We start from the raw sequence: 144,179 nt of genomic DNA, 5'->3' as shown, positions 1-144,179 counted from the left end.
CAGCACCAGCTGAAAAATTAACCCCTGTGTTTTTATATTTGCTTATAAATTCTTCAACTTCATATTTGCAAATAGAAGATCACAATTGCCACCAGAAGTTAGGGAAAGAATCTCTTAAAACTATCCATGCTGTCTACATTATATTTTCCATGAGCACTTTAAAAGTAAACATCTGTTTTCATGCAATAACTGGTAGAGTGAGGCACTTGTGTGACATGTCTATAAACTTATCTTTGGTACACATACACACAAAAAATATAAATTATCTTTTACATTTCCTGATTATAAGAACAAATTATTCATTTGCTACAAGATGAACAGACATGTAGATATGCACAGGACAGTTCTATTATAAAATTGTGGATATCACTACCAAAACTGTCTAATATCCCACAGCTCGACTTTCCTTCCTAGATCACCATTAAAAGTATCATTAACCTATCATTTCCCATGAACTGACAAACATTCATACCAATAAACCTAAGATATGATATGAGATATTGGCATTTAGTTACTTGAATTGATCACTTTGAGTGGCATTTGCAATTTTGTTCTCATGAATAATCCAAAAATATTATTATACAAAGTTGTAAAGTGGCATCAATATTGTAGTTTGAGCTTCTGTAAAGTGGGCCTTCATTCAGAAAGGATTTTAGTTAAATCTTAAACATATGTGCTATAATACTTTATTAGTCCAATCTCTGGAGAAAATATACTTGCATAAAATACATTCATTATTTAGTAAGGATGATGTTTTTATTTAATACTAATTTATGATTTGGCAGCTACTGTATGTCCTCCTGGCCACATTTGGTTTTATTTCTGCTATAATCAATACTTTACTTATCTTATACTTCCTTGACATCCTATTGCATTCTAAAGTATAATAACTTCAGCAAGTTAGCAAATTTGAATGCTTATTTACTTATTTCCCCATCTGAAACTAATACCGTATGTAACTCAGTCATCCTTCAAAAAAGAGAATGACTGTTCTATGGCACCTTGAACCAATGAGATTGGACAGACTTGTACAAATAAAATATGATTATTTTCCTTTTTAGACCAAAAGGAGTATATAACCCTATCACAGAGTATTTTTTTAATCATTAGTAGACCTATTTAAATCACCATAAATTGTAGAGTGATGGTTGACAATGTTACATCTACAGTAAATATGTGATAGATGGAACATGGTTGCTCACTCATGGTATAGTACAGGTTCTGATAAAAGATTATTGGCAATTAGCACAAAGGTCAGGTCAGTCCTTAGACAAAGTGATTTTGCATCCAGAAAGGTCTTTATTTTGGGAGGCTCCTGTTTCTCTCTACTACACCAGACCACTCTGCATATGTATGTGAAGTGGGTAGGGCTGGTAGAAGATAGGTGGCTGCCCTTGAGCAATGTAGTAATTGCTGAAGTTCCTGTCACTGACATATGGAGCAGGCTGGTAGTAGCATGTGACATTAGTTGTATTAGGAATGATGTTCTGCTCTCCAAGCACTTTCAAAGCCAGGATTGTAATCATGTTCAAAGTCTGTCTTCGTTCATGACCCATGAGACAAACAGTGCTTTCATTTACCACTCCACGCAAAGTCATCAGGTAGTCATATTTGCTCTTTTCTTCGCCAATGAAATGGTTGCGCAGATAGGACTCAATCTTCCTCTGCTGCTCTGCCACATCAGGAAAATCAATGAAAAATCTGGAACACATGTAACGCTCCAAAGATTTGATTTCAGTCTGACATGTTGGTTTGAAATCACGAACCAGAAGATTGCTATATTTCAGAAGGCCTCCACCTCTAATTTCCTCAGGATTCCTTGTTGCAATAAGCTTGTACCTCAAGTGATTCATTGCTTCCTTGAAGTCACCATACATGCTCTCTGCAATAACCGTGGGATGAGAATCTTTTGTCAATTCTCTGTGTTCATCTTTGTAAACATTTAACATTGAATCTAGTATTATCTGAAATGAGTCAACACTAAATTCAAACTGTCGTCTGAGTGAGTTTACAAATTTTAGCTCAACATTCTTCCCACTGTTGTTTGACAAAGAGATGAGACTCCAACGATCATGGTCATTAGAGACTTTAACCATCTTTTGCACGTAAGCTTCCTTCATAGTTAAAGCAGTGATCTTTTCCTTATTGACACATTTTGGTAAAAAATCCAGAAGACTATCCAACACAATCTCCTTTACAGTCTGAAATGCCTGCTCTCCAGGAAGCTCTACCCCAAAAATGATGTCCAGATCTTTACAGCTGGTTCCATTTTGTTTTATAAGGATGTGACTAGCTGTGGATCCATTCAAACGGATATCACGGACAACGATCTCCTTTGCTACAAGCTGTTCCTTTACTGCATGAATAATATCCTTTGGCTTTACCTCCAGTGTTGGAAAGTTCCCTCTTCCATGAATAGGTATTACCTCAGTCAAAACCTGATCTAATATCTGGATCTGATCCCAGGTGAGATTACTGAATCTGTAATCTGTGCTTTCAGTCATTGTGGAATCAGTTGACCAGCTTTAAATTAAAGAAAACATAAAGAAGTGTTAAAGTTTCTTTAAAAATATTAAAACGTCTTACATTTTTAAAGTTTATCACAATAAGGTACTTTCTTAAACTTAAACACATTTCATATGCTCTGTGGCTTCTGTTTATAAATAGTACATTTGGTAAATACTGTATAATCAAATTTTATCTTTTTAGTATTTGTGGAGGGACATTTTTGATATGACATCTAAGTCCAACTTCGGACGTTTTGCAAAAAACATCCAAAATCTGAATGGGAAAGAAGGTCATTTTCAAAAAAGAAAAACATCTATCTTTTTTTTTTCAAAAATACTGTTTTGAATAAGGTTTTGTGATATTGATGTTATGTTTTTTGGCCATTTTCGAAAAACAAATGTCCAAATGCAAAACGCACAAAATCAAGCCATTGGGATGTAGGAGGAGTCAGCATTTTTAGAGGATTGGTTCCCCAGACATCCCAGAAAAGCAATAGGGAATCCTAGGGGGCACTGCAGTGGACTTCATAAAATGCTCCCAGGTACCCATCTCACCACTGTTCCTTTATCTTGTCTGCTAAGCCCCCCAAAACCCATTATCTCCAATTGTATACTACTACTATAGCCCTTATAGGTGAAGAGAGCACCTATATGTGGGTACAGTGGGTTTCTGGTGAGTTTTGGAGGGCTCACAGTTTTCTCAACAAGTGTACAAGATAGGGGGAGTTATGGGCCTGGATCCACCTGTCTGCAGTGCACTGCACCCACCACCAGACTACTCCAGGGATCTGCATGCTGTTCTAATGGACCTGAGTATAACATTTGAGGCTGGCATAGAGACTGGCAAGTATTGTATTAAATCACATATTTGGAGGGTGGTCATCTGGTCATTTAGGGCACCTTTTTGTGCCTTCTTCGTTATAAAAATAGGTCTAGCTTAAAATGTCTTAGTTTTAGTTCTGGATGGTTTTGTTTTGTTCCATTATGACTGAAAAATGTCTAAGTGTTAGGAAAGCTCCCAGATCCCGCCCTTAACATGTCCCCTTGTGATTTGAACGCACTTCTGATGGACTTCATAGAAAAATGTCGAAAAATTGGTTTTGAAAATACCTATTTGGACGCTTTTGTGAGAAAAACATCCAAATGCAGATTTATGCCACTTTTTGGATGCTTTTGCTTTTTGAAAATGAGCTCCATAGTGTGCATGTATGTTGTGAAACTTTATCTTGATAATTTCATTATTAAATTTATTAAAAGATTCTCATATGTAAAGGTGTTTATTTTTGAGAAATACTTCCAGAAATTCACTTCTCCCCCACATCTCTTTTACTAAAGAGTGGACATGAGGGAGGCAGGGTAGGGGCAGAAATGTATTATTGATTATCCTGGCTTTCTTTGCACTTTAGGTGTGACAAATACTTCTTTGTTTATTGACCTCTGCCATTTTCTGAGATCCATCGGTCATAAAGCAGTGAAGAGTATTCTTGGGCTACATAGCTTAAGAGAGCAAAATATTGCCTGTTCATGTTCTTTGCTTGGAAACCTAAATGAATATAAACAAAATTCAACTAATGGCATCTCCATTTCTTTTGAAATACAGTAAGGGCCTGCTTAAATGGAAACTCTCTTGCTCAGATTTCAAATCGCTTATTGTCCAAACGAATCAGAGGATAATCAAATGGACAGCAATATTTAGACTCAAGCAAACTGTGAGCTTGCTTTCCTGGAAAAGGGTTCCCTATTGTTTCCGTGTGGCAACAACAGAGCAGTAATATGAAAATGTCTCTCCTAATGGCACGTTGCTGACAAACTCTGCTCTCGCCACAATATTAATCTTCCAAGCACTGAAAGAAATTCTCAGTGTATACTAGCTGATCAATACACCATCTTCAGTTTCAGTTCTGAACATAAAAATATACTTCTAACAATTACACACAACTTTAGCATGATTTCATTTGTATATTTAACTCATTCTTTGATTTGGTCCATGAAATAATGGCATTGAATGGCATCTTTCTTCAGTGGGGTACCTTTCAATTTATAAATGAATGATGAAACACCCAATTGCTATCATATTTGAATAAGAGGTTAGCTGTATACCAGTCTCTGTGATAGATGACTTTTTTTTTTAACTTCCCTTTGCACAGTAATTCAGACATTTACATGTTGAAGACTCAAAAACGTCCACTTACCCCTGATGCAACCTCTTTAGGAACAATGTGGTCATGTCAAGCATGTTTTCTACCAATAAACCTTGGAATTTTACCTTTGAACATTTTCTGGTTCCATAATTTATATGTATTCTGACTAACATTTAAACCAAGGATTCTCAACCCAGTCCTCAAGACACACCATGCCAGTCTGGTTTTCAAGAAATCCACAATGAATATTTATGAGATAAATTTGCACACACTGTCTCCATTGTATGAAATCTATCTTATGCATATTTATTGTGGGTATTCTGAAAAACTTGACTGGCTGGGTGTGTCTTGAGGACTGGGTTGAGAACCCCTGATCAAAGCACAAGCATTTACACCAGCCATAGGGCTGGGATAAGTGATCACACCTTAAACGTAGGCACATTTTCTGCCACTTGTTCTATTCTAACACTCTATAAAGAACAGTAGGTGCCTTCTCTTATTCATAGAAAAGACTTAAATGGGAAACAAAACCCATTCCTTTATTAGGTGCCCTGTTATAGAATTACCCTCTATATAAGACACAGTTCTATAACTGGGCACCTATAAATAGGTGCCCAGAAGGCACCTGGTGGGAACCTATTCTATAAAGGAAGAAAGGTTCCTACTGTCCTGTATAGAATATTAGTGTAACTGTGCATACATGCATCTATGCATGATTCCTTTGTGTTTATCCAATGCATTTTTGAATTCCATTACCGCTTTCATCTCCACCAGCTCCCTCAGGAGGACATTCCAGGTATCTACCACCTTCTCCATGAAAAAGTACTTCCTGATATTATTTCTGAGTCGCCCCACTGCAACCTATCCTCCAGTTCTACCACCTTCTCATCTCTGGAAAAGGCTTGTTTGTGAATTAATCTTTCACATATTTGAACACCTGTATCATATCACCCATGTCTCCTTTCCTTCAGGATAAACATGTTCAGGTCTCCTCATACATATTGAGATGCAAACCCCAATACCACTTTTGTTGCTTTTCTCTGTACCACTTCAAGTCTTTTTTACGACCTTAGCAAGATACAGCCTTGAAAACTGAACACAATACTCCAAGTGGAGCCTCACCAATGACTTGTACAGGGACATCAATGCCTCCTTTCTCCTGCTGGTTATACTCCTCTCTATGCAGCTGTCACGGTTGTGCCCATGTTTCGTGCTCTCCTTCCTCTCGCCACCTGGTGGCCAGACCTGGTGGCTACAATGGACTGTCTGGTTATTGTCACCCGTTCCAGATTTCAGCCAAGTCCGGTCCGGATCTTCCTGGCTGCCAGACTTGCTTGCCTTGGTTGAACCTACACAGCACCCGTAGTTGCCTGGTGATTGCTGCAGCTCAGCCTCAGCTGCTGCTGGGCTTATTAGCCATTTTGAAACCTTTCTGCTTTGCCTTTGCATCACCTTAGGCCCTGGTTTCTTGGTGCTTGTTGCACTTCTGCTTTGTGTGGGTTCTTGCCTGAACTTCTTGCTGTTTTCAGTTAGTCTGTGTGTTAGATTAGGTTGTGGTTTGTTTTCTAGTCTTGTCTCTGGGTTATAGTTTTGTGTTTAGTCCTTGTCTGCTTGTGTCTTAGTGGCTGCTCTGCAGCTTTCAGTTCTGTGTCTTGTTAATCAGTGTTTTGTTCCCTGTTTTAGTGGCTGCTTGCAGCTTTCAGTCCTGTCCTTTAGCTTAGCCTTTCCCTGCCTTGCTGCCCCTGTATATTCCTTTCCCCTCTGACCCTCAGTCCCTGTTCAGCCTTGTTGGGATCCTGTTCCTGCCCTGTCCTATAAGTCCTGCCGGCCACCTGCAGCCAGGTGCTCAACTCCTGGCGAAAGGTGGCCATGTGTAGGTGAAGCCTAACTGTTTGTCAGAGTTCTGCCCTGTCTCTGGTGTAGGGTGGTTTTGCCTGCCGCTGCCGCTCCTCGGCAGTGGCCCAAGGGCTCACAAACCTAGTTCCAGCTTTGAAGACGTGACAGCAGCCTAGCATCCTTCTGGCTGTGGCCACCACCTTATTACAGTGTTTCATCACCTTGAGATCCTCAGATACCATCACCCCAAGGTCCCTCTCATGAGCTGAGCTTATCAATCTTTCTCCTCCCAAAATGACTTTATCAAGCTATCCTGTATCTATGTCCACCATAATTCATGACAAAGAAATCACCAGGTGTAAAACAGATTCCGTCAATGTCAGTACAGGATCTCCTTATTCCATGTCTCATCCTTTCATTTTTTTTTTCTCAATTAATGAAATTTATGTAGTTTGTCTCCTATTGTCTTGAACGTGATGTTGGTTAAGATGAAAGAGAAAGAAGACCTACCCTCTACAGGTAACTCACGGTAACAAGCAAACAGCTGTAGAGATCTATGCTGTTCCACAGCATTTTAGAGACTTTATGGTATAACACAAATTTTTTTTGTAGCAGCTCTTTCGCTGTATAGTTTTTATCAGCTGTTTGTTACGCTCTGCTACACTCCTCCAGAGGTGCAGTCTGCTTGCGCAGGGTATAGGCATTCGAGGATGCGGCGGCCATCTTGGATGTGGGTATCTCCAGGTTAGGGCGGCCATCTTGGAGATGGGCGTCTCAGGTGGTGGCAGCCATCTTGGAGTTGAGCAGCTTCAGGAAGGAAGTCCATATTTGGGTGTAGAGCATCTCCTCTGATGGAGCAGGCCATCTTGGAACAGCTGCACATGGTTGAGCCTAATTCCACTATTTAAAGCCCTGTTTCCAGTCCTTCCTTGCTTTGGCTTCTATTCGCATAGAGGTTGTGGTCTTCATCTGTTCCAGTGTTTTCCTGTGTTCCTGACCTCGGATTGTTTACTGACTTCACGCTGTGTTGCTGCCTGCCCAGACCCTCGGACTGATTCTTGACTTCATGCTGTGTTGCTGCCAGCCCAGACTTTGGACTGTTCTCTGTTTTTGCTGCTTCGCTGACTCCTTGCTCCAGGACTGTGTCTGCGCTCCCACTTGTCTGGTCAGTGGTCGCGCAACCCTGCTGGTTCCGGAAGTCCTGCCGGCTGCTTGAACCCAGGGGCTCAACTCTTGGGGGACAGTGGCTAAGTGCAGGTGAAGCTTGGGGTTGTCTGGCTGCCTGACCGAGCGCGGTGGCACTCCATTTTCGCTGTGCTCAGTCGGGGCACAAGGGCTCACATCCCCAATCATAACACTGTTTGACATTTAAATATAGTGTACTGTTATATAGATCACTGTTGAGACTCCTGACGCAAGCTATGGTGGTCACTTTGGCCTTCATCTGCCGTCATATTTCTATGTTTCTTTGAAACATGATTCGTGTTGAGTCTTTCTGAAGATTACATAAACTTTGAAGCACCCTTGGTGTGGATCATTCTTTTTGGTTTTGGTCACGACTCTGTTAGCTTTTTACTATAGGATGAAAGAGAGCCACTTACAGGAAAATGATAACAATAAATAACAATTTCATATTTAACACATCTTACTCAAGCCAAAAAAGTTTAAAAAGTACAAACCAAAGTGAAAACAGTGTACAGAGAAAGGGAAAATATAGAGCAGACATTGCAATAGCACTCTCAAAGACATGCAATATACTGTGTAATAAATAGAAATAAAACAAAACAGAGAAAAGAAAATAAGATGATTCCTTTTTTATTGGACTAAGAATACATTTTTTGAATAGCTTTCAAAGGCAACCCTTCTTCCGCGCCTTTACAAAGGTCTTTGAAGTTTTTCAACAATGGCAACACACTAATGATCCCATTAAAACATGAGCCCCTACCGCCACCAATTTATCAGTTTATTCTGTAGACTTTATATTCTTAGGGACCAAATGGTGGAACTTCCTGCCTTCTAAAATAAGAGACATACATGCATACACCAGGTTTCGCAAGATCCTAAAATTTCAAACAGTTCCTTATGATGAACTGTCTTTAAGCTTGGCTACCTTTGTAGTCTTAAATTAATCTTAAACTCTACTCCTGACCTAATGTCCCTCCTTCCTCTCTTCCAGTGTATACATGTTGAGGTCCATAAGCCTGTCCTTATATGCTTTATGTCCAAGACCGCTTAGCAATTTTGTAGCTGCCCTCTGGACCGACTCCATCCTGTTTATATTTTTCCGTAGGTGTGGTCTCCAGAATTGCACACAGTACTCTAAATGAGGCCTCACCAGAGACTTATACAAGGACACCATCACCTCTTTCTTCCTGCTGGTTATCCCTTTCCTTATGCACCCAAGCATTCTTCTGGCTTTGACTGTCGATTTTTCTACCTGTTTGGCCACTTTAAGGTCATCAGACACAATCACTCCCAAGTCCTGCTTTTCCTTGTACACAGAAGCACTTCACCACCTAAACTGTACTGTTCCTTCGGATTCTTGTGACCCAAGTGCATGATGTTGCATTTTTTAGCATTAAATCTTAGTTGCCAAATATCGGACCATTCCTCAAACTTCGCTATGTCCTTCCTCATGTCATCCACACCCTCCGGGGTGTCCACCTTGTTGCAGAGTTAGGTTTCATCTGCAAAGAGACAAACCTTACCAGATAGCCCTTCTGCAATATCACTCAAAAAGATGTTAAAAAGAGCCAGCCCTAGGACTGATCCCTGCACTACTCCACTGATAACATCCTTATCTTCAGAGCAAGCTCCATTTACCACTACCCTCTGTCTCCTTCCGTTCAACCAATTTTTAACCCAGTCAATTACTCTAGGTCCTGTACTGAGGGAAATAAATGTATTCCCTCGGTATGGAACCTAGAGTAACTAGATCCGCGCACTAGAATTTATGAGTACCTCTTTATAGATTACACCTAAAAAGATGCAAGCGTACATTCTAATTATTGCCAATCAGTGCCGATAATTGCTTGTTATTGCCCACTTATCAGCGCTGATGGGCTCATTATTCAATTAAGTTGTCTATGCAAATTGGGCATGCGTCCAAATTTACATGTGTAACTCAAAGTGCCATATATAGAATCTGAGGGTAAGCCCATTTGCCAGTACAGTTTTGTAAAAGGGTTTCTTTGTTATTAAAAAAAAAAAAAAGCAAAAGTTCATTCTCTGTTTTCTATTGTTTTCAAAAGGAGAGCAGCCAGCCTTGAGCCAACACTCTTTCCTTGCTGTTCCTTATCCTGCAGTTAGCCAAAAAAAAAAAAAAAATTCAAGCCCCTGTGGTCCTTCTGCAATCTCCCCCATTCGGCCTTGCCTGTCTCATCCTGAAATAGGGACTTGGTGGTACAGAAACGATTGGGGATTGCTGCTGCCCTCTTTGAATGCTGGGACAAGGTGTAGTAAGGGGAGCTATGACACCATTTTTCTTTTTTTGTTTTTGTTTTCTATTGTTATTTATTTCATTTTACATAAATGAAATGAAACTAGATGAATTTAAAAAAAATTTTAATGAAAGAACAAAAGGAAACAAAAAAAACCTGAGCTAACTCCTCTTAAGGTATGTATGATAAAATATTATCAGAAATCAGATAAGGTTTCACATATTTGTGCCCATGCATTTTTTGCACTTCTTCAATAAGGAAAAAGCAGAGCAGTATGATCTAGAATGTTTTGCAAAGATTTGCAGTCATATTAATAAAGTATTGTACTATGTTATTTATTTGTTACATTTGTATCCCACATTTTCCCACCTATTTGCAGGCTCAATGTGGCTTACATAGTACCATAGAGGCGATCGCCAATTACGGTATGAACAAATACAAAGTAATGTAAAGGAAGAGTAAAGTTCATGTGTAATAGACCCATTAGGGAATCATAGGGAAGAAGAGTTTAATTATGTCCAGTGCGAGCTTTGTTTTCGTTGTGTTGCAGGGTACCGGCATTTATGTTAGATCGGTAGTGTATGCCTTTTTGAACAAACAAGTTTTTAGTGATTTTTGGAAGTTTAGGGGGTCATATGTTGTTTTCACTGCATTAGGTAACACATCCAAAGTTGTGTGCTTATGTTGGAGAAGCTGGATGCATAAGTTGATTTGTATTTGAGTCCTTTGCAGCTTGGGTAGTGGAGATTTAGATATGTTCGTATTGATCTTTTTGTGTTTCTGGTTGGTAGGTCTATGAGGTCTGTCATGTGCTTCATCGTAGGGGATTTTGTGGACCAGGGTGCAGATTTTGAATGATATACATTCTTTGATCGAGAGCCAGTGCAGTTTTTCTCGCAGGGGTTTGGTGCTTATGAAACGCGTTTTTCCAAATATAAGCCTGGCAGCCGTATTTTGTGTGGTTTGAAGTTTCTTTATGATTAGTTCTTTGCAACCCACATAGATTCCGTTGCAGTAGTCTGCATGGCTTAGTACCATTGATTGTATCAGCTTGCGGAATATTTCTCTCGGGAAGAATGGTTTCACGCATTTGAGTTTCCACATTGAGTGGAACATTTTCTTCATTGTAGATTTCACGTGGCTCTCTAGTGTGAGATTATGATCAATTGTATCGCCGAGAATTTTCAGACTGTCTGAAATAGGGAGGGTGTAGTCTGGCGTGTTTATGTTAGTGGGTTTGTACATGTTGTATTGGGATGTGAGGATAAGACAATGTGTTTTTTCTGTGTTTAATTTCAGTTGAAATGCCTCCGCCTATGAGTTCATGATGTGCAAGCTGAGTTTGATTTCATTGTTGATTTCTGTTAGATCATGTTTGTAAGGTATGTATATTGTGACATCGTCTGCGTAAATGAAAGGGTTTAGGCCTTGGTTGGATAAGGACTTGGCTATTGGGGTCATCATTAGGTTGAAAAGTATTGGTGATAGTGGTGATCCTTGAGGAACTCCGCAGTCTGCTTTCCATGGTGAGGATATGATCGAGTTTGATTTCACTTGATATATTCTGGTGGTTAGGAATCCCTTGATCCAACTGAGTACACTTCCACCAATTCCGAAGTATTCAAGGAGCTTAGTAGTATTTTGTGGTTTACCATATCGAACACACCAGACATGTCGAATTGGAGAAGTATGTTTATAACTGTAGCTATTTCTTGTTTGAATTTAGCTAGGAGAGTAATTAGTAATGTTTCAGTGCTATGGATGGGACGAAATCCTGATTGTGATTCATGTAGTATAGAGAATTTGTTTATATAGTCCGTAAGTTGCTTGGTTACCATGCTTTCCATCAGTTTGACTACTAGTGGGATGGATGCGACTGGACGGTAATTGCTGATATCGTTTGTTTTTTTCTTGGTATCTTTTGGTATAGGGGTGAGTAGGATGTTACCATTTTCCTTGGGGAAGAGGCCTTGTTGAAGCATGTAGTTTATGTGGGTTGTGAGGTCAGCAATGAAGCGGTTGGGTGCGGATTTTAGTACGTAGCTGGGGCAAGTATCCAGTTTACATTGAATGTTGGAGAATCTTTTAATCGCCTGGGTGATTGTTTCAGCGGTTAGGAAAGCGAAGTTTAACCAGATTCGGTCCGCTGGGTATTCACCAGAGGTTGGGTCTAGACCATCGATGAAATTTTCAATATCAGTGGTGCTCTGAGCTAGTGTATTGCATAGGTTTATAATGAAATATTCTACCTGCAACTTAAAAGGGCTTACTGCGGGATGAACTTAGGCATCCTGTGGTAAAACCCCAATGTGCGTGCGCAAACCATAAGCTAAAAATATTTCTGAATTTTTCTCGGTGGGGGCATGTCTGGGGGCAGAGAGTGAGTGTGCAGTTAGGGGACCTTATACCAAGCTGTGGTAAAAAGGGCCCTGCGGTTATGGCAGCGGCCAGTTTTGCCGTGCACTGAGGCCCTTTTTACCGTGAGGCTGTAAAAATACATGGCCATGTGGTAAGATTGCTCTTACCGTGTGGCCATTGAGGTGGTGCTAAGGGCTCCCACGCTAACCTGGCGGTAACCACCATGCAAAAGAATTGAGCCCTATTTTCTCCAGTGCAGGAAATGGCGCACGATGGGGCTGGAACTACCACCGGCACCCACACTGGGCTGGCAGTAAAAGGGCCCCTTTGTAAGGACCCACTTTGTAAAAGGGCCCCTTACTGCAGCCACACTACCCTGCGCTGATTAGCGCAAGATTAGCTTGTGAATCCTTACCGCCTACAAAATGGGTGGAGGTAATGGCTCACATGCTAATTTTTATTAATAGTCGCATGCTAATGTAACATTAGTGCATGGTCATTAACTGGGAAAATGGAAAATTGGCAATTTTCCTGCTGCGGTAAAAATGGCCTTAGCACACGAGAAAGACCTATGTAAGGGCATGCTAAGGCCATTATGTTTTACCATAGCTTAGTAAAAGGACCCATAAATGCATTAATATTTTTGTAACAATGCATATCTACAAACAAAAAAACATTCAGACTTACACAGTAGGGATAATACCAAATGTAATACAGTAGTGTTAATAAGATGGATCACTGGATTCTTCGGTGAAAATATTCATCCTCATTATGTCACTGATAAAAACAAGAACCTCCCAAGGAGAACTGCAAGAAAAACACCAACAAAAGTATTACTTTTAGAAAAATATGTAATTGTTAGAACTTTTCTAATTCAGTAATTCAGCAATATAGTAGATTTTGCCAGATAAAGTGCTTTATATCATAGCTGCCAGTCATAGAGCCTTATCTAAGTAATTTTCATAAGTACATATAAGTACATAAGTGTTCCCATACTGGGATAGATCAAAGGTTCAACAGACCCAGTATCCTGTTTCCAACAGTGGCGCCAATCCAGGTCATAAGTATCTGGCAAGATCCCAAAACAGTACAATACATATTATGCTGCTTATCCTAGAAATAAGCAGTGGATTTTCCCAAGTCCATTTTAATATAGGCTTATGGACTTTTCTTTTAGGAAGCTATCCAAACCTTTTTTTTAAGCCTTGCTAAGCTAACTGCTTTTACCACATTCTCTGGCAATGAATTCCAGAGTTTAATTACACATTGAGTGAAAAAATATTTTCTCCAATTTGTTTTAAATTTTCTCCAGGATTGTATGCGAATGCAACTAAATTGGGTAACGAGTCAATTAACATCAATAACTTGGACACTAGCAATCAATTACTGATGTTAATTGGCACCAATTTGGATTTGCACATGCATCTTACTATGCACTATTTTATAAAACTGTGCCCCCCAAATCCCCTCAAGGTCTGCAATCCAGTCAGGTTTTCAAGATTTCCCCAATGAATATGCATGAGGGTATCTCTGGCAAGTTGTCACTGGGCCAGTTCCCCCTGGACAATTCCCACTCACCAATTTCTGTTGGGACAATGTCCTCCTAGAACTATTCCCCTCTGACCAATTCCCACTGAAGATTGACAGTTTACACTGGTTCAATTCCCCCCTCCCCCAGACATTTCTCATCCCCCAAAGGTTTTTTTCTTACCAGCATTTTGTGTTCAGTGTTTTTTTTCTAGTCGTGGTCTTATTTCGTTTTTTTTTTTTTAATGCATATGAATTTGCATAAGGACTGCCATTGCATGGCATGGTGTTGTGTGGCGTCGTGGGTCAGAGGTGAATGTTGAGCCACTGACAGTCTGCAAGGTTTGTGGAAAAAAATTAATGTTTAGCAACAAACCAGGTGGAAGTGGGTGGGAAGTGTCCTGTTTTGGAATTGTAAAGGCTTGTTGGAAAGGTTATTGTTTGGGAATAGTGTCGGGTGTGAATTGACCGGGTTTTGAAGTCCAAAGGTTTTTGAAAAAGTTAGTGCCTTGGAGAGATATTCGGTGGGAGTGGATGGGAATAGTTGTTTTGTTTTCTAAATTTGAAACTCCAAATGTAGGGTTGCATTGATTATTCTAAGTTAGTGTGTTGGGTTGCATTGGGGGTTATATTTTATGCTCTTTAATTTTTTGGATGGGTGTATCTTGGGGGGGGGGCATCGCCCCCCCCCCTCCAATAAGCTGCATGTCTGGAAGGGAAAAGGGAAGGAGATAGATGCCAAACCTTGTTCCATTATCATTTTTAAGCATAGGAATTGATCTCCCTGGAGTGGTGGGAATTGGTTGGGTGGTAATTGACCTAGGTGGTAATTTTCTAAGTGGAAATTGGTGAGTGGGAACTGTCCGGTGGCATCTGTCCCCATAGTCATTGGGGAAATCCTGAAAATCTGACCTGGTGAAGGTCGAGGTTAGAAACCCTACCCTATAACCTTTGGTGATTATGGTGAAGGCCGTTTTTCCTGCACACCAGGGCCCTTTTTACTGCAGCGAGTAAAAGGCCCCCAGACAAACATGGCCACTAAGGTGGCGATAAGAGCTCCTGCGGTGCCGTTAGCACTGGGTTACCGATACATAAACCATTTCTGAGGGTTTTCTTTTTTCACCCGGAAATGGTGCATGCTCGGGATGGAACTACCGCCGCCGGCTATGTTGGGCCGATGGTAGTCCCGCTTTAAAGTTTGATAAACCCGCTTTGGGCTTACTGATGCTTTGTAAAAGACCCCCTCAATGGGCTAAGATCTGGGCTTATCACACTGTAACATGGGATTTTATCCACAACGAAGGCCATATTTAATGTGGCACTTAGAATGAGTGTTCCCTATTATTTCCCTGTTGAAGCCACGTGGTAATGTTGTCATTAACGCCCATGTTCCACCCAGTAATGCCTCCTAACTATTTACGCTTACCGTGCAGTAATGGAGTTTTTTTTTTAATGCAAAAGCAGGTTAGCACATCCCTGCATTAGCTATTACAGCGTATCATTTATTTTTTTATTTAGATTTTGCCCACACCTTTTTCAGTAGGTAGCTCAAGTTGAATTACATTCAGGTATTTCCCTGTCCTTGGAAGGCTCACAATCTAATTTTGTAACTGAGGCAATAGAGAAGTAATTTGCCCATTATCACAAGCAGCAGCAGCTGAGGCTTGAACTGGGTACACCTGGATGTCAAGCCCAGTGTTCTAACTGCTAAGCTAGTGCTCCACTCTGTTAACAGCTAATGAATGGAGCTGTGCAAAAAAGCCCTTTAGTAGCTTCCACTTAAAATAAGTATTTCATGTTTCCTCTGAAATATATTCTCTCCAACTTCTTAACATGATATTTTACCCTTGAAATAGGTTAAAAGATGTAATAGAGGCAGATAGAGATATACTGTAAGGGCAATTCTATAAGGGTGCCTAAACTTCGGTGCCATATACGAACACTAAGGGCCTCTTTTATCAAGCTGCGCTAGCAGCTCCTAGCTCTTTAATGCTGACAAAGCCCATTCACTTCGAATGGGCTCTGTCGGTATTGCCATGCAGGAACCACTAGCGTGGCTTGATAAAGAAGGCCCCAATTTATAGAATAGGTTCACCTATGCACATAAATGATGTCACTAATTGACATGTATACGTGTAAGACACTATTCTATAAACAGCAAACAACTGCAAGGGGGCATTAATGTAGGAGGAACATAGGTATGTCATAGGCGTGTCACCTGATGATGCCCACAACTTATCGAATATTATCAATTGCACGCATTGCATGGCACACTTAAGTGCACCCACTTATGCCTGCCATTAGGGCCACCAAAGTGAATTTAGGCTACTATTCTATAGCGGCTGAGGTGCATCCCGCAGCCATTATAGAATTGGCACTTAGCACACCCCTTTGCAGCACCTCACATTAGATGCCACTTTATAGAAATGCCAATCTTGCTTGGGACAAGTACATAGGATCTCTAAGGAAGTGACAGGGAGACTAGATGGCATGGATGGCATGTTTCTTTGTTTCTGCCTTAGCTTTGTGATAAGACATTTTTTTGAACAGGCCAATACAGCATTATTCAGAATCTGCACTTCAGGTCTTAAGCTGTAACAGTCAGAGTATTTCAATAATCTTCATCATTTACTAAGCTGTGCTGAGGTATTATAGTTATAGCATAGTAACTGCCAGAAGTAATGTACAGTAAGTGCAAAATCTTTGCATTCTCAACATTTTGCCTTACAGATAATGCAGAGGTGTGACTATCTGCAGGGTGTTAATTGCTCCTTCTTCTGCATTAACAGTTAATGCACAGTAATGACTTGTGTTGACAGTAAGAAGCAGTCCCCACCGGTTGCATATCCCCTTCATGCTACCAGTTTAACGTGGTCGTTACTATGTTACTATTACTATAGCTTACTAAATAGGCCCCTCTGTTAGTTCTTTGTACTTAATAGGAATACCTTATAAATCAATCTGTCCTTAAAGATGAATAGGTCAGGGGCGTAGCCATGGGTGGGCTGGATGGGCCCAGGCCCAGCCACTTTTGCTTCAGGCCCGCCAGCCTAACTAGCCCCAACCCAACAACATCCAAAACTCATTTTACTAACCTGACTGAAGTCATGACTGCAGAAGCAGAGTACAGCCGGCTCAGCCTTCCCCTTCTCTCTCAGCTGTGGTCCTGTCCTCATTTCCTGTTTACGCAAGGGCGGGATGCTGAGAGAGAAGGGGAAGGCTGAGCTGGCTGTACTCTGCTTCTGCAGTCATAACTTCAGTCAGGTTAGTAAAATGAGTTTTAAGCTATGGCTGGGTGGCAGGAAAGCAAGGAGGGCTGTTGAGGGAGAAGAGGTCAGGCAGGGGGGTTGGAACTGGAACTCAGGGGGGCAGGTGGGGTTTGGGGCATCACTGGACATGGAGGGGAGGGCAGGGGAGAGAGGAGAATTGCTGGATATGGATGGGGGGAGAGGGTAGGGGAGAGAGGACAGTTGCTGGACATGAATGGATTGAGGAGAGGGCAGGGAAGAGAGGAGAGTTGCTGGACATGGATGGAGGGGAGAGCAGGAGAAATGCTGGACATGGATGGAGGGGAGGGAAGAGAGGAAATGAGATGAACATGGATGGAGGGGCGGAGAGAGAGGAAAAATGGTGGACATGGATGAAGGAGAGGGAAGAGAGAGAGAGAGAGGAAGGAGATGCATATGGATGGAGGGGAGTGAAGAAAGAGGAAGGAGATGCATACTGACAGAGATGAGGGAAAAGGGAAAAGAGGAGAAAAACTACACATGGATGGAGAAAATAGATGCTGGATGCAAAGAGGGAAGAGAGGGGGCAGACGCTGGATGGAAAGGGGGAAGAGAGGGGGCAGATGCTGGAAGGAAAGGGGAGAGAGAGGGGGTAGACGCTGGATGGGGGGTTAGACTGTTCACTGCCTAGGGCAAAAAAAAAGATGTATTTAGTCATTAAATATATCTCTTTTGCCCTGGCCTAGGCAATGAGGAGCCCATCCCCACCCAGTAAGTATGTGGTTTATGTTGATGCAGGGCAGCTGTTGGGTAGAATACTTAGAAATCATTCACTAAGTGCATTCTAAGGCATTATTTTGTAGTATCCCAAGAAACACTACTCATACATATATATATATATATATATATATATATATGTTTTGTTACATTTGTACCCCGCGTTTTCCCACTCATAGCAGGTTCAATGTGGCTTACATATTATATACAGGTACTTATTTGTACCTAGGGCAATGGAGGGTTAAGTGACTTGCCCAGAGTCACAAGGAGCTGCCTGTGCCTGCAGTGGGAATCGAACCCAGTTCCCCAGGACCAAAGTCCACCACACTAACCACTAGGCCACTCCTATATATATATAGTGCCCATCCATATTAGCTCTGGGTCCAGCCAAAATGTCAGGTCTGGCTATGCCACTGGAATAGGTGTAATAATAAGAAATCTAATATCATAAAAAATTGCATAAACTTTAAAATATAATCATGGGAAAGTTCTTTTGAAACTAGAGTCTATCTAACTTGCTTCTATGAAAACAAAAAATTCCATACAGAATTAACACACCCCAAGAGTATTCAAAAATATACCCTCCAAATCAGGACTCCCTTGGATGATGTGCGCTGAAATATAGGTGTGGATGGGACATGACACTGAAAATGTATTGTTGGGTTGAGGCTACCTATGAACGAAGACTAGCACCTCACACACAAATGACAACCTCAGAATCCTTCTTCCCTTCTGAAAATAGGCTTAAAGATAAGTTGCTAGAGATGTTAGCTATAAATTCCATAGGACCCTTCCATAAGTCTTAGCTTGAAGTAAATAACCTCAAGATGACATTTTGGGATAAAAATGCTCAGATTGTTTTGGTTAATTCATTGCCAAGGAAATGTAAAGAAATTAGTTTTCTTCTTTGGTAGAGAAGTTTAGCCCAGCTAAATTGCATAGGTCATCGTGGTAGGAAAATGGATCTTTAGGTCCATGTGTTCAAAAAATCCATTGTATTTCTGACCATTAAGGTTGATCAAGCACGGGTTCCCAGCTTTGTCCCTGGTGAACTCTATTCCTCTTGAAGAAGCCAAGTGGTGGAATATGGATCTGAATTGAGGACAGACTTTAACCAGAGGATTTTATCACTGACAATAGAAGATATGGTGGATTTTTATAACTTCTGGAGCATGAATGAGGAGGGGAAGTTAATGTTAATATTAATGTTATAGTCCCCTCAACACCTTAAAATAGATTTGGTGTGGATTACAATTCAAGATAACAATCAATCTACAGAACTGGGAGCTCACAATATGATCAATTAATATGGAATAAAAACATAACATCAATAACTAATTAGAAAGCACATATTTCCTAAATTAGTTTGTCTTTACAATTTTGTGGAAAATAATTAATGTGGTTGAGCCCATACTGATAACTTCTCCCTCCCCTTAGTGTGACAAGTTTCAGTCTCTGGTAACCAGAGCTGATATTGTGATGTCATAATGTTTCACTCCATCAGTGCCAAAGAGCCAACCTCGTCAGTGCCATCACAATAGCTTGATTGCCCTATATTCATCTCACTTTTATTACATTGAGCAGTGATTTTGATTTCTAGAGACATTTATTTTTTTCTTTAATTAAGGAGGGGGAAGTTTTCTATGTGGGCTACTCTTAAAATGTGTTAATTTACTCATTGCATCATATAAGAACATAAGAGTAGCCATACTGGGTCAGACCAGTGGTCCATCTAGCCTAGTATCCTGTTTTCCAAACACTGGCCAAGCCAGGTCACAAGTACCTGGCAGAAACCCAAATCGTGGCAACACTCCATACTACAAATCCCAGGGCAAGCAGTTGCTTCCCATGTCTGGGACATGTGCTACAATAGCATGAGTTAGTGGTAAAACACCATGTCTTAAAGGTAGCCCATATTAATAACTGCACCCATTAGGGGAAAGTTATCAATGTTGGGATACTGTTATGACATGTTTATTTAATATTAACCCCAGTTATTAGTAACTATGGCTTATTGCACAAAATGGAACAATATGTGTTAACAATAGCCCATGTTGATAACTATGCCACATATTTTGGCAATCTGCAAATCTGTGGGAAACTGATTAAGGAGCCATCCTCCAAAGCTCAAACTTTTGCAATTGGAGGTGGTTTTAAATACCAGAGAAGTAAGCACAGTTTCTACCTCCAGCTCTCCTGCAAACCCCAGGTCCAAATGTGAAGTTGCTGAGAGTTATGAGTGACTCAAAGAAGGTCTAAATGCCAGGAGGGAAATTTTCCAAGGTATATGCATATTGCTATTGTACAATTATACTTTGAAAGACCACTAAAACTATACCCAGAACATGTCTCCTTTAAATTTCTGCAGGGGAGATTGAACACTGGCTGAACAGAAATAACCTGAAGTTAAATGGTAAAAACCAGAGGTAGTATATGTAGTGAAGCAGGAGTTACATCCATGGGTGCATTTTTCCCTGGTAGGGGAAATTTTACCTTTCATTTCAGTGGTGAAAAGTTTACGGATCTATATAGATACAGACTTAACTTTTTTGAAAACAGGCGTCCATAGCAGTGCAATCTTTCTCTGGAGTCTTACAGAGTGTCTAGCAATTACATAGTAACATAACATAGTAGATGATGGCAGAAAAAGACCTGCATGGTCCATCCAGTCTGCCCAACAAGACAACTCATGTGTGCTACTTTTTGTGTATACCCTACTTTGATTTGTACCTATGCTCTTCAGGGCACAGACCGTATAAGTCTGCCCAGCACTATCCCCGCCTCCCACCACCGGCTCTGGCACAGACCGTATAAGTCTGCCCCGCACTATCCCCGCCTCCCAACCTCCAGTCCCGCCTCCCACTACTGGCTCTGCTATCCAATCTCGGTTAAGTTCCTGAGGATCCATTCCTTCTGAACAGGATTCCTTTATGTTTATCCCACGCATGTTTGAATTCCGTTACCATTTTCATCTCCACCACCTCCCGTGGGAGGGCATTCCAAGCATCCACCACTCTTTCCATGAAGAAATACTTCCTGACATTTTTCTTGAGTCTGCTCCCCCCCCCCCCCCCCCTTCAATCTCATTTCATGTCCTCTTGTTCTACCGCCTTCGTATCTCCAGAAAAGGTTCGTTTGCGGATTAATAGCTTTCAAATATTTGAACATCTGTATCATATCACCAATGTTTCTCCTTTCCTCCAGGGTATACATGTTCAGGTCAGCAAGTCTCTCCTCATACGTCTTCTTATGCAAATCCCATACCATTCTCGTAGCTTTTCTTTACACCACTTCAATTCTTTTTACATCCTTAGCAAGATACGGCCTCCAAAACTGAACACAATACTCCAGATAGGGCCTCACCAACGACTTATACAGGGGCATCATGTACTTCTCTTCATAAAAATTTTCCGTACAGTGATGCAGGCTCAGAATGTGCCAGTTTGGACTATTACAACAGCACTGGCTTCCTATTTGGGCTAGGTGACAGTTTAAAGTGTTGGTTTTGGCTTTTAAGGTGCTATTGAGAAATACCCTCCCCCCTTTTTATTTACAAGAATTGCTTAAGATACATGTGCTATTACAGGTTCTCTGCTCTTTAGGAGATACGAGACTAGTGATTCTGAGTGTGAAAGAGGCACAGCTGAGTTATAGATGAGCTTTCTCAGTGGCAGTTCTGTTATGAAATCGCTGCCACAGGAAACTAGGCTATTGACAGATATTTTAGCTTCTCAGAAACAGATCAAAACCAGGTTTCTTAGACATTATTTCATGATGCCTGAGGGGTTAGGCCTCAGGGTTAAGAGATGGAGTGGGTGGCTGATGGGTTTGGTGAAGGTATGTATAAGTTGTAAAATGTTTGAAGGTGTTGGTTCAGAATACCTAACTCAGGGGCCCTTTTACTAAGCTGTGCTAAGAAATGATTTACCCTCGGATTCTAAAACAGGTTGCCCATAGATAGGTGCCCAAATTTGTAAGCAAATCCAAGATGTACATGGAAACTAATTAATCAATCAGGTACCAACAATCAATTACTGGAGTTAATTAACACTAATTATGAGTTATGTGTGCATCAGCCCTACACCCTATTCTTTAACATGGGCACCTAAATTTCATAGTACACAACTCTAAAGGGGGTGTGGCCATGGGGTGGGTCAAGAACGTTCCCAGAAATTAGGCGCCATGTTATAGAATGCCTGGATTTCCATGCACAAATGCCATCAGTTGGGCATGAGGATTTACATTAGGTTTCAGCAGGTGTGAGCTCAAGCCCAAAGTTGAGTACTGGAATCCACTCTAAGTACTATTCTTTAAAGGTTGTTTAGCACTAAACAACCATTATAGAATTGGCACTTAGTGTGTATTTTAACAGCGCCTAACTTTTGGCACCATTTATTGAATCCAGCCCTTAGCATGATCTTACACAGCATTTTGGTGCATGCTAAGCCCATTTTTAGCATGGCTATCAAGAAGGTCTTTTTTCCATTTGTTGAATATATGGCTGTGTGCTAATGTTATCATTAGTGCATGGTCATTAAAAAAAATTGTTGTGGGAGCACTTACCACTTCTATTTAGGATGTGCTAAGGGCTCCCATGTTATAGATACGCTAACCAGTTAGCATGGCCATAATGTGAGCTGGCTAGCTGATTAGGGCATCCATACCCATTTTCTGCTCCTCACATACCCTTCCCAAAAAAATGTTAAAAAATAATTACCACGCGCGATGGCAAAACTAACATGGAATGCTTTAGCACGTCCCGCCACCGGGCTGGGCCCCCTGCATTGAAATCGTAGTCTCATCTCCATGAAAGCAGCGCTGCAGGCAGCAGAACGCCTCCCTTCGGCCCTCCTTCCCTCCTTGTGTTCCGCCCTTGCGGAAGTTACGTCAAACGAGGGCTGGACACAGGGAGGGAAGGAGGGCCGAAGGGAGGCATTCTGCTGCCTGCAGCGCTGCTTTCACGGAGGTGAGACTGCGATTTCAATGCAGGGGGCAGATGGTCGACGACGGAGGGCGGGTGGGACTGCGGCAATGGGCCCCCCTTGGAGGCCTGGGCCCGGGGAATTTTGTCCCCCCTGCCCCCCCTCTTGGCGGCTATGGTGAGCGGTAAGCTCGCGTTGGACTTACCACAGCTTTGGAAAAGGGGCCCTTAGGAGTCTAAACTTAGAATCTCAGCTTTTATTGACTATCTGTCCCAACAACATTTGAAGGCCAGAAACAGACAAGATGCCTTCAAAATGTTCCCAGTTTTGTGTATGTGAATACATTTGGTTTAACTACAGGACATATTAATATCATTTAATTAAAGAAACCTTAGTCAATGGGATTAGATTAGTATCAACTTCATCCTGAGCTTTTGGATTCATGTGCCCCAAATTACGGAATGAGATCCCTATAAGTTTGTTCTGCATTCAATGTTATTCCTCTTTAAAGAGATATTTGAAAGCTTGATTTTTAAAAAAATGTCTTTGGTTTATTTATATGTTATTGCTTTATTTTAAATGTTTGTAATATTAGATTATATAATTGAACTGTTATTTTTATTTGAGAATGTGATTATTGTAAACTGTGATTTAATCTTAGTAGTGTTAGTAGCTCAAGGTGAATTACATTCAGGTACAGTAGGTATTTTCCTATCCCTAGAGGGTTTACAATCTATGGACTCCTTTTACAAAGGTGTGCTACCGATTAGCAGTGTGCTGAATACGAAGAAGCTAATGAGAATAGAATGTGCTTCTTCACATTCAGCACACCGCTAATCGGTAGCACAGCTTTGTAAAAGAAGCCCCATATTTGAACTTCAGGTAATAGAGGGTTAAGGGGGTCTTTTACAAAGGCACACTAGCGTTTTTAGTTTGCACTGATTAGCGTGCACTAGAGATGCCCATAGGAAAATATGGACATCTCTAGCATTTAGCGCATGCTTATTTTTAGAGTGCACTAATGGGTCCTTTCAGTAAGCTACAGTGAAAAATGGACTGCAGTACTGTAGACATGTGTTTTGGGTGCACGCAGAATTATTTTTTAGTGCACCTACAAAAAATGCCTTTTTTTTTTTTTTGCTGAAAATGGAAGTGCAGCAAAATGAAAATTACCGCACTGTCCATTTTGGGTCTGAGACCTTACCGCAAGCCATTGACCTAGCGGTAAGGTTTCACGTGGTAACTGGGCGGTAATGGTCTACACACGTCAAATGCCACTTAACGCGTGTGGCTTCCACACGCCAGAAAATAAAAAATATTTTTCTGATGCGCGTAGCGGATGCACTCCAAAATTGAAATTATCGCAAGGGCCACACGGTAACCGGGCAGTAACTCCAATTTGGTGCATGTTGGGTCCGCGTAGGCAGCTACGTGGCTTAGTAAAAGGACCCTTAAAAACGCTAGCGCGCCTTTGTAAAAAGGGACCTCAGTGACTTGCCCAAGATCATAAGAAGTGCAGTGGGATTTGTACTGACCTTCTCTGGTTGTCAACCCAATGCTCTAACTACTAAGCTACTGCTCCACTCCGCTTATTTTCTATATTCTGTGTAACTCACTCTGGGCTTATTGATGATACATGTAATAAAATGAAGTATATCATTTCCTAATGTAACAAGCTTTTAAACTGAGACTTTTGAAGATAATTTCAGAATCTGAAAATAATTATATTTAACTAGTGTTCACAGTAGAGCGCATAAGAATTGCATAACTGAATACAGATTAGCAATGCATTCTTCTCTGCAATTTGCAAAGCATTTGCACTTAACTGGTATTTATATATTAGAAACTGCTGGTACTCTTGTGCCTCTAAGAGAACAATTTTCAAAGCTATTTCTGCAGATAAACTTACTCAATAATTCTATAGATGAATGGAAGATATGAAACTGGGGAATTAATTGGTCAGAACAGATGTATCCAAATAATGTTTTTAAGAAGAGGAGGGATCAGGGCAATTTTCCAGTTGTCAGAGAGGCGATCATTTGAAAGGCTGTTGATAACCATGGACTGAATGAATGGTAACAGGCCTAGCTGAGGAGCTAGGTTAGATGGTAGTGGATCTGAGCGTGAGGCAGAAGGTCTCAATGATGTTAGGAGTCACCGACAATGCTATGTTGGAAGGAACATTGAAAGCATACTAAGTATGGCTGGTTTTGAGGCAAGAGCCATAGAAGACATTTTTGGATGTGAGGCTAATGGTATGATCAAAGCTGTCTTAGCGGCAATGGGGAGGGGGCAAACAGGGCAGCTGCCCTAGGCCCCACAGCTTCTAAGGGCACCCTGTGTTACCTTCAGTCCATGGTGGCATTGCAATCAGCAATGGCACCCAGGCACAACACAAGCCGCTCACAGTGGCGGCAAGTCAGAACAGCAGCAGTGCACAGATGCAGCACAAAGTCCGCAGGGGTGGTGTGACGTTGGTAGGGAGCAGGCCGGCAGCAGTCAGATCACCAGCAGTGCTGCAGGCAGCACAAATTAATTTTGAAGTGCTGACAGCGCTGATCACGTTGTTGCTTCAAGGAGGCGAAAGGTGGCCACGGTTGGCTGCAGCACAGTGCGTGCAAAACACTAACCACCCCCACACCCTTTGAACTTACTGCCTGCTGGGCCTGCTGGCCGCTTTTGAAACTGAAAGTACTCATGCCACCCTCATCCACCCCCCCCCCCAGGCATAGAACTACAATGTGTCTGTGGAGGGGGTGGGGGATTGAGTACTTTCAATTTCAAAGCAGGCCCTGCAGGGGAAGTTCAAAAGGATGATGGGGTGATTTTGGAATGATTTTTGCACACACTGTGCTGCAGCCTGCTTTGTTTCCTTAGCTGGCTTCCCACCACAGAGCACGCAGACCAAAGCAGTTCCAGCCAGCACCTGACCAGTCACACCAGAGAAATATCCAGTCCAGGAGGCCAGAGTAGCCAAGTGGTTAGAAGCATTGAAGCCTAAAGGTCAAGGAAGTCCTGTGCCAGGCCAGCACAGTGCCAGTTTGTCTGTATGCAGCAGCTAGTTGCAAATTGGTGCCTTTGTGGTAAGCAGAATTTTTTTTTTCTGTTTTGGAATCATGTAAATTCTTTTTAATAAAAAAAGAAATGCATGCAGTAAACCAATGGCCATTTGCTGCTCTGGATATTTTCACTCATCCATCCCTCTCCCTACCATGCAGCCTCCCTATAACTATCGGGGGTGGGGGCAGGGAGGAGAGGGAATAAGAGGGGCCCCTCCTTAATTTCTGCCCTGGTCCCCAGAAGATGTAAAATAGTCCTTGAAGTGCTACCATCTTGGTCAGGAGGAAGTCATAATAGTGGTTAGAAGATAATGAAGTCGACTTAGAAATAGAGAGTTGCACGGGGACAGAAATCCAACCCATCCCCGCTCATCCACACTGGAATCCAACCCGTCCTCATTCATCCCCTTAGCGAATCTAACCCATCCCCGTCCGTCCCCGTGGGAATCCAACCCATCCCCACCCATCCCCGTGGGGAATCTAACCCATCCCCGCAAGAATTTAACCTATCTTCACCCAGTCCCCGCAAGAATTTAATGGTACATTTAAAAATATTGCTATTGTCTCTCTCAGTCTCTCTCTAGATTTGAGCTGCAGCACTGCAGGCAAGGAAGGAACAGAAGTTAGAAGTTGGAACAATCTGATGCGCACCTGTAAGACTTCTCTGATTCACTGGCACTGTGTGCTAAGAGATCGCCACTTGCACACAGCAGTAGGTCAGGTGACATCTGATGCTCGTGCCTATGTCAGAGCTGAGGTCTGTGCATCAGCCCGGGAGCAGAGAGGATTAATAGTAACATACTAAATGACAGCAGATAAAAACCAGATCAGTCCATCCAGTCTGCCCAATAGTCACAATCATTACCAATTAATGATTAAATCAACAATGAATGTGATATTATATACTTGATTATGGTCTTTCTGTGGCGTTTCTGGGACATAGACCATAGAAGTCCTCTTGGCCCTATCCTTATGTTCCAACTGCTGGAAAGTTGCCCTCGAAGCCCATTCCAGCCTATTCATCTTCTCATTTGCGGGACACAGACTATAAAAGTCTGTCCAGCACTGTCCTCATGTTCCAGCCACTAAAGTTGCTGTCTAAACCCTTTCCTGCCCAAACTAAACCTGATTGCCATATATGAGACACAGACCATACAAGTCTGCCAGATATCGGCCCTAGTTCATCACAGCCAGAGTTGCCATCTAAGTGTCACTTGACACATCCACACACAAGCAGCCATTTAAGTTTAGGTTTTTTTATAACTTCCATTTTCTAATTAGAGATTTTCTGTGTTCATCCCATTCCTTTTTGAATTTCATCACCATTTGTATTTCTACCACCTCCTTAATGGAGACTTTCCGCATCTGTGCTGTTAAAGCAAGGAGGAGGAGGAGACAGCACTCAAAGAACATGTTACTCAGTAGGTGAGAGGCTGGCGCAAGTGCAGCATACACTTCCACAAGAACCCCACAGGAACTGCTTCCATCCTCACGGGAACCCTGCAGGAACTGCTTCCATCCCCACAGGATCCCTTCAGGAACTGTTTCTGTCCCTGCAGGATTCCCGCGAACCCTGTTCCCGTGCAGGTCTGTACTTAGCAAGCATCCCACAATGAGGAGAAAGGGTCAGCTGAGCAACAATCTTACAATCGTGCATAAGATGGCTGTCCCCTGAATAAGAATAGTGGGTTTTTTTTTTAACATAATGAAGTTCAGATTTATAAAAATGCAGTTTTTTTTTCTTGCAATGAATAAGATCAATATTTTTCCTACTCTTCTACTACTTCCTTTCTGCCTGATAGACCTGTCTCTTAAGCAAATAGAGGCCAGGCTGGTATCACAGTTGTGGGTGCAACAGCTGAAAAGGAACCTCTTCAGGGGATGATGCCAACTTTAAAGCTGTGTTGATTTGTACTTTTCCAACAGTTTGCTATCACCTAAAGATGAGTCAAAAAAATCTTCAGAAAAAGAAGCCAGGGCCATCCTTAACAGATCCCAGTTACAATATTCTAACAGAGAGAAGCCAGTGATCTGCCCAAGTATATGGCTTTGAAAAGAATAAGTGAGTGATCTGACCAAGAAAGGGGAGACTCAGGGCCGTGCCAACACGGTAAGCAACACAGGGGGGCGCCGACCTCTAGAGGGCGCCACTCACTTGCAAAATCTTTTACCTGAAGTTGTGATTCTCCTCTCTCCCCTGTCCTTCCCGCATCAGGAAGTGAAGGTAGCCCAGCAGTGCTGAGACAGACACGCTGCTCTGCTAAAGCTGCTTCAAAGAGTACAACCAGCAGCTATTTATGGCTTTGGTGTGGGAACAACTTTCATTCAGGGTGAGCTTGAACAACATTCAAATTAAAGAGAACAGGTTTGGAGGCAGGTGTGCAAGTGAGACTGGGGAGAAATAAAAAATAAATAGTGTAATTGTTATCTGTAAGTGGTTCAAAGTTTTTGTTTTTTGAGCATGTACACTGAGAGGAGGGCATGACTGCAATGATGTGTACATAATTATCATAGCTACAGCTAAAATCCATTTAATTGGCTGAGGTTCAAAGAGGAAGTTTAGCTGACGTATATTGTAGAATAGCTGGTAAGTAAAAATCTGATTGCTTTTTTTGTATGTTTGTTTTTATATAAAACATTCTGCTTGGATAGGGAGAGTTTGTGATATTTGAAAATACATTTTGCTTTAATGAAATTGCTAAACTTTAGAGTCAGAGACTTATCAATGAGGGATACATACAGTGGAAAGGAAGCCCTGGAAACAGAGTTAAGAGGACAGATACCAGCAACAGAATCAGATACTGGGCCAGCATGATCAGAAAAAGAAAGTCACCAGCCAACAAAGGTAGAAAAAAATCGTGTTATTTTCATTTTAGTGTTTGGAATATGTCCACTTTGAGAATTTACATCTGCTATCATATTTTGCAATGTATAGCAGTCTCCAAGAGACTGGGCTCCCAGTGAGCCAGGGAGGTCAGACTGTGTAAATGAGATGAAGAGACCCCCCCCCCCCCCCACTGTAACAAAGACAGGAACATGCATAATCAAAGCTTAGGTCTCTGCAGTTACAAGGGCTGGCCATTCCTAATTATGCTAATAGATTTTAATAGACTAAGCTCCACTGAAAAGCCTCTTTATAAAGGCAGTGCTTTCTCTGGAGAGCAGTGTTAAGAAACAGCAGGAATTGAGTTTATTTTTTTACTGCTTTCCTGTGTAAGCTAATTTACAGTTTTCTAGTATATGCTTGACATTGAAGGGTGTGGTAGACCCTTTTGTCAGGTCTGGCTGTGCCTGTAGTTTTCAGTCTAAAGGAAAGACAGGTAGCAATGGAGAAACATCTAATGAAGAAGCGAGATGGGGGGGGGGGGGCACCAACTGATAGTCTGCAGGGGGGCACCAGAGACCCTTGGCACGGCCCTGGGGAGACTTAGAAAACTTGAAATAACCAGGAGTTGGGGAAGGGGGCCAGACGCTGAACTGTGGCATTCCAATGTTTCTACTGGAAAGTTTTCTTCTTTCTTTGTTGCCATGTAAGCAGATAGTGAAGCCATTACCCCCACCAGCCGGATCTTCATCCCCAGTCCAACAGACTTTGGAGTGTTATGTGGCCAGACTTCAGCCGGTGAACCAAAATGGGAGCACTGCAGTGCTGTCCCTGCCGGATGCTAATATTCCACTGTGTCCTGCCGCCCTGCATGAGGAGACAACAGTTCCTTAGCTGATTTAACTCTCGGAAGCTGGGGCCTGCGGCGGTGGGAGCTCCCCTGCAGTAAGTATGGCTCAGTGTGGATTCTTTGGAGAGGTCAAGGCATTGCTACTCCCATGGCAATTTCATTGGAAATGCTTTGGTTAGCAAGTAAACAAATGGATGAAACTATGAAAAGGTCGGTGGCAGAAACTTTGAATTTAGTAAGTAAAGTTGAACTACTTTCCCAGAACTTGGATAAAGCTCATCAGGAAGGACTGGATTAAGTTTCACATAACACAAGGGGAGATAAAAATTAACCTTTGGAAGTTTGTAAGTCTAAATGCTTTGAAAATGAGCCACAATCATCTATAGTAAAAAAAAAAAAAAAATCAGAAGTTTATGCATAGAAAATTTGAGTAACTGGAAAATAACTATCAAACATTGAATTTACGAGTTTTGAATTTCCCCAGATTAATGGGAGTAACTCCTGTGGATTCCTTTAACAAATTGCTTATAGAATATTTGAAGTTGCCTCAGGAAGCTGGGCCTCCATTTAATAAAGTTAACGTTTTGCTAACTGCTCAGAAAAATTCTGCAGAAAATTTATCTCCCAATCTACAGGTGATGGAAATACAAGTTCAATCTTCTTCTAATAAGGATGAGTTAAAAGATCTTGCAGCGTTTTTGGAGAATTCTTTTTCTGGAACTTCCAAGTGTGGAACGTTGCTAGTTGCCTTTGTTTAAACTCTATTATGCGACTCTGTTTTAGGAACTCTGGTGTTCTTTCCTATGATCAAAAGATTTGGTTATATCCAGATGTGACTAAGGCAGCCCAGGAAAGGCAGAAAGAATTCCTTGTGATGAAAGATGAAACAAAAAAATTGGGAGCTACTTTTTTTATTAGCATATCCTTGTAGGTGTGCGGTGAATGGGAATGAAATATGTATTTTTTGCCCCAGAACATCTTCACTCTTTTCTTGATGTAAAGAAAGCATCCAGCAATGTACCATCTAATTAGTTATAAGTATAGGCTGTTTGAATATCCTCGCTAGGCTTTTCCCTTAATTTTATTTTACCTTGTTGGATCGCCTTATCAACAGGTCCTCTCCCCTCTCTTTTAGGGTCTAAGGAAGGGCAATATTAGAAATTCTTCTTTTATTGTAAAGGAAATTGATTATGATTATCTGCTTTCTTTTTTCCTCTTCTATTGGAATGTATTATGCTATGTTTTTCCTCTTAGCATTTTGACTCAGCTCTGATTTCTTGTGCAAGTGTTAAGAACTTGTAAAATGTTTCAAATTTATAAATAAAATATTTTTTTAAAGAAAGAACCAGGAGTCAGCTGGGCTAAGAAAGAAAAATACAAAATTCAAGATGTGCCCTGCCATATGAGTAGTCTGTGAGAGTGGTAGCAACCTGATAAAAAGGAGAGATAGAAACAAAATGAACCATGTTGCAATGGAATCCGACAGAAGTGTCCAAAGGAAGAAAGGTTGTAAGGCTTTTCAACTTAGAGAAAAATGACTGAGAGGGGATAAGATAGAAGTTTATAAAATCATGAGTGGAGTGAGTAGTGGATGCTTGGAATGCCCTCCCGCGGGAGGTGGTGGAAATGAAAACGGTAACGGAATTCAAACATGCGTGGGATAAGCATAAAGGAATCCTGTGCCGAAGGAATGGATCCTCAGGAGCTTAGTCAAGATCGGGAGGCGGGGCTGGTGGTTGGGAGGCGGGGATAGGGCTGGGCAGACTTATACAGTCTGTGCCAGAGCCGGTGGAGGGAAGCGGGACTGGTGGTTGGGAGGCGGGGATAGTGCTGGACAGACTTGTACGGTCTGTGCCAGAGCCGGGGTTGGGAGGCAGGGCTGAGGTGGTGAGGATAGTGCTGGGCAGACTTATACGGTCTGTGCCAGAGCCGGTGGTTGGGAGGTGGGGCTGGTGGTTGGGAGGCGGGGATAGTGCAGGGCAGACTTATACGGTCTGTGCCCTGAAGAGCATAGGTACAAATCAAAATAGGGTATACACAAAAAGCAGCAAATATGAGTTATCTTGTTGGGCAGACTGGATGGACCGTGTAGGTCTTTTTCTGACGTCATCTACTATGTTACTATGAGTGGAATGTTTCAAGCAACACAAAAACAACATGACACTTCATGAAACTAATGATCAGCAGATCGAAAACAACTTGTGCAAAGGTTTTTTTATTTTTATTTTCAAGGAGCACATAATCATGATGTGGAATCTGTTGCGTGAGGTTGTGGTCAAGGCAACTAACATGGTGGGGTTCAAATGAGGTTTGAACAGATTCCTGGAGAAACGGACCATAAAAATTGTTAGCCAGATAGATTTGGGAGAGCCATTGCTTACTACTGGAAATGAGCTATCAGAAATAGATTTACTCTGTGGGATCTGCTGGGTACCTGTGACCCAGACTTGCCACGGTTGGAGACAGGATGCTGGGCTCAATGGACCTTGGTTTGACTCAGCACAGCTTTTCTTATATTCTGGAGTAGATGTAAGTGTCTGCAAACATCTTTTATTTAGATAATTTTCAAAGCGAATGTTTGTTTGTATATTGACTTTGAAAACTAAAGCAAAATCTGGAGAGGGGGAGTCAAACGTACTCACATACTTTGCACCATGAAAGGCAATTCTATAACTTGGTGCCTTTTTTATGCACCACGTATGTGCACCAGAGGTGCCAAATTGGCAGTTATATGTGCAAGTGCACTAGGCGCTATTCCATAAAGTCATGCCTAAGTGCTATACTGCAAGGGGAGAATATATGTAGATGGAGTTTGGATGGGCTATGGCCATGTCTCCAATTAGATACAGCCATATATGTCTGCCATTGATTTGGCAAGTGGACACCATTGTCAACTTATGCTAATATTCTATAACGTAATCTTGGCACCCATGCTATTATAGAATTAGTGATCAACATGCAATGCCTAAGATGAAGTGCCAAGTTGTAGAATTTTGCTCTCAATGTGGGTAGTCTGAACATTGCCCCCTGAGTATTTATATTTTTCCTATACAGCATAACATTTTTTAAAATACAATAAATTGACATACTGCATTAGATTGTATTTTCAAATGTTCTTGTATAAGAAGTAGCAAAACCACTCAATGGGAATATGGAGGGGCATAATCGAACAGGGCCAGCCATCTCTAATGACGGCCCCATAAAGCAACGTACCCGACTGTATTATCAAAACAAGATGGCCGGCCATCTTTTGTTTTGATAATACGGTCGGGGCCAGCCAAATCTCAACATTTGGGCCGTTCTTAGAGATCGCCGGCGTAAGAGATGGCCGCCATTGGTTTTCGTCGATAATGGAAACTAATGGCGGCCATCTCAAACCTGGCCAAATCCAAGCCATTTGGTCATGGGAGGAGCCAGAGCTGGCCATCTAAAAGGGCGGCCATCTCTAATGACGGCCCCGTAAAGCAGCGTACCCGACTGTATTATCGAAACAAGATGGCCGGCCATCTTTCGTTTTGATAATACGGTCGGGGCCAGCCAAATCTCAACATTTGGGCCGCCCTTAGAGATCGCTGGCGTAAGAGATGGCCGCCATTGGTTTTCGCCGATAATGGAAACTAAGGACGGCCATCTCAAACCTGGCAAATTCCAAGCCATTTGGTCATGGGAGGAGCCAGCATTTGTAGTGCAGTGGTCCCCCACACATGCTAGGACACCAACCGGGCAACCTATGGGGCACTGCAGTGGACATCACAAATTGCTCCCAGCTGCATAGCCCCCCAAATCCCCCCAACCCACAATCCTCACAACTGTACACCTCTACCATAGCCCTTAGGGATGGAGGGGGCACCTACATGTGGGTACAATGGGATTTGGGGGGGGGGGGTTGGAGGGCTCCCATTTACCACCACAAGTGTAACAGGTAGGGATGGGCCTGGGTCCGCCTGCCTGAAGTGCACTGCAGTACCCACTAAAAACTGCTCCAGGGACCTGCATACTGCTGTTATGGAGCTCGGTATGACATTTGAGGCTGGCATAGAGGCTGGCAAAAAATGTTTTTTAATTTTTTTTTTTTTTGGGTGGAATGGGGTTGGTGACCACTGGGGGAGTAAGGGGAGGTGATCATCTGGTCAGTTCGGGCACCTTTTTGAGGCTTGGTCATGAACAAAAAGGGACCAAGTAAAGTTGGCCAAATGCTCGTCAGGGCCGGCCTTCTTTTTTCCATTATCGGCTGAGGACGGCCATCTCTTAACCACGCCCCCGTCCCACCTTTGGTACACTGCCAACATGCTCCCTTGAACTTTGCCCTGTGACAGAAAGCAGTTGACGCCGGCCCAAATCGGCTTTCGATTATACCGATTGGGCCGGCATTAGGAGAAGGCCGGCCATCTCCCGATTTGTGTCAGAAGATGGCTGCCCTCCTCCTTCGAAAATAAGCAGGATGGTGTCCATCCATTTGTCAATGACAGTACAGGAAAAATAATGGAACGTGCTTTAATGTGATCATATTTTTGAGAATTGGTAATAAGCTTAACTGACATATTTTGGACTATTTGTAGCCACTGGACATCAGAATGGCGAATGCCTTGTAGAAGTGCATTGCAGTAATCAATCTTACTGATGACAAAGGAATGTATTAGTACACAGAATACAGCATACGTAGTTTAAAAAAAACAAGAACGGATGATGGCAGAGATTTGAGGCCTGAAATTAAGATTCTGATCCAGAATAACCCCCAAAACTTTAATATTGGGTTGTAATGCAACAGTGAATCCAGAGATACTGATGGGGATTACAGGTGTAGGAAGAAGAATAGAACAGCTTGAGTTTTATCCGGATTTAATTATAAATTGTGTGACAGTAGCCAATGGGAAATTATGCCAGGATGTCATGAGTGGAATTATAGCCTAAGACGGTGAGTATCTGTAATATTTCTATTTATTTATTTATTTATTGCATTTGTATCCCACCTCTTTGCAGGCTCAAAGTGGCTTACAATTATCATCAAATTATTACAAAATATCATCAGCACATATATATGGCTCTTTGTTGCACTCTGCATGGGAGACAGGTTCGAGATTGGGTGTTTTGCCATACTGCTGTGTTAGTCCGATTGCAAAGATATGAAGAAAAACCATTTATGAGCTACATCAGTGATTCTTATTTCAGCCAATTAAGAAGAAGATCATGAACTATGAGATCGAATGCAGCTGTCAGATCGAGTGATAGCAGGAGCACTGCTTGATCGTGGGCCAAGTGATGATTTATGTATGTAATAATGCCCAGAAGAGCCATCTCCGTGCTTTCATGTAACCTAAAACCAGTTTGGTTAGCATGTAAATCAGTCTTTGCAGTTTTGTCTTTAGGTAGAATGATGTTCTTAAATAAGATGCAGGATGATATACACAAAAAAAAAAGTGGCACATTTCTTGGGCAGACTGGATGGACCGTGCAGGTCTTTTTCTGCCGTCATCTACTATGTTTACTATGTTATGATTCTTCTTCCTGCATACTATTTTCTGCTGCTGAGTATCTCCTGACTGCCTGTTTTATTGACAGCTGCTATTTTGTTTTTCTCATTATTTGACCTCTCACCGCCAAAAAGAATTTGAGTGAACTGAGCCCTGTGGATTTGTCTGCTAGTTCAAAACTGTAAGAATGTAGTTTCAGGAACAGACTAACACTATTTTGGGCCCTAGGCAAATATATATTGTTGGGCCTCCCTACCCTGGATGCCCATTCCCTAGCCACCCCCCCCCCCCCCCCCCCCATATTTTCACACACACACTCCTATATCATCTCTCCAAGAGCAGCAGAGTGCAGAGTCTAGTTGTGTGTGTAGTGGCAGTAATAGCTTGTGAGTGAGTATGGGGACTGAGCAAGCACATGCATTGAATGAAGTTACTTAATGGTTAGATCTGGAGAGCTACACACACACACCCCCACACACAAAACCCAGCAACAAGGGCCTTCAAGGTTGGGATAAACACTGGTCCATTATTTGTTAACCTGATATGGGCCGTATTAAGGCGCTAAACACCTGCATCAGGGGTCAATTAGGGGTATCAAAATGGATATTCAAAATTAGCAGGAGAAAAGGAAGGAGTATCTCAACTTTATCAAGCATAAACCCAACCTCCTCTGCCTCATAGCTCTGATGAACACCATCCTCAAGCAGTGGCGGTTAAAAAAAAAAAAAACAGTTCCAGGAGCCATTTCTGAAAATCCTACCCTGTTGTATTATCAGGGACCACAAACAGCACATTGAACTGGGATGAACGTTTAAACAAAGGACTGGCCAAAACATGTCCCTCCTGAAACTGGGTAACTTGGCAGCCCTACAGTGGAGTCAAGAGGCAAGTTAATTAGGCAAATCATTTTCACCCCACACTGCTTCTGGTACAAACTAGAGATACCAAGGATGGACTGCCCCAAGAGATTTACAGGTGATGTGAGGGTTTTTTTTTTTTACATGCTGTGTAATTAGGTGTGAGAGCATACAAGTAGGTGAGGAAAAGCCCTACAAGAAACCTGGTAATAAAGGAAGGGCCAGGCAACTTGGGGAGTCAGTGAATCCCTAAAACAGTCTTGCCCTTTAAGAAATGTGGATTGGGAGCATTCTAAGGGGATCTTGACCCTCTAGAAAACTAGGATTATTACCCCACCCCAGGGTTCACTGTGCATAAATCAGGGCCACAGAGGGGCAGAGTCAAGGACAGTCAAAGGAAAAGCCTCAGCCCAGTGAAGAGGAGAACCCAATCCCAAACACAGAGGGAGAACCTGAGGACATGGAGCTGGAGGAAGCTGAAAAACAAAGGAAGGTAAGGAATAGCCATGACTATAGAGGAAATCCCAGCAATGGAGATACGTTTTTGATTGTGCATTTGATTCCTCTGGTGTTCAGAAGTCAAGGACTTTGTGTATGATTGTCCACAAGGCAGCAGCAGGCAGGCCAGAGTCAGTTCAAATACTGTGAGGGAGGAGGCTGCCCCAGCCCTTATGGTTAGAGTGTAAAATGCCAGGACTGTGTTTTTGTTTAGTTTTTTGAACTGCTGATAAGTTTGGAGAAAAATTGATGGATGGTGCAAACTTGCTCAACTGGAACTGAGAAAGAGAAAGGAAGGAGAGGGGGAGCAAAGGCCGCAAACCCTAGTGGGGTCAGGTCAGTGGCCTCAGGACTTGCTAGATAGGAAGGATGCTCAAAGGAAAGACTGCCTGGACAAAATATTGCAAACATTAGCTGCTGAAGCTAAATATGTGTTTGGATATTAGGAGCGTGATCAACATGACACTTCCAAAAACACCAGCGAGGTGAGCGGTAAAAAGTGATTCTTTACTAATAAAAAAGACTCAATACGGAGCTGTGTTTCGGCGAACAATGCCTGCCTCAGGAGTCTGTATATTGTATAAGCCGAATCACTGAAGCTACATTAGATTGTAAGCTCTTTGAGCAGGGACTGTCCTTCTATGTTAAATTGTACAGCGCTGCGTAACCCTAGTAGCGCTTTAGAAATGTTAAATAGTAGTAGTAGTAGTAGTACATGGACATGAAAACCAAATCAAGCCTTTATAAAGACTAGTGATAGGTGAGTATGCCGAGCACTGAGCAGAAATAATCAATGAAACTGAAGGAAAAAACAAACACAAACTTTTCCTCCCGTAGCGGATCCAGTTTATCCACTTTTGTGGTTTTTCCTTTTTTGGATATTAGGAGCCCTAAAGCACTAGGAGTGGCTCAATAGAGCTGTTTTGGAAGATATTGCTACCAGAGAGAAACCTGGTGAGAGGGACTTAATCGGCGCCAGAAGTGTCTGGTCTGTGACAATGTAGTCATTTATAATGACAGAAGAAATGTCAATAACACCTCCCCTCAATTCCCAGATCCCCCCTCCCAATTTGGCTATCCAGCTTATTTTCGAAGGAGAAGGGCGGCCATCTTCCGACACAAATCGGGAGATGGGCGCCCTTCTCCTAATGGCAGCCAAATCGGCATAATCGAAAGTTGATTTTGGCTGGCCTCAACTGCTTGCTGTAGCAGGGCCATCCAAAGTTCAAGGGGGCGTGTTGGCAGTGTACCGAAGGCGGGACGGGGGCGTGGTTAAGAGATGGCCGTCCTCAGCCGATAATGGAAAAAAGAAGGCCGGCCCTGACGAGCATTTGCCTGACTTTACTTGGTCCCTTTTTGTTTACAACCAAGCCTTGAAAAGGTGCCCGAACTGACCAGATGACCACCGGAGGGAGTTGGGGATCACCTCCCCTTACTCCCCCAGTGGTCACCAACCCCCTCCCACCCAAAAAATATATTAAAAAACATTTTTTGCCAGCCTCAAATGTCATACCCAGCTCCATCACAGCACTATGCAGGTCCCTGGAGCAGTTTTTAGTGGGTACTGCAGTGCACTTCAGGCAGGCGGACCCAGGCCCATCCCCCCTACCTGTTACACTTGTGGTGGTAAATGGGAGCCCTCCAAAACCCATCCGAAACCCACTGTACCCACATCTAGGTGCCCCCGTTACCCTTTAAGGACTATGGTAGTGTTGCACAGTTGTGGGTAGTGGGTTTTGGGGGGCTCAGCACACAAGGTAAGGGAGCTATGCATCTGGGATCAATTTATGAAGTCCACTGCAGTGCCCCCTAGGGTGCCTGGTTGGTGTCCTGGCATGTGAGGGGACCAGTGCACTACAAATGCTGGCTTCTCCCATGACCAAACGGCTTGGATTTGGCCGGTTTTGAGATGGCCGTCCTTAGTTTCCATTATCGGCGAAAACTAATGGCAGCCATCTCTAAGTGCAGCCATCTCTAAGGTGGACCCTAATGTTGAGATTTGGCCATCCCCGACTGTATTATCGAAACAAAAGATGGCTGGCCATATTGTTTCGATAATACGGTCAGAGACGCCGCTTTATGGGGCCGTCCTTAGAGATGGCCGCCCTTATAGATGTTCGATTATGCTCCTCCATGCCTCCCAGCCAGTGAGAAGCTAGAAATAATGGAAAGAGTTTAATAACTAATTCCCCTGCAGAAGCATCAGTGAATCATGGCCTGTGTTGGGGTCAAGATTCATTGTATCTTTTAAGCACTATTAAGTATAGGAAGAAAGAGGTCACCATACCAGGAAGAACAGCACCATCAGTTTGGTGTTGATATTTCCCAGATAAGTTCCTTTTTATACATTTTAAGCAGATTTGCTTTGTTAAGAAACTGTAGATGACTACAAGGACTGATTTGGATTTTCTAATAAGAGCCCAATGTGTGATTATGGGTTGGTAAGTTGGTCCCTTTCACACATAGGGCCAGATTCTGAGCACATTTATAACAATTTAAAATAATTTTTTGAGATATTAGGAAAAGTATATAGCAAATACTGAGAAAAATCTTGACAATTTTCAGAAACTATTGATTTGGGTCAAGAATTTAATTTAATAATATAGCTCCATCATTTAGTTATTTTTAGGAAGAAATATCCCAATAAGTACAGAAAGGTATAAATGAGTAAAGAGCCAACTATCAGACCACGATCCACAAAAGAAGAAAGAGGGTTAGCAATGACTCTTTCTGAAGACATCTGGGATCAGAAAATTCTGGCCCTTCTAAAGAAAATAAAGCAAAGGAAAAGACAGAGGTAGACATAAACCAAGACAGCAATAACTGCAGAATTTATTATCATTCAGGAAGACAGAGCTTCCTTGCATTCATTTATACTAATATTCTGCCTTCAGGAAATCTAACATGTCCTTCCTTTTACTAAACTTTGAATATAATAACATTGTTTCCTGTATCAAAGTCAAGATACAGATATAGATTCACATGAAGATAATACAGAGTACATTAAGTAGCATCGATAATATTAGTGAAGAAGAGAAAGAACCCATTTAAGAAAGCCAATAGAGAACTGGCAAATAATTCAAAACTGTGCCTATTAAGTATTTATATGTTCTTTTTAATCTATAGTAGCGCTATAGAAATGATAAGTAGTAGTAGTAGTATAAAGCATATAGGGCTAGATTTACTAAAACATGCTAGTATGTGCTAACATAGTTAACGTGCATTACCATAAATATGTCCCATTGCATAAAATAGAACCTGTAGTTAATAACAGATGTTAGTACATGCTAGTACGTATCAATGCAGTAATGCACTTTAGTAAATTTAGCCCATGGTTTGTAACAGGCCAGAGAGGCCTATTTACTAAGCTGTCTTAGCTGTTAAGGTGGCAACTAATGTACACTAACAGTTAACAAAGGCTCCGTGCTAACAGTTAACGCTCGGCAATTTCCATGTTAACTATTAACATGGAAGAGGGAAGAAAATGAGTAAAAAAAAAACAGGCAGGAATTGTGTCTGACATTTAAAGTGAAGATACTAGCTTATTATATTATTATTATTTGTTACATTTGTATCCCACATTTCCCCACCTTTAGCAAGCTCAATGTGGCTTACATATAACTGTTAATGGCATTAGCGGTTACGGTTTGAACAAATACATAGTATGAGTGAATACAAAGTGATATTGTGGTATAATGAGGTATATGTATGTTAGAAAACAGTTGGGAGGAACTTAGAGAGGGAAAGGGGGAAGAAGAGTCAGGTAATGTCCGTTACGGTCTTTTGTTATATTGTGTCTTAAGTGACCAACATTTTTATGTTGGGTCAGTTTTACGCGTTTGAGTTTCCACATTGAGAAAAACATTTTCTTTATGGTGGATTTTACTTGGGTCTCTACTGATAGGTTACGGTCGATTGTTACTCCGAGAATTTTCAGGCTGTCTGAGACAGGGAGGGTGTATCCTGGGATGTTAATGTTTGTGGGTTTGTATGTATTGTATTGGGATGAGATGATGAGACAGTGTGTTTTTTCTGTATTGAGTTTTAGTTGGAATGCATTTGCCCATGAGTTCATGATGTTTAAGCTTAGTTTGATTTTGTTGGTGATTTCCGCCAGATCATGTTTGTATGGGATGTATAATGTAACGTCATCAGCGTAGATAAATAGGTTGAGGCCTTTGGTGGATAGGGTCTTGGCTAGTGGGGTCATCATGAGATTGAAGAGGATCGGTGATAGTGGTGAACCTTGCGGTACTCAGCAGCCTGGTTTCCACGGTGATGATATGTTTGTTTTTGATTTCACTTGATAAGTTCTTGTGGTTAGAAAGCCCTTAATCCAATTCAGAGTGGCATCACTGATTCCGAAGTATTCTAGGAGTCTTAGCAGTATGTTATGGTTGATCATGTCGAATGCACTTGACATATCAAATTGGAGGAGGAGAATGCTCTTGCCTATTGCTATTTCCTGCTTGAATTTGGTTAGGAGAGTGAGTAGTACTGTTTTGGTGCTGTGTAGGGGTCGAAATCCTGATTGTTAACACAGCAGATAATGTGGCACAATTGGAGCCACCTCAATAGGTGTAGCTAACAGAGTCACACTATCTGCAATGCAAAAAATGTGCAGAAAAGAACCATTCTCTTCATAAACCCCCAGATTCTATATATAGAGCCAAGATTTGGGCGTGTTCCCAAGATGGGAGTGCAACTTAATTGGTTAAGAAGCTGTTAACCATCAATAATTGGATGCTAACAACCAATTACTGACATTTATGGGCACCAATTAGGATTTGTGCACACATCTGGCTGCATGCTATTCTATAAATCTGGGCACCTAAATCCCCTAGCACACAACCTAAAAGGGGGCATGGCCATGAGAGGGGCATGGGCAGGTCAGGGGCATTCTAAAAGGTTCCACTCAGTGTTACAGAATAATGGGTCAGCACACCCGACTTGGCCACCAGGATTTACACCAGGTTTCAGGAGGCATAAGTATGGTGCCCAGAGAATCACTGCTAAAGGGTTGCTATAAATGGTAACGCTTAGTGCTGATCTTTTCTGGCCCCCATTTTTTTTTAGCTCCATTTATAGAATTGTATAGGAAGTTGGTGGTAACACCTCCTAACAGTAAATACAAAAGTTTTGTAGTTACCAGGACTCATTTTGGCAATTACCACACAGTAATCATGGTTTAGTAAATAGGCCTCAGAGTGTTTGCTACTTGTTGCTTTCAGTGTGCTTCTGACGTTTGAAAAATACTTCACTATGCTAATATGCAGGTGTATGTGTAAGAGTCAGATCAGTGACAAAATATGTTTCTATGACAGGGAAAAAATAGATGAAGTTCGGCATACAAGCAGAGAGAGAAATAAAATGAGAAAAAAATTGGAAATGTTGTGAAATTCACAATGAAATATACATTTCTCTATCAGTTTTGTTCATCACAGGTGAGATCTTCCACAGGAGTGCAGTTGCAAACCCCTCAGTAATCCTAACCTATCTCACAAAACATAATGAAAATAGGTGGGGGCAGAAGAAGGTTTATACAGAAATATGAGATAGTGGGCAAGCAGGACGATGCCAGTAGATTGATCATAGGACAGTAATGTGTGTAACCAGCCCTCAGAAGCAATCTATATCCTGTTCCCCTTTTGTCACCAATTCCCACCACCCTCTCATGCACATACATTTCATTTAAAATATTTTAAAAGCGGGCATAAAATAAAATAGTACACAATAAATGTGAAAGTAGATTGGCAAACATTTACTGTACTATCCCTTAGGACTAGATTCTATAAATGGCGCCAAGAAGTCATTGCCGAAAAATTTAAGCACTGAGCACTATTGTATAAAGGATCCGCACCCTTTACCGAATAGAGGCTAAGCGCATAAACGGCAATTATGCCTGCTGAAAGCAGGTGAAAATGCTGGGTGCCTAAGTCAGGTGCCGATTGGGTCTATTCTGTAACAATGCATGTAAATTCTGGGAATGCCCCCACCCCCGAACATCCCTGGCCATTCCCCTTTGAATTTACATGCTATAGGATTTATGTGCACATTTTTATGGAATACAATGCACGTAAATCCCAATTAAGGCCAATTAATGCCAGTAATTGGTAGTTAGCAGCCAATTATTGCTAATTGGCTCATTAATCAATTAATCTGTGTGCGCAAATTTAATTGTCATATATAGAATCCGAGGGTTAATGACTAATCTGTGTATTCTGCCATTATTTCACATCTACAATATTCTAATCACCTTGGAATGAAGAGATAATTACTATGCATGATTTTCAATTCGGTGCTACTATACATTTGGTTTTGCTTTTCTTTTCCAATGCTGTAAACAAAAAGCATAAGACACAACTGATCTTCACCACAAAGTTCCTTATTTAAGGAAGGTTTATGTTTAATATCTTATGTCTAATATTGATCTTTTTTTTATTGCTTAGGGTTCTTACTATTCTAAAGATTATCTGGTTAAGAGTTCATAAAGTAAGTACAAGAAACCAGCAAGTTCAACTGACAGAAAATGGAAAACAGTTTTGATGATGTATTCAGTCTCACAATACAAATAAGAGGAATATAGCAGATACTGCTAGCTTTTAATATCTGGTTTCTGTGTTACTTTCCAGGTACTTATTTTCTATGCTGACTACAAAATAAGGTGCATAACATTGCACATTTGAACATACAAAACACAACAATGCTATTAAAGCTAAAGGGAAGTTTGCAGAAGAACAAGGAGCAGTTTGTATTTTTGCTTATTTCTTAACCTTTTAGCAGAAAGCTCCTGTACTACTGATGGTGGTCTTTTGATGAGGTTACTCCATTTTAAATTGTCCCCCCCTTAAAAACAATAATATGGGTTAAGAAGCATAATTATAGAATTGCTTTTACATATTCAATTATCCACATTTCTATCAATGATATAGACTATGCTTAGTTTAAAAAAAAAATCAGTTTGTTAGACATGATGTCAGGAAAGGTCATGAGTAAAGAGTAACTTAGGAACCATCCCTGTAAATAAATGCATACATGTTTCTCTCCTTAAAGAAAATATTGACTTTGCAAACAATATAAGCAGTGCATTTCCCCTGTGTATTAATAAAAGAACATTTTTTGTGACAACTTATTTAAACCATGGAGGGTTTCCTAAACCTGCCCCAGGGACCTCACTGCCAGTCAGGTTTTCAGGATATCCACGACGAATATGTATGAGGTCAATTTCAATGCATGCAGCTTTCTCCCATGCGCATTTATTGTGAACACTCTGAAAACTTAAGAGGACGTAGGGGCGCTAGGACGGGTTTGACTTAAGCAATAGCAAACATTTAGCAAAACAGACTTCGGATTTGGAATCCCAGAAACGGGGTTTTCTGTGCGGATAAACATTAATATGAACAGATTGTGATTATACGAATACATGATGGTGATTCTCAGCAAAAGACAAGCAAACAAATCATGTCAGCTTCAGCAAAAAAAAAAAAAAAAAAAAAAAACGATCAAGGGCTGTTTGCCACTCACGTCGATCAGATGACGACTGAAAAGAAGCTGCGAGTTTTCTGTCTTTCAAAAGCTCTACCTTCTCCACCTCTCTGTTTAGAACATGTTTACCACTGTATTCCGACCCAGCAGGAGAGAGACATTGTCACAGACCAAGACCACGCAATTGTCAAAATCCCTGGTGGCTTTAGAGTGAACCACTCCAAGCCTAGAGCGATCCTCTCCATATAGATACGTATATTCATACATACATAGACACACACACACATGCAACCAACGGCGTTGCCGGGTCCCAAACTTTCCTTGACCTGAAGTTTGCAGTTTACACTGCAGAGACGGTGAAAAAGAGAATTAGGGAGCCCCGAGGCGCACCACAACCAAGGCGAGCTAGGAACAAGGAAGGCGGAAAGCGCCAGCCCCCCCCCCCCCCCCCACCACCCACATGGGAGCGAGCGAGTAACGGAGGAGGTGGGGGGGATACACTCACCCTAATCTGTCCGAAGAAGCCAGGTTTCCTCCGCACACCTCTCCTCCTCCGCACCCTCCTCCTACTTCCTAAAAGTCCCTACAAGCGCTTCAGAGGAGAGATGTGCCGAAACACGGAGCGCCGTGCGCCTGCCAGTGAGACCGGGCGAGGGTGGCGACCGCGAGCCAGGAAACGGTGAAGCCCCCCCTGTTCACAGGTGCAGGGCTAGGAGAGGGCGGCCAGGCGCCAAGCCAGAGAGCTCTGTCCGCGGCGAGCGTGGTGCTGAAATATAGCCCCCGCCCCCCTCAGCAACGTTTTTCTACCTCATCCCCCACCCCCCCTTGTAGCGTAAAAGCGTTGCTAGGGTGACGTGACGTCACTGGGTTAAGGTGGCCCGGGCCGGTGCACGGGCGCAGCGAGTGATGTCAATGAGGGAGGGAGGTAGAAAAGAATGATCGCCACGGCTTGATACGGAGGCGAGGAGTGAATGAATGCCGCTGCTGACTGACTTTAGGTTTATTTTGTCGTTCTCCTATCCCCACCTGCACATGCACTGAAAGGTGGAAACTGGAAAGGCAGGAGTGGAAACTCGCAGCTGCATAGGACACGTAAATGTAGGCGAGAAGAAGTTCGATCAGGGACCAGATACAAGCTTGATGATGAGTAATGTCGTGCTTTCCAACTCCAGGGGCTTTTCCAGAATTTGCGAGAAGCATCAGGCAGCAATCCTGTTCCACGCACGATCGGCTGGGCTTGCTCTTTTCCACCCACAATGTTTCTTTCGCATGCAATAACTAATAGAGATGACGCTCTCCGAAGGATTACCCTTCATACCACAGGGACGTGGGCGGTGATACACTGCGGTAGTCATTACGATTAAAGGGCTGCTGCGTGACTGTATAGTGTACATTCTTAAGCCACTCGGCACTTCCACCAAACATGTTTTAAAAGCAAAGTATTAAATCGAAGTCCTACTTTAATGCTAAACTCAAAAAGATAAAATTCACTTGTGGCATTACATATTTTAAAAAAATAAATATAGTAAAGGCTGTGTCACAGCTTGGACAAAATTGAATCCAGTATTAAAAGATGTGGCTTCTTGCAGAAGTTGAATAAATCTTATTTACAATTTTTCAGACAAGCCCTTTATCTCAAATGGAAATATCAGTTTCATCTTATGAACCTTAGTAGTATAACTTCCCTACCATTTGGGAAAGATAATTTACATATTTTAGACAAGTGGTCATGCCCACTTCCAGTCAAATCAACCAATCAGAATTGAGGATCTGCTCAAGCTACGCCCACTCCAACCAAGCCACTCCCACTCCCCACTACACCATTCTTGATGATGTCACCATGTGACATCATAGTCCCACCCATGCACCACCCTCTTTCATAATCCTGCCCCTAACCCATCTTATTTCCTTATCCCCATGCCAAACCTCATCCCTTTTGGTGACATCACAGGAAGACATCATAACTCTGCCCAGGCCAATGGTGGTGAGTGGATGCCCCGTGGCACTTCCTGCTTCACACTACTTGAATGGGTCGTATGATGGGAAGTGATGTCAATCATTTTCGACACAGCTACAGAGAAATAGGCATCAATGAGAATTTGTGTCTCATAGTGATTGTTACCAGAAACAGGGGTGGTGGGGTTAGAACATAAAAATATAAGAATAGCTATACTAGGTCAGACCAATGGTCCATCTAGCCCAGTATCCTGCTTCCAACAGTGGCCAATCCAGGTCACAAGAAACCCAATTAGTAGCAACATTCCATGCTACCAATCCTGGGCCAAGCAGTGGCTTCCTCCATGTCCATCTCAATTGTCCTCCCTGAGTGCCCCCCATTGTCCTTCTTGAGTGGCTGTTTTGCTCTTTCATGATCTAATGGTTCCATGGATTCACTCTTAGGCTTTCTGCTTCTGATGTATGTTTTTCATTAGACAGTGCTTATGTTGCTTCTTATTTTTGTCATTCAGATCCTTTTTCCATCCTTTGAAGTATATTCTTTTGGCTCTAATAGCCTCTTTGACTTCACCTTTTAACCATGCTGGCTGTTGTTTGCTCTTCTTTCCATCATTGCTAATACATGAAATACATCTGGTCTGGGCTTGCACGATGATATTTTTAAACAATGTCCTTGCCTGATTTAAAATGCTAACCTTTGCGTCCGATCCTTTTAGCTTCATTTTAACCATTTTCCTCAGTTTGTCATAGTCAGCCTTTTGAAAATTAAATGCTGGTACAGTAAATTTCCTTGGTGACTTTACTCTAGATACAGTGGGGGAAATAAGTATTTGATCCCTTGCTGATTTTGTAAGTTTGCCCACTGACAAAGACATGAGCAGCCCATAATTGAAGGGTAGGTTATTGGTAACAGTGAGAGATAGCACATCACAAATTAAATCCGGAAAATCACATTGTGGAAAGTATATGAATTTATTTGCATTCTGCAGAGGGAAATAAGTATTTGATCCCCCACCAACCAGTAAGAGATCTGGCCCCTACAGACCAGGTAGATGCTCCAAATCAACTCGTTACCTGCATGACAGACAGCTGTCGGCAATGGTCACCTGTATGAAAGACACCTGTCCACAGACTCAGTGAATCAGTCAGACTCTAACCTCTACAAAATGGCCAAGAGCAAGGAGCTGTCTAAGGATGTCAGGGACAAGATCATACACCTGCACAAGGCTGGAATGGGCTACAAAACCATCAGTAAGACGCTGGGCGAGAAGGAGACAACTGTTGGTGCCATAGTAAGAAAATGGAAGAAGTACAAAATGACTGTCAATCGACAAAGATCTGGGGCTCCACGCAAAATCTCACCTCGTGGGGTATCCTTGATCATGAGGAAGGTTAGAAATCAGCCTACAACTACAAGGGGGGAACTTGTCAATGATCTCAAGGCAGCTGGGACCACTGTCACCACGAAAACCATTGGTAACACATTACGACATAACGGATTGCAATCCTGCAGTGCCCGCAAGGTCCCCCTGCTCCGGAAGGCACATGTGACGGCCCGTCTGAAGTTTGCCAGTGAACACCTGGATGATGCCGAGAGTGATTGGGAGAAGGTGCTGTGGTCAGATGAGACAAAAATTGAGCTCTTTGGCATGAACTCAACTCGCCGTGTTTGGAGGAAGAGAAATGCTGCCTATGACCCAAAGAACACCGTCCCCACTGTCAAGCATGGAGGTGGAAATGTTATGTTTTGGGGGTGTTTCTCTGCTAAGGGCACAGGACTACTTCACCGCATCAATGGGAGAATGGATGGGGCCATGTACCGTACAATTCTGAGTGACAACCTCCTTCCCTCCGCCAGGGCCTTAAAAATGGGTCGTGGCTGGGTCTTCCAGCACGACAATGACCCAAAACATACAGCCAAGGCAACAAAGGAGTGGCTCAGGAAGAAGCACATTAGGGTCATGGAGTGGCCTAGCCAGTCACCAGACCTTAATCCCATTGAAAACTTATGGAGGGAGCTGAAGCTGCGAGTTGCCAAGCGACAGCCCAGAACTCTTAATGATTTAGAGATGATCTGCAAAGAGGAGTGGACCAAAATTCCTCCTGACATGTGTGCAAACCTCATCATCAACTACAGAAGACGTCTGACCGCTGTGCTTGCCAACAAGGGTTTTGCCACCAAGTATTAGGTCTTGTTTGCCAGAGGGATTAAATACTTATTTCCCTCTGCAGAATGCAAATAAATTCATATACTTTCCACAATGTGATTTTCCGGATTTAATTTGTGATGTGCTATCTCTCACTGTTACCAATAACCTACCCTTCAATTATGGGCTGCTCATGTCTTTGTCAGTGGGCAAACTTACAAAATCAGCAAGGGATCAAATACTTATTTCCCCCACTGTAGCTCATATTTGATCATGTTATGATCACTGTTTCCCACGAACCAACACTGTTATCTGTTGTATCATGCCCTGCATTCCACTAAGAACTAGATCTAAAATAGTTCCTCCTTTTGCCAGTTCTTAGACCAGTTGTTCCAAGAAGCGTTATTACATCTAGGAATTTTACCTCCCTAGTGGTCCCTGAGGTAACATCCAGTGAATATTGGGGTAATTTAAATCACCTTACACAAGGAATCTGTAGAATTCTAATCACACTAGAAAACAACAAATTCTACATAAATAATCTGTATCAGAAGGATCACCCTCAGAAAAAACACCTCAGTGAACACAAGGAGACACACCTATTCATAAGGCAATCCTTTAATATATAGGTGGCTCACAATAATCATCAGTCATAAAAAAACTCCGCTCATATATGGACCAAAACAGTCCTTATATAACAACTAGTAGAAAAGGCCCGTTTCAGACACAAATGAAACGGGCGCTAGCAAGGTTTTCCTCGGAGTGTGTATGTTTGAGAGAGTGTGTGTGTGAGAGAGTGACTGTGTGTGAGAGAGAGAGAGAGAGAGTGAATTTGCGAGTGTGTGTGCGTGACAGAGTGAGTGAGACTGTGTGCGAGTGTGTGTCTGTGAGAGAGAGTGTGTGTGCCTGGTGCCCCTCCCTCTCACCCAGTTCCAGTGTCCCCCCTTTCTCCGTGTTCCAGGGTCATTGTCCTTCCCTCCCTCCCTCCGTTCTTCCGAGTTCCAGGGTCGTTCCCCCCCCCCCCCCATTTTTGGGGTTTTTAAAGTTTTTGTACAGGTGGTGCATTCCTCCCCTCTCGTCCCCTCCTCCGAATTCCAGACCCCGTCCCCCCCCAGTTCCAGACCCCCCTCTGAGTTCCAGACTCCCCTCCCTCCGAATTCCAGACCCCCCTCCCTCCGAATTCCAGACCCCCCTCCGAGTTCCAGACCCCTCCCTCCCGCTCTCTGAGTTCCAGACTCCACCTCCCTGCCTCCCTCCCTCTCTCCGAGTTCCAGACCTCACCTCCCTGCCTTCCTCCCTCCGATATGCAGACCCCTCTCCCTCTGATTTACAGACCCCCTCGGAGTTCCTGACCCCTGGACCCCCTGCCGTGACCCTCTTAAGCCCCCCTTCCCGCCGCCAACCCTCGCATACCTGTGCTGGCGAGGGACCCCAACCCCCACCAGCCGAAGTCCTCTTCTCGGCTGCACAGCGTAGACTAATGATGTGATTAAGTTTGAATCAGTTTGTGTTCGTGAGTGACGTCAGCCTGGCTACGGAGCCTAGCTCAGGAGCCACGGACACAGGCAGCTACTTTAGAATGTTGATGGTGAGAATTATTATATAGGATAACACTTACTGATACAGGAATTGACTTGAAAATAATACACAGCACATTACTTATCTTGGTATAATCCAGAAATATCACTTCAATCCCCCACGTTACAAATACCCTGATGACCCAGTGGGTCTGGACCCTGTAAGCCCCCCCCCCCCGGCACTTTCGACCCACCCTCTGGAATCTTCCAACCCCCCCTATAAAAATGTGGTGGCATCCCCTCCCAACCCACCCCAGACTCCCCAACACCCACAGTGAGCCTCAAACCTCTCAGCAGCCCAGAGTAGTATATGTCCATAGCTTTTGTCAAATTTGACAAGTGCTATGCCCACTTCCGGTTTTCAGGAAATCAGAAGCAAGGACACACCCAGGCCATGCCCACTCCCCTTCCCCTTTTGATGACATCATTGCCAAATCACACCCAAGCCATGCCCACTCCCCGCCCACAGGGATGATGTCACTGGATATGACATATTGACCCCGCCCAAACCCAGCCCCTTTTGCATAACCACGCCCTTGTTCCGCCTTATTTGCATCCGGCTTAAGGGGAGGGGGTGTGGTGCAGAGGCTACAGAATGATACACAGAGAATGGCAAAGCAAACAGCTTTGCCTTTTGTCTTTAAAGCAAAGAGGAAAGCCTGTCCTCCTTACAAGCAGACAGACCTTTTTATTTTTTATTTTTTTTGAAGCATTCAGAAAAAAACATCCATTGCAATCTCTCTTGAAAAAGCAGGGAGGCTTTGTACAGCAGACTGCAAAAAAGACGATCTGGCTCAAAAATGTGTTCTTTTCTGTGTCCTTTTTTTGAAAAAAAAAATTCACACAAGCTCCAAGTGGGGGGAAGAGTTGGAAAAACAAAGAGAGATGCACTATGGGGAGGGGGCAAGGTGAGAGAGATACTGGCCTTGGGATGGGATGTGCAGGAGAATGGGGAGAAGCTGGCCATGGAATGGGAGGTGCAGGAGAATGGGGAGATGCTGGTCACAGGAGACAGGAACACAGGTGATGCTATACACAGGGGAAGGGATATGGGGACAAAGAGGATAGGTGCTGAATGTGGGGGAGAAGTAGGGACAGGGACAGAGGCAAGATGTTAGGACACTTAGGGGGGACACACAAGGAATAATGGTGGATATGGAGAGTGAAGAAATGACAAATGGACCAGAAACCCTGGAAACAGAGGATGCGTGGGACTCGGGGGTTGGGGAATAGCAGAAGATAGATGGGATACAAGGGTAGAGGAACAGAGCAGAAAATGGATGGGACTCGGGAGTGGGGAGGGAGAACAGAGCAGAAGATGACTGGGACATGGTGGTTTTGTTGGAGAAATGTTTTGAGAGGGGGGAGAAGAGCAGGAAATTATGGATGGGAGAAATGGAGAGGGATTTTGAGAGGATAGGGAAGACCTGGCAATTGGTAGGTATGAATGGGGCTGTATTAATGGGTTGGGAAAATGAGTGAAATGGGTAAGAGAAAGGGGAGGAAGTGTGGGGAAAGGTTGAGATGTAATGTATTGAAAAGGAATAGGAGACTTGGGAAGAAAAATGAAACGAAGGGGATGTCTCTGAAGGGGTTGAATGAACGTGGCTATGGGGTTAAAATAATGGTGAAAAAGAGGCAATAGGAGATGGGGTAGAGGGTAAGAGATAGAAGAATGGCCTGGAGGTAAGAGAAAGAAAGTGAGACAGGGATGGAGCTGGACTGGTGAGGGGCTAAGAAGCAGTAGAGGGTAGGTGAGGGTTCAGAGGGTGACCACTGAGGATGGAAATGGAGGACTAGGGAGTGGGTGAAAGATGGGGGGGGATAGGAAACTAGGGAAGAAGAGGGACATGGGGCAATGGGAGTACTGGAAAGGGAATGAGAGGGAGATGGGAATTGCTGGTAGGTAGATGAGAGATGAAAAGGAGTAGACTAAGAAGTCCTGCTGATAGAGTCTGGCTTTCATGGGTGGGGTTGGGTGATGATACGTTGAAACCTTCTGCTCAGTGTGCTGCTGCGGCTAAGAAAGCAAATATAATGTTAGGTATTATTAGGAAAGGAATGGAAAACAAAAATGAGGATGTTATAATGCCTTTGTATCGCACCATGGTGCGACCGCACCTCGACTATTGTGTTCAATTCTGGTTGCCGTATCTCAAAAAAGATACAGTGGAATTAGAAAAGGTGCAGAGAATGGCGACGAAAATGATAAAGGGGATGAGACAACTTCCCTATGAGGAAAGGCTACAGCGGCTAGGGCTCTTTAGCTTGGAGAAAAGGTGGCTGAGGGGAGATATGATAGAGGTGTATAAAATAATGAGTGGAGTTGAATGGGTAGATGTGAAGCGTCTGTTCACGCTTTCCAAAAATACTAGGACTAGGGGGCATGTGATGAAGCTACAATGTAGTAAATTTAAAACGAATCGGAGAAATGTTTTCTTCACTCAACGTGTAATTAAACTCTGGAATTCATTGCCAGGGAATGTGGTAAAGGCGGTTAGCATAGCGGAGTTTAAAAAAGGTTTGGACGGCTTCCTAAAGGAAAAGTCCATAGACTGTTATTAAATGGACTTGGGGGAAATCCACTATTTCTGGAATAAGCAGTATAAAATGTTTTGTACTTTTTTGGGATCTTGCCAGGTATTTGTAATCTGGATTGGCCACTGTTGGAAACAGGATGCTGGGCTTGATGGACCTTTGGTCTTTCCGAGTATGGCAATACTTATTTACTTATGAGGTGATAATCACAATCTGAATATTTTTTGTGTAGAGTGTTGTAAGAGGGATAGCTCCATTGTTGAGGAACATGGAGTTTGTGATACAGAACTGGAGGTGCAGAGTTTATTTTGAGATTCTGTCCAGTCCTGTAGAGAATCCAGGCTTCACGCCACCCAGAAGAATTTATTGAGTGATGCTATCAATTATAATGGTGGTTTTACCTGGTAACTGAAACTAGCTGGAGGGAGAGGGTGGCCTATTTTGCTAATTTAAAAATGAGGATGGAGAGGTGATGAGGGTGTGTTGTGGAGGGCATGATGTACATTTGCCACCCTCCATACTTAGATTGCACACCTGTTGCCACCCCAAATATTTCTGTCTGGAGACCCACTGCTTCTGCAGCTGGAGAAAGTTGCTCATCAACCACCTTGCTCTCCTTGGTTTGAAAACACTCTGCTCAACCCTTTCTCTGCAGCTTGGAAGGGTTGCTAATGAGGCACACACTTCCTGCCTTGCAAGGGTTTATGACTACAATTTCCAGAAGACTGTTTCCATTCAGCTTTCCTAATACTATTTCCTACTCTGCCCCCAAGGGCTTCCTTTCCACAGCTGGAAACATCTTCTCACAGCAAAGAACAGTGAGGTTTCTATTTATGGGAAGTTCCTGGTTCAGATTTTACCCTTTTCCTGGGAGACAGTGATCCATGCTATGTTTTCTGTTAGCTCAGCCTTCGTTCTTTTGTCCCCCATGGACCTTGACAGGCATAGCATGTCACATTAGATAGAATAGAACAGAAGAAGCAAACAGAGGTATAGAATGTGTAACCCATCAGGTCCAGTGACCAGGACTACAAGAAGGTATGATGAGGAGAGTGGAATGAAGGAGCTGGATTGCAAGGTAAGGGCAGTAACAGCAGTCCATGGAGCAAAACACCTGCACAGTCTGCTGGCTGAGTTCCATGATCTATCCCAAGAAGATGGCCAACACAGAAATTAGAAAGGAACGCACCTTAACAGAGGCAAGAAAACAATGCAGAAGAACACATAGTATAGAGCAGTGGTTCTCAACCCTGTCTTCCGGGAACAGTCAGCCAGATGGGTTTTCAGGATATCAAAATATGCAAGACATAGATTTGCATACTAAGGAAACAGTGCATGTAGTTCTATCTCATGGGTGGGCAACCATGGTCCTTGAGGGCCACAACCCTATTGGGTTTTCAAGATTTCCACAATGAATATGCATGAATTTGATTTGCATGTACTGCTTGTGTTGTAAGCAAATCAATCTGATGTATATTCATTGTGTAAATCTTGAAAACCCAACAGGATTTTGGATCTTGAGGACCGTGGCTATCCACCTCCGATGTCTCTCATGCATATACCCGAATTATAGCTACGTCTTGCAAGGTTCCGCGTTAGGAGTTACGGATCAAGAAAGGGATCTGGGTGTCGTCGTCGATGATACGCTGAAACCTTCTGCTCAGTGTGCTGCTGCGGCTAGGAAAGCGAATAGAATGTTGGGTGTTATTAGGAAGGGTATGGAGTCCAGGTGTGCGGATGTTATAATGCCGTTGTATCGCTCCATGGTGCGACCGCACCTGGAGTATTGTGTTCAGTACTGGTCTCCGTATCTCAAAAAAGATATAGTAGAATTGGAAAAGGTACAGCGAAGGGCGACGAAAATGATAGTGGGGATGGGACGACTTTCCTATGAAGAGAGGCTGAGAAGGCTAGGGCTTTTCAGCTTGGAGAAGAGACGGCTGAGGGGAGATATGATAGAAGTGTATAAAATAATGAGTGGAATGGATCGGGTGGATGTGAAGCGACTGTTCACGCTATCCAAAAATACTAGGACTAGAGGGCATGAGTTGAAGCTACAGTGTGGTAAATTTAAAACGAATCGGAGAAAATTTTTCTTCACCCAACGTGTAATTAGACTCTGGAATTCATTGCCGGAGAACGTGGTACGGGCGGTTAGCTTGACGGAGTTTAAAAAGGGGTTAGATAGATTCCTAAAGGACAAGTCCATAGACCGCTATTAAATGGACTTGGAAAAATTCCGCATTTTTAGGTATAACTTGTCTGGAATGTTTTTACGTTTGGGGAGCGTGCCAGGTGCCCTTGACCTGGATTGGCCACTGTCGGTGACAGGATGCTGGGCTAGATGGACCTTTGGTCTTTCCCAGTATGGCACTACTTATGTACTTATGTACTTATGTACTTATACATTGTGGATATCCTGAAAACTCAGCTGGCTGGGCTGAGAACTGGGTTGAGAACCACTGGTACAGCAAATGATGAAACACAGCAGGAAAACATTAACCCATTCACCGAGGAGTCTTTTTACTAAGGCACGCTAGAAAGTGTCCGGCATTGCAATTAGCGTGTGGGTTTGCCGTGCACTTTGGCCACTTTCTAGTGCAGCTGAAAAATGGCTGTGGGTGGCCTTTTTTATGGCAATGTGCTAATTTCCCCATTAGCACAAGGCCATTACTGCTGAGAGCCTTTACCACCACATATTTAGGTGGTGGTAAGGGCTCCCACGATACTCCTGCACTAACTGGGTAGCAAACGGTAATGTGCCCACACTACATGATTAACCCAGGTATGCCTACTCTCCCGCAGACACACATCTCCCATAGCAAAAAAATATATATTTTTTTTACCGTAGGAGAAGCACGCATTGCTGCCCAAACTATCATGGGACACCTCAGCATGTCCCATGGTAGTGCCCTTTTACCACACTGTAGGCCCACATTAAGCATACCGTACCTTTGTAAAAGGGTCGCTAAGTACTGTGCATAGGGTACAGTCTCATGAGAACCTTGGAGAATATCCATAAGATAGAAACAAGATGTTCTTGCCCCTGTGCCTATCATAGGCTAGCCTTTGCTGGACGGCTCTTCCATGTAATGAAGGTCCTGTGAAAATGGGGACAATTAAACATGGACCCTTTAGGGAAATCCAGATTTTCAAAATGGCCCTTTGGCCTGTGCCCTGAGCATGTGAAATTCCTCATTGCTTCACTGGGTGCTGCTGCTTTCACCACTATGATTAATCTGTTCATTACATCAGTAGTGGCATTATAAATAAATGTCAGATTTGACAAAGGGAAAACTGCAGAGTTTTTAATGTCTTATAAATTGCAATAAACTGTGTGTTTTCCTCTACTCACATCAAGTCAATCATTCCGAACTGTTGCATTACTCTGTCCTTCACCTACAGATTTAAAAATCAATTTCCTACCAAATTGCAGGTAAACACCAGATGCTAGAAAACATTTATAGCTTTCTTTTTTTATTAAACCCAGTCTTCAATTTCACAGAATTACAGGTGTAGAGGAAAAATGAATAAAAACAACATATAATCATCATGGTGAACTAATAAGCTTCTCATAAAGCTGTAAACCTCTGATTTTCGGATTTCCGTTTCTCTGTGAATCAGCTGCCTTTGCAGTCCCTAATGGATTAAGTTTCAAGAAAAACACCACTGATATTAGCTGCTGCTGCTGTGTTAACATAATATGAACATTGTGTTTTTCACGTACCGTATAGGGAGAGAGAGGGGGTGGGGGGGGGGGGGGGGGGGGGGAGAGAGATTTGTTCTGTTCCAGAAATAAAAGGAGAAGGCGGGATGAAGGGGATAGTTATCAGCAAATGGAAAGGTCAAACAGATTGAACATACACAAAATGGCCTGCTTTATCCATTATCTAATCATCTGTATGAGTTTCTAGAAAACAGTACATAACAAGAGATGGTAAGTGACAAACAAGTCACTCTAGTAAATGTAGAGGGACATTTTTGAAAGGAAGTCCAAATCAGAATGTCCCAAATGGACATCCCTATCACATGTATTTTCAAACAGGGACGTCCATGCCCTGAAAAGTCCAGCATGAATATCCAGATGTCCAAATTTTGAATGGGCAAAACCAAAGGAATGGATGTCTGTATAGCAGCATTCTTAGAAAATGGCCACACAGATAACCAAGCAGAACGGAGGCTCAGCCTAGTGGTTAGTGCAGTGGCCGATAAACCAAGGGACCCATGTTTAATGCCCACTTTAACTCTTTGTTTTTGTAATTGTGAACAGAAAAGGACCTGCTGTACCTGAATGTACACCACGTCAATAGCCTCCAGGTGTGCAGTTGTCTTACATATTTAAGTACAACAGGTATTTTTCTGTTTCTGGAGGGCTCACGATTAAAAAAAAAAAAAGAGAGCTTGAATTTGAACCAGGGTACCTTAGTTTACAGCTCACTGCATTAACCACTAGGCTACTCCTCAGAACTGCTTTATGTTCTATTAAGAATGCTCATAGTACCTGAAAATGTCATACAGATTGGTATCCCCTTACAATTTCAGTTTCGGGGGAGAGGGAAGAGACAGCAACCACTGGGGGATTAAGGAGGTGTCATGCTTGAATCCCTCCAGTGGACAACTGCTCAATCAGAGCAACTTTCTTTAACCTGGACATTCCTGAAACAGGTTAAAACAAGGATGTCCTTTTTTAGACACGGTCATTTCTTCCCCTTTGGTAATCGCTGCTGGACATGGACATCCAAGATTTCAGGCTGTCCCTAATGCCCAAAACACGCTCAGAACATGCCCTCTTGCTATTTTGACGTACTGCAGTGTTGGACGTCCCTATTCTGCCGGCCTTTTGAGACATCCATATGCTTTGAAAATGAGCACCAAAGCAACATAAGAACATTTTCCTGCTTATTTTCAAACGAGAAGGCCGGCCATCTTCCGACACAAATCAGGAGATGGCCGGCCATCTCCTAAACCCGGCCAAATTTTAGCCGGCTTCAACTGCTTTCCGTCGCGGAGCTGGCCAAACTTCAAGGGGGCGTGTCGGCAGGGAAACACAAACTCTAGCTCATTCACAATAGCTCAAGTACTATATGAGTATTTTTTGATTAAGAGAAAAGCCCTCAGAAACCTTTGACACTCGATCTTAGGTTTTGAACACTGTTACTAGGTTAGTAACATTGTATACGGTGTTCGGTTTCTATCATGGGGCAAAAACTCTTACTTTTAAAGCACTCCACTGGTGATGTGCTTTGTCAAAAAAAGCTTAGAATATCTCAAAAGAGTTTAAGTTAAAATCAAAAAAGCACTTAGCTTCAATGGTCAAGCGTTAAGGACACAGAAGGTAGTTTTTTTGACGGGACCTCCGTTTCACTCTCAAACGGCTTCGTCAGGAACTATACTGTGTGCTGGTACACTTCCACTGTTTTAGACTCAGAACGTTTAATTGCCAAGTTGGGTATATATGCTAATCTCAACATTTTTAAATGTTTCAGACATACCCATCGACTTGCTCTCATGTTATTATCATCCAGAAAGAAGAGATAAGAGTTCTCAGTTTTGGAACAGTATACGTCAGTGATTTCTGAATAACTTCTGAGCTGCCATAATGTGTTTGAGTCTTTCCCACATCTCATGTAATGCTTGACACATTCATTTGATTCGCTTCCTGTTTCATCATCAGATTCATCTCTTCCTTTGGAATGAGCTTCATATCTGATATTGCATCCTTGAAGTCAGCTTTCCATCCTCTGTAGCTCTCAGCATGGTCACTGAACTGAGTAAGCTTGTTTGCTAGTATGTGTTGAGGCATGGGCGAATACATAGTGTTTGGTTCACTAAGCAAGATCTTCAGAGGTAATGTGGCTAAGCTGGTTCTCCCAGCCATCCTGTTTTGAAGTTGCTTCAAGAGCCTTGACTTGTGCCTCAATGGCAGCTGCTGGGCGCTGTAATACTCCATAGCAAAATCTAATTCAGGGTGGTTTTTTTTGCATATTTATTTTATATTTTGTTACATTTGTACCCCGTGCTTTCCCACTCATGGCAGGCTCAATGTGGCTTACATGAGGCAATGGAGGGTTAAGTGACTTGCCCAGAGTCACAAGGAGCTGCCTGTGCCTGAAGTGGTAATTGAACTCAGTTCCTCAGGACCAAAGTCCACCACCCTAACCACTAGGCCACATATAACATAGTAAATGACAACAGATAAAGACCTGTATGGTCCATCCAGTCTGCCCAACAAGATAAACTCATTTTACATGGTATATGATACTTTATATGTATACCCGAGTTTGATTTGTCCTTGCCTTTCTCAGGGCACAGAGCATAGAAGTCTGCTCAGCACTGTTCTTGTACTAAGTTCTGAAGCTAACGTCGAAGCCCCTTAAAATTTACACTCCAGCCCATCCCTATCTATTCAGTCACGATCAGGGCATAGACCGTAGAAGTCTGACCAGCTCCCATTTTGTTTCCCAAATACCGGCGTTGCCACCCAATCTCCGCTAAGATTCTGTGGAACCATTCCTTCTAAACAGGATTCATTTGTGTTCATCCTACGCATGTTTGAATTCCATTACCGTTTTCATCTCCACCACCTCCCATGGGAGGGCATTCCACATATCCACCACCCTCTCCATGAAAAAATACTTTATTTATTTATTTGTTACAATTGTATCCCACATTTTCCCACCTATTTGTAGGCTCAATGTGGCTTACATAGTACCGGAGAGGCGTTTGCAGACTCCGGTGTGAACAAATACAAAGTGATGTTGAGGTAAGATAAAGTTCATGTGGCACAGCCACAGTAGGGAATTGTACAACGGAAGAGTTGTGTTATGTCCATTATGTACTTTAGTTTTGTTGTGTTTCAGAGATCAAGCATTTATGATGGATTGGTAGGGTATGCCTTTTTAAACAGGTTAGTTTTTAGTTTTTTCCGGAAGTTTAGGTGGTCATACATGGTTTTCAAGGCTTTTTGGTAATGCAGAACACACTAGTAACCTTAGAACTCAGAAAAGAAAGGCACCGTTAGTAGCCCACTGGATCAGTCAGGGGCATACATTGGAGGATTTAAAATGCTTAGTGTTAGTACAAGTTGCCCCCCCCCACCCCCACGAAAAGAGGCAGTGATGTCAGTGCCCAATTATTTACTATTGAACAACACTTTATTTTTACATGGGGTACGGTAGCCCCAAGGGGACTTAACCTTCAGGTAGAATGGATATAGTGGTTGGAAATGACCCAGGGGCGGGTCCGTTCAGGTATTTAAATTCCGTAAGAGCACAAGACAATCAGCAACGTTCAGGGGCGGTGCCTGGGACACCCTGCTTAGACAGCAGTCTCGAAGGTAAGCAGCCATAAAATAAAGCACTAATAGAATTAAACATGATATGTTTATGGGTTTTTGTAACTGTGATATTTGAGGGTTTAGATATGGTTTGATCAATGTTGTAGGTTGCGATAAAAAGTTCCTCCTGATGAAGGATCACCGAAATGCAGTCTTGCATTGAGGAACGGGAATAATTAAACTCATGCTGAATAGCTGAGTTTTGGTGGGTCTCACAGAGCATCTCCTCCAGTCAAGCTGAACTGCCAAGCACGGATATAAGCTGGAGTTACATCCATTCAAGCTGATCTGGTTTTGAACAACAGTCATCTAAAGGTTTTTTGAACTTGAATAACCGTGAAGGCTTGAAATTTTACGTATTCATCTTCTCCTCACCACTAGTGAAGAAACTTAGCGGGAGTAATTTCCCTTTATGATTTTGGACTTTGAACTGTTATGATCTCTGAATTTGATCACTGTTTAGTGAAGCAGATTGATTCTTTACAAGTTCTAGTCAATGTGTACTTAGTAACTAAGGGTGTTTGGGGTTGATTGATTAATTAGGCAGTATGGGGTTGTGTGTTTGAGTGGAAGCAAGACAGAAGAAAGGGAGCTCTGGAAACCTAATGTGGGTTTGTTGTTATTATATGTACATGTATTAGTAAATTAAAAATACGGTTTAGGAAAATATTGGAGTAGAGTTATGCTTAATTTACGGTTTCGTACTCTGATTTGAAGCATTATTCCCCTTTGTTAATAGGTTGTTATTAAATTTTAACTGCCAGACCCTCAACCATTCTTCTAAGGTTCGGAGATCCCTTCTCATTGTTTCTATTCCCTCCAGGGTATCCACTTTATTGGCTATTTTGTGTCATCTGCAAAAAGGCACACCTTTCCTTCTAACCCTTCAGCAATATCTCCCACAAATATATTAAACAGAATAGGCCCCAGCACCGACCCCCTGAGGAACTCCACTGCTCACCTTCCTTTCCTCCGAGGGGATTCCATTTACTACCACTCTCTGCCACCTGTCAGTCAACCAGTTTCCTATCCAGTTCACCACTTTATATCCACTTTATATAGTAGCAGCAGCAGCGGCAGTTTTCACAGTAGCAGAATCAGTAGCAAACTCAGAGGCAGCATAAGCAGCTTCTGTTTTGAGTTTCTCTAGCTTAAGGGCTGCTTCTTGCTGGATATAGAGAGCATGCATTTTAGCAGCTTCTGTGCCCACTTGCAATCTAGTAGCACTTGAACTTGTGGTAGACTGGCTTGAGTGGCCTGTCTTGTATGAGCTTGAAGACCTTGATGTATGCCTAGAAGCACTACAGTGTTGTGATGTATTGTCCTTCATAAGCTCCTTTTCAACTTATGCCTTTCTGATAGTATCTGTTACCCCATTCTGGCATGTCTGCCACTATCATTTCCCTTTTTTTCAGCACAATAAGAGTGAGAAAAGAACAATGGTCAAGGTGCACTTCAGAAAACTGGCCACAGGCCTCAGCTGTGGCTTCTCTTACAGCATGCTGGCATAGCCCTATCCTACAGTAGTACAGTGGCATAGAATTTTCCCTCTGCTGGTACAGTAAGCCAGGCCAGGGGTTAAAGGAGCAGAAGCGCAGCCCTTTGCCATGTTACCCTCAACTTCTGTACAAGGGACAGGGGCCCTCAAATAGCTCTACAGCTTTAATCACCTACAACGTTAAGAGGTGACAGGCATAATATAATAACCATCAATAACTAAGCATGACAAGGCAATGGCTGTAGCCAGAAGGATGCTAGGCTGTATAGAGAGAGGTGTAACCAGCAGAAGAAAGGAAGTGTTGATGCCCCTGTACAAGTTATTGGTGAAGCCCCACCTGGAGTATTGTGTTCAGTTTTGGAGGCCATATCTCGCTAAGGATGTAAAAAGACTTGAAGCTGTGCAAAGAAAAGATACAAAAATGGTATGGGATTTGCGTTACAAAATGTACAACTTACTGATCTGAACATGTACACCCTGGAGTAAAGGAGAAACAGGGGTAATATGATACAGACATTCAAATATTTGAAAGGTGTTAATCTGCAAACAAACCTTTTCCGGAGACGGGAAGGCGGTAGAAATAGCGGACATGAATTAAGGTTGAAGGGGGGCAGACTCAGGAATAATGTCAGGAAGTATTTTTTCACAGAGAGGGTGGTAGATACTTGGAATGCCCTCCTGTGGGAGGTGATGATGATGAAAACAGTTACAGAATTTAAAAAATGCGTGGGATAAATACAAAGGAATCCTGTTTAGACGCTTAGCAGAGATTGGGTTGCAACACCGGTATATGGGAAGCAAAGCTAGTGCTGGGCAGACTTCTATGGTCTGTGCCTTGAAAATGGCAAGGGCAAATCAAGGTCAGGTATACATATAAAGTATCACATATAATGAGTTTATCTTCTTAGTCAGACTGGATGGACCGTACAGGTCTTTATCTGCTGTCATATACTATGTTACTATGAGATGAAGGAATCAAAAGCTGTTACTTTCAACACTAACACAGGGCAACCAGAGTTGCTATATTGCATTTTAATTTCACACTTCTACTTACTTACTCCACAAGTGTATGATCCCTTCTGAATTTTTGCATTGTTACCCATCAAAATAATATAGTGTTTCAAATAAGAGGTGAAGTTAGATAAATCAAATCTTTCAAAAGATATTATGAGAGATGCCATGGTCCAAACCTATCTCTGTGTGTAAAAAGTAACTTGATTTTCTGACTCCTACTCAGGTGTTCTTTGGTGACCTATTAAATAATGGTGTATCATTTTATATAAAACTAATTTTTAAGTAACCAAAATCTTTTCTCAAAATCCAAAGACTCAATTGAAAGTTAAAAAAAATTAATCTGCAAAAGTGGTCTCCAACTAAACATTGCTTGTCTCAAAGCACAAAGGGGCAATTCTATAATGTGCGCCAAAAGTTAAGTATCAAAAGGCTGGGTGTTAAGTATGAATTCTATATTATAATTTAAGCACACAGATTCAATTATATAATACTAGGAAAAAAGGCCCGTTTCACACAGAAATGAAATGGGTACTAGCAAGGTTTTCCTTGGAGTGTGTATGTTTGAGAGAGTGTGTGTGAGAGTGACTGTGTGAGAGAGAGTGACTGTGCGAGTGTGTGTGACAGAGAGAGGGTGAAAGAGAGTGTATTTCATACAGATACACTGTGTATGTGAGAGAGAGTGTGTGAGACAGAGTGTGAGAGAGTATGTGTGCGATACACGGACTCTCTGTGAGACCGAGAGTGTGTGACACAGAGAGTGAATGTGATAGTGTGAGACATAGTGTAAGAGACTGTGTGAGAGTGAGAGAAAGACACTGTGAGAGAGTGTGTGTGACAGAGATACCTCCTGCCCTCCCTCTGTGGTCTCAGGACCTCCTCCTTCCTCCCAGGTCTTGGGACCCTCCCCCCTCTGCGTTTCCCTCCACTCCCCTCTGGTGTCAGGACCCCCTGCCTCTCCCCCCCCCCTGCGTGTTTGGCAGCACCGTGTGTGTGTGTGTGTGTGTGTGTGTGTGTGTGTGAGAGACAGAGAGACTGGGTGCGAGTGTCTGTGAGTGTGTGTGATTGTCCTCTCTCCCGTCTCCCTCCAGCCACCCAGCTATTCTGCTGTCTCCCCTGCCCCCTCCAGCCACCCAGCGATTGTCCTCTGTCCCTTGCCCCCCCTCTAGCCATGCAGTGATTCTCGTGTTTCCCCTGCCCTCCCTTCAGCCACCCAGCGATTCTCTTGTCCCCTGCCCCCCCTCCAGCCACCCATCGAGTGTTCTCTGTCCCCCCCCCCCTGCAGCCACCCTGCGATGTTTAAGTGCAAAATTAGGGAGAAGTAATAAAACGCACCTGCAACGTTGTGAAGCTGACACCGTGGCTTCATTGAAGGGTTCGTATCATTCATAAGTCTGTCACATCTGTCTGTGCCCCGCCCTTGCGTCATGACGTTTTGACACGGTTCCCTCTGATAGGTCCGCCGCCCTCGATGTCATCATGTTTTGACACGAGGGCGGGGCAGAGAGAGATGTGACAGACTTACGATGTTACGAACCCTTCACTGAAGCCACGGAGTCAGCTTCAGAATGTTGGAGGTGCGTTTTGTTATAGTAGACTAGTGTAAGTCAGCATTTACATGTGTCCACTTACACTATCAGGGGCATTTTTGAAAGAGAAGGGCGCCCATGTTCCGACACAAATTGGGAGATGGACATCCTTCTCTCAGGGTCGCCCAAATCGGCAAAATCGAAAGCCGATTTTAGGTGTCCTCACCTGCAGTGCGTATCGGGGACGACCAAAGTTCACGGGGGTGTGTCAGAGCCGTAGCGAAGGTGGGACTGGGGTGTGCTAAAGAAATGGGCGTCCTCAGGTAATAATGGAAAAAAGAAGGGCGTCCATGATGAGCATTTGGTTGACTTGGTCCATTTTTTTTAATGACCAAGCCTCAAAAGGTGCCCAAACTGACCAGATGACCACCGGAGGGAATTGGGGATGACCTCCCCCAGTGTTCACCAACCCCCTCCCACCCTAAATTTTTTTTTTTTTTTTGCCAGTCACTATGCCAGCCTCAAATGCCATACCCAGCTCCATCACAGCAGTATGCAGGTCCCTGGAGCAGTTTTACTGGGTGCAGTGCACTTCAGGCTGGCGGACCCAGGCCCATTCCCCCCTACCTGTTACACTTGTGCTGGTAAATGTGAGCCCTTCAAAACCCACCACAAACACACTGTACCCACATGTAGGTGCCCCCCTTCACCCCTTAGGGCTATGGTAGTGGTGTACAGTTTTGGGGTTTGGGGGGCTCAGCACCGAAGGTAAGGGAGCTATGCACCTGGGAGCAATTTGTGAAGTCCACTGCAGTACCCCCTAGGGTGCCCAGTTGGTATCCTGGCATGTGAGGGGGACCAGTGCACTACGAATGCTGGTTCCTACCACGACCAAATGCCTTGGATTTGGTCGTTTTTGAGATGGGCGTCCTCGGTTTCCATTATGGCCGAAAACCAGGGATGACCATCTCTAAGGTCGACCTAAAATAGAGATTTGGGCGTCTCCGACTGTATTATCGAAACGAACGATGGACGTCCACGTTGTTTTGATAATAGCGGTTTCCCCGCCCCTTCGCCAGGATGTCATTAGAGATGGTCGCCCTTAGAGATGGTCATCCCCGTTCGATTATGCCCCTCCATGTCAATGACAAGCATCAATGTGTGTGCCTAAATGTAGCACATTAGTATGTACATAACACAGTTCTATAATGTGCACGTAATTGTGGGAGACACCATGTCCCGCCCACATGAACACTCCTTGCATTTGCAAGCAATGCAAATTGTGTGCTAACATTATAGAACACTGTTTAGCACCCAACTAGCACTTACGCACAAATCTGCAACAGGCACACAAATGAGTGCCAGCCTTCTATAATCCGTGAATGTAAATGGTATGTAGACACATGACAATATGAGGGCGTATGTGTTCGATTTAAATTTAATGACTTGCCCTGTTCAAATCTAAGCTCAAGGCAAGTTACAATCAGGTACAGAAGTTATTTGCCTGCCCAGTCTAAGTTGTACCTGAAGCAATGGAAGGTGAAGATCATAGTAGATGTCACTGGAAGAAGCAATATTTGAGCCCCATTTTTCAGTCTACTACTCTTAACCACTACATTACTCTTTCTCTCATTACTTATACATGGGTGATATACCTTCCATGTTATCAAGCCCAATAGAATAACTTAAATGAAAATTACTGTAATATCTCTTCAATGTGCTGAATAGTATGCGTTGGTGTAATTCCAAACATAGATTTATTTGCTTCAATATATGAAGAGGTTTTGGCTAGTTAAAAATTTAAAAAGTCATGCTATAGCCCTTTTGTATTTTATCGATGTATGATCAGGTCTGATATCAATAAACAAAAGGACCAAAACAATGTATAACTATGTATCACTTTAGAAATATTTGTTATAGATAAGCCAAAAGTTTAGACTATAAAAATTATAATCCATAAGCAAAAATATTTGTTATAGATAAACCTAGAGTTTAGGCTACAAAAATTATAATCCATAAGCAAACAGTGGGGGCTCATCCAACTGTTTTCTGGGATCGTAATCCAGAACTGAATTTTAACGATTCCAAATTTACAGGCAAAAGCAGAGTTCTCTGATCAGATTATGGCCTTATCGGACAGCTTTCAAAATAAAAATATGTACTCTACTGTATGTGAACTGTTAAGGACCTGATTCTAGGCTAAGATTCAAAAAACATCTGCTATAGAAAATACTCCAACCAGGCCCCACTTCATTGGATTAAAAAATGGATTTCTCCAGTATGCTGTTGAATACAGTTTACAAATACATCGGTGGCTCTCATTCTCAGACCTTGAGGACCAAAAACAGGTCAGATTTTTAGGATATTCCTAACAAATATGTATGAGGGAGATTTGCATACAATGGAGGTAGTAGGCATACAAATCTCTCCTTGAATATTCATTAGAGATATCCTCAAAATCTGACCTGTTTGTGGTTGTTGAGAACTGGGAGTGAAGACCAAGATGCTATATTGACACAAACATCTTCTAGATGGTTTTTTGGGGGGGCATCAAACTTGCCATCCTGGAGGGCTACAAACCAATCAGTTTTCACGATATGCCTAACGTAAATGCAGGAGATAAATTTGCATACAAAGGAATCGGTACATGCAACAATATCTCATGCATGAGCATCCGGAAAGCTGATTGCTTCGCAGGCCTCCAGGACTGAAGTTTGACACCCCTGATTTACATTATTCTATTTTAATCCTGATATCATATGAGACTGTGAATGTGTATTCATTAATATGCCTTAACAAATGTAGTGTATGTTAACCTACAAATTCAAGTGCATGAAGTTGATTAGGGCAGATTAAAATGTTTTAATGTGCTGTGGAAACTTCAAATAGGCCAAATGAATTGGAAACCACAAATATTTGCCATGTGAATATCCCTCACAGATACACTTGTTTCTCTCAGTAGCAGAAGGTGGGTAGCATGACACCTCTTGCTTACAACAATCAAGTCATTTAAAATATCTGTATAGATGTTTATGTTCTGATGCTTACGTGACTAGCTGTTAACTGAAAAGTACATAAAATGATACGTCTTAGAAGGATCTACAATCCTTTGTACAAGGAATTAAAATAATACTATTCAAGGGCTTTCTAAAATGTCAGGTATTTGAGAGTATTTATTTATTAAATTTGTAGCCCACTCTTTCCCGTATAGCAGTAGGCTCAATGTGGCTTACAGGTTCCGGAGAGTACCAACTCTGGGAATATATACAGAGTGGAAAATAGAGTAACAGTAGGTGCAAGGAAGCTGATAAGGTTCTGGAAAAGAGAATACAACTTCGGGACAACTATATAGTAGCATATAGAGAGAAGTAATCCCAACGAGGTTGATAAGTCTCCGGGGATGGGACTACAGCTTCTAGTGAGCAATACAGAGTAGGATAAGGGTAGAAGTGCACTTAAATATAACTGGAGTGGTAAAATTCATACAGTTTGAAGTAATAGGATTATGTGGAAGGGATATTGTTCTTTTCTTAGTTCGACAGATGTCATGCATTGCTCATGAATTAGTTTGGGTCTGCTGGGTAGGCAGCCACTACAGAAGGCACTAGCCACTACAGAAGTAAATTACTCATGATTTCCTAACACTAACCACTTGACTTGTGCCTCTTTCCTATCATTGATTGTAGTTCATTTCCATACTTTCTTGCTAGAATGTCAGTAACTTTATAAGCACATAAGCATTGCCAAACTAGGTCAGATCGAAGGTCCATCAAGCCCAGAATCCCATTTCCAACAGTGGCCAATCCAAATCACAAGTACCTAGCAAGATCCCAAGCAGCAAAACAGATTTTATACTTCTTATCCTAAAATAAGCAATGGATTTTCCCAACTCTATCTTAACAATGGCTTATGGACTTTTCTTTTTGTTAATTATCCAAACCTTTTTAAACCCCGCTAAGCTAACTGCTTTTACCACATTCTCTGGCAATGAAGTCCAGAGTTTAATTAAGGTAATATCTCTTCAATGTGAAGAAATATTTTCTCCAATTCGTTTTAAATTTACTACTTAGTAGCTTATTTGTGTGCCCCCTAGTCCTAGTAATTTTGGAGAGTAAACAAGCGATTCACATATACCTGTTCCACTCCACTCAGTATTCTATAGACCTGTATTATATCTCCCCTCAGCTGTCTCTTCTCCAAGCTGAAGAGCCATAGCCGCTTTAGCCTTTCCTCATAGGGTAGTCATCCCATCCCCTTTATCATTTTTGTTGCCCTACTCTGTACCTTTTCTAATTCCACCATATTTGTGAGGTGGTGACCAGAACTACACACAATATTTGAGGTGCAGTTGCACCATAGAGTGATACAAAGGCATTATAACATTCTCAATTTAGTTTTCCATTCCTTTCCTAACATTCTATTTGTTTTCTTAGCCGCTGTTGCATATAGAGCAGAGGGTTTCAACGTATCATCAGTGATAACACCTAGATATTTTTCGTGGGTGGTGGCTCCTAATGTGGAACCTTGCATCACGCAACTATGGTTTGGATTCCTCTTTCCCACCTGCATCAATTTGCACATGCTCACATTAAAAGTCATCTGCCATTTGGATGCCCTGACTCCCCAAATGTTTCTAAACATGTTATTTGGAATAATAAGGATATACTATTTGATGAAGAACCTGTAAAATAGCCTACTTGGCAAAACATAACATTTGGTTCCTTAGTCAATTAATAATTAACTGCTCCGATAGTTCGCTCTTGGGTTGTATATCAAGAATAAATAAACTTGAAACTTGATAAAGACCAAAAACAAAACTTCCCCTTTCAAAAAAAAATTTTTTTTTTGCACATGGAAAACGAGATATCACAACAGAGTTCAATCAAGGCATCATCTAGAACAGCATTTCCAAAGTCCAGTCCTGGAAAGAGATTTGCATATAATGGAGGCAGTGCATGCAAATCAAGTTCATGCATATTCATTATGGATAGCCTGAAAACCTGACTGGCAAGGGGTACTCCAGGACTGGACTTTGGAAACACTGATCTAGAAAAATGGGTTCCAAAACCCACCACCTTTTGATATAGGCTGTATTTTAACACATTTGTTTCCTGACGTATATTATACTTTGAAGTGGGTTTTATTCTTGCTTAAATCCACAGGTGAATTCATCCTCCTGTGGGTATTAGAACATCTCTCAGTACTGCCAATTTGTTACAAGTATGAATTATACCTTATTCAATATCAATGTTCCCAGATGAATATGCCTGTGGCAATGTTCATTTTACCTTAATAAAACCTGGCAGTGAATCAACTATGGTAGCATAAGCTACAGTAAAGTTTCGAACGGTCCATCCATTAAAGGATTTGAGAGGTTTTTCACAGTTATGCACAAACACGTCATGAACTGGGCTCAAGGGACCTACAGAATGGTATTCAATATGCTCAGATTGTTTACAGTTCTAAACAGAAATTTCCAGTGAAATGAATCCATAGGAAATCTATGTGCACACTTTTCATATTGTCCACAAGATGTCACTATTGACATGAAAATATCAGCTTCTGTTGAAAAAACATCAGATTGTGGTTTGTTTTTCACTTCAAAATACCCTGAGGTACCTCAGTTAATTAAAGCATATTCCTGTGCCAGAAAAAAAAATAATCACTTCATGAAATGTATTTAAAAAATCACTTTTTGAAGAAGAATTTAATGGATGTCTGAAAGATATAGCCCCCTAAAGATAGACTAACTGTAGAAAAGGACTACAAGGCCCATTCAATGTCCCCTACATGCAGGGGTTCTTTTGCTTTGGGAACAGTATTTCTTTGGCCTTTTTTTCTGATGTATTAGAGATACATTTTCATTTGAAATGAAATAGCAAATCAACAAAATTTCCCATTTCATTTTTTCAATCTATGCTAGCCAGCCCAGGGCCTCCTACCATCGAAAGGAAAAGTCTCCCACCCACCTCCTTTAACCTGTTTAATAAAATAGTAGCAGTCTCGGGTTAGCTGCTAGCATTGTGAAATAAAACACTGGTGTAGCAAAAGCCATAGGGGAACATGCTATTGAAAAATAGCACATAGTGGAGGATGCCTTTTACCAACATGCAGTTAATGTGAGTATTGGTTGTTAACAGGGTTGATTAGTGCCCACTAATTCCATGTTAATTGCATAGTGTGTAATGCAGCAGGGAACAGATATGGACTGCAGTGCCATAGTCAGACCTGCTATTTTTGGGCAGGCCCAAAGTTAACTTGGGTGGGCCCCTTTTTCCCCCCCACCATAGATATATATACAGATTTTTTTTAAACCTTTCCCTCCACCTCGATATCAAATCTTTCTCTCTCTTCTCTCCCACCCCCCTGCCGCTTGTCCCAACATGTCTACATCTCCCCCACCACTCCTATGGCCCACATTACTCTCCACCTTCAGTGGAGACAATGGTGTGGGGGGGGGGGGGGGGGCAGGAGGTCACAACTGCTGGCTCCTAATTTTTTTGGCCTACTACGTTCCTAAAATTGTTGAAACCTGGGGTAAGGCCTTATTTTCGATGGTGAGCTATAAGAGAACTATAGCAGCAGACACATTACGGAGGGCACAACTAGATAGAAGGCTCTGAAAGAGAATTTGGTTTGGGGTTAAGTTGAACGTGCAATACACACAAGGTAGAAAATAACTTGACCAAAGTAGAAAACATTTACAAGGTCTATAAAACAGTCTGTTAACTCACAGTTTACAGTATGAAAAAAGTGTATATTTCTCAAACAGTAGGTGGTTATTACAACAACCTGTTGAAAGGCAGTATGTGAAAATCCTAAAATCTAAGGAACTATATATACATTTTGGTGGGACAGGGAGGTAGAACAATTATCCAATATTTAGATGAGATAATGGCAGACATCAGGCAGAGGTTAACCAGGACTTAGAAGCAACATCCCCAACAACAGAAATATCAGTTATGAAACTGAGCACACTCACAGAAGGCGGATTTACAGCTGCCTTCTGCAAAAGGTTTGCTAATATGCCATCTTGCTCGTTTTTGTACACAAAATGTGGATCATTTTCTAAAATAATACATACTGGTGATTCATGGGGAGGTGGTCCTGGTACTAGCCCTGGAGAAGACCTTTAAAAAAAATGAAAAGCATCTTATAATTTACACAGGTGTGTATAAACAGTGGCTAAAACTGTCTTAATGAAAGGTTGGTGTGGCACTGCCAGACTTTGGACTTGACTATCTGATGGCAAGGGTCTGTTTATTATTGTTCATAACTGAAGCAGGGCAGACAAACATTGGGCCTTCTTAGAAAAGGATCCACAGCACAATAAAGAATTTGCTGACATAGTTTGCATACCGTATCAGTAGTGTAAGATTTCACATCATTGGAAGTCATTTGCTTGAGGTGGAGCAAGAAAGGTACATAATCTATTTTTCTTATTCACCACTATGTAATAATCCTCTTTCCAAACAAGGACAAAGACCCAAATTGTGACATCAATGACATGCATGTCCAGAAGAACTGAAAAAGCCCACAAAGCTTTTCCAAGCGTGGAGAGGACTTCTTGCTCAGTCAGCCCCACAGACTTTCAATATTTCCTCACAAGGGCTGCCAATGGGTCAGGTTTGCAAGATATCCTAATGATTATGCGTATGAAAGATTTGCAAGCCTACGACTGTCATTGTATGCAAATTTCTTTAGGGATCTCTTTAGAAACTAACCCATTGGTGGGCCTCCCAGAGTGGGTCATAACCTTCAAGCAGGAAGTCTGCCATTTTCTCTAAGCTTTCTTGATCTTTGTTGCAAGTGCTCTGTCCCAGGAAAATTTGTGGCAGTATTGAGTGACTCTAGGCAGTAATACCTTTTTCACTAAAAAGTGTTGTCTTTTCAGGCCAGCTCAACAGGAGAACCGTGCTTCAGTCTTCCTTCCCCGTGGAACTACATGCTACTGCAACAGTTGCAAATTACTTTGTCCAGTTCTATGATGAGAATGGTAATCTATCTGAAAATAATCGGTTTATTTAGATTTGCAAATTCACTTTGTAAGGACAAGATAGTACATTACCAGAGGGAATGGAATCAAGGAACTGTTCACGTTTCTCTACAAAGACCGACACAGATCATTATTCGAAAAAGAGGCTGACATTATGGAGCTCAAAATAACTGCTCCAAGTGCTGGCAGCTTCCAGGCTGCCTGCAGGGAAGAAATCTGCCAACAATTCAATTTCATGATCAACGGGTCAAGCAGTTGCTAGAAATATGGATTCCAAATTTATCTCTGGACACATCCTTGTGAACTAAGATTATTTTTTTTTTTACAGTAATTTCACTAAAACTGGCCGACGTTCAAAGTTATGGGTTTTGACACAGTCTGAGCAGTGGGTAATGAAGTGAACAGTCACAGCAGCATCTGCAGGTCAGAGTTTACTTCTGAGGAAGATACCATCAACACAGCAGCATCTTCCAATTCATCATGCCGTGGGGACAGATGTCTTCTGGCTACTGACTATGTCCTGAAGTTGTCCCTTAATCTTCAGGAAATGCCTCTTGAACTCCAACCCATCACCCTGTGTAACAGAAAAAAAAAACATGTTGAAGAAGGGATCTACAGACCGAGCTATAAAATGAGGTATAATAAACTAGAATTAGAGGAACATCCGATAGGCATCCTATATTAACAGCTTGAAAACTAATTTGTAATATTCTGGATGATCAATATTGGCTTCTGACTGAGACCAACCAGAGTGTACTGTTTTTAAAATTCTACACAACTTCAGTTCACAATATTTGTCTCAAAGTGAGATGGTATATTATGCATTGATACTTATGTTCTAAGGGTTCAGATTTGTTAGTTGCCACTGAATAAGGAATTAAGGTCCCGAGTTTCTCTTGGTCCAGATGTTGGTAGATTATAGTTGGTAATGGATTATGGTAATGGGTTGTATGTGGGCCTTCCAGCAATTGCTATGAGAAAGCTACAGGTACCTCTGAATATAATGGCTATATTTGTTATAGGGATTAGCAGAAGGAAATGTGAATCCCCTGCCTTATAGATGTTGAACTGGTTGCCTATTTGGGAATGAGTACAGTTTAAAGTACTGGTGCTGACCTTGGAGTGGAGGAGTGGCCTAGTGGTTAGGGTGGTGGACTTTGGTCCTGGGGAACTGAGTTCGATTCCCGGCACAGGCAGCTCCTTGTGACTCTGGGCAAGTCACTTAACCCTCCATCACCTGCCGCATTGAGCCTGCCATGAGTGGGAAAGCGCGGGGTACAAATGTAAAAAAACAAAAACCCACTACTTCAGGGTTATTGTGGGATAAACAGAGTTGGTATTGTCCAGGGCTTGAGTTACATTGGCCACAGGAATCTATTTTTTTTATTTAGATTTTGCTCACACCTTTTTCAGTAGTAGCTCAAGGTGAGTTACATTCAAGTACACTGGATATTTCTCTGTCCCAGGAGGGCTCACAGTTTGTACCTGAGGCAATGGAGGGTTAAGTGACTTGCCCAAGATCACAAGGAGCAGCAGTGGGATTTGAACCGGCCACCTCTGGATTGCAAGACACTAGGCCACTCCTCCACTCCAGGTAGGTGGTTAGTTAAAATTGTTGGTAAGGCATTGCAGCACCCAGTTTGTGGAATAAGATTCTGCTGGATTTGCATGCAGAAGTTAAGCTGTTTCCTAAACTGTGGCAGAATAAAGCTTACCTGTTCCTTTGATGGTGAGGGTGAAAGTGGGGTTGACAAGGGAACCAGGCTCAGCTCTATGTATTCATTTTTAATGTTACTGTATATTTTTAATCAGTGTAAACCATTTTGGATTGCTGATTATCAGGAAAGTGGTAAATAGGTTTTACTAAAGATGAATATTAAAACCAGCAGTCACAGGATGAAATTCAACTATAATTTGATCACATTTAAACTACATCTTTCAGAACTGCTGCACTTTACATATAAATGAACGGGGGAGCATATGCTATGCTTACCTTTGAGAGCCGAAAATCCACTAGAATCCTGTCATTCATCTCCACCAAGTTCACTTTGAAAATCAGCTTATTGTTCCTTCTATCAGTCGTGGATACTGTGATCTAGAAAAGAGGGTGGCTATTTATAGATGAGAAATTGGACAGCAACAGTACTGATATCACTGTATTAAGTGTTTTTGTATCTTGGATTATGTCATATGTTTTCCATGCTTTAAATTTTCTAATGAAAGTGTTAACTTGTTATTTATTTTATGTTAAATTGAAAAAAACAAAACAACCCCCAAAAACATTTGTTAGAGTGGCTACAAAGAACCGAGGGGGTCTTTTACAAAGGCGTGCTAGTGTTTTTAGCGCATGCTAAACACTAGACACCCATATATTCCTATGGGTGCGTCTAGCATTTAGCGCACGCTTATTTTTAGCGTGTGCTAAAAAGGCTAAAGCGCCTTTGTAAAAGGACCCCCAAATAAATAAATGAGGCAATTAAAAAAATCAAAAATTGTAATACTGACTACAGATAGTGGAATAACTTATCTCTAACAGGCGTTGTCAAAGGACAGCAGGATACACAGTTCTCACACATAGTGACACCATCTGATGGAATCCACGTCAGATATCTTTACGCAAAGCTTGGAACCAAAGTACAGTACTTCATATCACAATATGCACATGGAGCCCCTTCACAGTTTTGTAAAAAGCTACGTTTGGATGAAACGAGCTCCAAGGGGAGGCACATAGGTTCTGGGAAGACAATGAGGCTTATTTTCAAAGCACTTAGCCTCCCAAAGTTCCATAGAAACCTATGGAACTTAGCCTCCCAAAGTGCTTTGAAAATATGCCTCTATGTATCCTGCTCTCCATGGAGAATGCCTGTTAGAGGCAACTGCTTTCTCTAAGAAGAAGAAGAATACAGGAGTTCTCGCATATGGGATTTCTCTAGCTGTAGGATTCCTATTTAAAAAAAAAAAAAAGCCAGTCCTTTCCATGCATTCAGTGTTTAATGAACAACCTCCAACTGCCTATCAATGAGATGTTGGAATGGGGGAGTGGAGTTCCTTTACGTCCTTATGCAGGTATTTTGAAACATGTTCACGTTTCAAAAATTAATGAGAACTCTCTTTCTTAATAGATTTTTTTCAAGCTAAGTATTAATTGCTTTTTAAAATTGTTTGGAAAGTTTGAAGGACTTCAAAGTTGAAGCACAATTGCACTGGGCACTTTGATCACATATCAGCAGAAGGGCTGATAATGAAATGGAGCCTATTACCTTACTATATTAAAGAGAAGTAAGCTAGGCACATTGAAGCTGATCTGTCACACTTTTAAAATATATATAAAAAAAATGTCTTGAAGTTGAATTCAACATATGCAAGATTGAATATTGGCTTTAATTTAACATTGTTACCACAGATGAGAAAGGCTCAGGACTTATACTCTATCCCATGCTCTCCAGCAAACCGCTTTCCTTCTCATTTTTCTTTTTAACATTAAGGTTGTTGTGCTGGAAAAGGAGAGCTTTACAGGAAACAGCAGACTCAAGCCATCTGCGAAGCTCAAATGGGGACCAGCTGACCAACTGGACTATGAGCAAAGCACTCCCCTGTCAAATCTCCACCAGTGTCATGAGACCTCAACGCCGTTCTCACCCAGCTAATGAAAGCTCCTTTTGAGCCACTGAATTCTTGCCATCTGATGTACTTGACTTGGAAGGTCATTTTCTGGGTGGCTGTTACTTCAGCTCGTAGGGTCAGTGAGCTTCAGGCCTTAGTAGTGAATGCACCTTATACTAAGTTTCATCACAACAGAGTAGTCCTCTGCATGCACCCTAAGTTCCTGCCGAAGGTGGTGTCTGAGTTCCATCTGAACCAGTCAATTGTCTTGGCAACATTTTTTTCCCCGACCTTATGCCCACCCTGGCGAAAGCAGTTTGCATACCTTGGACTGCAAGAGAGCATTAGCCTTTTATGTGGAACGGACGAAGCCCTTCAGACAGTCCGCCCAATTGTTTGTTTCTTTCGACCCCAACAGGAGGGGAGTTGCCATCGGAAACCCACAATCCCCAATTTGCTAGCAGATTGCATTTCCTTCACTTATGCCCAAGCTGGGCTGACTCGGGAGGGCCATGTCACGGCTCATAATGTTAGAGCCATGGCTGTGTCGGTGGCTCACTTAAAGTCAGCCTCCACTGAAGAGATTTGCAAGGCTGCAACGTGGTCATCAGTCCACACATTCACATCTCACTACTGCCTTCAGCAGGATACCCGACGCGATAGTCGGTTTGGGCAGTCAGTGCTGCAGAATCTGTTTGGGATTTAGAATACAACTCCACCCTCCTAGGCCCATTTTTATTCTGTTCCAGGCTGCACTCTCAGCTAGCTGCATATAGTTTCAGGTTAATCTCAGTTATGTCCTCGCCGTTGCGAGGCCCAATTGACCAATGTTCATTGTTTTGAGTGAGCCTGGATGCTAGGGATACCCCACATGTGAGAACAAGCAGCCTGCTTGTCCTCGGAGAAAGCGAAGATATTTACTTGTAGCAGGTATTCTCAGAGGACAGCAGGCTGATTGTTCTCACAAACCTGCCCACCTCCCCTTTGGAGTTATTTGTTACTAGTATAAAAGGCCCGTTTCGGTAGGCAATGAAACTGGCGCTAGCAAGGTAATCCCCCCCCCCCCCCCCCCCCCGCAGCGTTCTTCCTGCCTCCCCTGCAGCCACCCATCTGGTCTCAGGACCCCCTCCCCACCAACCCTCCTCTGCCCCTGCAGCCACACATGTCCAGCAACCCTCCTCTCCCCCTGCAGCTACCCATGTCCAGCGACCCTCCTCTCCTTCCCCCCCCTGTAGCCACCCATGTCCAGCGACCCACCTCTCTCCCCTGCAGCTACCCATGTCCAGTGACCCTCCTCTCCCCTGCCTCCCTGCAGCCACCCATGTCCAACGACCCTCCTCTCCTTCCCCCCCCCGTAGCCACCCATGTCCAGCGACCCACCTCTCTCCCCTGCAGCTACCCATGTCCAGTGACCCTCCTCTCCCCCTGCCCCCCCTGCAGCGTCCCTTCTGTCTCCCCTGAAGCCACCCATCTGGTCTCAGGACCCCCGCCCCACCTCTCTTTTCCCTGCCCCCCCCCTGCAGCCATCCATGTCCAGCGACCCTCCTCTCCCCCTGCAGCCACCCATGTCCAGCGACCCTCCCCTCCCCCTGCCCCCCTCCAGCTACCCATGTCCAGCGACCCTCCCCTCCCCCCTCGGGGCATCACCCAAACTCCTACCCCCCCAGCTCATCACCCAAGCCCCTACCCCTCCCCCCCCCCGGGCACATCAAGCCCCTCGCCATCCGCAGCCGCCAATACTAACGCTGTCCGGCCGCTGCTGTCTCCTGTTGAGCAGCAGCGGCCGGTACAAAAAGAAAAAAAGCCAAAAAAGATTTTAAACCTGAAACACGGCTCCGTAGACAGCCATCTGGCATTGGCTGTCATCTCTGCAGCCGCTCCTCCTCTCCCCTCTGACGTCGCTGCGCCCCTCCGGGGTCTTCCTGCAGGGGCAGTGACGTGGAGGTGATAGGAGGAGTGGCTGCAGTGACGACACCCAATGTCAGATGGCTGTCTACGGAGCCGCGCTTCAGGTTAAAAATCTTTTTTTGGCTTTTTTCTTTTTGTACCGGCCGCTGCTGCTCCACAGGAAAAGCAGCAGCGGCCAGACAGCATTAGTATTGGCGTCTGCGGGTGGCGAGGGAGTTGATGTGCCCGAGAGGGGTAGGGGGGGTAGGGGCTTTGGTGATGCACCGGGGGGAGGGTCTTGGGTGATGCGTCGAGGGAGGGGCACTGAGAGCTGATTGGTAGGCAGGGGGAGGAGTAGTACTCCTCCCCCTGCCTGGCTCGTGGTTTTGCAGGGCAGGGGCTTGGGTGTTGCGCCGAGGGGGGGGCACTGCAAGCTGTTTCCCTACTCCTCCCCTTGCCTTGGAATCAGCTGTCAGTGACATCACTGACGTCAGTGCATTCTAAACTGCCTAGCAGACCACCTCCGAGGGAGCAACGGTCCCAGGCACATTAGAACGTTGGAGGTGAAAATTATTATATAGGATTTTATATGCTTTTTGATTTAACTGAGGAGTCACGTTCACGCGACGGGCGGTAATCAGTCCGCAAAACTTTTTTTTATACCTTGCTTGTAAAATGCCGGCTCCCTGGGCGAGGCGGTCGTCGACCTGCATATCAGAACAATTAGCCTGCTGTCGTCGGAGAATACTTGCTAAAGGTAAGTACCTTCACTTCGCATCATACCATATGCTATGAGTTCATCTTGTTGGACAGACTGGATGTATCATACAGGTCTTTATTTGCCATCATCTACTATGTTACCATGCGTTAACTGACAAAATTAATGTGGTAACTGCAAAATCTTACTGCACTTAATAAATAGAGCCTTCAGATGTATGGGAACTGTTACTTCTGTCAAAGGAGGCGTTACAAAATACCAACTGAAATCATGTCCAAAATTTTGTACCTTGTCACACTCACTGAATCTGTAAATACTGCATATAATTTATAAATTAAAGCATGCAAAAAGTTATTATGTTTATCTTTCTACCATGCACAGGTTGTGTCTGCTTCTGCTCACTTAGAGATTTCACTGAAACATACTACTTGATCAGGGGTACCTAAGCTTTTACACTGTGTACTATACCTGATTTTCACAGCTTCTCCTCCAAATGTATCCCATTTTTTCACATGCATCCTTCAAGCTGTTGTACACATGGACAGCATCCACCTTGGTAAAGAAACGTGTCAGTCTCTTCCCCAAACGCTGCCAGGGGTTCTGCAAAGAACAGACTTGATCAGTAAAATGGCTTCTATACAGCAAGCAATGAGACAGAGGTCTATGAGCACCATACAACACACAGTAAGCATATAGTCAGGACAACAACTGCAAATCTGTAATGAGTATTACGGCAGAATAAATGGGCAATGTCATGTAATTATGCTGACGCAGTATTTTTCAGGATCCCTCAGGTCCCATACAATAATTTAAGGAAGTCACTTGCAAAACGGGGAGATAAGCTGATTATTTTGTCTACAGTGACCTCCCAGAACTGCAAAGCTCAGGAACCTTTTTATTTATTTAATGTTTTACACTTCCCTCTGCCACACTTCTTGCAACATGTGAACAAGTTTTACAACTAAATATATTACTGAAAACAATACAATCTCAAAACCAGTAAACAATATCTTATAGAAACAAAGTCATATCAAAACGCATTTTTACCCCCCCCCCCAACACTTCACTCCCTTTTCCCACCCTCTCCTGCCCACACTACCCTCCCCCCCCACCCTTTTCTACAGGAGAAATTGCATCATTAACAAATGCACAGAACGCGTCTATCTGTTGAGACAATTAAACCTTGTGCAATCTGAAAATGGGAAGAACCAAATAATCTTGGTAATACAACTTGCATAGGAATATGTTTGACATGGATCTTCAGCCCCTGATGACAGGGTTGAAGGTAACTTAAATGGCCAGGAATCAGGGTGGTCTTGAATCCCCAGACAATAAGGCTGTATGTAGTTCACATGGGAAGATGTTGGAGTTGACCTTTGACCCCAGGTGACAGGGTTGATGGTGTGAAATAAGTTACACGCAGGTAAGAGCAAGTCAGGGTGTTATGACCACTCATGGACATGTGCCATTACAAAGTGGAAAAAGTTGGATGTGGGTTAAAAGTTATGCTACTATTGCAGATGATGGGCCAGATGGAGAAATTTCTCTGCGAAGAAAGGTGGCACCAGATACAGCGGTGTGGCTGCAGCCATGAGAGTGAATTTTGAAGCATGATCATCCCCCCTTTTTCTTTTGGTGAGGGAGAGAGAATGAGGATTTGTCTTTTGTTCAAAGTAACAGGTTGGAAGGGAAACCTTCATTATTGAATGCTTTTCATTACCCTTGTTCTTAAATACCTGAATTGTACTGTTTATCTATTTATCTACCAATTTATATTGCGTATTCTCTATTCGTTAACTGGAATGTTACTTGTATTTCTTATTCCGGAAATGGCGATCGCCACTATGGTATTTGTAAGCCACATTGAGCCTGCAAAGAGGTGGGAAAATGTGGGACATAAATGCAGAAAATAAATAAATAAATAAAATAACTGTTCGATAGCTTATTGCTATTACCAAATCGTTGGCGCGTATTCGCTGGTAATAGGCATCCAAAGAGAAAATCTGAGGCTTTGGATAAGGTTGCACAATAAGAGTTACTGTACTACAACTTAAAAAAAAAATTAGACACACAGGTTCTTTTTTTTTTTTTTTTAATTACGAATGCACAAAACATACATATTGTGTGCATTTGTAATATAAAGTATTCACGTATTTTTACATAGCTTTGGTTACCCCCTACTATCCAGCTCTTTGGATGTTTCCAGACACTCTGTATGGAGCTCTGTACTATTGAGGAGATGATACATTTTGTTTTTGTTTGTTTTAGCTATTCAGTGGGCTTCAGGTTACCATCCCTCCTATAGCAGCTTAAAGGCAAGGGGTATTCAGGAACATTGGGTATCTGCTTATTTCCAGAGAATATGGAACCTGTGTTGGAAGCCTGAGGCTATAGAAGGTTAAGTTAATTGCTGAATATCACAAGAAGCAGCATCTGCAGAGAATCAGACAGGGAAGCAAGGACATTTCTCAACACGTAGTTGCAGAACTGTTATGGATACTGATGATCCAGGTAGTTTAGTTGTCTGGATATGAGTGAGGCAACTATAGAGGCAAAACAGGTTGCTAGCCAAAGATCTGTGGAAACTGGCCATTACATAATATGTTCACAGGGTTGGGGATTTACTGGAGAATTAACAACTGCTAAGAGCTCCTTTCTGCTGGTTCACCTGAAGCCCAAAACAAAGGTTTATTTGCTTCAACCTGTTATCCTTGAACAAGAATCTGCCTGAGCTCACAATGGAACTGAGCAGATATGTGCAAGTTTCTTTGAGGAAGCCCCTTACCTCTATTTATATTCTGGGCCAATTTCAAAAGGCCAAGCACTATGGGAATGGGAAACGAAATCCGGTGGTTGGAAAGGTCTGAGTCAATACTAGTGACAGACATTAATAAGAAATTGAGAAAAAGAAATAAAGATCCTAAGACCTCCAGGGCAAGGCAACTGAAGTGCTTGGATAAAATCCCATTTGCTGTTTTTTTGCTTTTTTTTTTTTTAAGAAGCTAGGGGTGTCTAACCTGGAACTTAGGGGGTAAAATTGGGTTGTTGATGAGGGAGACTGGTTGAGATCCTTGGGTCTCCTCAGGTGGGTCATTAGCTGAGGTGAATTAGTGCTCAACTATAAATTTTGATGAGGAAATTATCTACCATTTATTCAGAAGTTCAGTCACTCACTGATGAAATTAAGGTGTTATCCATGCCACTCAACATGGAACCCTTGAAAATGTAATATGCTAGGTTGTAGCACAATACCAAAATCAGTGTAAGAATCAGGTTGAACGTGTGTATTTTCATTATATGGATTGTGAATTTTTGGGTTCTAAGATAAGGGTTTTTCCTGATCTTTTGAGAAATATCCAGAGAAGACGCCAGAAGTTTTGGTTTAATGCCCTTGGGCACAGGCTCTGGGTATGATTTTTTTGCTCTGTTTTCCTTGTTTTTGTTACTTATCTTATCAAAATAATTCTTATATCTTTAATGAACCCAAACAATTATTGAAATTTGTGGCTTCAAAGGAAGAATTGAAAATAAATACATAACAGCCTATGAAGTGACTGGGGGCAACTGTCAACTGGCTACGTTCCTTGTTTGTAAATAAGCAACACAGATGTCCCACAATTGAATCTACATTGCCAAAACATAACTTTTATACTGAGGTCTTTTTTTCATGTGATGGAAGGGATTCTAGGTAGTTCTGAAAGTTTGCATCTGTCATTAGCCTTCCAAACTTGAGTTTCTCCAACTTTTACTTTTAGAAGGCTCACATCTTACTCCTAATCAATTTTTGTTAAATTCAAACAAAGACTGGTGTCCAATAAAATACTACTTATTGATTTATAAATGTGTTTCTTTGATCATTATGTACAACTGCTAATTTTCACCATGCCACAAATTGGTGCTCACAAGGCATTAAAGTTTAGTGGTGACATTTCATAAAATCTTCCTAGTATACTTCAGCTATAAATAGTTGCCATTAGTACACTGGAAACAGAACCTGATACTGGTGCCTCAATGACATGATAAATTACTGTTTTGATGTGTTTTCCATATTACCTGTGATGATCCTGGAGTGGCCAGGAGCTGACTGTTGAGCAGCATATGGTCTGGGCAAACTGGCTGGGAGAAGCTGATCCCTTGCACAAGCTTATCAATCGAAGAATGATTCGAGTCCCATAGCAAAGCAGAAGTGCGAGGCTCTGGCTGTGTGCTAGAAAACCGGACCTGCTCCTCACTAATATAATAATGAGTAAATGATGAGGGGGGAGGGGGCGGAAGAGGGAAAGACAACAAAAATATTTTAAAAAGTTAAATAAGCAACACAGATGCTCCACAATTGAATCTACATTGCCAAAACGTAACTTTTATACTGCATTTACCATCCCATACTCCAAACCTGTTATATATACCTAAAGATGACAGAACTACAAGAATTAAAATATATTATTAAAACAAAAGCTCCAATTGTAAAATTCTATGCAATACACAGGATGGAATGAGTTGTAATCTCTCCAGGGCCTTGAAGGTGTCCTGACCTGTGAATGCTGGCCACCAGTGATGTGTCCATGTCTGATCGGATATGTTTGGAAAAGGCACTGGAGGACTCTGAGGCACCCCCAGAGGAGACTCGAGATCTCTTTACACCTAAAACATGGAGAAAAAACATCAACGTTTTGATATACAGTCTGCATAAGAAAGATTTCTCAAAACACTATGCATGTTTGTTTTTCTATTTAAAAATTAGAGAAGAATTTGGTATTACATGACTCCAAGATGATCAATTTGACCTCTGCAGGTATATAAAAGAGAATGAAATTTAAGAGGGTATTTTCTTTATTGTTTATGGTTCAGCATACCTCATGACCTCAGAAAACAGCTGTAAACATATCCCCAAAGGCTTGCATTAGAGAGAAATTTTCAATTAAAAAAAAAAAAACATTTATTTTATCCTTTTATGAAAATATAGACCTATACACTCAGAGAGTAAAAGAACCAGGACTTTCACAAATAAAGTAAGAAAGATGGTACTGGCTTTAAAGTGGAAAATTTCCAGTAGAGAAAAGAAGCACAATACTCATTTCTATTCCAAAAAATCCTTCCATGCAATCGAGTGTTACATCTAATCATAGACCAGTGGCCTCCATACCTTTGGTGGTAAAGGTTATGGAGGGTGTGGTGGCAGAACCCCCAGATACTACAAAGACTGTGACGGTATGAGCTGGCACTTTTGAAGGTTGACAATCCAACCCAGAGACCGCAACAGGTGCAACACCTCTTCCATAGCTTGAACACACTCTGTGTGTGACAGTGCGCGAATCAACCAGTCTAAATACGGATGAACTTGAATGCCCCGAGCCCTTAAAAAGGCTGCGACGACCACCATAACCTTGAAAAAGGTACGGGGCGCCGTTGCGAGCCTGAACAGCATGGCCTGGAACTGGAAGTGCTGTCCCAGCACTGCAAAACGCAGGAAACACTGAGGTGGCGGTCAAATGATAATGTGCAAATACACCTCCTTGAGGTCGAGCGCTGTCAAAAACTCTCCTGGCTGCACTGGCGCCAAAACCGAGTGCAAGGTTTCCATACGGAAATGCCGTACCCGCAGACACCGGTTGACAGACTGGAGATCGAGAACCGGTCGGAAGGCTCCTCCTTTTTTGGGCACTACAAAGTAGATGGAGCAGCGACCATGCCAGATCTCGTCGGGCAGAACTGGAACGACTGCCCCCAGACAGAGCAGCTCGGACAGGGTGTCCTGAATCGCCGCTCGCTTGACAGCGGCCTTGCAGGGGGATTCTAGGAAAAAATCTGAGAAAGGTTGAGCGAATTCGAGCTTGTAGCCATCTTGAATCACATCCAAGACCCATTTGTCTGAAGTGACCCTGGCCCACTCCTCCCGAAAAAGGGACAGCTGTCCCCCAATAGCTGGAAGTCGATGGGCCAGGGCCCCATCATTGTGCTCCTCTATTTCCTTGCTGATCTCTGGGGCCCGAGGCGATTGCCCGCCTGTCACCCTGAAAGGACTACTGCTTCTGTTGAAAGCATGGCCGCTGGAAAGAGCCAGACCGAGCCGGCCTGTAGCATTTAGCTTCCCTAAAACGTGGGCAAACAGCCCTAGCTGATGCCTTACTCTGGTCCTCCAGCAGGCGCTGACCCTTAGAGTCCCCTAGCTCTTTCACAATCTGAGCGAGGACATCTCCAAAAAGGAGCTTACCCATGAAGGGCAAGCAAGCTAAGCGAGACTTAGAAGCAACTTCTGCCGCCCAATGCCTCAGCCATACCCACCGTCGGGCTGTCACTGCCAAGGACATCTCTTTAGCCGAAGCCCGAAGCATATCAGAGTAAATCCGCCAGGTATGCTAGCCCAGACTCCAAAGCTGGCAGACAATCAGTGAGTTCCTCCTCCAAAGAAGCCTTCTGGACCCATGAGAGACAAGCCCGTGCCGCATAAGAACCACAGACAGATGCCTGCAGGCCCAAAGCCACCTCAAAGGCTGACTTCAGGGTTGCTTCCAGCTTCCGGTCCTGAGGGTCTCGAAGAGCTGTTCCTCCTTCCATCAGTAAGGTGGTCTTCTTCATGACTGCCATGATTAAGGAGTCCACCACTGCAAACGCAGGGAGTCCAAATCCTCCAAGCGTAGCAAAGCCGTGACATGGCCCATTCCACCCGTAGGCTTGAGTCCGGAGTGTCCCACTGAGCCGCAATGAGCACCCTCATGGCCTCGTGGATGTGAAAAGCCTTAGACGGACCCCTGGTACCTGTCATAATGGAAGGGGTACCACCGCAGTAGGCGCTGAATCCGGCAGAGATATGTTTAACACCTCCAGTGCCTGTACTATAAACGCCGGGAGCTCCTCCTTGTGGAATAGCCGCACTGCCGTCGGGTCATCTCCTTCACCCGGTGGCAGCTCCCCCTCCTCCAAACTATCAGGAGCAGTTAGTCCCCCGACAACTGGCCCTCCTCCAGGTCCGATGGACCAGAGAAATCCTCTTCCAGGGGAGACAACTCCAAACGAGGCCTCTTAGGAAGACTCTGAGGTATGACAGCTGGGGACTCTGAGTACTAGGCAACGGAGCCTCTGGAGCTGCTGATTTTAACAATAAAGCCCTGTGCATAAGCAGCACAAATTCTGGGGAGAAGGGTGACCTCCCCCCATTGCAGCCTCTCCTGAGGGAGCACCCGCAGCACTCACCTCCTCCAACAGCGGAGTCTTTTTGATTCTGCATGGTTCTGCTTCAAGTTATATGCTTTCGCTTATTCATTTAGTGGCCAGAAATTCAAGTCCTGAATCTAGGGAATTCTTAATATCCTAACCCTAAGAAAATCATCTATAAGAAGCTTTTTTTCAGCAACATTTGCATTTCAGGCTGCAAGTTATTGGAATGAGCTTCCATATCAGACAAATTATGGTAAATTTTGAAAACTGTTGAAGACTTATTTGTTTAGGAAGTATTTTTGTCTTTAATTTTAACTTTTTTTTTAAATAATATTTTGTAATGTTCCTGGGACTGCCCAGTTTCTTATTCTGTAAGACACATTGAACTCAAGAGGTATGTGTGGGATATAAATCTCACAATGTAATGTAATCTGCTCACAATCAGATTGAAGGAGCTGTCTCTCAGACTCCATTCCCCGGAATGTTTTCAACACCTGCGACATGCACTGCAGACAGATCCTCGAGATGAAGCACTGCCTACTCCATGATTAGAGCTGTCTCCTTCACGACTGGAAGATTCTTGGTGCCTACCTGATGATTCATGTAAGCTATTGCAGTCGCATTGTTAGACAGAATTCAAACCGTCTTGCCCCAGAGAACATCATGGAAGGCCAGTAACGCCAACTGAGTCGTTCTGGTTTCCAACCTGTTGGTCCACCAAAGAGGCCGTTGGTCGATCATCAACCTTCAGCTACCTGCTGCAAATAATGAGCTCTCCAGGCCATGAGGCTGGCATCTGTCAACACCAGGATCCACTGAGGAGGATCTAAAGCCACCCCTTGAGAGAGATTGTAAGGATCCAGCCACCAGTGCAAGCTGCCTCTCACACACCTTCGCAGAGGCAAGGGAGTGTCCAAATCGCAAGACTGGGAAGACCACCTTGAAAGTAGAGTGGCCTGCAACAGTCTCATGTGAGCCCTGGCCCACTGCACCATCTCCAAGGTCACTGCCAAGGATCCTAACACCTGAAGATAATCACAGGCCAGAGGACACTGAGAGCACAACAGCAACCGAATCTACAGTTGGAGCTTCTGTATCCTGGCATCTGGAAAGAACACTCTCCCCATTAGAGTGTTGAATAGTACTTCCAGATATTCCAGACGCTGTGAGGGGTCTAAATGACTCTTGGACAGATTGACCACCCAGCCCAATGACTGAAGCAACTGAATGACACGATCGGTGGCTATCACACTCTCCTGCTGAGACTTTGCACAAATTAGCTAATCACCCAAATAAGGGTGAACTATGATGCCATCTGTTCGTAGAGTCACTGCCACCACCACCATCACCTTGGAAAAGGTTCACAGAGGCATGACTAACCCAAATGGAAGAGCACAGAAAGGATAATGCTGACTTAAAACTGTGAAGCACAGTAACCTCTGATCAGTCTGTCATATGGAAATATGGAGATACGTCTACATCAGATCTAGGGATATGAGAAACTATTCTGCTTTCACTGCCACAATCATCGACCATAAGGTTTCCATGAGAAAAGAGGGGGTGTGAAGGGCCCGACTGACCTCCTGCAAATCCAAAATGGAGCAAAAGGTCCCTTCCTTATTTGGGACCACAAAATAAATGGAATATCAGCCTGTGCCCCTTTCCTCGCATGGAACCAGCATGACTGCTAAGAGATCAACCAACCGCTGCAGGGTCTGTCGGACAGCCCTTATTTTCCAGGGTGCCCGACAAGAAGACACCGGAAACACATCCTGCAGAGGACGGGCAAACTCCAGCACATATCCTTCCCAAACCACCTCGAGAACCCACTGATCCAAAGTGATCTGTGTCCACCTCTGATAAAACTCTTTCAATCTTGCACATAATGGAATCGAATTGTGGATACTTTTAATTCAAAATTAGCGGTTGGAGAACTCCTGAGGAGAATTAAAAGCATCCACAATCGGGGAAGTGTTATGAAACCGGAAGCTCCTGAAGAAGTAATGTATAGTGAAACGGATGGGCTCCATAGAGCTTAAGCCGGGTGGACAATAGATTCAAACCAAAGCTAAGTAACTTCTCCATTTGTGCTTTATAGACAATAATAAGAAAAAATGAATTAAAAAAAAAAAAGTAAATATATAGGAAGGGAGAGGTTTTATGACTGGTGATGTGTTATACAGTGGAAACAGAAATCACAGTTGAAGTAGCAATGCTGAACTTACTGAAGTCTTTGCTCCAAACAAATAAAGATATATTTGCAAAGATATATTTGTGAAAGAAATAAATAAGTATATATATTGAAAAGAACAGCAAACTAATTATATAATTAATGTGGATACATATTTAAGTCTGCAAGCCAGTATTGTGAGTGTAGTATCTCAGATGTTTAACAAATGTCATCAAATGTGTCTTCTCTACTCTCTCTGGATCTCTTAGATCCTTTGTTCCCCTAACACAGTGTTACACTACTGTTCAGATGTACTGACCTTCTCTACATTGGTGAGGTAGGAAGATGAAGCAAAAAGAATGCACAAAGGGACCCAAGATAGGATGTGAAAAACTTTATTGAAGGACCTGACATAGGCTGTGTTTGGACAGTAAGCCTACATCAGGGATCCACAACGTTGATAATTCAGCAAAAAAACAATTATTCTGCTCAAATTGGTTACACAAATCCAACACATACACACCAATGATAGCACCTCATCCAAGTCACTCAGGTCTTAAAAACCAATCGGATGGCATAGCATCACAGTGATTTCTGCAATGTTGTCCGATTTACACTTGTGTTTTTTTAGAACTTAGGGCTAGATTCCATAAATGGCACCGAAATGATGTGTGCTAAGCTAGTATTCTGTAAAGGGTGCCTGCTCGGAAAGACCATTACAGAATACTAGCTTAGCACGTATTTCACACACAACTTTGGGCATGAGTATTTATGTCTGCCAAAGGTTGGTGTAAATGTTCATGGCCAATTAGATGCGCAAATGCAGGTATTCTGTAACATCATTCCTAATTTCTGGGAATGCCCCAACCAACCCATGCCCCTCCAATGACCATGTCCCCTTTATTTATTTATTTGTTGCATTTGTATCCCACATTTTCCCACCTTTTTGCAGGCTCAATGTGGCTTACATTATGCCGTAATGGCGATCGCCATTTCCAGAATGAGAAATACAAAGTAGTATTATATTTAAAGTTCATAAATGTTGAAATAAATTATAAAGTAAGTTAGGTAAACAGTTCATTTCAGGCGTGAGAGATAAGGGGGTAATGCATTTGGAGTTGCATGCCATGAAATTTAGGCAGACATGTTTTAAAATAGGGTATAGGGCAGATCTAGGTATAACTCCTAATTACTACCAAGTGCTTAATTCCAATTATTTGCTAGTACCTAATTAACTAGTTTATACGTAGATCTCCGATTCGCACCCAAATCAGCGTACCCAACTTTAGGTGACTTATACAGAAGTAAGTGACTTGGATGTGGTGTTACTATCAGTGTATGTGCTGGATTTGCCTAACCAATTTGATTGAGCAGAATAACTGGTTTTTTTTGCTGAATTATCAACACTGCGGACCCCTGGCACAGGTAGGGAGGTGACCAGCGGGCCTTTGTATTCTAGAGACTATTCAGAGCAGGATAAGTCCTCATGTGCGAGGTGTCAAAGACTAGCCCAATCTACCCCTTCTGACTTGGAACAAATAGCATTCTGCTACTCTGAAATTAGATGGAGTGGCCTGGAAGTCACATACCTTTTTTGAAAGCTTTCATGTACCATCGGTCTTTTTTGATGTCTACAATGGTGATCCGAGCAGCAGGATTTTCCGTTAACATTTTAGTGAGCAGAGCTGTAAAATAAAATGAAGGAAACAAAAAAGGGGGTTATCTAAATTTACCATACATACTCGCTTACAGGTCACCCCCATATATTGGCTGCATCCCTACAGTCTCCTTCAATTTCTATGCCCATATGATGGCTCGCATATAGGTTGCCCCGTCTCGTCCCTACCCACCCACCTGGTTCCAGGATTCCTCCTTCCCCCAGTCCCACTGGCTGCAGCTATAGGCTTAAGTGCTCCCCTCTTCCTTCCTCATACCAGTCTTTTTCCAGCACGGCAAAATAGTTTCAGTGACAGCATGGACCTTCCTGTGCAGGTCCGTGCCGAGGCACACTGCCGGGTCACAACCTCTGCCCAACAGGAAATTCATCAAAGGGGATAGGGAGGAGAAGGGAGATGTTGGAATCAGTGTGGATGGGTAAAAAAGACTGGTAGACTCACGTACAGGTCATAACCCCCCCCCCCCCCCCACACACACACACTTTTGACAAAAAATTTGTACAGTAAGTCATTTTATCAAGTTACGTTCTTACCAACCCACTATTTAGTCTGTATTTAAAATTAATGCAAAATACTGGTGTTTAACATCAAATAGATTAAGACCAGCAAACTGACCAGCAAGGGTCCTACTCGCACTTTGCTCTTTACAGATCATGCACCTTAATGTCTTTTTCAGCCTGTGATGCACTGGTCACTCCTCTACCCCAGTGGTACTTATCCATGCTGATGAGCACATTTTACTAACTGAGGTCTAATTTCATTATTTTTCCATTAAGCCTAATAAAATGAGCACTAGTTCGTATTAAGCCCATGCAGCGCAAAAAAAAAAAAAGGAATGTATATTATTTTTGTAAACAAACAGGACATCATTTCTGTAATGTTCAGTGAGCATGCCACTGCACAACCCAATCACGTCAGGTCCCTGCAGTTACCCAAGGGCAATGAATCAATCTTCTTCCAGGGAGTGAGGAAAAGCTTTCTCTCTTTCCAGTCACAGTATTCCTGGCAGCTCTCATTAGGCTTGTCCCAAGGCAGTTCTGTTGAAAGAAGGAGACAGCAGAAAATTTACAAAAAGAAGTAATTCTGGGAGATTCCAATCTTTTGACATGCACCTTGTCACAGGGGCAAGGTTTATTCTTCTCAGGCTATATGCAAAAATGTAATCCATTAGGAGACATTAACTTGGGTGAATGAAGTAAAGCACAGCTTCAAGCTATGTGATTTACATATGCTTATGAAACAGTCAAGTCACAGTACTGACAGGGGATGAAGTACTCTGTCTGTGAAAGAGGAGAAGAACTTGGGTGCGATCATCTTAAGGTGGCCTAATGATGTACCCAAGCATCCTTCTAGAGAAAGCTAGAAGGATGCTTAGGTGCATAGAGAAAGGACATGCAAGGAGGCGATAATGGCTCTCTATAAGTTTCTGGTAAAGGGTAGATATGGGGTAAAGGGTCATCGTGAGTTTTATATATTGCTTTTCTGTGGTACAATCAAAGTGGTTTACATATATTATATGCAGGTACTTTATCTCTAGCAGGCAAACAATCTAAATTTTGTACCTGGGGCAATACAGTGTTAAGTGACTTGCCCAGTGTCACAAGGAGCTGCAGTGGGAATCAAATCTGGTTCCCCAGCTTCTCAGGCCACTGCACCGACCACTAGGCTAAGTTAGAGTACAGTATACAATTTTGGAGACCACACCTTCAAAAAGATATAATCAGGATGGAGTCTGTCCAGAAGGTAGCTACTAAAATGGTCAGTGGGCTCCATCATAAAGCATATGGGGACAAATTATGTGAAGTTGAGTCTCTTCAATTGAAAGGAATTTCTGGAACGAGGGGCCATAGGATGAAGGTGAAAAGGGACAGACTCAGGAGTAACCTGAGGAAATACTTTTTCATGGAAAGGGTGGTGAATCTGTGTAACAGCCTCAAGGTCACGACAAAAACTGTATCTGTATTCAAGAAAGCTTGAGACAAGTACATAGGATTTCTAAGGGAGAGAAATGGATGGTAGATGGCATGGATGGACAGACTGGATAGGCCATACGGTTGGTATCTGCCTTCATCTTTCCAGACATAGTTTAGGCAGCAGGGAATCAACCTGTTAGTCAAAATAACGAACATCCCCTTTTACCTTCTAATTTAGTTTAATTCCTGAGGCAAGATTAGCATTAATGCTTAGAAAGCTTTTCCACGTTGGCTTTTCCCACCATTACAACTCTAAATGAAAAGGTGCTGCAGTCATTACATTAGAACCATCCAAGTAGGCCTCACACTGATACATCTAATAAAAACACTGCACACACCACTAAAAGGCAAGACTTAAGGGTTTTTTTTTTAATGTTATTTTTTTATTGCAGCACAACTCAAGCTCAACTTTATCATCATGCACTTGACTTATAAAAAAAGCTTGAAAGCGTTAACCAACTGAAATCTCCATATCATCTTTTCATACAATATTCTCTCTAACCGACTTTAATGGCTTTTTTCTTCCCCTTCTATTCAAGCACTCTCACCTAACCATAACTACAACCGTCCTACCTCCTCCCTTAGATTTCCACTCTATTAAAAAAAAAAAAAAAAAAAAAGAGAAAACAGGATCTTAAGCTGTTGCTACTGCAGCACAGTCAACCAATCATAAAAACCACTCCACACTTCAACCTATTCCTTTTGACACCATTCTATTAGCGCACACACCATCCAATCATTCTATATCTTTCAGATTTGCCCTCCATTGTTGGAGGCTAGGAATCTATCCATTACATTAGTCTGCATTTCCACACCACCAGTAACCCAAGATTCACAAACATTCGAGCTCTCCAACAACCCTTCCTCTTTTATCCTGCTGAATCAACACCACCTCTCGCTCCAACACGCTTATCCACACGTGCCTCTCCAATTCTTTCCTCACCTCTTGCCAGAACTGGACAATTTTTTTGCTATTGCAGGACAAAATGGTGTGGTAGCTGTGTTAATTCCACTTTTAAACAGAACCAAAAAGAAAGAAAATAAGATTGAGACTGTCACTGGGATGCTTTTTTGTTTCACTTACATATTCTTACATTTGTCATCGCTTGCTCATTTCTGATCTGAAGAAGGTATTATCTTCCAAAGCTAATCCAATAAAAAAAAGGTATCGTCTTTACTTTGGACTCTGTTTACTAAGGTGCGCTAGCATTTTTAGCACACGCTAACATCAGAGACACCCATAGGAATATATGGGCATCTCTAGCATTAGAACTCGCTAATTTTTAGCATGTGCTAAAAATGCTAGCGTGCCTGCAATGCTGCTTAGTAAACAGGGCCCTTTCTTTGTTTTGTTTTATTTCTATTTATTGCCATTGCAGGAAACTATGCAAGAAAGTCCCAACACCATAACCACATTTTATACAGTTCCATCTTATTCCTCTTCTCTACATCTACATAAGAATGATGCCAGTCTTAGAGAAATGCTATTCAAAAGTTATTAAATGTTTATTATTTCACTCTGTATGTTTCTTCTAGAACAATACCATTCTTAGGTGGTTGCCTACTATCATTATACCTGGACTGAGACAGAGCTGCTGTACATGGAGATGTGGGACTGCCTATAGATCAGAGGTGGGCAACCTGTGGCCCACTAGACCACGGAAAGTACACACAGAAAAAGGTTCACACAACTGCCATTAACCAGAGTTTTATTGTCAGTAGAACCTTTGAAGAACATAACGGGACAAAGCTTGTTTGACAGTGTTAGCAACTGTTTGGAAAAAGACAAAAGTAATGGTAACAGACAATTCTGGTAATAATTTATGTTCATTCAGTCATCACATTTGAGTTTTGTTTGCAGCGAATTGTAGGGCACATTTGTTAATTTTCTGTGTGTGGCCCACCCATTCATGTGTACCTCTAAGTATAAAGGTTGCCCTCCCCTGGTATAGACAGAGAACGAGACTTTAACATGGGAAATCTGAAAGGCCAGCTGAACCTTAATTAGCTTAGCAAAAAATATTTAAGCTTGTATACATCTAGATACTTTCAGATTTCCTCAACGCTGCGTGCGTCTGGTAGCGCTATACAAATGTTAATAATAATAATAATAACAACCGAGTTGTAAAAATCATAATCTAAAGCTGAAACTGTAAAGTCAAAGCCTAAACTTAAAAGAAGAAACCACCACATGCTCCTAGCATAAATTTGCTGTTAATATATGAACTGTTGGAATAGTGACTTACACCCCCATCATCTGTGTCGGAGAAACAGCATTTATACTGAAAATCATGACAGAAGCGGGTAAGGCTCCTACCTCCTGCCTGCATAGCTGTGAGTACTATTCCACAAGACCAGATGTCAACCGGCTCTGCTTTGAATTCTTTCCTCTTCATTAGTTCTGGTGCAACATATGGGAGCGTCCCGCACATTTTATTCAGCAGCCGCTCACGCCCATGGTGCCGGTACACCGTCGCTAAGCCAAAGTCAGAAATTTTCAGGACATCTTAAGCAATTAGAAAATAGAAAACATTATTGCATGCTCCACTGTGAAAAGTCTTCACTTTTTATTGGGCTGTAAGGAGAAATTAGGTCATACCTGATTTTCTTTACATTAGTCCTTCTCATTATTCCAGAACCTGTGGGATAGTTGTGTCTACTCAATATTAAACTTGGCAATCTTCAGCAAATCTCACTACAATAGCAATCTCAAGCGGAAGCACAATTGATTAAGTTAGTATTCAGCGCCATGACAAATGAGTGTATGGGATATTCGGCACTTAGTCCACTGATGAAGAGCGGTGAGAAATTCTCCCGTTTGAACCGAGGCTGTGACTGCTCTTAGTGCCTCTATGCGAAAGCGGGGCACTTGGAGGCAATGGTTTAGACCTTCGAGATCTAAGACCAGACGAAAGGTTCCTTCCTTGTTTGGGACAATGAAGTAGACTGAATATCTGCCTTGCCCCTGTTCAGCCTGGTGAACTGGAACAATGGCCCGGTGTGCCAGCAAGGAATCTACAGTGGCCTGAACCTTGACTGCATTAGTTCCCTTCCGACAAGGAGACTGCAAGAAGGGAGGAGAGACCAGGTGGGAGAACTCCAACTTGTAACCTTCTATGAGAATATCCAAAACCCACTGGTCTAATGTGATTCTGGTCCACTCTTCCCAAAACTCCTGAAGACGTCCTCCCACCAGGGGAAGAGAAGAGAGTGGACCAGCCTCACATCATTGTAAAGTTCTGGAGGCATTAGGCACTCCAGCTGATTTTGAGGACTTCCTGTCAGCAAAAAAGGAAGAGTGGCATGCCTGAAAGCAGGAATACTGACTATATTGCTGACAACCAAGCCAGTACCATCTGCTGTCTCAAAAACAAGACCTAGAGCCCCCTGAAGATGGACAATCAGAGGCTTTCAGCTTATCCTCTGGCAACTGTTGCAGCTTAGTTTCTCCCAGTTCTTTCATCACATGCCCAAAAGGACAGTAACTAGATGTGACTTTGATGCTGTATCCGCTGCCCAATGCCATAAGAACAGCCATACCTGTTTCCAGCAGTGGCCAGTCCAGGTCAAAAGTACCTGGCAAAAACCTAATTAGTAGCACCAAAACATGCTACCAACCCCAGGGCAAGCAGTGGTTTCCCCCATGTCCTTCTCAATAACAGACTATGGACTCTTCCTCCAGGAACTTGTCCAAACCTTTTTTAAACCCAGATATGTTAACCGTCATTACCACTTCCTTCAGCGACAAGTTCCAGAGCTTTAACTATTCTTTGAGTTACAAAATATTTTCTCCTATTAATTATAAAAGTATTTCCATGCAATTTCATTAAGTATCCCCTGGTGTTTGTACTTTTTGAAAGAATGAAATATTGATTCACCTCCACCCGCTCCACACCACTCAGAATTTTGTAGACCTCAATCATATCCCCCCCTCAGCTGTCTCTATTCCAAGCTGAAGAGCCCCAACCTCTTTAGCCTTTCCTCATACGGGAACAGTTGCATTCCCTCTATCATTTTTGGTTGCTCCTCTTTGAACCTTTTCCGCTAGATCTTTTTTGAGATATGGCGAAAAGAACTGAACACAATACTCAAGGTGAGGTTGAACCATGGAGCGATAGAGGCATTATAATATTTTTGGTCTTATTTTGCATCCTTCTCCTAATAATTCCTTGCATCCTGTTTGCTTTTTTGGCAAGAAGATTTCAGTGTATTTTGTACACCTAGGTCCTTTTCTTCAGTGCTGACTACCTTAGCATCAGATAACTGATTTGGACGATTCTTCCCAATGTGCATCACTTTGCATTTGTCTACATTAAATTTCATCTGCCATTTGGGTGCCCAGTCTTCCAGTTTCTTGAGTTCTTCCTGCAAGTTTTCATAATATGCGTGCATTTTGACAAAATAGTTTCGTATCATCAGCAAATTTATCACCTCACTCAGTCATTCTGATTTCCAGATCATTTATAAATATGTTAAAATAGCACCGGTCCCAGTACAGATCCCTGCAGCACTCCACTATTCATCCTCCCTCTATTGACAAAAATGGCCATTTAACCCTATCCTCTGCTTTCCATCCAATAACCAATTCTTAATCCACAAAAGAATACTGCCTCCTATCCTACGATTCCTTAATTTTGTCAGGAATCTCTCTCATGAGGTGCTCTGTCAAAAGCTTTCTGAAAATCTAGATACAACCGTGCCGTGCCAGCCAAAGACATACTGCGGGCCGTACCCTTTAACGAGTAATTAAATAGCATCCGCCATGTAGGCCTACCCTGTTTCCTGTGGTGTAATGGCACCCGTGTCAAATATCTCTTGCCACAAACGAGCTGCACACTATCACTTGAAGGCCCAAAGAGGCCACTTAAAAGGCTGGTTTCAACACGCCTTCTAGCTTCCCATCCTGTCTTTTAGGGTAATGCTCCTTCCACTGTAGTCACTGCTGTAACCTGGGAAACTGCAATTTATTTTTCTCCTCCGAAACTAACACGTAGAGGTGAGCTATGGTTCTTCCCACTCTCAGTACTTTCGGTGAGACAGAAGAAGCAAGGCAACTGTAGGCATGAAGATTCAAATTATAAATTAGTCCTTAGTATAAGTAAAAGCTTGGTAGGTTTTTAAGCATAGGTTTAAATTTATTAAAAGATGGTTCCGAGTTGAGGTCCAGAAGGAGGATTGCTTTAGAGCAACAACGCTAAAACTGGACAACCTGGCAGAGTACAAACGGACCTGTAAATGTGTAAGCAAATACCGATGAGCCGAACAAAGAGCATGGACTGCTGTGCATGAAATAAGAAAACTAACAGAAAGGAAGGACAGCCAGGATTTTGAAAGCTACACAACATGCTTGGGTGGGAACCTGAACTAATAGAGAAAGAAAGAGAGAGAGAAAATCCCACTGGTCTGGAATACACAAAAAGGAACCTTAACATTACCCAGCAGAGCTAAGCACAAAACTAATCAAAATAAGAGTTCCTTCAAGTCAGCCTACAGATATGAGCATCACACATACCTCTCTCATCTAGGAGGAGATTCTCAGGCTTAATGTCCCTATGTGTTATTCCAATGCTGTGCAGATATTCCTTTAAAAATAAGAACATGAGATAGTTTAAATGAAATTAACTTAATTTTATTATTGTGAAAATTAACAAGTCAGAAATTTAAAACCAAAAGATGCTAAACACTTACCACACCTGCAATAAGCTGGTGGAAAAATGTGTGCGCTTCATGCTCTGGCATTCCTACATCAGGCTCTAATATGGAAGAAATGTACTGTTAGCAACTACCAATACTAATACCGTATCATTTTGCCACTGCCTCCTCCCCATATATGTATTATCAGTTAGGGAAAAAAAATGAAAGGGAATTTGCCACTGGGAAAAGTTAGTTTTTCTATCTCCATCTGCTGGTAGGAAGGAGATACACCTCAAATGTACAGACTGGTGAAGGTGAATGTCAGAGAAAAAAAAAGAACTCTGGCCAGTTGTTCCCATCGGTCAGCGATAATCAAAACATATTTCAGAACAAGACAGAAAAAATGGTGAAAAAGATTATGTTTACAAAAGTTGTAACCTCTTATGTAGTACTGAGGGAAGAAGGGAGGGAGGTTATGCTACGCTACCAGATAAATGTCATACCAAAAAAATACCAGTTTTGAGAAAATTCTGTTACATATAAACTGTTTTAAAGTTCTGTTTAGACTTTTCTTGTATACAAAATCATTTAAATGAATAAGGTTTTTATAACTACATTCAAAGGAGCTGTTTACATAGTATAAACAAGTACTTATTTGTACCTGGGGCAATGGAGGGTTAAGTGACTTGCCCAGAGTCATAAGGAGCTGCAGTGGGAATCAAACCCAGTTCTCCAGGATCAAAGTCCTCTGCACTAACCACTAGGCTACTCCTCCACTCCACTTGTTGTTCTGGGCTCTGATTGGCCCAGGAGTTCATTTTCATTTGGATTTTACTGGCTTCTTTCCCAGATCCAGACTGGGAGAAGAGAGAAAGAGAGAGAGATAGTTCTTTGCTGAAGCCCTGTAAAACAAGTTATATTTGATAACTGGTGATAAGTTATATGTCCTGATCGCCCCATGTACTTTTTAGAAAGTAAACAAATATTTAGTGTTATAATTGATCCATATTTCAATTACCTGTTATTATTTGCTGATTGCACTTTTTATGTTTCACTGTTCAATATTTTTAAGACAAAAAACAATCTTCAGTTTGACGACTCTGCCTTTCTGGGCTGATAAAGAATCCTGGTGTGTGTTGGGTCTGTTAGTGCTTTCTGGGAACTGTGGGACCACTGGGAGTGTGGCTTCCAGTAACCTAGAAATTACTGGGGATAATTTGAAAGTGGGAGACTCACCCAGAGGCGGCTGTGACCCAGTCGATGGGAGGAGGGTGCTAGTGTAGAACACAAGAGGCAGGTGTAGTTGGACCTGAACTGTGCTGGGGATAGAACCCAAGTGGCAGCGGGGTAACCCCAGGCATATGGCTAGGTGTTTTGTGACAGACCTTTAGTCCTTTTTTGATGGCAGCATGGTGGGATTGTCAGACTCAGTGCATGAAGTCAGGGTCACCATCCACTGAGTGGTTCAGAGGTTTTTTTTTTTTTTTAAGAAAGTAACCTCCAGACACAAGAGCACAGTAACAGGGTCCCTTCTAGTTCAGGCTTTTTTTTTTTTTATAGTTTTTGGAGATTAGAAGTGTGCCCATGGCTACTGGCAGCGGCCAGCAGACACCAGAGATGCCTGACCTAACACGAGAGAAACTGGATGGCCTCAGTGAGGAGGAGACAGGACTGGATTGCACCAAATTCTCCTGAGGGGAGATCAGACTCCTTGTGGACAATGGCTCGTGTATTGGTAGGGCCAGATGCCACACCAGCTGAGATCTGGATATTAGCGACAGCTGCTACACCAACAGCGACGAGAGAAGCGGGAACAGCAATGTGAAGAGCGGAAATTCCAGGAGCAGAAATTAAAGATGGAGATGGAAGTGGCTCGCATCTAAAGCTCCAGCCCAACCCCTACGCCAAGGTCCGAGGCAGGATCCACAGCCCAGATCGGGACCAACTTGTTTGCACAGTTTGACGATACCAGAGGTGACACAGTTGGATACCTAACTGCCTCAATAAGATTCCCCAGAAAGACTGGGTGCAAAGCTCACTGGTAGAGCACTTGGTGTTCCAAAGACTATCCATGGAGAAATGCTTTGAGGAGGAGTTTGAGGAGGTGCGCAAAGCTTTGTTGAACCATTATGCCATTACCCCAAGACCTACAGACTAAAGTTCTGGACTTTGCAAAAAAGGGGGTGGAAGATACTCACAGCGAGTCTGTTATTTAGTTAAGATACCAGCATCAGCGGTGGCTCAGTGGTGCTGAAGTTAAAACCTTGAAGGGCTGCCAAAAACTGATGACCCTGGAGCAGTTCCTTCAGCATCATCATCAAGAGGTGAGGGAACATGCTCAAGATCAACAGCCCCGTACTCTACAGAAGGCGGCTGAGTTGGCTGACATCTTTATGGCTAACCATCTCTGGTTGGAAAAGAAAAATCGTTCATATCCACAGCATCAGGGATATAAAGGCAGCCAGGGCCTTAAGCCAAATATTCCTGCAACTTCAGAGACTGTCGGCAAACCCTCCAGTGTTCCCCAAAAAACCCTAAAGACTTTAGGCATGAACGTCCTGTTACCAGTGTGGGTGCACAGGACACTTCAAAGCGGATTGCCCAGATAATCCCAAGCCTGCACTAAAGAGCATTCCAGTTCCTGCACCAAGGCTGACGGCTTCCGTGGGTGGCATCAGTCCCATGAAGGAGGTCCATGCAGTTGTTGCAGCACAGAAAGTTACTGGTCATTCATCAAGCAAGGAAGCAGATGGATTTCCACAACATTACAGAACCCCAGTAACTGTGAATCAGACCCAAGTGGCTGGGCTCATGGACATAAGTACATAAGTAGTGCCATACTGGGAAAGACCAAAGGTCCATCTAGCCCAGCATCCTGTCACCGACAGTGGCCAATCCAGGTCAAGGGCACCTGGCACGCTCCCCAAACGTAAAAACATTCCAGACAAGTTATACCTAAAAATGCGGAATTTTTCCAAGTCCATTTAATAGCGGTCTATGGACTTGTCCTTTAGGAATCTATCTAACCCCTTTTTAAACTCCGTCAAGCTAACCGCCCGTACCATGTTCTCCGGCAACGAATTCCAGAGTCTAATTACACTGGCTCTAGAATGATTTTGTTACGACCAGAGCTAGTGCCGGAATATGCTATTCTACCAGGGTGCACTGCGGAGGTAGTGTTAGCCAATGGATACAGAGAGATTGTACCCATTGCTTGAGTATTCCTGGATTGGGGTACCAAGCCTGGATACAGAGAAGCAGGCATAAATAAAAACATGCCGGTACCAATGCTGTGTGGGACAGATATGGGTCCAATGAACATTACCCTCAATAACAGAGTCAGCATTTCTGTTATGTTGACCTGTAGTCAGGCTTGGGCAGCCCAGCAAGCAGAAGCAGAAGAGATCACCTCTTCAGTTCCAGATTCTGAGCCAGTCCAGGTGAAACTAGCTGACCAAGCAGCAGGAGGCGGCGCTCCAGTGCTTCCAGCAGAGCCAGTTCCAGAGGTGACTGGGGCCATGAGTATGGAACAACCTGACTTAACTGACACATATTGATCAGACTGTTGATCTTGATTTGTCAGAGTCACCAGCAGAGACCCTTCCTGTTATGGATACTGATATAGGACAGAGGCATGCTTTTCACGAAGCAGAGCGCTCTGACCCTGACCTGGAAGCCCTGAGGTAGAGGGCTGGTCAACCAATCAGTAAGACTTGCAAAGACCATATCCTGTGGAAAGGGGGCTTGCTGTACAGAGAGACTGATCCTGCTGATCCTAATAGGGCCTGGACAGCAAGCAAACAGCTTATAGTGCCCAAGGCATACAGAGAACAACTCCTACAGATTGCAAATGATATTCCACTAGCAGGACATCAGGGAGGTGACACGGACACACACTAGACTGACACAGAACTTCTCGTGGACACACACTAGACTGACACAGAACTTCTAGTGGCCAGGAGTATCTCAAGCCGTAGCTGACTATTGTTGAATCTGTGATGCTTGACAAAGAGTGGGTAAGACCCAAGATCGCCCCCGGGCTCCCCTGAAACCTTTACCCATTATCAGTGAGCCCTATAAGAAATAGCTGTGGATATACTGGGGCCTCTAGCTGTCCCTAGTCGGACTGGGAAAATATATATATTGACAGTGGTGGATTCTGCTACCAGATATCCTGAAGCGGTAGCCTTATCCTCTACAGAATCAGAGAAAATTGCCACTGCCCTGCTAGAAATATTTTCCAGGGTAGGATATCAACGAGAAATACTCTCAGACCAAAGGACACAATTTATGCCGAGTTTATCCAGAATCTGTGGGCACACTGTGGAGTGAAATCTGTACATATCACACCATTTCACCCTGAAACTAATGGACTGGTGGAGAGATTTAATGGGACATTAACATTAAAGACTTTTGTAGAGACAGGAGACCGGGATTGGGAGAAATACTTAACCTACCTACTGTTTGCATACAGAGAAGTACCTCAGGAGTCTACAGGGTTCTCCCCATTTGAGTTGCTCTATGGCCAGAGGGTGAGAGGGCCCCCTGACCTAATAAAAGAACATTGGGAGGGGAAAGTTGATACCCTGACAATCCTGTAATTGAATATGTAGTTAATATGCGGCAGAGATTAGAACTCGTGGGCTTTGTCAGAGAAAACTTGCAGGCAGCCCAGACTAAGCAAAAGACCTGGTATGATCATAAGGCTTAAAATAGAGAGTTTGAAAGCCAGCAGGTGCTTGTTTTAGTCCCAGTACGTCAGAATAAATTTCAAGCTAATTGAGCGGGTCCTTATAAGGTCATAAGGTGCCTGAATGATACAAACTATGTTATATTTATGGACTCCCAAGACAGAAAGCAGCGTACCGTTCATGTAAATATATTAAAGGCCTATGCAAATCGCACAGCTATGGTGCTAGCTGTGTGCAGCCTACCAGAACATTCAGGATAGTGAACCCATACCTGACCTCCTAGAACATACTTTACTAGAGGGATCTATACAACAAATTGCAGTGGGAGAGCAATTAACCTCCAACTAGAAACAGCAGTTAGAAGCAGTATTGCAAAAATATGCTGATGTGTTTTCCACTAAATCAGGACTTACCCATTTGAACAAGAGTAAGAGTGTTTGGTTGTAGTGTGGGCCCTCAAGAAGTTACAACCATATCCTGTATGAGCGAGACTTTACTGTCATCACAGATCACAATCTGTTGGTCTGGCTTAGAGTCTCAGGGGAGAATGGGAAAACTACTCCGGTGGAGCCTGTCCCTACAAATGTACTTCACCATACAGCACCAGAAAGGCAGTAAACATGGTAACGTTGATGGCCTCTCCAGAAAGGAAGAGCCAGAACAACTCTGACACTGGACTACAGAGACCCATCAGCGGTCCGTTGAGGCTGGAGTCCAGGGTTTCTTTCTTGAGGAGGAAGGTGTGACAGAACAGTGTGTTTTAAGCCTGTAAAATTGCCTTAATTATTCTTGAAGTGTATTTCTCCAGTTTGGCCAGCAGTTGGTGCATGTTATATTTTAAGCTGATACAAAGAACTGACCTTTCCTTCTTTAGTTAACACAGATAAAGGAAATGCCTACAGTGATGTAACCAGCTATTTTTAAAACTTGTTCTAGGCTCTGATTGGCCCAGGAGCTCATTTTCATTGGGATTTTACTGGCTTCTTCCCCAGTTTCAGCCCGGGAGAGGGAGAGAGTGTTCTTTGCTGAAGCCCTGTAAAATGTTATATTTGATAACCGGTGAGCAGCTATATGTCCTGACCTCCCCAGGTACTTTTTAGAAAGTAAACAAATGATTAGTGTAATAATAATTTATCAATATTTTAGTTACCTGTTATTGTTTGCTGACTGCACTTTTTATGTTTCACTGTTCAATATTTTTAAGACAATAAATAATTTTCAGTTTGTTGACTCTGCATGTTTGGACTGATGGTGTGTTGGTTCTGTAAGTGCTTTTTGGGAACTGTGGGACCACTGGGAGTGTGGCCTCTAGTAACCTAGAAATCACTGGGGATAAGTTGAGAGCTGGAGACTCGCCCAAAGGTGGATGTGACCTAGACGGTGGGAGGAGGGTGCTAGTATACAGCACAAGTGGCAGGTGCAGGCGGACCTCAGCTGTGCTGGGGATAGACCCTCTAAGTGGCCGCGGGATAACCCCAGGAAAGTGGCTAGGCATTGCATGACAATCTCTACCATATCTCCCCTCAGCGGTCTTCTCCAGAAAGTCCTAGCTTCTTTAGCCTTACACCTTATAGGGAAGACAACACATCCCCTTTATCATTTTTGTCATCCTTCTCTGCACTTTTTCTAATTCTGCTATATCTTTTTCTGAGATATGGTGACCAGAATTGCACACAGTATTCCAGATGAGGTTGTACCATGGAGCAATGCATTTCCTTTCCTAACATTCAATTTACTTTCTTAGCGGCTGCTGCACACTAAGTAGAAGGTATCAACTTATCATCAATGATGACACCTAGGTCTTTCTCCTGGGTGGTGACTCCTAGTGTGGAACGTTGCATGGTTTAGGTTCCTCTTTTCTACATGCATCATTTACAACTATTCACATTAAATGTCATCTGTTATTTGGATGTCTAGTCTTCCTGACCCGTAAGGTCTTCTTGCAATTTTTCACACTCCTCTTGCGATTTAATCATCGGCAAATTTAATTACCTCACTAGTTATTCGCATCTCTAGATCATTTATAAATATGTTTAAAACCAGTAAGCCCAATATCTACCCTTCTCCATTGAGACTTCCCTCATTCACTGCCTGATGCTTTAAACCACTCCCAATGTCAAAGGTCTTATTGAAGTCTAGACATCCGATGTCTGATACATCCCTGACACACCATGTTTTGAAAGTCATTAAGGAGCTCAGTCAAGTTTGTCAGTTACAGTCTTCCACTTGAAAAACCAGCTTCCCCTTACAAGGGGAACTGAATTAAGAGAACATGTCCTTGTGCCATACCTATTCGATCGAAAAGTTCTCCCCCGCTGCAGTACTCCAGAAACAGGTACTGAATACTGCCTTCCCGTCGATGTCCGTAGAACTTAACGATGTTGGCATGGTTCAGCATTTTATTGATGCAGATCTCCTTTTTAATGTTGTCAGTACAATCTGCAGCACGTGCCATGTCTACAATTTTTACTGCAACAGCTTCTTCTGTGTGCCGGTTTACAGCCAGCTGAACTCTTGTCAGGGGGAAAAAAGAAAAGAAAATGACAACATTTTCTATGTATAAACGTGATATTCAAACTCACTTCTAGATCTGGGACTCAAGTTTTTCTTCAGGGCCCTCTACCTAATGGTCAAATGTCATAGAATAAACAGACTATTTTAGACTTAGTGACAACACGGTGAGAAAGACAAACACGGTCTCAGAAGCATGCCTTGCAATACTTTGGAACAATCAAGAGTAAAATGGTAACAGTGAAATCACGTAAATTTGGAAAAAAATAGACAAAGAAAACTTCCAAGCTTAATAGTGGGCAGCCTTAGGATCCAGTCAAATGCTTACATCTGTCCAGCAGATACGAAAATGTTTGAGTTTTTAATTTTCAAATGTCAAGTCTCAACAATGCATTAAGAAACTGTCCGGAGGCAATTTTTATTAAGTCATTTGAAATAATGTACCAAAACATAATTGGATAAACAATCTAAAAATATTGTTTTAAATAAAAAAATATATATTTTATAATGTAGTTTTCTTCCCCACAGATATAGCAATCTAAACAAGTTGTTGCTTATTCCACTGAACAGAATGGTCTAGAAATTTTAGTGGCAACTAGAGCTGTCCTGAATAGCATTTTTTAATATTCGGTCAAATACAGACTAGGAATAATGGGCATTGAGCTTTAACAAATAATTTTTAAAAAGCAACATGAAATCAGACAAGTATTTATTTCAGTAGGATTTAGCACAGTAGAGTCTGGATTATTCATATTCGAATTTAAATCGCTATTCAGCTGAATACAAGTAATGTATTCGGGGCAGAATCTAATTGAATACTCATTACAGTCCTAGTGGCAACAGGCATCCATGTAATTTGTGATGACAGCCGGGTCTCTGACAGGCTGCAAAGTCCATATTTAATACTAAGTGTAGGAGCAAAACAAGCACTATATGTTCCTATGTAACAAAGATATTCGAGATTATAATACATGGAACTATCCAACATTAACAACTTGTCTTTAAATGCAAGACTCAGACTTGTTTCATCTTTCACAGCTAAAGCCTGTTTAATGAGGCTCAGCCTTGCAAACAGACAAAGAATGCTGTCAAGAGTGTCAATGTACCAGAATAACAACGTCATCAGCACTGACGACATGGCCAGACCAGCCAAGGACTTGGAATCTCCCTTGCAGCCAAAGAGACGCTGTGGCTGGCAAAACTGCAAATTGTTTATTAAATCTCAACTCATTGTCAGGGTGACCCCTTCAACATGGTGCCAGACAGGCAATCTTGTGGTCCTTGAAGCAACAACATCTGGGATAAACAAAGTTATGTGTGCATCAGCCACAAGGCCAGAATGCACGTCATTAGCCCAATTGCAGCTCGTGATTACTGTATAAAAAGAGGGCTCATATCACAGGCTGCTGTGTTGACATTCCATCCGAGATACTGTCCTGCTTTGTATCTGACTGACCATCTGAGGAACACTTTGCCACGTGTTGGACATCTGCCATGTACTATTGCATAGTGCTGTGGGTTTAAATTAGTTGACAGAATTAGAACTCCGTCTAAGGCAGTGGTTCCCAAATCTGGTCCTGGAGGCACCCCAGCCAATTGGGTTTCAGGATATCTACAATGAATATTCACAAGAAAGATCTGCATGCACTGCCTCACTCATTAATATTCATTGTGGATATCCTGAAAACCTGACTGGCTGGACTGCCTCCAAGACCAGGTTTGGGAACCACTGGTCTAGGGTAATGTGCGTTTACTCTGAGCTGTTTCTATAATCATAGAACCTGTGTCTTTATTCTTGCTATTTAGATCGAGCATTCTCAAACATGTCATGGGCATCCCACAGCTTGAAGGCCCGGCACATGAAAAATTTTTAAATTGCTTGCATACTAATTGTGGATAACCAAAAAACCTGATTGGCTGTGGGGGTCCCTAGGACAAGTCTGGGAATTCCTAATTTAGATTTCTGAATCTTGTTTTTAGGAAACATGGGGATCCTGTGTGCTCTTCTACCCAAGATGAAAGAGTAGAAAGAATGCAAAAAGGCTGCCCTGGATACTGAGAATCTTGTACGGCTGGTATAATACTGTACTGGTAGCCGAGAGATCCTGGGTCCACCTCCCTGAGGCACAGAGTGTAGCAAAATAACACACAAAATGGGGTCTTGTATGGAAAAAAGATATTTAATCTAGAAGGCAAGTTTGTTATAAATGTATAGCCCTTGGCACAGAATGCAACAACACAGCTACCATGGGTGCATATGTGAGACTGAGTAGGTCTTATCTTTGAAACCCTGAACTTTTATACAAGAGCAACTGTGAATATTTTTTTTCAGCATCTCTCTCTTTCCCAACATTTGCCTCTCTTTAGAGCAGGGGTAGGCAATCTGCAGCAAATGGACCGAATGTGGACAGCCATTGAATTTTATGTGGCCCATGAAACTATGGGAGCTATACACAGAAAACATTAACCAGAGTATTGGCAATTTTACATATGGCATTTGATCATGTAACAACTCTTCTTATGTGAACTCTGGTTACATATTCCCATTACCCTCCTGAATATAGAATTCAGTACAAAATTTTATTTCTTCTACATAAAGGACTTTTCTCTGGTAGTCTTTTGTACCTTTATTCGCTTTTATTGGTAGTTCCACATAGACCTCAATGTCTTGTACTAACCTAACCGTCACTAAGCAATTGTTCATTCCTCATAAGATTCTGCCTTCTGTTGGGTAGGCCCTACTTTCTGGAACTTGCTTCCAGTAGATATTGCCCACGAATCCTCCCATGTGAAATTTAACATTTATATCTCAAAACTTAAGTATGTAAAAATGATTGGGAACAATTCTATTATTATGTCAAGTCCTATCAACTAAACAATTGAAATTTTTACATAAGAAAAAGTCACACAATATAAAAATATAGAACAAACAATACATCACATAAAAAAGTGGGGGTTTCAATAAAGGACCGAAGTGTGGAACCATAGAAGCATCTAAACAGCAACAATGTACACATTATGTGAATCCATCCTCTAGAAAGTAGGCAGTATCCAGGGACTGGATCCTGTTTAGCTACACAGGGGCAAGCCTGCAATCATACTGCTATTATTTACATCACTATACATATTAAAAAAAAAAAAAAACATGTGGACAAATCTTTCCTTTTACAATCTGCCACTCAAAATTCCGGGAATAACATTCAGCATATAAACAATCAACATATAAGACTACACTGTTTTTGTAAAACCAAAACAACTACATGATCTCAACATCAAACATAAATTGGTATGCTGAATACTCACTCTCCATAGGCTCCCTCACCCAGAGTCTGTACTAGATCCCAATCTTCCACAAATGGTATAGCCATGTTTCATAAATCCAAATGTGCAGATTTAACTATGCAAAAAAACAAAAACCTCGTCATTATTTTCAACAAGATGAGCCATACAAAATATCATTCAATAGCATTAGTCAGTAGGTTTTTGTATATATCTAACCATACTCAGTTATAGGAAAATTGGTTGACACTACCACCTTTAATAGGTTTTAGTAATATTTCATAGTCGGGGGGGGGGGGGTGAAAATAATTTTCAGGCGTTTTAATATATTACCATATGCTATTCTGGAATATTTTAGTAGATTATATTTTATTTCTGTTGTTAGCCACCTTGTACAGAAGAGGCTAAAGTTATGTTAAATGAAGCTATGATAAGCTCTTCATTATGGGAATCAATCTGAGAAAACCAAAAACCAACCCCTACTTCCACCCCCATCTTCCGAGAGTCTCTCTCCCCCACTCGCACTCACCTCATCAACGCCACAGTCACAAGACACGACCCTTTGCCGGATTTCTGTCGTTGGGCGCCCCTCTATCTCACCCTCTCTGTTATTTTACATTAACGTTATCATTTTTACTCTTTGTTTAAATAATTATTATATGTGTGATTTTATTCCCGCCCCCTCGTTTTAACTTGCGCGCTTCCCTAGTCCTCATGCTTCTTAGCTACAGGCTCCGCCCACGGAGGCGGAAGAAGTTAACTATATTGGGCATCAACAAAGTTTGATTGAGAACAGGGACGCATAAACGCCACAAAGTTGAAGCCACTTAGGTCACTCTCCCATTCCCCACGCAGCCATCGTTCTGCGCGTACACTCAAAACAAAACAAAAAAAAACCCAAAAACCTATGAGCTGCTGCATCCTTGCTGTGAAATAAGTTTTTTTTAAAATTTGTCCTCCCCCTTTTAAAGCCCTGCCTATTCAACTGGAACAGCTTTTGACTTTTTACAGATGGACCACCATAGGCAGTCCATTATTTTTAATAATCTTTTACCATTGCTTTCCGATCTGACGAAGAAGGGCAACCTTCGAAAGCTAATCAAGAAATGTATTAAGTTATGTCCAATAAAAAGTATCATCTTATTTTCTTTTCCATGTTTTATTTTGTTTGATTTCTATTGATAGCCTTTAAGAGTGGGCTAACACACATCTCTACCATTGCTTTCAAAAGCGTTTGCTACTGTTTTGGGTGTACTTTTGACTCCGCCCACTAGCTTCAACCCATACAATGGGCTACATAGCCAGCCTACCGTCTCCTGTTCTCAATCTAACCTGCTTGAGTACACTGATACCAAGGAGGAGGTCAAGCTAAAATCCTTGGCTGATACGCTCTCGACCACTCCTCCAGTCAAAAGGCCTCGCCTCTCTCCTGCAAAATTATCCAATCCCAGGGAGCAGATGACGACTCCTGACGGCCGACTTCCCGCCACGGCGTAGTGGAGAAATTATATGTACTGTACATATATCGTTGCATTTTTTACAATTACTAATCCTACACCGTGGTAGGACCGCTGAAATTAAATACTATATTTATGTCGGGTCCACTACAATTTGGCTGATTTATGTTGAACTCGCGCTCCGGTTCAACATAAATCAGCCAGCGACCTGAGATTGAGCACAACATTCTCCAGCACTCCTCCATTTGTGACGCGCACGCCCAGCTCCCGGCTGGCTTGGGTTCTTCGCTGTGTAGCGCGTGATGGTGACGTCAGCGGGCGCAGCCGAAGCAGGAAGTGGGACTCCAAAACAGTCAGAATCTGAACACGTCCCGGACCGGTGTCGTGCTTAGTGTCCGTCACTGCCCGTCGTCAACCGCTGAGGTTCAAGACAAAGAGGAACCATGTCGAGCATGGAGAGTATCCTTAGTTTGAGGATGATGAGAGGCACGGTGGCTTGTGTTGCCTCTTTCCGCTTTTCTTCTCGGGGAGCGCTCAAGATATGTAGGAGACTGCGCAGTTTCTCTCCCTCCCCCCGGGCCCTCGAATGGTATCAAAGTAAAGGGGGGGGAGGGGGAGGAAGCAGTACGGTAAATGTGCGTGCTGCGAAACCGGTTCTCGCCAGCTCTTTCTTACCGAATAACAGGGAGTCGGTTCTATTTCGTCCATTTGTATAGCTCAGGCGACTTGTCACACTAGATAACGAAAAAAAAATGCTTATTTTGTAGGATCGTATTTCTTGTTCCACATATCGACAGCTGTTTTAGGTAAATCTGTGTTGAGTGAATGGGCTTGGTTAGTAGCAGTATTGTGTGTGTGTGTGTGTGTGTGTTGTCATTATACTGACTAGTGCAGTCTTTCTTTACGAGAAGTTACTAAACGAAGGGACATGCTTGTTATCGAAACTGTGACGCTTCAGATTGCATTCCTGTTCTTGCCTCAGAGAAGTGAGGTTAAAAATAGAACAATCAGTGGGGAGCTTTCTTTAGCCTTGAACGGCCGCCAACAAGTTTGCCGTGCAACTTTGTTGAAATATGGCAAGTTCAAGCGCGTGCCACTGCTGTGCAAATTGATCAGGTGGAAATTCTCTTTGCTCTAGCAGATTTCGTATTGTATGACAAATGAGGCCATATGAACGATCAAAGGGTTCATTTAGTCCAGTATCCCATTCCAGCAGTGGCCAGGTGACAAGTACCTAGCAGAATCCTAAAAAAGCAGCAAGATTCTAAATTACTTATGCCCTGTTACTTTCCCCAGGTTTACCTTAATGGTTTGTGGACTTTACTTCCAAATCTTTTTTTACACCTGTTACGCTAACTGCTGTTACCACATTCTCTGCATAAAGTGATGTGGTAGTCATGTTAGTCTACTTTTAAAGGTAATAAATAGAAATAAATCAAAACATAGAAAAGAAGATAAGATGATATCTTTTATTGGACTAACTGCATTTTTTGATTAGCTTCTGATCGGAAATAAGCAAATGTTGACAAATTTCAGAATATATAAATGAAACACAAAAGCATTCCAGTGATTATGTTATGATTTGGAAACTGGTTTAAAAAAAAAAACATAGCATTAAATGGCCTTTTCTCTCAGCGGAAAAAGGAAAACAGTGGATTTCCACAACAACCTATAGTGAGTGCTGCTTTTTTTTTTACACATTTATAAATGATCTGGAAATGGGATCAACAAGTGAGGTAATCAAGTTTGTAGTTGACACAAAACAAAAGTATTTAGTTCTTAAATTGCATGCAGATTGTGAAACCTTGGGAGACTGGGTATGGAAATGCAAGATGAAATTCAATGTACTGTTTTGGGCCTGGTGCTTTTCAACATTTTTATAAATGATTGCATGTATTTATGTAATTTGTATAAACTGCTCTGATGATATTTTATGGGTTTTGCCTTCGTAAAAAGTCTATATATTTGTTGCTGGCCGAGTACCCTAGTGTACCCCAGCTAGTCAGGTTTTTAGGATATCTACAGTGAATATTCATGAGAGATTTGCAAGCAGGCCTTCAGGACCAGGTTTGGGAACCACTGGCCTAGTGGTTAGAGCCAGGAGGCTGGGAGACAGAGATACTAGGGCTCAAATTCCACTGACTTTCCTTGTGGCCTTGGGCAAGTCAGTTAACCCTCCATTGCCTCAGAGACAGGGAAATACCAGAATTTAACAAACTTTTCTAGTTGGAAAGATGTGAGCAAAATACGATTTTCTTCTGTGAGTGAGGTTTGACTTGCACAAAAGAAGGGTCTCGTTCGTCCAGTGAGTCCATCTTACCATATATATATTATTTTAAGTATTACAGAAGTCTCAATTTCCTTAACACATGTTGTAGAACACCTGTTTAACTTGAAGTTTGCAGCAAAGGAACTTAACAGAAACTCAAAAAAATGTGACAAAGAAGAGAAGACAGAGAAAGCCAAAATTAAGAAGGTTAGTAAAATGAAAATGTGCTTTTGTGTACTTTCCTTAATAAAATACCATTTGTTACATTGTTTTGTATTCTCGTAACTGTGCTGGGGAAGGCAGTGGTTACTTATTTCTCTAGCCAACCATATTGTTAGGTTTTGTGGCATGGATGGACATGAAAAATATTAGCAGAGAAGGCCCAGTTGTTTCCATGTACTCTGCTCTAGCTGAAGATGTCCCTTACCTGTCAGCTGTACAAAGTTGACAGTAGGTAATTTTGTCATCTTTCCTTCCTTGGTTCTCTGCAGTTCAGGGTGGATGCTTAAAATGGCCCTCATGTGCCTTTGTTTCTTTTACCCCCCTGTTTTTACCACTGTGCCCACAATTCAACACATCGGGGGGGGGGGGGGGGGGGGCAGCAAGTGAGTTCATGGTAATGAGTTAGTATTGTACATATTTTGTCCCATGATACTAGCTCAGTCATATATTACTTGAAAATGACAGCATTTCATCATAAAAATGCAATACTTCATGGAAGTATAGTGCACTACTGTGTTTAAGTTTATATGTGTAATGTTGCTGTGCTTACATTGCTAATGAGCCAGTTTTCTTGCTACTTCAGGTCTTTGGTGAATTATTATCAGTTTTGTGCAGAGCTTTGTAAACATAAAATGATGCATGGAAAAAGGTGGATAACGTTTACTGTGTGTTACACATTTTCACATTGGCAAAGACATCTGCCTCATATGAAGTACTCCTATTTAACTTGTGGGGAGATGCTATGTCTCAGGTTTGTATAAGATTGACACATCAACATTTTGCTTAGGCTTTATTAGAGTACATTTTGCACTCTTATAGTCCAAAGGGCACAACATGACCAAAATGCAAAATAAGATGCTGCTGTTTAATTGGACCAGTTCTTGTTTGAATCGGGGCAGGTTCCCCTCTTAGTGGATCATGGAAGTGATTCACTTGAGGAGCTGTCAGGGAAGGCGACTGACTGAAGGAATAGCTCCTGCTGGCTCAGAATTAATCCTAAGGGACTCTGTTTCAGAAGAGACTTTGCCTTCAACTGACAGGGGACCCCAGTGTCTAAGAACAAGATTACGAAAGTTTTTCTCAGCATAAGAATATGGTGTAATGTAGTGTCATCTCTTCACGTCTGTCTCCCATTGCCAATCAGCGTACCACTATACAAAATATCGTTTTTCTACTCTTACAGGCGATTCAGAAAGGTAATACGGAAGTAGCAAGAATACATGCAGAAAATGCTATCCGACAGAAAAACCAGTCACTCAATTTTTTACGAATGAGTGCCAGAGTGGATGCTGTTGCAGCACGAGTTCAGACTGCTGTTACGATGGGCAAGGTAAACTGTTCTGCCATGCTAGTGGACAACACTCGTAATTAGCAAAGGATTTATTTCTGATGCTCCTGAACCAGAGTACTTTCTTGAGATCCCATTGGAACAATTTGGTATAAAGACACCTTTATATACAGATCTATAACGTTTGTTCTTGTTCAACACTTTGGTGGGTATATCTGGGAATGTATGTTTTCTGGATGTCTGGAAAAGGCAATTGGGTAAATTTTAGTACAGTAGATCTTTGCATATAAAAGACCTTTTTAAAATTTGGTCTCCCCACCTCCCCAGTGTGTAAAATAGTGCACATACTTTTGCCTGTATAAAGCAGAGAGGTAGGTTAAGTCAGGAAAGACAACAAACCTGCAAACATCCCATTTTTAAGTCTGCATATACTTTCCGATGCATTCTTTGTACCCATGGGTATACAAGCATGCAGATGGCTGAGTGTGTGACTTCTACTGCATATGACATGCAAATTATAGCTGTGTAGAACTTGCATGCAAACCGGAATGGGGGGGGGGGGGGGGGGGGGGGACACAAAGGTTTTGTGGTAAATGCTGCTTCTTGTGCACTTGTCTTCAGAAAATAAAAGTGCCAGCACACATAAGCTGCTTGTCTGTGCAGAAATATTATTAGCTTCCCCAAAATTTCTTGCACATAGAATTTTTCTGAGGTTGATATTTATGCACAGGAGAGTGGACACAAATATGTACTGGCATTTTTGTTGTGTTCAGACTCTCAGACATGAATCATTTCTTTCTGTCTAAAGTTGCAAGTGTTTCTTCCAGCCACTGAAAAAATGGCAAAACTGGGTTTTAAATCCCCAATACAGGCATTTTATGCTCTCGTCCAATCTTCTGTGCTGCTCTTGACTTGGTGAAAACTTTTTCGCATCTGTGTGTCTAAAGCCTTTGTTTTCCTTCTTTACATTACTGTGAAACACTTAAGGCCCTGTTTACTAATCTGCACTAGAGCATACTAACCGTGTAGATGTCCATAATATTCCTGTGGGTGTCTACATGGTTAGCATGCACTAAAAACAGTAGCGCATATTAGTAAACAGGACCCTTAATGGCCTCATTACTATACATCCTAATGCAATGTGCTGCCATGTTTTTGTACGAGTTAACACCTGTGCTCAATCTCTCTCTGCGTTGCTTGACCATTATTCTGTGCATACAGCCCTCAGTATCCCTATGGTTAGGCTCACAAGAGCTTTCCCTATGGCCTCTAGGGGCGGCTTCTTGGGTATTTACTCTTTTTGAGAATGAACTTGCAGGGTCCACATGTACCAAATAACTACAGAATTTAACTTATGCACCATTTGTGTTGTTTGATTTATTTTTCATAAATTGTAATGTATTTCCTTCCAGTATATGGTATTTTATGAAAGAGTACATTATGAACACAAAGTGAAAATTAGCTTTAATGTGGAGAAGAGAATATAGTTGATAATCCAATGTTACCAGGACTAGTTTGGAAAAGAGTATACTTGCCCTTGAGTGAGCACCTCCAGAGATAAGAGCCTTCATTGCTGAGAGCTGGCACTCATCAATTCCACTGTTTTCAGCCTTCCATCCCAGATGTCATTCACTTCAATCTTTGCTCCTCTCTGACTAATGTTTAATATCCAGTCTCCTTGTAACCCGTTCAGGGTTTTCCTGATTTACTTACCTTTTTGCTGTTACAGCCTGTTAAGTAATATAAGAGAGAGAACATTATTTCATTAGCAGAGTTAATATGTAATTTATGTTCTTGATGCTTTTAGGTGACCAAATCTATGGCAGGAGTAGTAAAATCCATGGATGCTACATTGAAGAGCATGAATCTGGAAAAGGTGAATGTGAACTCGAAAAGTTATGATCTATAAGAGCAAAACATTGAAGTTTTGCACTGGTATATCTTAGCCATATTTCTCTCTTTACAGATATCTGCTTTGATGGATAAATTTGAACAACAGTTTGAAACACTAGATGTTCAGACACAGCAGATGGAAGACACGATGAGCAACACGACTACATTAACAACACCACAAGTAAGAATGACAGAATGAAATATATGGGGCCCTTTTATTCAAAACACAGAGCCCTGTTCCTTTATGGGTTTTGGTTTACGTTATTTAATATATTGTCTTTCGTTAAACAATAAGAAGTTAGTATGCAATAAGAACGTCTGACGAAGGAAATGAATGCTAATTTTTTAACAGGAAAGATACTCCAAGTTGTATATGAGTTTTTGCTTGAGCCTCTTGCAGTGTACTTCTGACACAATTCCAGGTGTTCTGGTCAGAAACCCTACAGATTTATTCTTCTGGGGGTTTCTGGAGGAGGTTCCCTGGCTTTCCTTGGAAGCAATGAAAGAAAACCTTCAGGCAAACTAGGATGGCATGATGCTATGTTAGATCCCTCCCTCCTTTCTGTTCCAGCACAATCTTGTCATTTTTTGGTCCATAAAGACAAATTTATGCCTGGCAGTCACTAGAGATTTTACCCCAGTAATATACATTTTATTGGATCTGGGTGTCGTCGTCGATGATACGCTGAAACCTTCTGCTCAGTGTGCTGCTGCGGCTAGGAAAGCGAATAGAATGTTGGGTGTTATTAAGAAGGGTATGGAGTCCAGGTGTGCGGATGTTATAATGCCGTTGTATCGCTCCATGGTGCGACCGCACCTGGAGTATTGTGTTCAGTACTGGTCTCCGTATCTCAAAAAAGATATAGTAGAATTGGAAAAGGTACAGCGAAGGGCGACGAAAATGATAGTGGGGATGGGACAACTTTCCTATGAAGAGAGGCTGAGAAGGCTAGGGCTTTTCAGCTTGGAGAAGAGACGGCTGAGGGGAGATATGATAGAAGTGTATAAAATAATGAGTGGAATGGATCGGGTGGATGTGAAGCGACTGTTCACGCTATCCAAAAATACTAGGACTAGAGGGCATGAGTTGAAGCTACAGTGTGGTAAATTTAAAACGAATCGGAGAAAATTTTTCTTCACCCAACGTGTAATTAGACTCTGGAATTCATTGCCGGAGAACGTGGTACGGGCGGTTAGCTTGACGGAGTTTAAAAAGGGGTTAGATAGATTCCTAAAGGACAAGTCCATAGACCGCTATTAAATGGACTGGAAAAATTCCTCATTTTTAGGTATAACTTGTCTGGAATGTTTTTACGTTTGGGGAGCGTGCCAGGTGCCCTTGACCTGGATTGGCCACTGTCGGTGACAGGATGCTGGGCTAGATGGACCTTTGGTCTTTCCCAGTATGGCACTACTTATGTACTTATGTACTTATGTACACTGAATGCCTTTGTAGTGATAGGAAAAGGACCGTGAGTAGCTTACAACCTAGGATTCTTTTCAGTAATTCACCCCAGGTAGTACGTTGTTATATGGACAAAAAATTAGATTTCGTAGCTGTTGTCAGAGCACTTAAATTTCTGCTGTGTTGGAAGTTTTTGTACCTCCTGAAGATTTTAAGAATCACTTGCTTACATGATTAGGATGATACTGTAGTAGTAAAGGTGAGGAGAGTATCTTGATTGTATTCCCAAGGATATAAAAAAACAATAGACCATAATCTCTTCTTACACAACAATGTGGTGCCTGATGAGCTGAAATAAGAGTAACACTGTGATATTAAAAGCGTATGTTTAGGTTGGTCGTTCCAGCAGGAACCTGGAAACTAAGTAAGTTGTTAATGCCTTTTTATTAGACTTACAGTAAAATGAATGGTATAAATACATGAGTTGTCAGTCCACCTGATACTGGGTGCCTCAAAGCCTAGATGAAACTGAAGAAGATACACCCTACTGGTGGGCTTTTGGGCCCCCTCCCAAATTCCTGCCCTGGGCCCAGTCATATTAAAACACTGACCCTGCTTACAAATAAATAAACCAAAAAATCCTTACATACTGGTAGCATTAGGGAATGTGGTTAATGGTAAGATTTCTATCCCATTAGAAATGTGATGGTTGTAGACTATAAATGCATTTTTACAGGAAAACATTCAAATAGGAATATTCATGAATATGATTTAAAAATCTTAGAGCACACAAAATTCAGTGTGATGTGGCTTGAGTTTGATTTGCACACATTTAATTTTTTTAATATGAAAACAAGTGTGCAAAATGAGCCAAAAGAAAAATGTGAAATTCTGGGGAAAAGGCCACATGGACTGAATAGAAATCAAAAATCTGTGCCCTTTGCACTGCTCTATTTCATACCACTTAAATGGCATGGTACCCTCTGGTGGTGGACCTTTGAAACTGATGTTAAATGCTGTGGGTTTATTTTTAAAGTTGGTCATATGTGAAGATGGATTCTGTGTGGTCCTGAAGCTCATGTACCTTATGTTGAGATGAATTCTTAAGTTGTGCTAATAAAAGCTCTGATAGTCTATAAAGGCTCTTTTTTTGAATGTTTTTGCGATTGATGTATAAAGAAAAGAATAGTGTATAGAAAGAAAGGTGTTGAATTATAAGTTCATAACTTTTCTGTTCTAGAATCAAGTGGATAATTTGTTACAAGAAATGGCAGATGAAGCAGGGTGAGTATAAATGAAATGCACAAAGTACCATTGTGCATTGATGTGGGACTGCTGGAAAAAATGACGGGCAGGAAATAAGATACCTTTATCCTGGGTATTTCCACTGGCAATGGAACTGTGGCATCTCTGTCCGTAAGACAAAAGGAAAGTGGAAGTCTGCTAAAAATCTGTCCATCCCTGGAAATGAGAAATTTGATGTACTTTTTGGGATATGCTGGACTGGCCACTTAGGAAGGCAGGATGCTGTGCTCAATAGAACTTGGTTTGACTCAGCATGATTATTATATAAAAGTGAAAGGCTGGAAAAAAGACATTTTCAGTAAGGTGCCCCGTACATAGCTTTAAACAGATGTTATGCTCCTGTTCGGCTAGCTTATATGTTTGTTCCACTTTAAATTGGAGAAGTGATCTGCTTAGACATTCCTGCTGTTTGTGCATGTTACTATTCTTAGGCCGTGTCTCCGGAGCATTAGTAACCTGGTTTCCTTGTACACTGATCGTTTTTGGCTATATAGTGACTTATATGGTCATAATTTGTGCTTTTCCCCATCTTGTATTTTTAACACAGGCAGTAAAAACCCACTTCAGATCATGGCCATTGGCACTTGAAATGTGGTTAAACAAGTCTCTGCAAATAATTTATTTTCAATATCAGTCCTCATCTGATTATCAAAAAAATACTCCTTTCTTGTATTTTTTCGGATTCTTCGCTCCTTTTCTTCTTTTCTGGCACCATCGAGCTGTTTGATTTGGCCATGGCTGTTTTCCTTTCAGTGTCATCAAAGGTTCTCAGTGGCTCTTAAAGCAATACTAGCTTTTTTTTATACTCTGCGTATAAGAATGAATGGCTCGCTGTCCTCGGAGAATACCTGCTACAGATAAGTATCTTCACTTTACTGTTTAAGTGCTATAATAATAAAATACACTTGTCTTTTTAGTCTTGATCTGAATATGGAACTGCCACAAGGTCAGACAGGGTCTATTGGTGCAAGTGTTGCTTCGACAGAACAGGTAAATATTGGGATTCCTTTTTCTTGGCACTGCAGTTTTTACTTACTACTTTGAACTTTCAGCTAGAAAAGAATGTGTTAGAAAAGAATGTGGTACCATGAGCCTTCATTCTCAAATCCCAGGGGAGGGGGGGGGGGGCGCGTTGGACTCTTTTATGTGTCTTTCTGATTCCCAGACACTGTAGCAATAATCCTCCCCCCTCCAAAAAAAAAAAAATCCGGTTCTCCAGAACCTCGCAATTGTAGGCTCTCATTCTGACCACTGGGTGTCACTGTTGTACAGTGCGTGAGACCACATCTTCCCCAGCTCCGGTTGGTTCTGTGCTAATTTGTTTGCTATGTTGATGTCATACTGAACTAAAAGATGCTGCCATACCATTTTTTTTCTTTTCTCTATCCCTTCTTTACAATGTGATGCTTATTTCTGCAGGATGATCTCTCCCAGAGACTTGCACGCCTCCGTGATCAAGTGTAACAAAGAAGAAATACAATGGATTGCTGTGTGTGCTTCAGCAATGTGTTCTCAGTCTGCTTGTGTATATATATGGGACATGCTAAAACAAAAAACCCTGGTGTGCCTCAGTGCTTAAATAATATTTGTACTATAAGATTCTTCATTTGGCTGGCTATACTTTCTAAATATGTGGAAGAACTCCAAGGAATCATCATCCACTGAGTTTTCTTAATTTTGTACAGTACGTTTCAAGTTGTTTTGTTTTTGGAAAATATTTTTCCAGAAATTTTTTCATTGGACCTATTTGACATACTTAAAGCAGATGTCAATGTTCAGAGCATCTCAACTAATGAAAACACTATATTGATGTCTTTTAGGTGTCAAATATTGTATCAATTTTAATCATGAAGGGTTCTTTTATTTAAGTTTTCAGGTTTAACATTTTGGTGAACTATGCTGGTAGTTTGGAGGATATTCACATAACTTCGTGTAACCTTGCCATGATTGGATCAGCTAAACGGTGCTTTAACAATGCACACAATAAAACAAAACTCTTAAAACTCCAGTTGTTATGCATATTTCCATTCTACATTCTTCATAATAATGTCCCAGAAGCTAATTAAAATAGTAAAAAGAAAATACAGGAAACATTTCATACCAGATGATTGTAGTATTAAAAGGCCCCATTGTGCTCATTTTTTTTTGTTTGCGAAAAGGCTACCAGGTGGCAAAATCAAAAGATTCCTGGTTCATTTAGAAACTGCTTTCAGGTTATAAACTGAATATTACAATAGAACAGAATAATAATACTTGTATTCCACTAGATACCTAATGAAATAAGGAGGCTGTTCTATAAAGTGGGGCTTAGATGTAGATGTTCCAATGCAGCATGATGAAAGCCTATTCTGTAATGGCATTTGGGGGCCCAGATTCCATTATAGGATACTAACGTAAACCCGCATTGGTACGCCTAAATGTAGGGAGCCGAGTTACAAAAAGAAGAAGAAGAAACCTCCAAGCAAACCAACAGAGGAAAAAGAAAAAGTGCAGGATGACCAATCAAATTCCAAGTCAAGGGTAACTAATTTATTTAAAAAGACAAAATAAAAAAAATAAAAAAACCACAGAAATGCAACAAAGCTAAAATAGTCCATCTTACTCACAGCTAACTTGTTAAACACAATAGACTCAATGAAGTTTGTGGATAGCTTGAATGTCAGATACCTGTCTACATCTGTTTTGTGCAATGAGCCTTCAATTTCCCTGCATATGTAATTTTGAAAACAGATGTCTTTCTATATTGCTGCTTCACAGATATTTTCTGTGCACAGATGGTGCTACAGTTCTTTTTGTTGTGGATTTACTAACTGATGTCCTTGTATAGACTGACATGCTTGTATTATCAATCAGACTGAATTATTCATGACTCCTGAGGCAGGCACCGAAACACAGGACTGTGTCAAGTCTATTGAATTCAACAAGTCTTTTGTGTTTAAGAAGTTATTATTAGGATTTATTTACCGCCTTTTTGAAGGAATTCACTCAAGGCAGTGTACAGTAAGAATAGATCAAACATGATCAATAGGCAATTACAGCAGTAAAAATATTCAAACAATACAAAGTATGGCATAGTATACTACTTACAATGTCAACACAATATGTAATAGTACATTTTAATTGATAGTGAAGGGTAAAGAAAAGATGTAAGATACAGATAGCTGGTTAAGCTCAATGCAGACCCCAGTCTATCAAGTATGACTTTCTCCTGATTTGGAAGAGTAGCCTAATGGTTAGTGCAGTGGCCTGAGAACCAGGAGAACCAAGTTCGATCTCCACTGCAGCTCCTTGTGACTCCGGGCAAATTTCTCAGCCCTCCATTGCCCCAGGTACAAAATAAGACCCTGTATATAATACGTAAACTGCTTTGATTGTAACCACAGAAAGGCAGTATATCAAATCCCATCACCTTTCCCTTTCCTTTCCAAGAGATCACTCTATGTGTGGCTGTTACATTTAATTAATAATCATTGTTTAGTTCTTTCAAATCTAAAACAAGGTCAGACAGAATTTACCTGCCATCGCACTTTCTATTTTCAGGCACCTTTTTGCTGGAATTCCCTTCCACTCCTTATCCGCTTGGAATCATCTTTTAAAAAGTTTTAAAACCTTAAAAACCTGGCTATTTAGTAAATTAAAGGGGTGTTGGTGTGTTATATCATCTCCACTAAATGTTTCCCTATTTCCCTGCAAATTCCCAGCTTTCCCTATCCACCTGGATTGCCCTTTTACCCTTTTGTCTTTACTGGGTTATTTTTCCTACTGTTGAATGCTAGAACCTGTCCTGTCCACACATTGTAGTTCTTTTCAGTGTTCTTATTTTAGATTGAAAACCAATCCAATCTGCGAGTCAGTTTGGGCGATATTATTATCAAAAACTTTAATAAATAATAAAAGTAGAGCCCAACCAAACTCTGGATCTTTGGTTTCTGCCGAAACCGAATCTGTGACCAAAATTGGCTGTAAACAGTTTCGTGAGGCTGTCATGAGAAGTCTTAGCAGTCATTTTGAGACTGGAACCAACATAAAAGCAGGAGTGAGTCCTCTGCTTATGCTGGTTCCAATCAGAAAATGGCTGCCAGGACCTCCTGCAGCTGTCTCGTAAGGCTGCTGAGGGAAGTCTCTGCAGTCATTTGGATTGGAGCAGCATACAGAGCAGGAATCAGTGGGGTCTGTTTATGCCCCCCCCCCCCACCAGGGCCATTCCAAAGGAGCACTGGCACAAGGCAGGAACAAGCGGGGTTTGTTCATGCCCCCGAAGAGACCAGTAGACCACCAGGGCTTCACCAAGGTAGGCCCAGGGAGAGCCTATGGGAAGTTAGCTGTCAATAAGACAGACTGTGTTTAGCTTTGTTGCGTATGTGTGTGTGTGGTTTTTTTTTTTTGCCTTTTTAAATAAATTAGTTACCCTTGAGTTGGAATTTGATTGGTTGTGTCCCTTTTTTTTTTCTTTTCCTCGGGAGCCCAGTTACTCCAGGTCTATGGCAGATGTAAGCGCACATGCCTAAATGAGGCAAACAGCTTAAAACCTTCCAAAACACCATGGTACTCGTACCATGTCATGCTAGAAAAGGTGATCATATCACCCTGCTCTTTTGAAAATTGCAGTGGCTCCAGGAAAGCATAGGATTCAGTTTAAAATAATTCATGCTAGCATTTAAGGCAGTCTGTACTGGACTACCCAACTATCTCTCAAAATTATCAATCCCTTATATCCCTGTTCATCTCCGTTCTATAAATGATCGCTTGGAACAACCTTCCTGAGCCCTTACGCCAAGCCCCCTCCCTGCCCATGTTCAAGTCTTTGCTTTAAAACCCACCTCTTCAATGCTGCGTTCGGCACCTAACTCCTACCGTTCAGTAAATCTAGACGGCCCCAATTTGACTGCCCCTATCGGACTGACCGTTCACTTGTCTTTTAGATTGTAAGCTCTTTGAGCAGGGACTGTCCCTCTATGTTAAATTGTACAGCGCTGCGTAACCCTAGTAGCGCTTTAGAAATGTTAAGTAGTAGTAAATGATCATAGACTTGTTTTTACCAAGTCCATCTCTGGCCTACTGGGGGTCAACAAGAAAATTTGCATTTTATTTTAGTGCTCCATTTCTCTGGAACAATTTGCCCCTTTCAAACCTTGCAGAAACATATTTTAAAATTAGTGTCAAAATCTATTCTCTGCATGGAAGCTTTTAGAGGTTTGACATCCAATCTTTTCTGGATAAAAGTGTGAAATGCTGCTATTTATTGCTAAGATTTTTTTTAATGTTTTCTTATTATGAATGGTTTGCTTTCATATAATTTCAATGGAGATCTTTTCTAAGACTTGTTTTTATTGTATATTGCCTTGAATTACTTTGTAAAAAGGGTGATTCAACAAATTTGAATAAATCATAATTTCTGTGCTTAAATCTTGGAGCAGGAACCTTACCTGAAGTGCGAGTGTGTGCGGTAGTTGCTTCAAATTGTATTTAAAACTAAGGGCACTCGCAACTTACTAGGTACAGCTTGAGAGAAACATTATACTAGTTTTGAATTCCTGACTGTTAATTTTTCTTTATATGTAGAGTTTAAGGATAATCTTAAATGTGGAACATTTTTTGTGTATTTGGGCATTTTGACTTGTACATTAAAAGTCTCAGAGGGGCCCTTTTACTAAGCTGCGTAAGGATCTACAAGTGCCCAACATGCGCCAAAATGGAGTTACTGCCCGGCTCTTGTGGTAATTTCATTTTTGGTGCATGTCTGAAAAGTAATTTTTATTTTCAGATGTGCATATTGGACGTGCGCCAAGTGGCATTTGACGCACGCAGGTCATTACCGCCTGGTTACCGTGTGAGACTTTACCACTAGGTCAATAGCTGGCGCTAAGGTCTCAGACCCAAAATGGACACGCGACAATTTAAATTTTGCCACACATCCATTTTTGGCAAAAACAAACAAAAAGGCATTTTTTACAGGTGCACTGAAAAATGATTCTTTGTTAACCCAAACACGCGTCTACACTACCGCAGGCCATTTTTCAGTGCGCCTTTGTATAAGGGCCCCTCAGTGGTGACAAAATTGAGTATGCTCAAACAAATGCCCCTTCTGCAGTAACTTTACTACATCAGCCATTTTTAAGTCGCTCTTACAAAAGAAACATTCTTTTTGAAGATCTGTTTTAACTAGTTTTAAATAATACTTTTTCACTAACCTAAGTTTGATACCCTGTGGCATATACAAAAAGAATATTTCAACCCAGCTATTGTGAGTAGTTAACAAGTTAAACATATTTTGCACTGTCAGAATTCTAGCACTCTGCTAAGCTAAGAGTTTTGATTACCTAATTGCTGTACTTAGAATGCTCGATGTGTGGCAGGTCTTATCCTACATCTCTTTTGGCTGCTTCTTGATGAACAAAACAGTACCCCTGACCCATTAGATTAGAATTGTTCAGCTGGAAAAAAAAATTAGATTTTGTATTGGTGTAGAAAACTCATCTTGAAAGTAATCCTGAAGAGAGGTTTTGCTTTTGCAGGAATGTATGAGGGTAACAGAGAGGTATTACTGCTTCTAATACTTTGGCAAGACAAAGTTGGATAAAATATTTTCTTCAGGACTTTAAGTTGTCGGGCACATGTTTCTTTTGACATCTATGATGCTGCTCTCCATTTGCATGGAGTGACTTGAGGACTCTGCCAGCCAGACCAAGATAAGCCTTTCTCCAGCTGGTCATTTATTACTTTATGTTATATTTCAAATTTGCAATTATAATATTGAAAGTAATATTGCTTTTGCTTTTAGCAAGTATATCACTAAGACATTTTTGTAAAAGTGACATAAAGAAAGAAAGAAAATATACCAAATTGCTCCCTCAAGTCCTCAGCGTGCTAATACACATATATATTCCCAAACCCCTTTTTGTAATCCAGTCAGTGTTCAGGGTATCCATGTTTTATGTGTGTGAAATAAATTTATATTGACTGATTTTTCAGTACATACACATTTGTTTTATACATGTTTATTGTGGATAGTCTGACATCCTGACTGACAGATGGTGAAGTCATTATGGTAGATTTCAAAGCTTTGTCATATTCATTCTATATAATTTACTACTAAGTATGCCACTAGAGGGCAATACGGTGTAGTCTGTATATCTGTTTCTGTACAGGAGAACAAGTTTGGAAAAACCCTTCCAAATTCTGTATGCAAAATCATTTATTTTGCTTTCATGTGTGGACTTTTTCCTGATTTTTCTTTTATTTTATAATAAAATTACAATTGGGCATGTTTGATTAAGGGGCGTAGCCAAACTTCAGTGGTAGGGGGGGACCAGAGCCAAGGTGAGGGGGCACATTTTAGCCCCCCCCCCCCCCCCGCCGCCAACCCCCCCCCCCCCGCCATTGCCGACACCTCCAACAACTTTGACTCCCCCCCCCCCGCCGATGACCCTCTCGACCCCCCCCCCCCCCCGCCGTCGCTTAACTTTGCTGGCGGGGGACCCCAACCTCCACCAGCCGAAGTCATCTTTCTTCGTTTGGTTTCTCAATCTGACATCCTGCATGTACAACGTGCAGGACGTCAGACTCACAGAAACAGAACAAAGCCCTGCAGGACGTCAGACTGAGAAACCAATCGAAGGAAGAAGACCGGCTGGCAGGGGTTGGGGTCCCCTGCCAGCAAAGGCAGCAGGCGGCGGGTGGGAGGGGGGTTCAGAGGTCATCGGCAGGGGGTCCAGGGCCAAATCTAGGGGGGCCCAGGCCCCCGTGGCCCCATAGCAGCTACACCCCTGGTTTGATTTTAAATATAAATGTACCGAGAATGAGAGGACAACCTTTAGGACTAAACAGTGTTTTAATTTATTCCTGCTCTTCAATCTTAGATCATTTGAGGCTAGCTTTATTATGGATTTTCTGCTGTCTTTATGCCTGTACAGGCTAAAAACTTAGGTCAGACCTTTGTGTTTAAAATTGCTATTGATATTGCATCCCAGAAGTGTGTTCTGGCTTTTTTGATTGGAATCCACTTAGAACTGTTGAGGTGTTAGCGGGCTACAAGCCTAATGTAATGTAATGACTGGTTAGATGAGTGCTGTAATTCCAGTTGCTACTGTGCTCTCGGGTTAGCCCAAGGGTATCTATCCAGGCAAACTTTCAGCCATGCACCCTCCCCTGCCTCCATGGGTGGCTCAAAACCATACCTCCCCATGTCTAGTATATACCCTTCCCCTCCCTACCCCCCATCTAGATATCCTGCATCCCTCCCTTTACCCCCTCAAAATAGCCAGCATCTCCCTTTCCCCACCCTCATCTTCTTTTCAGGGATGGGCATCGCATGCGAGCATGGTGTGTTTTCATTGTACGTAGTGCATCCTCACCCCTGCAGCTCAATGACTTTTCTCCCATGACAAAAAAAGTGGCCAAAAGAAAACTAACACTTCCAGAAACAACACAAAATGAAAAAATTTCTGGCTGTCCATCCCTAATCCCTTTCCCCACACTGGGTCTACCATCTCATCTCCCATTCCCTCCCCTGGTCCTGTGGCCAGTATCTCCTCACTCTTCCATTCCCCATGCAGGTGCTGTCAGCCTACCCTTTCATGGGGCCAATCTAAAATTCTCTCCCTTGAGGAAGGTTGGGACACAGCAGTACATGAGCTCGAGCCTCTACAGAAACCCCACACCATTAAAGAGTACTTTTGGAATGGTCCTGAAAGAGTAGGATGACAGTGGCCACATAAGGAAGGGAAGAAGGAGACGATACTGGCCACAGGATCAGGGGAAGGAACAGTTATCAGTGATGTACCGCAAGGATTGGGCTGGGTCGTTCTAACACCTTTGTGAGTGATATTGTGGAAGGACTGTCTGGTAAGGTTTGTATCTTTGTGGCTGATCCCAAATTCTGTAATAGGGTGGACACTGGAGGGTGTAGATAGCATGAGGAGAGATCTAGCAAAGCTTGAAGAATGGTCCAATAATTGGCAACTAAGATTTAATGCTAAAAAAAATGTAGGGTTGTGCACTTGAGTTACAAAAATCTAAGGGAACAGTACAATATAGGGGGTGAAGTTCTGTGTATGAAAAAAGAGAAGGACTTGGAGGTGGTTATATCTGATGATCTTAAGGTGGCCAAATAGGTAGACATAGCAATGGTCAAAGCCAGAAGGATGCCCGGTACATAAGGAGAAGGATAGCTAGCAGGAAAAAAGAAATGATAATGCCCTTATATAAGTCTCTGGTGAGGACCTGTTTGGAATACTGTGTGCAATTCTGGAGACTACACCTACAAAACAATATAAACAGGATGGAGTTGTTCCAGAGAGCCGCTACAAAATTGGGCAGTGGGCTCTGTTATAAAAAATATAGGGGCAGACTTATGAACCTCAACATCTATACACTGGAAGAGAGGTAGGCAAGAGGGGATATGATGGAGATGTTTATTGTAGCATTATTGTACAGGAGGTGAACCTTTTTCAAGCGAAGGAAAACTCTGCAATGAGAGGGCATAGGATGAAGTTAAGAGGAAACAGGCTTAGGAGTAATCTAAGAAAATACTCTTTCGTGGAAAGGGTGGTGTATGTGTGGAATGGTCTGGTCGAGGTCATGAAGACAAGGACTGTGTTAGAATTTAAGAAAGCATGGGACAGGCACGTGGGATCTCTTAGGAAAAGGAGAGTCAGTTAGTGGTTACTGAGGATGGACAGACTGGATTGGCCATTTGGCCCTTATCTACTGTCATGTTTTTATGTTTCTAGTAGTATTTAAAGTTGTCTGTATCCTACTAAAGTCTTCTTTGTCTGGACAAATAAAATCAGTTCAACATCCTGAGGTAGACAAAGAGGATTTCATAGACACACCAGGTACCAAATCTGGATTAATAATAATCTGCTATGGTATCAGGATGGAGGGCACATGTTTTAGACATAGGAACAGGTCCATTTATCAGTTCATGAACAATTATAAAATAAGCTCATGAGCATGGTTTAGTGTTTTATCCAAACAAGCAGTAAAGACAAGTATGATCTTTTAGCTTCCATGACTGCCTATCCATATCCCTCCAAGCTGGTTCAATAGGGCCTCTGAATCCCAAGCCAATCTGGTGTGGCTCCAGTACCTTTCTATCCTTTGCAACTCTGGTTTCTGGCTCCAAAGGGTAGCCATATCCAAAGGGGCACTTATATGCTTCCCGGGTATCATATGATTAGGCAGAACAGCTGTATCTCCCACATAATCATCTAACATAGATAATAGAGACTCACCAGACAGCTGAGAAATGGAATGTAAAAAATGCTGACTCATCAAAATTTTGAAAACAGTGAAATGGTGTTGAAAGCTGAGGTCATGGGACAGTTAAGAAGAGATACTGAAAACATCAAGTACTACTTAACATTTTACTACTACTTAACATTTCTAAAGCGCTACAAGGGTTACACAGCGCTGTACAATTTAACATAGAAGGACAGTCCCTGCTCAAAGAGCTTACAATCTAAAGGACACGTGAACAGTGAGTCTGATAGGGGCGGTCAAATTGGGACAGTCTGGATTTCCTGAAAGAGTTAGGTGCCGAACGCAGCATTGAAGAGGTGGGCTTTAAGCAAAGACTTGAAGATGGGCAGGGAGGGGGCTTGGCGTATGGGCTTGGGAAGGTTGTTCCAAGCATAGGGTGAGGCGAGGCAGAATGAGCGGAGCCTGGAGTTGGCAGTGGTGGAGAAGGGTAATGAGAGGAGGGATTTGTCCTGTGAACGGAGGTTTCGGGCGGGAACGTAAGGGGAGATGAGGGTAGAGAGGTAGTGAGGGGCAGCAGACTGAGTGCATTTGTAGGTAAGAAGGAGAAGCTTGAACTGAATGCGGTATCTGATTGGAAGCCAGTGAAGTGACCTGAGGAGAGGGGTGATATGAGTATATCGGTTCTGGCGGAATATAAGACGTGCAGCAGAGTTCTGAACAGATTGAAGGGGGGATAGGTGGCTAAGTGGGAGGCCGGTGAGGAATAAGTTGCAGTAGTCAAGGCGAGAGGTAATGAGAGCGTGGACGAGAGTTCGGGTGGTGTGTTCAGAGAGGAAAGGGCGAATTTTGCTGATGTTGAAGAGGAAGAAGCGACAGGTCTTGGCTATCTGCTGGATGTGTGCCAAGAAGGAGAGGGAGGAGTCGAAGATGACTCTGAGGTTGCGGGCAGATGAGACGGGGAGGATGAGGGTGTTATCAATTGAGACAGAAAGTGGAGGAAGAGGAGAAGTGGGTTTTGGTGGAAAGACGATGAGCTCGGTCTTGGACATGTTCAGTTTCAGATGGCGGTTGGACATCCAGGCAGCAATGTCGGATAAGCAGGCTGATACCTTTGCCTGGGTCTCCGTGGTGATGTCTGGTGTGGAGAGATACAGCTGGGAGTCATCAGCATAGAGATGATACTGGAAACCATGGGATGAGATCAGGGAGCCCAGGGAAGAGGTGTAGATTGAGAAGAGAAGGGGTCCAAGGACAGATCCCTGGGGAACACCAACACATAGCGGGATGGGGGTGGAGGAGGATCCATGAAAGTGGACTCTGAAGGTGCGGTGGGAGAGATAGTACTACTACTACTATTTAGCATTTCTATAGCGCTAGAAGGCGTACGCAGCGCTGCACAAACATAGAAGAAAGACAGTCCCTGCTCAAAGAGCTTACAATCTAATAGACAAAAAATAAATAAAATAATCAAATCAAATCAATTAATGTGAACGGGAAGGAAGAGAGGAAGGTAGGTGGAGGCGAGTGGTTACAAGTGGTTATGAGTCAAAAGCAATGTTAAAGAGGTGGGCTTTCAGTCTAGATTTAAAGGTGGCCAAGGATGGGGCAAGACGTAGGGGCTCAGGAAGTTTATTCCAGGCGTAGGGTGCAGCGAGACAGAAGGCGCGAAGTCTGGAGTTGGCAGTAGTGGAGAAGGGAACAGATAAGAAGGATTTATCCATGGAGCGGAGTGCACGGGAAGGGGTGTAGGGAAGGACGAGTGTGGAGAGATACTGGGGAGCAGCAGAGTGAGTGCATTTATAGGTTAGTAGAAGAAGTTTGAACAGGATGCGAAAACGGATAGGGAGCCAGTGAAGGGTCTTGAGGAGAGGGGTAGTATGAGTAAAGCGACCCTGGCGGAAGACGAGACGGGCAGCAGAGTTTTGAACCGACTGGAGAGGGGAGAGGTGACTAAGTGGGAGGCCAGCAAGAAGCAGGTTGCAGTAGTCTAAACGAGAGGTGACAAGGGTGTGGATGAGGGTTTTGGTAGAGTGCTCGGAAAGAAAGGGGCGGATTTTACGGATGTTGTAAAGAAAGAAACGACAGGTCTTGGCAATCTGCTGGATATGAGCAGAGAAGGAGAGAGAAGAGTCACAGATGACCCCAAGGTTTCGAGCTGAGGAGACAGGGAGAATGAGAGAGCCATCAACAGAAATAGAAAACGGGGAGAGCGGGGAGGTGGGTTTGGGGGGGAAAATGAGAAGCTCGGTTTTGGAACCAGGAGGAGAACCAGGAGAGGACAGAGCCCTGGAACCCAAAATGAGGACAGTGTGGCAAGAAGTAAATCATGATTGACAGTGTCAAAAGCGGTGGATAGATCGAGGAGGATGAGGATGCAGTAGTGGCCTCTGGATTTGGCAAGGAACAGGTCATTACAGACTTTAGAGAGTGCTGTTTCTGTCGAGTGTAGAGGGCAAAAACCGGACTGAAGTGGATCGAGGATAGCATGAGAGGAGAGAAAATCAAGGCAGCGGGTGTGAACGGCGCGCTCAAGTATTTTGGAGAGGAAGGGTAGGAGGGAGATGGGGCGGTAGTTGGAGGGACAGGTAGGGTCAAGTGATGGTTTTTTGAGGAGAGGTGTGACTACAGCATGTTTGAAGGTGTCAGGGACAGTTGCAGTGGAGAGAGAGAGGTTGAGGATATGACATAGCGGGGGTGACAGTATGAGAGATGATGTTAAGTAGGTTGGTGGGGATGGGATCAGAAGAGCAGGTGATGCATTTTGAGGAGGAAAGAATGCGAGCGGTTTCCTCCTCGGTGATGTCGGGAAAGGAGGAGAAGGAGGCCTGGGTTGATTGGTTGAGGGAGAGGGTTGAAGGGTGAAGAGGAGGAGATTGCTTGGAAGTGAACTCAAGGTTGATCTTTTGCACCTTGTCGCGGAAGTAATTGGGCAGTGATTGAGGAGAGAGTGAGGGGGGGTGAGAGCGGAGGGCACTTTAAGGAGGGAGTTAAGGGTGGCGAAGAGACGGCGGGGGTTGGAGCTGAGAGAATTGGTCAATTGGGTGTAATAATCCTGTTTGGCAAAGAATAGGGAGGAGTGGAAGGAGGATAGCATGAATTTGTAATGAAGGAAATCTGAATGGGTGCGGGATTTCCTCCAGAGGCGTTCAGCAGATCGGGCGCAGGAGCGAAGGTAACGGATGCAAGGGGTCAGCCATGGCTGGGGAATAGTACGCTTAGTGGGACGGGAGGTGGATGGTGCGAGGGTGTCCAGAGCAGATGAGAGAGTGGCATTGTAAGCGGAGACAGCCTTGTCGACAGACTCGGAGGACATGATGGAGGGGAGGAGATTAGAAATACTAGAGGATAGGGTGGGAGGGTCAGTAGCCTGGAGATTCCTAGAGGTAGTGGTTAAAGTTGGACGGGGCTGAGGGGGGTGAATAAGTGTGAAGGTGATCAGGTGATGATCGGAGAGAGGAAGAGCTGAAGCGTGGAAATTGGAGGGAGAGCCGGAAGAGGAGAGGACGAGGTCAAGACAATGGCCGTCACGGTGAGTAGGGGTGGTGGAGCATAGCTGGAGGTTGAAGGAGGATGTTAGAGTGAGGAACTGAGAAGCATGAGGGTTGGATTGGTCAAGTAGTGGTCTGACCAAGGTACAGGGTCCCCCAGTAAGGAATACCACCCTTGCTTCAATAATGCCTTAGAAGATACTATCATGAGAATGAGTGGGCACTGTTACAATCTGAATTAATCCCCAAGATAATAGTGAATTTAGAAAAGACTCCATATATGCAGAAGCAAGAGACAGAAATTTAAAATCCCTTAACAATTACCTCCCACACCAGATCATGCGCTCCGCTAAGGACTGGGTCTAGAATTTTTCCTTCTCTCGTCGGCTTCTGTACTAGCTGCTCCATAAAGCAGTCCTTGATATTGTCAAGGAATTTTACCTCCCTAGCGTGCCCTGTTACATTACCCAGTCAATATCAGGGTAATTGAAATCACCCATTATTATTATGTTGCCCAGTTTGTTTGCATCCCTAATTTCCTTTAACATTTCTGCATCTGTCTGTTCATCCTGGCCAGGTGGAAGGGAGTACACTCCTATCACTATCCTTTCCCCCTTTACACATGGAATTTCAATCCATAGTAATTCCAAGATGTGTTTTGTTTCCTGCAGAATTTTCAATCTATTTGATTTATTTATTTATTGCATTTGTATCCCACATTTCCCCACCTATTTGCAGGCTCAATGTGGCTTACAATTTCTGTCATGATTTATGCCATGTACAATTGGTAATATATATAGAAACATGGATGATATAATGAACAATCAGGTAAAAAGGGGGAGAATATGCAATTGGTATCACATATTGAACATGAATTACATGATAAATTAGGCAGTACTAAATAGGGAGAGAATAATCTGATTGTTAAGTAGATGATGAAGAATTACAGTTCCAATTGAGTCATTATGGTATGTCATGTTAAAGAGATGTGTTTTCAGTGCTTTACGGAATTTAATTAGGTTGTGAATTATTTTCAGGTCAAGTGGTAAAGCATTCCACATTTGCGAACTCAAGTATGAAAAGCTGGATGCATGTATTACTCTATATTTTAGACCTTTACAGCTGGGGAAATGAAGATTTAGGAATGTGCGTGCTGATCTTTTAGCAGTCCTGGGTGGTAGGTCAATGAGGTCTAACATGTAGGTCGAGGCATCACCGTGAATTATTTTATGCACCAGAATGCATATTTAGAAAGGCCCCCAGATTCAAGGACAGACACGTGGTGGACTTTGGTCCTGGGGAACTGGGTTCGATTCCCACTGCAGGCACAGGCAGCTCCTTGTGACTCTGGGCAAGTCACTTAACCCTCCATTGCCCCAGGTACAAATAAGTACCTAAGCCGCATTGAGCCTGCCATGAGTGGGAAAGTGCGGGGTACAAATGAAAAAAAAGACACGTTCTCTGAGCGCTAGGAGCTCTTTGCATCGGGCACACAAAAGTCTATAAGCCATTATTAAGATAAACTTGGGGAAAATCCACAGCTTATTTGTAGGATAAGCAGCAAAAAAATGCATACCCCCCCATATCTAGAATATATTATCTGTTGCATTATACAAAGAAAACTTTGGATCAAGTGATAATGGAGGGGTCTGAGGTACCTGCTGACAACTTGAATCTGACACAGACGACAGAAGATGAAACCATTGGAGTCCATGCTACTACTTTGATTCTAGACTTTGTGTTACAACCAGATTGTGATTGGATTTTGAAGATTTTTTTTTCACCATAGGCAAGCACTATTCTTGAACTATAAGATTAGAGTTTTTCCTGATGTTTCTAGACAAACTCAGCAGAGGCATAACATTTTCCTGAAATTACGCCCATGTATTTTGCAGTTAGGAGGTATTTTTTTGGCTCAATTTTCCCTGTAAATGTGTGATTAAAATACAGTCAGTTAAATATGTTTTTTTTTTTTAACCAGTCCATTTGGTGACCTTTCTGAACTCTAAACTGCCCTTTACTCCCCCTCCCCCTTTGCTGACACCTATTACATCTACTCTGTAATGCATAATTTGCTTGGTTTTGGCTTTCTCCTTTTTCTTGTTAACAATATTTCATTGAGTTGTGCCTTGCCCCTCTAATTGTGGACTTTAAATACAATTCTCTCTCTCTCTGTTGATTTTTCTTCTTATTTTGACCTACATAAGGAGGATGCAGTTGGATTTGTATTAGCTATATTTTCCTTGTATGGAATTCCTTATTAATAAGATATTGTACTTTTCTATTCTGGAAATTACTTAAAAATAAAATTTTTAAAAATGTATTGTTCTGTTTTGGGATCTTGCCAGGTATTTGTAACCTGGATGACCACTGTTGGAAACAGGATGCTGGGCTTGATATGTCTTCAGTCTGTCCCAGTATGACAATCTCTGGTTTTCACTGTGTAGTATATTCTAGAGCTTAAAATAAAAAGCACTTTTATTCATTTAGGGGCTCTTTTACTACAGGGTGTTAAGCCCTTAACATGAAGTTTGTATGCAAATACACACTACTGCATTTTGTAGCATTTTTCCTGTTTCTATGTGCTAAACCATGCATTGCTTAACTTTTGAGAATTTATCTCAAAAGCGACATGGCATGGGCAGAACATGGGTATGGAAGAGTTAACCAGCTAGCACGTTATGATTAGTAGCCGCTAAGTGTCGTGTTAACTTTCTGTAGGTAATGCATGCTAATGGGAACATTAGTACACAACCTGCTAATTAAAAAATAAGAAAAAGGAAAATGCCCTAAGAAAGTGTCACATTAAATTTGGACTAAGTGGCAGTAAAGTCTCACATTATAACGCATTAAGCCCAGGTTTTACTGTATTTTAGTAAAAGGGTCTTTAGTGTTAGCTCACACCTATTGGAGTGAATTCTGTAAATCACATCTAAAAAATGCTTAAGTGCTTTTCTATAAGTTAGGTGTGGTTTATAGAAAAGCACTTAAGTCCCAGGGGTCATTCATAAATTTAAGTGTTTCCATTTGCACCAATAACAATGTGGTGCAAATGCCCCCACCTAAACTTACATACCAAACCCCCTTATTCTATAATTGCACATGTAACCCAAAACCATGCTCATGATCCACCCCAAATCACCCATAACCCTCCCACTTCCACCACCCCTTTTTCAGAACACATGTAAAATTTAGGCGTGGATCATTGCCTTAAATTTACACACACACATCTTAATTGATTCTAATTAATGCTAATAATTGCCTGTTAAGCTAATTATTGGCATTAATTGGCTTGTCAGTCAATTAAATTGCGCATGAAAATTGGGCGCATTCCCAAATTTGTGCATGCAGTTTTTGGTGACTTTTATAGAATTAGGAGATTACGTTCAGTTAGAGTACGGCTGATTAAGACAATTTTTTCAAGTTCTATTTTGTGTTGTGTCTGCCTTTTAGGAAAATCACATTCTTGTGAAAATATCCACCTGCAGTTCAATCTTCACTTATCTTTCCTACTAATGACTTTGAAATATATTGCACTGGAGAGTTAAACATACTTATGCTTGAAAATGAAATGAGATGCATTTCAACATGAAATGAATGTATTAGATATTGGTTGCAGGACACAATTTACTTTTGGATACACTATTTTTCATGTTAATGGGTATCTTCAAAGTGCTTCAGGAAAATGAATATATAGAAATACACTATCGAAGACTGTGTTATCTCATTAAGATTCATAGCTGGAAGATCTGCATGGAAACAGGAACAAAATAAATGCAACCAAAATAAAACAATCTATCACACAAAGTGATATAAATTAGTTACAGTCTGCCTAAGATCAGCATGACTAAATGATGTGACCTGAAAGCTGATAAACTCCCAGTTTTTTCTTCCACGTTTTTGGCATTCATAATGTGTTTTAAAGCCCCCTCCTGGGCTGCATCTCTTTATCCTCTACTGAAGGTTGGAGTTTCGAGAGGGGAGTGATAATAGTTTCCCAGATTTTTGGGACTTGTTACTACAGGTGCTCTAATTTATTAACCTCAGAGGAAAAGAGGTAAATTCAGTAATGGACAGTGGGATCTCTGGTAGAAGTCAGATGTCAAAGGCATGGCTTATGCACCTACTATGGCCTGTTTAAATCAAATTAGGTCTCATATGCCGCAAAAATCTTTCCAGGGCTCGGTGAGGTTTACATTGATAAATTACATTGCCTTACATCACCTCAAAACTGTTTAATGGTTGTGATCATTTACTCCCAGATTTTATATATGGTGCTCAAAACTGTGTGTGCAAATATGGGCATGTGCCCAATTTGTGTGTGCAATTTAATTGAATGATGAGCCAATTAGCACCAATAATTGGATGCTAACAATCAATTATTGGCACTAATTGGCAACTATTTGAATTTATGTGGGCATCTATAAAGATGCTAAAAAGTCAATATTCTATAAAGATGCGCATATACATTTAAAAAAAATTTATAGAAGTCTTTATTAAGTATTGAGAGACATAACATGAAAAACATCAAGCCACAAGTGGCTACTTAAGCAAGTACAATACAACCAAGGAGGAACAGAGCCTCCAATAAACATTAACAGTAAGCATTTAACTCTCAAACCCAAAGACACCAAATATTTATTTATTTATTTATTTATTGCATTTGTACCCCACATTTTCCTACCTATTTGCAGGCTCAATGTGGCTTACAGAGTGTTGTTATGACAAAGTCATGACAGGGAATTGGATACAATCAAAGTAAATACACATTTACTTCTAAGATTTCTGACCGATTTTTGTAATTATCTCCCCCCTTTAAAAAAAAAAACCTCCCCCCAAAGCCCCTCCCCCTCTCTCCCCCCTCCTCCCCTCTCCACAATCCCGAGCTTCCATCAGGAGCAGTGTTTCAAGAAAGGATCCCAAATAGCTTCCCACTTGGTCTGAGCGTGGCAACGATTTGCCCAAAGTCTCTCCATTTCACATATATATTGTAAGGAGGTTGGAGGGTCTAAGCAGCTCAGGAGGAGGTATGGGGCCAGACTACATTCCCCACAAGGCCCTGAGAGAAGGGATCGGGGTGATAGGTCCCAAAACCCGGTATGGCCCCCACGTGGAAGGGAGGGGGAAAAGAACTGGAGAGAGCAGCTGCGATGGCAGGCGAGGGCCAGAAGGGGGAGCAGGGATGACAAAGCTCAATACCCTTGGGTTAGAAATCAGTACAAGATTCCTTCCACCTGGGAGGGGGAGGAGGTCTCCAACCAACAGCCTAGCAGAGAAGGAGAGTTAATGGAGTGTTTGGAGGAAGGGGAGGCTGGAGAGACCAACACACCAGGTTTGGAGGAACCAGTGGACATGGACTGTAATTGTACTTTGGGGCAGAGTTGCAGGGACTAAAGGCAGTGGGTGGTCACAGGAGTCAATTAGCTGTGTTGTGGGCGGTGTACTGCCATTCTGCAACCACCCAAGCGGAAAGACTTTTAAAACTGAAACCCAGGCTGTTGAACTGGGGGGGGGGGGGGGGGGGGGGGGAGAACTTGGATTTAAAGGGAAGGTTTTTTTCTTGTTGCTTTATTTTGGAAACTGAATGGGACTTTAACCCCTTGAACTGAGATTTTGTGGAGGAGGGGAAATAAACTGGTTGGAACTAAAAGCTGTGTTGTCTGGAAGGACTTTGTTTGTGGACTGCTAAAGGGAGCCTACCACCCCTGAAAGTTTGCTACTGGGATTACAGTTATTACAATATGTGCACATAAATTTTTAAGTGTGGATCTGGAAAGGGGGCGTGACCATGGGAGGAGCATGGGCAGGTCAGGGACATTCCTAGAATATGGCAGATAGGTGCCTAATTTTTCAGTTGGTGTAAATTCTCACACCCAAAATTAAGCACAGATTCTGGCAGTAAGTCCTATTCTATAATAGGCATTCAACTCAGGGGCCCTTTTCCTAAGCCACGTAGGTTTTTATGTGCATCCTACATGCACCAATTTTGAACTACCACCCGGCTACCACGTGGCTCAGGTAGTAATTTCAATTTTTTACGTGCATCCACTAAGCGCGCCAGAAATTCTCCATTGCGCGGTGCTAACTGGGCGGTAATCGGCATTGTACACCCGTAGACCATTACCGCTTGGTTAACATATGAGACCTTACCGCTAGGTCAATAGGTGGCAGTAAGGTCTCGGGCCCAAAATGAATGCGCGCCAATTTTTATTTTGCTGCATGTCCATTTTTTTGGGGGGGGGGGGGGGGAAGTGGCCTTTTTCTCCATATGCGGGAGTATATGAATCATGCGATGAGAGCCTCTTCCTTGAGGAAGCTTATTGCAAAACCTGGCCACGTCGGTGGAGGTTCTCCTGCAGTTAAAGGCTGCCGCCTTACAAAGATAAGTCTGTGCTATAATGCACATTTCTTATATTTAAAGAATGCTGTTATACTGCACAGCTATGGTATATTGAGAGATGTAAAATAAGAAAAGAAAAGAAGGAGATAGAACATTAGAAAATAAGGGTGATCTTATGAAGATTTGCAGCACAATCATTTTTCTCGGAGAAGAAAGAACCTGACTGTTCATTTATATGGTGTGAGTTACGGTTAGATCTGATCCCCATAAAAAAAAAAAAAAAAAATCATTTATCTCATTGCAGTTGTAAGAAATTTGTGATGATGTCTTGGATGATTGCTAAATTATGAGCATGCAAATGTTCAATTTCCTTTTTGGTCAAACTAGGGAGTCAATGCCCTAGAACTTTCTGGAATTAAAATTGCATCAATGTGGACCGTTTGTACCATCTTTAAAAAAGTAAAATGTCCACTAGAATTGATTCACTTCCAACAGCAATAATCCTTTTTGGATAGGGCATCAAGGGTAGTTGTTAATCTGTCTTGGTTCCAGTTGCCAAAAAATGTTCTGCCCATCAGTTTTTGCTTACCTATCAGTTTAAATCTACCTAGACAGAAATTGTTTCTGCTCTCCTGACTTTTGCAAAAGCCAAAAATGTGTATATGGTATCCTATTATTTTCACTTGTTCCATGGCTGCCAGAAATAGTCAAGCATTCACATTCATGACATGAGTTAAACCTTCCGATGCATTATTCGGAGATTATCTCACAAACGCAAGAGAATGGAGAGGCTGCTGAAAGGCAGCTGGTAAAAGCATTTAACAGTGGATAGTTAGTCACACTTCTGCTGTTCTAATTGAATTACCTTTGACAGTGAACAGCAAACATAGTGGGTGATCTGATAAACTGCACAGACCTGAATGGGTTCCTTAAAATCAATTAGCATATAAGGCTGTGAGTGCCAAGGCATTCTGCCACTCTGCAGGGTCCAGGGAAGACCTGGAATGACAGCAGCAAATGTGAAACAAAGTGAAAGCATACATTTCCTCCAAATACTGACCTCTGCTACTAGACATGAAAGAAAATCAAGGGACTAGCAGGAGCTGAAAGAATCTGGCAGTAAATCATTGGCTCTCTGTTTTGCAGAACTGATACAGGATACTTCAAAAGTGCTGGATTAATACTCGACAGTTTATGGAAGCAAAACACAATCCAGTAAAAAGGCAGTTGTGAAGAGCTAGTCATTCCTACAAAGTACAAATAGAGAAAAAAAAAATCAAAATAGTGTCCGCTCTTTCATCTTCTGTTTTGTGAAGAATAATCAGTGGAGACAGACTAACTGTTAGTACTCAAAAAGATTTACCTCTGTAGGCCGTTTGTCTGTAGAATAACTTTCAAATTAGTTATTGACTACCTGAATTTCCTATGTTCTGAAAAAATGGGACCACTTTGACCTTTGTCTCACCGGAACCCGATTCCACGTGCTGTAATGCAAGACCATGTAACAAGATACAGATGACCTGGATGGGAAAACAATGCTGCTCAATTAGTCATCACGGATTAACCTTATCATATATGAATTTTGTTCTTTTTACCAAATATATGGTACTAGATGTCCTATTGAAATGAGGGGGATCATTGATTATCTACTACCTTAACTTGATAGTTTTAAATTAACCAACTTTGGAAGTGGGAGTTTGGTCTGCTCTATTTAGGCTGCACATATACTTCATATTGTGATAGAGGAAGAGAGAGGGAAAATTAATGCTTTATTGCACAATCCACCACAATGAGCTATAAGGTGCTTTTAGGCAGATGGTGTTCATTCATAGAAGGAGAACATACAAATAGAGGTGTACACACAAATTGAGAGTGATAACTTTTTATTGGACTAAGTTTTGAGAGCACCTGCTAATGGCCAGTCAATGCTCGTAGTACATAGCATTAGTAACATAGTAAATGACAGCAGAAAAAGACCTGCACAGTCCATCCAGTCTGCCCAACAAGATAAACTCATATGTGCTACTTTTTGTGTATACCTTACCTTGATTTGTATCACAGACGATAGAAGTATTATTGAACATCTTAGTTGTATCAGTTATTTCTTAGAAGGAACTCCTCTTGTGAAGCCTAGAGGCAGTCCATTCCCAGTCAGGTTTTCGGCTCTCAGGCCCCAATGCTCAAAACTCCCACGGTATGCCAATAGCACAGGAAAAAAATACCACCAGAGCAGCACAGAAAAATAGCTTGCCAAAGCTCAAAGCAAGTGGTATGTAATGTTCGCTGTTGTGGCAAAAGTAAGGAGGGGAGATGTGCTTCACATATGTGCAGAAGAGTTTTACGATAAGCTTAGCTCCTGTGCACATGTGCCTGGCAAACTTAAACATGGAGAACATGTGGAGAGGCGTTTTCGATATGACATCTAAGTCCAACTTTAGACGTTTTGCAAAAAACGTCCAAAATCTGAATAAGAAAGAAGGCCATTTTCCAAAAAGAAAAAGACTAGCTTTTGTTTTTGAAAATATTATTTCTAATAAGGTTTTGTGCTTTGAATGTTTTTTTTTCATTGGTCCACTTAAAAAAAAAACACCAAAACATCCAAGTGCAAAACGTAGAAAAAAATCAAGCCATTGGGATGTAGGAAGGGCCAGCATTTTTAGTAGACTGGTCTCCCAGACATCCCAGGAGATACATGGGGCACCCTAGTGGACTTCAAAAACATGCTCCCAGGTATACATCTCACCGTTGCTCCCTTAACTTGTCTGCTGAGCCCCCCAAAATCCACCCAAACCCTACTGCCCACAGCTGTACACAATAATGCTTGTAGGTGAAGGGGGCACCTATATGTGGGTACAGTGGGTTTCTGGTGAGTTTTGGAGGGCTTACAGTTTGCACCACCAGTAGTATGGGGCAGGAATGAGTGGGGTTCATTTGTGTCCCTAAAGAGGCCACTATACCCCCGTGGCTTCACTAAGGTAAGCCCTGGGGGGGGGGGGGGGGCTATGGGTAATTGGGTGGGAACAGAATGGCACAGGAGAGTGTTCATTGGGGAAAAGGAGAGGTTCATTTTTAGTTGAAAATTCATAGTAATTTTGGACTAAAACCTGAACCCAGATCTGAAACCAAAACTGAAATTTCAAAGTATAATGTGGTACAATCTTAGTTATGATCTGTAAGGACATATATAACAGTTTGTCTTTATGTTCACTTTCAGAAAATTTGTTATTTATTTATTTATTGCATTTGTATCCCACATTTTCCCACCTATTTGCAGGCTCAATGTGGCTTACAGAGTTTTGTTATGACATAGTCATTCCAGGTTGTTATCAGATACAATTGGTAATGTACAAGGTTTAAGTAAGGGAAGAGAGAAGGAGGATGTTATGCAGGATAGTATAGAAGGTGGACTATAATACTGGCTGGGTTGGTGAAGTAGTTTTGTAAGGCTATGGGTTATCTTTGTAGGCCTTGTTGAAGAGATATGTCTTCAGAGATTTGCGAAAGTTAGTTATTTTGTCAATAGTTTTCAGGGCTGTAGGTAGTGTATTCCACAACTGCGTGCTCATATAAGAGAAGGTGGTGGCGTGTATCAGCTTGTATTTCAGTCTTTATGAACAATGAAATTGGATTTTGAGACACATATGGGGGAGGGGAATTCAATAACTTGTGCCCAAACTTAGGAACCAGGATGATCAATGCTAAGCTACTATTCTGTAAAAGAGCATTCTGTGCAGAATAACTTATACAGACAGTGGTGGCCCTACCATTAAGACAACTGAGACGGGAGCCTCAGGTGTCACTCTTAAGACAAGCACTTAATTTGCAGTAATTGGGAGTTAAGCATCTGCCCTATGCCCTCTTCTATAACATGCACACCTAATATTTATAGTGTGCAACTCCAAAAGGGGTGTGGCCATGGGAGGGCAGGAGTGGCTCAGAGGCATTCCCAGAAATTAGACTTTTACAGACAGTGGTGGCCCTACCATTAGGACAACTCAGACGGGGGCCTCAGGTGGCACTCACCATGGAACGGCACTCTCCTCTTCCCTCATCAACCCTCTTCCCCACGTTTACCTTATTTTTTCTTTTCCAAAAGGCTGCAGTAGCAGCGATTCCCATAGGCTGCCCTGCCGCCAGCACCAGCCTCTTCTCCCTACTGCAGCTCTCCTCTTGACATAACTTCCTGTTTCATCAGAGGCAGTAAAGTGAAGAGGCTGGTGCTGGCAGCACAATGGCAGGGCATCCTATGGGAATCACTGCCGCAACTGCCTTTTAGAAAAGAAAAAAATAAGGTAAACGTGGGGAAGAGGGTCAAGGAGAGAAGGGGGAGATGTCAGACCTTGGCCGGCCTTGGGCAGCAGATTGCCTTGGGCCACCCCTGTTTACAGAATACTAGCTTAGCACGCATTTCAAACCTAACTTTGGGCGTGAGCACTTATGCCTGCCAAAGGCTGTTGTAAATGCTCACCCCCAGCTGATGGCAGTTAGGCACACAAATGCAGGTATTTTATAACATCACACCTAATTTCTGGGAATGACCCTGAGCCACTCCTGCCCTCCCATGGCCACACCCCTTTTGGAGTTGCACACTATAAAATTTAGGCATGCATGTTATAGAATAGGGCGTAGGGCAGATCCACGCTTAACTCCCAATTACTGCAAATTAAGTGCTTGTCTTAAGAGGCTCCTCTCTATTCAGAAGTGGTCCATCTCGTAACCAGACATTTACACGTTGACTCAAGGAATGTGGATGCTAGATCACATTACCTCTAAGTTCTATCATTGGAGACATTCGCAGAAGCAGAAAGGATCTGCAGCACTTGCAACATCAGCGGAATTTGTATACTCCCATCCAAAGAGAGGAGGGACTTGTGTGTTTAGCTCCACAGTGATCTATTGGGTTAAAGTCTGCGGGAATAACGTGGTGAAACACAAAGGCAAAATATGCTCTTGTCCACCTGCAGCAGTATTACCTTCAAACTTGGTCCAGCAGACTCTTGAAAAACTTTGTCACACTGGTAAGAAAGGATGGAACCAGAGGTTCAGAACTGGGTGAGGAAGGATCCTTTTCGGCAGTGTTGGAAATCTTACTGAGCCCTGCCTCATGTGAGAGACTCCCCCAAGACCCAGAAGTGAGGGCAGGCTACAGTGGCAGAGAACTATGATACCAAAGAGTTTGCCACAGCATTTCTCAAAGATGGTGCCACTCAACCCGGCATTTTGGTCCCTGTGGGATGAAATCTCCCTTTGACGGAAGCAGTGGCATAGCCACAGGTGGGCCTCCACTATGGACTCAGGCCCACCCAAAATTGTGACATTCTTGCTGTGGTTGGTGGGGATCACCAAAGTTTGCCAGCTGAAGATTTCCTCTCTTTGGGCAGCCCTTGCTCTACCAAATGTCAGCCAGTAGCACTTGCTTTGAGCTGACGCTGATACCGGCCCTTCTGCACATGCTCTGTTTTCACACATGCAAAAACACTGAGCATGCATGGCCTGCTGGCAGCAGCCTCAGTTTGAGGCAAGTGCTACCAGCTGCTGTTTGGAATAGTGCTGGCTGTTCGAGGAGGAGGAAGAAATCTTCAGCTGGTAGGGTTTGGGGATCCCCGACAGCTCAAGTATTTAATATTTGGGGGTTTGTGAGGAGGGAGGGGTGGAGAGAGGAGCAAACCAGAGGGGGAGGTAAATTCCATACCCACCCACCTTGGGCTCAGGCCCACCCAAAATTGGTCACCTGGCTACGCCCCTGGACGGCAGGTTCAGATGAACCAGCTGCTGTCTGGGCTGAGTCTATTCCTAATGTGAGTGGAGCTGGAGTCATGTAGGGCTAGATTATGTATTTGACACCTTAAAAATTGGTATTGAGAAAAGTACGCATAAGCGTATTCTATAATCTATACCTATAGTTATACACAGTTTATAGACTATGCCTAGCGCCTGTCCGTGTGACTAAATTTAGTCGTGGGCATTTACGCCAAGTAAAACTTGGTGTAAATGCCTACACCTAAGTTAGGTGCAGAGCGGGTGTATTCTATAACAGCACGCATAGTTTTTAGAAACAGCCATGACCCACCTATTCCACGCCCATGATCACACCCCTTTTCTAATCTGTCTTAGAATTTATGCGTATCGCTTTACAGAATATGCTTAGAAAGTTGTGCACATAAATTCTAATTGATGCCAATTAATGTCAATAATTTCTTGTTAAGTAGCAATTATCGGTGCTGATTGGCTTGTTAAAATAATTATGTTGTGCACGCTAATCAGATTATAACCTGATCTGCATGTGCAATTCAAGTCTTACTAAATAGAATCTGGGGGACAATGCCTGGAGGGGGCAACTTGAATGGGTGATATTACTCTGAAGGAGATATGGTTGGCGTTTGGAGCCCTTAAGTAGACTGTGATGGAAAAATTTGATAACATATTGGAAGGTCCACAATCTCTTCAAGCCTGGGTATGCTGTCATAATGAGGTTCTATCAAGGTAAGATGCTAAGTTGAAGGATGTAGAAAAAAAAAAAGCAGTCTCTGATTAGAAACGATGCAGAATGTTGTGCTTAAAGGAAATTGGTAACTCAAAGGAAGTTGGAAATTTTGGAGAACTGTGAGATGAGTTTAAACCTCTGTTTCTCAAACCTTCCTAAATCATCAGTACTTTCACCATTGGAAATGTTGAAGAAATATCTTAATGATTTTTTAAAGATATTTATGGACGCTATCCAGCTCATTTTCGAAAGAGAAGGGCGCCCATCTTTCGACACACATCGGGAGATGGGCGTCCTTCTCTCAAGGTCGGCCAAATCGGCATAATCGAAAGCTGACTTGGCCGTTCCTCAACTGCTTTCCATCACGGGGATGACAAAAGTTCACGGGGGCATGTCAGCAGTGTACCGATGGCGGGACGGGGGCATGGTTAACAGATGGGCGTCCTTGGCCGATAATGGAAAAATGAAGGGTGTCCCTGACGAGCATTTGGCCGACTTTACTTGGTCCAGTTTTTTTTCACGTCCAAGCCTCGAAAAGGTGCCCGAACTGACCAGATGACCACCGGAGGGAATCGGGGATCACCTCACCTTACTTCCCCAGTGGTCACCAACCCCATCCCACCCAAAAAAAACAAATTAAAAAACATTTTTCCAACCTCTATGCCAGCCTCAAATGTCATACCCAGCTCCATGACAGCAGTAAGCAGGTCCCTGGAGCAGTTTTTAGTGGGTACTGCAGTGCACTTCAGGCAGGAGGACCCAGGCCCATCCCCCCTCCACCTGTTACACTTGTGGTGGTAAATGGGAGCCCTCCAAAACCCACCCGAAACCCACTGTACCCACATGTAGGTGCCCCCCTTTACCCTTTAAGGACTATGGTACTGTTGTACAGTTGTGGGTAGTGAGTTTGTTTTTTTTTTGGGGGGGGGGGCTCAGCTCCCAAGGTAAGGGAGCTATGTGCCTGGGAGCAATTTATGAAGTCCACTGCAGTGCCCCCTAGGGTGCCTGGCTTGTGTCCTGGCATGTGAGGGGGGGATCAGTGCACTACGAATGCTGGCTCCTCCCACAACCAGATGGCTTGGATTTGGTCATTTTTGAGATGGCCGGCCTCAGTTTCCATTATCGGCAAAATCCGAGGTCGCCCACCTCTAAGGCCGGCGA

The 144,179-nt window shown here is 42.4% G+C and overlaps 3 protein-coding genes across 4 annotated transcripts in view; 1 reads left to right on the top strand and 2 right to left on the bottom strand.

Annotated features, from left to right (window-relative positions):
• TENT5D (terminal nucleotidyltransferase 5D) overlaps nt 1-44,358 on the bottom strand; it is a 44,482-nt gene extending 124 nt beyond the window's left edge. The window contains exons 1-3 of the mRNA XM_030209486.1: nt 44,285-44,358; nt 12,970-13,089; nt 1-2,523 (exon numbers count right to left, since the gene is read on the bottom strand). The exon at nt 1-2,523 is cut by the window's left edge and continues 124 nt beyond it. Coding sequence (XP_030065346.1) covers nt 1,329-2,504 — 1,176 coding nt within the window. The 5' untranslated portion in view covers nt 2,505-2,523; nt 12,970-13,089; nt 44,285-44,358 and the 3' untranslated portion in view covers nt 1-1,328. The remainder of the gene's footprint in view (nt 2,524-12,969; nt 13,090-44,284) is intronic.
• A 25,509-nt stretch (nt 44,359-69,867) lies between these two features.
• Nucleotides 69,868-107,517, bottom strand: CHEK1 (checkpoint kinase 1). Its single transcript, XM_030210304.1, has 13 exons — nt 107,194-107,517; nt 106,689-106,782; nt 103,164-103,387; nt 96,238-96,302; nt 96,062-96,131; nt 92,867-93,055; nt 89,509-89,613; nt 88,490-88,585; nt 82,108-82,216; nt 81,629-81,806; nt 78,044-78,175; nt 73,361-73,462; nt 69,868-71,941 (listed from the first exon to the last, which is right to left on the bottom strand). The coding sequence occupies exons 2-13, from the start codon at nt 106,751-106,753 to the stop codon at nt 71,846-71,848; spliced, it is 1,431 nt and encodes a 476-aa protein (XP_030066164.1). The 5' UTR covers nt 106,754-106,782; nt 107,194-107,517; the 3' UTR covers nt 69,868-71,845.
• An 804-nt stretch (nt 107,518-108,321) lies between these two features.
• On the top strand, nt 108,322-118,511 carry CHMP1B (charged multivesicular body protein 1B). 2 transcript variants are annotated; one of them, XM_030209500.1, is made up of 8 exons: nt 108,322-108,580; nt 110,500-110,597; nt 111,796-111,942; nt 113,708-113,776; nt 113,867-113,974; nt 116,439-116,482; nt 117,421-117,493; nt 117,923-118,511. In XM_030209500.1, exons 1-8 carry the CDS (start codon nt 108,565-108,567, stop codon nt 117,965-117,967), a joined length of 600 nt encoding a protein of 199 aa, XP_030065360.1. In that variant the 5' UTR covers nt 108,322-108,564; the 3' UTR covers nt 117,968-118,511. The 2 variants fall into 2 exon arrangements, with proteins under 2 accessions (XP_030065360.1, XP_030065359.1); XM_030209499.1 differs by lacking the exon at nt 108,322-108,580 and adding an exon at nt 109,716-109,795 and having other exon boundaries at nt 110,462-110,597.
• The last annotated feature ends 25,668 nt before the right edge of the window (nt 118,512-144,179 follow it).

The sequence above is a fragment of the Microcaecilia unicolor genome, chromosome 7 (genome assembly GCF_901765095.1).
Source record: "Microcaecilia unicolor chromosome 7, aMicUni1.1, whole genome shotgun sequence".
NCBI lineage: Eukaryota > Metazoa > Chordata > Amphibia > Gymnophiona > Siphonopidae > Microcaecilia > Microcaecilia unicolor.
Note: the sequence above shows the minus strand (reverse complement) of the source record. Positions and strands in the feature narration are given on the sequence as shown.

Excerpts from the sequence above, each read along its gene's own strand:
- CHEK1 (XM_030210304.1), bottom strand. The coding sequence starts at position 106,753 with ATGGCTATACCATTTGTGGAAGATTGGGATCTAGTACAGACTCTGGGT. Across the intron at positions 96,303-103,163 it reads AGAACTTTTCGATCGAATAG|AGCCTGATGTAGGAATGCCA; the intron begins GTATGGCACAAG and ends CTTCCATATTAG. Across the intron at positions 82,217-88,489 it reads CATGAAAGCTTTCAAAAAAG|GTGTAAAGAGATCTCGAGTC; the intron begins GTATGTGACTTC and ends TCCATGTTTTAG.
- CHMP1B (XM_030209499.1), top strand. The coding sequence starts at position 109,740 with ATGGCCTTTTCTCTCAGCGGAAAAAGGAAAACAGTGGATTTCCACAAC. Across the intron at positions 110,598-111,795 it reads AGAAAGCCAAAATTAAGAAG|GCGATTCAGAAAGGTAATAC; the intron begins GTTAGTAAAATG and ends CTACTCTTACAG. Across the intron at positions 116,483-117,420 it reads GAAATGGCAGATGAAGCAGG|TCTTGATCTGAATATGGAAC; the intron begins GTGAGTATAAAT and ends TTGTCTTTTTAG.